At 45.1% G+C, this 113,399-nt stretch overlaps 1 protein-coding gene across 1 annotated transcript; it reads left to right on the top strand.

The window, feature by feature from the left end:
* The first annotated feature begins 34,777 nt into the window (after positions 1–34,777).
* LOC134431408 (transitional endoplasmic reticulum ATPase-like) lies at positions 34,778–82,193 on the top strand. The gene is made up of 17 exons (XM_063179425.1): positions 34,778–34,923; positions 39,335–39,446; positions 41,406–41,578; positions 44,456–44,598; positions 46,133–46,263; positions 47,956–48,087; positions 48,529–48,631; positions 52,016–52,149; positions 52,416–52,551; positions 53,539–53,651; positions 54,209–54,373; positions 54,484–54,606; positions 67,464–67,676; positions 77,796–78,104; positions 79,717–79,872; positions 80,216–80,370; positions 81,750–82,193. Exons 1-17 carry the CDS (start codon positions 34,907–34,909, stop codon positions 81,853–81,855), a joined length of 2,421 nt encoding a protein of 806 aa, XP_063035495.1. The 5' UTR covers positions 34,778–34,906; the 3' UTR covers positions 81,856–82,193.
* The last annotated feature ends 31,206 nt before the right edge of the window (positions 82,194–113,399 follow it).

The raw sequence follows: 113,399 nt of genomic DNA, 5'->3' as shown, positions 1-113,399 counted from the left end.
CTCATGCAGAGAGAGCACTCCCTGGTGGAGTCAGGGCTCTGCTACGAGTTCGCAGTATGGTATTGAAATACGTACTGAAGAACTGAGAGAAAAACGTCGGGGGGAGGGGGCGCTAGGGCTCCTTGTCCACAGGGTCATCTCAATCTCATCTCATCTCATCTGTCACGGCCTGGGGATCCTGGCTTGCTGATTGGGAGGTGTCTCGGAAGAAGCTGGCAGCTGAAATCGGGCAGCAGTCGGTGGGCACCAGGCCCTGGATTCTGGCAGTAGACGGCACGGGTTCTCCCCCTCAGCCGGGGGTTGCCTGGCTAACAGTAAAGAATGCAACGACCTTAAAAATACATCATCTGTATCAAAATAATAAACGAGAGAACACTATAGAGCCATATCCAAATTACGTGAGAGTATTCCCTTCCTTATTAATGCATATACAAAAAAAATCCATAGCAATACCCACTTGGCTAGCAAGATTTGGGTCTTTAAACTTTGCAGTTCTTCAAGGGCCTGCCAAAGGTAAGCATCAAAGGTAACTGCTATGCACTTAAAATTCTGTGCAGATCCACACTGACAGAGGTACATGGTGACCATGAACTCAGAACCAGAAGGACAGGAATTGTGACCCTCTTGTCTGAACTCCATGAATGGAAGAAGTGGAAAAAAGGGGGCAAAAACCAACATCAGCAGCAAAGAAGCCAGACCCTAAAGGAAGATTCATATTAATTACATGTAAAAGTATTAAAATAGAAAACTTGATAGAGATTTAAATGTATACTTTCGCATAATGCCATGCTTTTGTACCCTCACTCCTCAGTTAATGCAGCAGGTGCTACAAAGCAGGGGGAGGCTGGCAAAGGCAGCCATGCCCCGCTCACCTGCCGAGGCCTGCCTACAATTTTGCCAGGATTGGCCCCTTCACGAACAAAAGCTTTGGGCAAGGTCTGTAACTGAGCAACGTGCCGAGCAATTCCCTGACACAATGGTTCTGTTCTTTACTGTTAGCCAGGCAACCCCCGGCTGAGGGGGAGAACCCATGCCGTCTACTGCCAGAATCCAGGGCCTGGTGCCCACCGACTGCTGCCCGATTTCAGCTGCCAGCTTCTTCCGAGACACCTCCCAATCAGCAAGCCAGGATCCCCAGGCTTGTTGTGAAAAACACATTCACACTCCTGTGAAAATTTAAAAAGTTTAATAAAGGACAATAGGAGAAAAGGATCATAGAGCAAAGGTTATTACAGCCAGGTGTATCTTGGCACTTAGCCAAGACCACACTTACATCTAGGGATACCCCTTAAATACCTTTTCCATTACATCAGCCTGTTGCATATTCATAGATCCTTATGCATATCTCTAAACTAGTTTACATTTTCCAGGAACTATTTTACACGGCCCCTCCTTGGGTCTGTCTTTTTAGATCATGCGTGTTTCTTGGCTATGGTTTTGTCTCCTCTTTATCACTTCCAGTTTGAGCCTTGGTCCACACTGCCTTCAAACGGTGAGTGCTGATTGTCGCAGACATTTTTCCACAGAAATCCTTTCTTTCAGATTTCTGTGTCTTCTGGAAGGCAGAGGCCTCAGAAGGGAAGGTAAACAATTGTTATCAGCTGCTGTGGAATGCAATAGGATTCACCTTGATTGGCTCATTTTCTATGTTTATAATTGAGGGCCAATCACCAGTGCAGGCTGGGGGACTGAGTCCCTGGACACAACTTTGTTATGGATTCTTTCTATCTATTCTTAGCTTAGCCTAGCTGCTCTGCAAACCTCTCTCTATATTCTATTAGTATAGTCATAATGTATTATATATAATATCTTAATAAATCAAGCCTTCTGATCAAGATACAAGATTCACCGTCTCTCTATCACCAGCTGCGACCCACTCAGGTGCGGTAATAGCTGATAGCTGGCATATCTGTAGCAGGTGTCCTCATCCTGTGTTCATTGGATTTTATTCCATCATAGCAGGCATTTTTACACAAGCATAGCTATTTCACTACTATGTCTAAACTTAATTAACAACAGAAATAAAAACGATATCTTTATAACAAAGTTACTTTAACATCACACATATAAAATCCATTTTAATATTTGTGAAAAGCCTATATTCTATGTTGGGACCCTGGATGCTGAGAATTTTCAACTTTCTGTGCTTAAAGGCACAGACCCACAAGAGTGCACTGCATTTGACCTGAGGCTGTGGAGAAGACTTCCAAAATTGATTGATTGCACTGGGATTACGGGTGTGTAGTTGGTTACAAGTGTGTAATATCACAGGGTGGAAAACTTAAAGTTTGGGATTTTAGAATATAGAAATAAATGTGAAGAAAAATGGAGGTTTTAAGGTGGAGGCAGGTTGTTCTTCTTTACCTTCTTCCTTCTTCATGGGTTTGGGTGATGTTTTTTAATTGGACAGAGAAATCTGCATTGCAGGCTTAGAGGGATCAGTTATTGGGTTAAAAGGGAAAATAATCTAGATGTCATTTCTTATTTGGATAGTTTAGTCTTAAAAGACCTTGTAACACGAGATAGCCATTTTGTTCCTTGCTAATGAAAGGCTGCAGAACTCATGGTTGTGAGACTGCTTCACTGATAAGAAATAATAAACACCTGAGTCCGAACATGAACTACTGTCTCAAGTGCCTTCAATCCAGTCCAGAGAAACCCATAACTGGTGCCTCCGTGTAAAAGTGGCAGCTCAGTAAGAAGAAACTGTGCCAGGAACCCTTGATGAAAACCAGGACACAGGAAAATTTCTCTGCAGATGAACATCTTGGTGTTTGGACATTCGGAAAACCCGGTGGAAGGAGCCAATTCCCGTAACATTCAGGTCGCGGAACAGACCAGGCCCATGAACAGCAGACCCATTAGGGTCCAGTAAGCTGTCAAGGAGTCAGGATGGGGAGTAACCCCTCACAAACTGAATCGGATGTCCTAAATAATCTAGAAATATTGATGAAATAGCATCTCATTCGAGTCTCAAGACAGGAACCGGAACTTTTGTCATCCTGGGTGAGGGAGGTGTGCCCAAATTTCTTTTAATGTCTTATTTGACCCAAATCTGTGGGAAGATGTAAATACTAAGCTTTACCACGTGGCTATGCATAAAGGCAAAAATGCTGCGAGACTGCTTTTTGTTGGTAGAGTTGTGCATGAAGTTTTACATGCGGCAAAATGTAAGAAACCCTTTGCAGAGGCTGCTTTGCAAACATCTCTGTGGCTGCAGGGCGTTTCCTCGCAGGCTGGAAACCAGGGACCTGCGGCCCCCACAGGAGGAAAGACTGTCCCCCCCCCCTTTTCCCCCTGAATTACAAGAGGGAGGTCTTATCCCTATAAATGCTGTATTGGAGTCATCCCCTGGTCCGGGAGAGGTGCGCAGTGGGGGTGATGCAGCCCAGGCAAAGTCCGAAAGGGAACCAGGGGGATTTCCCAAGATGAAACTGTTGGTGGGGGAGGTGGACGAAGCAGACATGGCATTTTTTGAATTCTTTACATCTACGCGTATCTCGGAGATAGAAGCGGGAGGGGCTCGGGAAGCCATCGCTTTCCCCACCCCTCTCGACACCTTGGGGGCAGCTCCAAACGGCTGAGCCAGCCTCCGGAGCTGGGGTGGCAACCCCCCTGTTACCTGATGGTCCACCCATAGCTCCTGCCCGCGTCCAAGCGCCAAAACCGACGTCAGAAGGGTCTCTCCAGCCCCCTCGGTCAGCAGGGGCGGCCCCGCACCCAGTAGACGTCTGATTTGTCCCACCCCCTCCCGCCTTCGAGCCCCAGGCTACGGCACAAAGGGCGGAACCCAGATCGAGTGGGTTGGACGTCATTCCACGGCCTGGAGCAGCCTCTCCCCTCCAGCCCGCGCAGCCAAAAGCGGTGGGAGGGGTAGCCTGAAGTGATACGTGGAATAAATAGACTCCACAACCAGAGATAGTTATGAAGTGGGTATGTATGTCAGCGCCCGGCGCAAGCGAGATAGCTCTCATGAAAACTTGTGCCCCGAGCCTCAGCCTGACCCACATGTTTATTCACAAAGGTGTTCCATATGCAATACATTGCACAACTTTCCATGCATATTCAAGCCCTGGCCCTGCCTGTCCTCGCCTCGCATGGTAATTAGATCCACGCCCTTCTGGGCATGCGTTGTTTGCTGTGGTGGTCGCACGGGGGTCTCTCGGTAGTCTCTGAGGCTGAAGACTGTGGTCTTCATCACGACAACTTTTGAACTTTCCTCCTTTGCGCGTGCATTTTTGGTCCCTTGGTGCTTATCTGAGTACGTCTGTCGGCCTTGATCAGCTTGGAGACGGAGGAATCCCTTTATCTGGGTTCTTTGCATCCCTTGGTCTCCTCTAGTATTGTTCTTTATGCAAGAAGCTTCCGAAATTTGCGTTTTCCTATGCCCTTTGTACCATGGCAGAGGTTTCTTAAGTAAAAAGGTTAAATTTCAACACATAGTTCTACAGGCTAAATTTTAAATGCCTAATTCATATTACTAACTCAAGTGAACTCCAAAAATCTCTATTTTAGCTCCCCCTGATCCCGCTCCAGCAGCGTCAGCAGAGCCTGAGAGGTCGCTAACCATAGCTCCCCCAGGGGACGGGGACATTTTAAACCTGCGGAAGCGCTCCCCACAGACAGGGGACTCCCTGACTTACTGGGGACCAGCCCGAGAGCGAGTGGATCGCTCCCCCGTGCACAACAGTTTAAAACCCTGAAATGCTCACAAGATACGCAATCTGCGCAGCCAGGAACTGCACAGACAGATCAGGCTACGCAAAATGCGCAGCCACCGCGAACAGCGAAAAATAAGGAATTAGCGCAGCCCGGTGCAGGTAGGATAGCGTCCAGCGGGGTGGCCCCAGCAGCTCCGTGGCAATTTTTAAATGTAACAAGCACGGCTTTGCCTTCAGCAAGTTCGCAGAGCCTGATGGGGACAAGCTGGGGGCAAACAGAGGTTGCGGGAGAACAGGAACCACTTGGAACAAGCGAACGGGAAGACAGTTCGTATTCCAGACCGAGGGTTACAAACAGACCCAGAAATCACAATCGGTGGTTCACTAATGCCCATCGCCGCGGCGGGGATTCTTCCTTCCCTGCCTGCTTTCTTTCAAATGCCAACAGACCGCACGACAATAGACGCGGTCTTCCCGGGTCCTTGTGTTAAAAATAGGTTAGAAACAGTTGTAAAATAGTTGATCGTTAAGCATGTACTGTTAGTTTGGTTGTTATATTGTAAAAGGGATTAAAAGGGTTGTGAAAAATCCATATTTTATGATTGGCTTTTCGCAAATATTAAAATTAATATTATATGTGTTATGTTAGAAAGTTATGCTGTATTAATTTTCTTAAGAAGTGTGTAAATTTTGCTGTAGGTTATAACATAATGTAAAATAGAAACTATGCTATGTCAGATACTTGTTTTTAAAGAGAGGACTCGCAGCAAGATAGCAGCCACAGGACACCGAAATCTTTCAGAGAAAAAGAATTTATTGCTCTCCTATCAGAAGAAACTAACTTCTTCCTGCCTTGCTCAGCCCTGAAGACACCATTAGGATTAGGAGGAAGAAGTTGGCACTGACCAGACAGAATCCTGTGTTTGAATAGAATTTATGCATCTTGTATGAGGTGTATGAATATGCAACAGGTTATTGTTTTTAAGGGTTAATCCTCTGTTAGCGGGTGTCCTTTTTCGGGCTTATTTTTCCCAGAAAGAGGTAGCCGGACTGTTCGTAAGTCTTTGTTTCTATTGTCTCATATTGTCCTAATCACAATTGTTCAAATTTGTATTACTCTAATTATATTACTATTTTTATAACCATTTCATTACTATTAAACTTTTAAAATTTTAAAAACAAGCGATTGACGTTTTTCACAAGGTAGTTGTAAGAAATACGGTACTCAACGTACCATAATACACCTAAGTAAAGTGCACCACTCCCCAAGCGAAACGAGCCAGCCTGGACAGAACTGTAATGGGCCAATCAAGTGCCTTAAACCGTCATGCAAATGAAGGATCCAAAAAGGAACCAATCCAGAGGGACAAAAACCAGGATAAAAAGGGGCTTCTGACCCACTGAAGGTGTGCTGCTCCATCTGGGACATCAGGGACATCCCTACATCGTTGCTCGGCCCTCAGGCCCCCATGCTTTAGGACTTTCTTTTTCTTATAAAAAATGCTGAATTCACTTTAGTACCAAGAGCCTGATCTCATTTTTAACAGCTTGGGGGCTTCGCTGGGATATGACCTCACCCACCTGAAGGACAGGATGCCCACCTATCTCCTCCACGGAGGGACCTTGCCTAGGTATCCAGGGGGAGAGGCCTGAGGCACGCATGAGGCACAGTGGAGCTGGTAAGTATCACCCATCCACAGGCAGGGGACCGGGGTGGGGGTGTGTGTGTGTGTGTGTGTGTTTGAGACTGGTATAAATTATCAAATTGGTAGCCAAATTTATAAAGAATTTAACAAAGATTTATTAGATCAATAACAAAAAAAATAGAATTTTGAAAAACCACCACAGCCAAGACAGCGTCAGCCCCGGGTGCGGGCGCTGGGTGGACCAAGGTTCGACTGACAAAGTGACAGCGTCTCCCCAAGAGGTTCACCCCGAGTGTTTCGAGCAGCTCGCTTATATACAGTTTATTCTGCCTGAGGCAGGGATAACCGAATGTTTCTTTGTCTCTCTTTACATGTAGAACTGCATCTATACATGTGCAGGATCAGACAAAGGTAAGTCCAAGGGTCCAGACAAAATGTCTCAGTATCTAGGCAGAGTCTGTATTCACATGTAGTAGCCAGTTCCTGAGCAGGGCAGATGAAATCATTTCAGGTGCAGGTCTTGTGAGTAGCTGAGACATTCCATTAATCATGGTCCAGGCTGGTTTAGATGCTATCTGCCCAGGTGCAGATGCCAGGTAAGTCATCGGTTTAGATGCTATCTGCCCAGGTGCAGATGCCAGGTAAGTCATCGATGATGGCCAGACACGAGGTCCCATTCATACGTTAACAGACCTGATATTAACGCTGTCCAGGAACTAGTTGAATAAAAATAAGACTATGCTCCCAGCCAGAGTGGTCAAAGACATAACTTTGGACTTTTACAATATTTTATACATATATAGCATGAATTATCTCTACCATATACTACAAGACGGAGCCAGAATCCCAAGCGGCACGGAGCCCCGGAGTGTGGACCTCTTATACCAAGGTTTCAGATCTCCTCGAGGAGACCATCTGGGAACGGAGGGAAGCGAAAAACAGAAGATTAAATGACTCCCCCCCAATCCTCCTTTTTCTGGCATCCAGGGGCAGGCCCCGTTAAAGCCTGACAAGCCACTGTCCCTCTTAGGATGTAGAGGGCCTTGGTGAGAGAGAGTGAGTCACATGCAAACAAGCCATTCTCCAGGCGGGTGGGGGCTGTGGCATAAAGGTGTGAGTGATCTGCAAGATCAGCCTCTTTAGTGAACTGACACCAGAGGCGATCAGTTTGTCCTTCCCGGAGACTCAGCAATACTGAAGCCCAGAGGCTGACCCCAGGCGAGGAGGGCTGCAGTATCATAGGACTTTTTAGCAGCATGGCTGAGAGGAGTAGTTGTGTGGCACATTCTTCAGGGTACGAAGGTGGGAAGTCCAGCCTGGGCAAGGTGCGGACGTCCGAACTCCTGACTCCAAAACTATCTCTAGGGAAGAGGGATAGCCAAGCCTTGGGGGAGGTGGAAGGAGTCAGGGTGGGGCCCTACACGAACCAATGATTCTCTGACAACAGGGATCTGCTTCGTGTGAGCCTTAGAGGTTTGCTAATATTTCCTTCCCCTGTTCAATAAAAGGAAAAGGGAAACTCCAGAGTGCTGAACCTAGGTCAGTGGGGAAACTTAGTGTGTCAGTACAGACGGTTCTGAGGTGTCAGAAAAAAGTACCTGATGTGGTCTGAGAAGGCAAAGCACCAAGAACCAGAGAAGTATGAATGAACAGGTCTGATGTGTGAATGGACATGTAATTGAATGTGAGATAGAGTGTCTCTCCTGCAGTGTGTGTGTGAGTGAAAAAGAGTAAGTACTCCTTAGATAAGGAGCCAGATAAGAGTGCCCAGGGGCACCCAAGTCAATTGCTACAAGGAGACCTTTCAGCATAAACAGAAAGAGATTGGAAAGAGATTCTCTCCTAAGTAAAACAAGAGTAAAACAGAACTTTTAAAGGACCAGTAACAGTAAGTAGTTTTATTTACCAGTCCGAAAGCTTATAGTAACTAAAAATCACTATGGGTCAGACCCCCAGTACACGGGGAGGGCGATCAAAGAGAAAAAATAAGAAGATTCCTCCTGGAAGCCCCCTAGGTGATTTACTGGATGACTGGAATAAGTGGGAAACAACTAGAAAGTTAGATCAAGTAAGGATGGTTTATTATTGTGTGAAACATTGGCCAAAGAGGAAATTACAGCAAAAATCCTTAAGGTGGCCTGTGACAGTGGTCACAAGGGTTTTCAGGGTGAAAAGATAAGCGAGAATGTTGACCTCATGTTCAGAAGGCTTGATTTATTATTTTATGATATATATTACATTATAACTATACTAAAAGAAATAGAAGGAAAAGTTCTCTGAAGGCTAGCTAAGCTAAGAATAGAAAAGAATGAATAACAAAGGTCTGTGTCTCAGCAGAGAGCGAGACCCAGCTCTGCCGTGAGAGGTCAGTAAATCCAAACATCCACAGGAGACCAATCACGGATCCACCTGTTGCATTCCACAGCAGCAGATAACCATTGTTTACACTTAGTTGCTGAAATTTCTCAGCTTCAGCAGGAAAAATCCTAATGAAAGGATTTTAATGAAAAGATGTCTGTGACAGTGGCCCTGGTATAGAAGTCTGTTGCCTTCTGGTGCAAGGCAAGGCGACCTGGTTCTGAGGATCAGCACGGCGACCCAAAACTCCCCAGGGTCGTTCGGGCCAATGAAACACGCGGACACCAATGTGGTGGACGGTCAAAGGCGTTTATTACTTCTTCTCGTGGGGTTTTATAGTCTAAGGGGTTCTCTACGTCAAAAGGGGGTCTGTCCTTATTATCTATGGTTAGTAAGGAATGGAAAATTACTGGGTAAGGAATGGAAAGTTACTAGCACTACTGTTAGTGGGGCCACACTCCTAGGGTAATCTCTTATCTTAGGGGAACAGGGGGTCCTGCCTTTCCGTGACATCGCGTAATCTTCCGGAGCGCCTGTCCCTACCTACCACAGAAGTCGAGATATGTGGTTATGTAATTTATTATATCAGCAAGTATGTAACCAAGAAAACCCTAATTCAGAAGAAGTAGAGTATGTTACTTGCTGGGTGAAATTCTTAAAAGGAGATTCTAAGGTATACAAACTGAAAAAGGATAAAGAGCAGAAATCAGAGGAAAAAGATTAAGAAAACGAAGGAGTTATTCAAAAAAGGTGGGATCCCTTGGACTATGCAACCCCACCAGTTCTCCCTCCTATCAAGCTACCCTCCACTTAACTCCCAGCCTCCTGCTTCTCAAAACTTATCTTTATCCCCTCCAGTGATCCCTGCCTCTCCTCTATCTCTCCAGGGAATCTCCATGTAATTTTTACCTCCTCCAACAACCCCACTCCCCCATATATATCCACCCCTTGATGCTTTTTCCCTGCTGCTTTGTACCCCCACTAACTTGCAGCTTGCTTCACCTGTAAGTCAGAATACAACATATTTCCCCGAGAAAAAAAACCCTGGATATATCCTCCAACCTAACAACTGAACCCTCCCAAAGTGATAACAAAGAATAAGTGAGCCAGTTGAGTAACCATTCAGATGCTGGCAATTACTGTAATACCAGATCAAAAAGTAGTGTAAGGGCAGAGGTAAATCATGACAGGCTGTATCCCCTGAGGGAAGCACCATTAAGTAGGGGGGTGTGAGAGTCTGTCCAAATTTTCCCTCATCTGCCTCATGATCGATCATCCTTGGGAGACCACTGAAGAGAAGACCCCCCTACCCCCCCCCCGTCTAGAATATCTGTCTCTGAAGGAGAAAAGTCACATGCCAAGGGCCCTGAGACCTGAAAGCTAAGTGTTAAGCTATTGTTTTCACTGTATGCTAAGAAGGGGGCACCGTGCCCCGTTTGCAACAATAGCAGCTTTGGAAGCTTTCCCACCTCTCAGCCTGGCTGGACTTCTCCTGAGTTTCAGGTGGTCTCCCACAGAAGATCCTCATCTGTTTTACAACCACCGTGACAGACAGACTGAGATGTAAGAAGCCTCACCATTGAGGACTGAGACATGAAAAGGCCCCTCTGCTCCTTCCAAGGACTGGGACTGACACCCCCAGCCCAGGGGAGGTGTGTGGGGGAGGCAAGCTGACCAAAGCGAGATGTTTGCTTGCAGGTTGTGACCACTGGACCGAGAACACAATGGCTGTCATTTACTGCTGAGAACATAGACTACCTGTTACATCTGTTCCCTATTGTATCTGTTTCCCCCCCCTCACAATTTTCAATAATAAAAACCTCTGAGTTAGCTAGAGCCTTTGAGATCTCCCCAGCGTAGCAGGTGGACCCTCAACTGGACTGGACTAAAGGACTTCGTCTCTGCGTTGGTAGCTATATCCCCTCTCCCTCTCTCTCTCTCTTTTCTCTCTCTTTCTCTATCTTTTTCTCTCCCTTAATCCCTCTATCGCATTTTTGCTGTAGTTATTTCAATAAAACTGCATTTGTTTAAATTATCACTGCAAACCCCCTTGTACCATGTTGTTTTTTGCACTCTGAGATCATTCCTATGAACCATCAGGTCATCTGTTCACTAGGACAGACCCTGACGGGGTAGGAAGATTAATTCCAGCCCAAAGATATAAACACCTATTGGTCATAGTTGGCCATCTAATCCACTGGGTTGAAGCCTTCCCCATGAGAAGGGAGACAGCCCAAACTGTGACAAAAGTTCTCTTGGAAGAAATTATTCCAAAATACAAGCTGGTAAATACTATTGATTCGGACTGTGGCCCCCACTTTACATCCAGTGTTCTGCAACAAATCACCAGGGCCTTGGGAATAAAGTGGGAGTTACACACCCCTTGGCACCCTCAGAGTTCTGGGAGAGTCGAGAGGGTGAATCAAACATTAAAGAATATCTGAACAAAATTGGTCTTAGAAACCCAATGGAATTGGGTCAAATGTTTACCACTAGTCCTATTACGAATAAGAACCATACCCAGAACAGATCTAGGGGGTCTTGCCTTATGAAATGGTTGCTTGGGCTGCCTTTCTTGCTTACCCCGTACAAAGTTAGGGAACATCTAGAGGGGGGGACGACAATGCAAAAATATATAGAAACAGTAACAACAACCATAGAAGAACTAAGGAACAGGGGCTACCTTCCCCAAACTTCCCCGCTGGACTGTAAAATACATTGTATTAACCTGGGAGACTGGATATTGATTAAATCATGGAAAAACCCTCCACTAACTGCTCGCTTTGAAGGCCCCTTCCAGGTGCTGCTTACGACAAACACCACAGTAAGAACAAAGGAGCAGGTGTGTAATGCAGCCTCCTGCTGGGTTCAGGTTTGTCCCCAAGCAGGCTGCACGGGTCCGGATAGCTCAGTCCTCTACGGGACAGACTGCTGGAATAGCCAAGCAGTTCTTGGCCGCTGGCAACCTTAGCAAGCTTAAGTGATATCAGCTCTTTAGTGATTATCAGCTCATTGTGATTTCAGCTCTTAGCTTGCTAGGTGCCGCAGGCAGGCAGACACAAGGTGAGAGAGGAGAAAGCTGTTTAAAGTTCCACAGCGATGTCTTTATTGGGTCGTCTGAGAAGGGTTCCAGTGACAGCTCTTCTATCCGAAATAGGCTAAAAGAGCCCATTATATAGGATACAGAGGGACCAGAAATTGTCCAATAGCAAGGGTTAAAGGAAAGTTACCTATAGGCTTACAGAGAGATAAGCAGGGGTCCAAAGGCAGAAGAGGGGCTTCTAGCTTATTCACCATGATTTGGCATTTCCTATACATAGGCTTCTGCTCGCCATGGGGCCCTTGCAGGCCCTGTGCCTGCTACAGGGGTGAACTCATGCAAGTCGAGTGAAGGGTCCAGTACAACCCCCAGCTGAGACAAGCGAATGGACTATAGCCAACAGAGACGATAAAGACTTGAAATTGGTCCTGAGGAAGACACCGAAAGAAGCGCAACCCTGAACACAACCCCACACGGGAAAAATCTACATTGCTATCTGTATATCCTTAAAGTTTGTTAATGTTTGTTATAGTTATAGTATAAGTTTTGTTTAGCTAAGAATTTGCAGTCAAAATAATATCTCAGCTTCTGTTCCATAGAGCACTCTCCATGCAACCCTAATTGGGAGCAAATTGAGGGAAGGGAGTCGGGGCGATAAGGGTCATGGCAGAATGTCTGCAGAAGAAGGGGAAACCAGAGGTGGGAGGCAAGACTGGATCAGGAACTACCTCCGGGAAATACTCTCTGGGCACCGAGAAAACCCCTGTGGAGTGAGAGGTGAGGAGGCCAGCCCATACCAGACTCCCACTGGCAGCAATGCTACTGATAGTGGGGCCCTTGGAAAATGTTAAAATAGACTCTGAAATGTTAGGCTTTGTGTTGCACCTGCGTAAGCAGTATGATAAATTATGTAATTGCTAGATGTGATGACTGTTTAGTAATTAAATATAATTATTGTATAATAAAAAGAATCATGAGAAACTATGTTGGAAATTTAAGAGGGTTATGCTTGGCTGAAGTCTATGTATACAATAGAACAATATAAGTTTAATAATTAAAATGAAAGTTATATAACGATAGAATATAAAAACATGTTCATCTCAAATGTATAGTCAGAATCAGATTTGGGTTGAAATACCCCAATTCCCAGAGCTCTAAATAAAAGCACTGACATAATCATTTTCATGATTATGTGTTTCTGAACGCTAACACTACTACTCATCGACTTTGGTGGAAGTGGAGGAAACACTTGTGAGAAGTTTTACTAGCCCTTGTATAGAGGAGATACAGCAAGTGTATTAATCAGAGTACACACAAACATGAATCCCAAATGTATCGATCACTCCCAGTTAACAACCTGTAAAGAGGATAAAATATATTGGCCGGCTAAAAATATTGCAGACCCAAGCCAGAGGATGTCAGGAGAGTGCCCTATGAAAGAAAGATGGGTATGTTTTGAACAAGAGTGTGAAACCAACTTAGAGGATACATTCAAAGAGAAAGAAGTGCAATTGAAAAGACAAAGGGATAGAGAGGGACAAATATATGGTAAGAATCTTTTTATTGTTATGGTGGAAACAATTACAAAAGAATTTCATCTGATTGTTGGGTGTGCAGGGGGACACACTTAAGTGAAATTAGGCCATGGGATGGTATCAGTTTAAGTCCCCTAGACATTTTTAAATGGATTACATCAAGAAAAAACATAGTAGTACCCAAAAGAAGGGAAAGAGAGTGGAAGCTTAAATCAACAATAACAGGGGAAGAGTGTCTATCAAGAAAAAGGAAAATGTATACTATTGAAGTAAGAGAAACTCCATGTAAAAGATATCTGGCAGCAAATGACACACACCAGGTGGATCCCAAAAACTCCCCATTAATATTGGTCAATAGAAACAACTGAAATAGATGTGTATACAGTGAAAAAGAAAAAATGCTTGAATGCTTAGGAGATTATAATAACCCATTCTGGGCCATAGAAACCCTATCCAAATTCTGGAAACATATAACAAATCAAGATTCTAATTTCTGGGATGCACCTAAAAATTTATTTTGGATCTGTGGTAACACGGCATATGTGAAATTACTGAGAGGGTGGAGCAGGAGTTGCACAATTGGAGCAATAAAATAATTCTTTTTCTTACTGCCTAAGAATGCGAAATCAAACCTGGGAGTCCCAGTATATGATGATCTGTCCAGAAAAAAAAGGAGTTTATTTGGTGGAACCCAAAATTGGAACAATGAAATTTGGACCCCAGAAAGGATTATTGATACTTATGGGCCGGCTACCTGGGCTCAAGATGGATCCTGGGGGCACAGAACCCCAGTGTATATGCTCAATCAAATCATCCATTTACAAGCAATACTTGAAATAATGTCCAAACAACTCTGACCACTCTTAAACCAGCAGCAACAACAAACACGATCAGTAATTTACCAGATTTGATTGGCAGTGGACTATCTCCTCGCAAGGGAAGGAGGGATCAGTGGGAAATTTAATACTTCAGAATGCTGCCTAGAGATCGATGACCATAGTCATGCAATTACAAACATTACTCTAAATATTAGAAAACTAACCCATGTTGGAACACAAAAATGGACCCCCTTGTTTGGAGAATCTGATTGGTGGGACAACTTGTTCACCTGTTCACCTGGAACAGTAAATGGTGGGAGAAATTGGTCTTCTTTGTGGTGTGTGCACTAGCAAGTGTACTATTTCTACCATGTGCAATTCCATGTCTAGTCCGGATAGTAACCAGCATTGTCCAAAGCAGCATCATGCTGCAAGGTAATGTAGAAGGGAAAAATGGCGAAAAGGTAATGTTAATAAAAGAACAGAATAATCAGAATGCCAGAGATATGCTTGAACAGTGCGAGAAACTGAGAAAAGTAGAAGTTGAATTTTAAAAGGTTGATGCAGACTGGAAGCCTGATCAAATACTTAGAGGGGGGAATTGTTAAAAATAGGTTAGAAACTGTTGTAAAATAGTTGATAATTGTAAAGCATGTACTGTTAGTTTGGTTGTTATATCGTAAAAAGATTACAAGGGTATTTATTAGAAATATGGTACTCAAAGTACCATAACACACCTAAGTAAATTGCACCACCCCCCAAGCAAAACAAGCCAGCCTGGACAGAACTGTAATCGGCCAATCAAGCGCCTTAAACCTTAATGCAAATGAAGGATCCAAAAAGAAACCAATCCAAAAGGACAAAAAAACAGGATAAAAAGGGGCTTCTGACCCACTAAAGGTCTGCAGCTCCATCGGAGACATCGCTACATCGCTGCTGAAAAGAAGACCCAGCTCTGGCGCTGCAGCATCCTCGATGGGAACGCTCCTGCTCAGCCCGTGGGCCCCCATGCTTTAGGCCTTTCTTTTTCTTACAATAAATGCTGAAATCACTTTAGTACCAGGAGCCTGCTCTCTTTTTAACACTTGGATGCCCTCAGGCATCTCGGCAGCACCGATGGCCTCTCCCTTCGCACAGTCTGTTACATACCATGGTGTGGTCCGGCAGAAATTCCTCACAGACCTTTTCTTTCAGCTCAGATATTGTGTGCAGGATCTGTCCCTTTCAACAATGGCATCGTCCTCTACCCATCTTCCATACACTAAAATGGTGGCGCCTTGCACACGTCTTTTGTACGGAAAAATGGCGGCATTCTTGGCGCTTCCGTGAACAATGCCTATGTATTTCTGCCGACGCCATTTTGCGACCAACAAGATGGTCAACTTGCTGCAGCGCCACCCCTGGCCACTTCCTATATTGCACCCTCCAATTCTAATAAATGCAACAACAAATGCAACCACCAATTCCTCATACAGAAGGAAAAGGAATTATATCAGCCTCGAAGCCTGAAGGAGGAGCATCTTTTCAGGACTCAAACCCACAAAATACAAACAGAGTCTCCTTTCCTCATATTCCAGAAGCCATCTCAAATAATAACACAAAAGATTTTTCAAGAGACACACCCAATTCTACTGATTGGGCAGATACTGAAAAGCATTAAAAGAAGATTTCAACATGGCATCAACACGATTAATGACTGTGTCAAGGAAATATGGCAGGCAAAATGCAAATCCCAAGTGGATCAGCAGCACACAGGTAAAGTCCCCAGAAGGGAATTTGAATCTCTGCTTCTGTGGCCAAAGAAAACCTACCCAGCTCTTACAGAAAAAGATCTATTTGAACCCTGTTTATGGACAGATGCTAGCATGACATTATATGATTGCGTCACCTTGCAGGACCCAAATGCAGGGGCGCTATTGTCTGCTTGTAGAGATCTCTACAAAGCAACATACGATGTGAAATACCTAGAATCTGCTGCACACCCTGAATCTGGTGAACACCCACCCTTACAGACCCCCTCAAGCAACTGAGGGCTTTTCCCCATGGGCAGAAGGGCAGGAGCCCACTGCCCCCCCCACCCGGATCCCCAGAAACCTCCCCTGAATCTCGTGCCCCCCTGTACGCCCGCCCGCCCCCACCTCCCCCCAAGTCCCGGAGGAAGCCACTCCCTTTTAGGAGCAAGGGAATTTTCCCGGGGAGGAGAGGGAGGCGGAGGGGGAGGAGGACAAATGGGAGACTGCGGCTCAAGCAGACCCTGAGTGGGAACCGGTGGTGATGTTGTGAAAAACGCCAATCATTTGTTTTTAAAATTTTTAAAAGTTTAATAGTAATAAAATTGTTAAAAAGAATAGTAACACAATTAGAGTAAGAACAATTTGGACAAATTTAATTAGGACAATATGAGACAATAATAGCAAAGAGTTACGGACGTCCGGGTACCTCTCTCTGGGCATCACGAGCCCAAAAAAGTACCCCTGCTAACAAAGGAGTAACCCTTAGGAACAATAGCCCGTTGCATATTCATACACTTCATACATGATGCATAAATTCCATTCAAACACAGGGTTTTGTCTGGTTATTGTCAACTTCTTCCTTCTAATCCTAACAGCACCTTCAAGGCGGGAAGAAGTTAGTTCCTTCTTATAAGAAGGCAATAAATTCTTTTCCCTGAAAGATTTAGGTGTCCTGTGGCTGCTATCTGGTGCGAGTGCCTCATTCCTTTCTTTAAAAAAACCCCAGTAACATCGTTCTTATTTTAACAATTTTTATAACCTAAAACTATATTTAACAGAGAACTTGAGAGAATTAATACAGCATTTCTTTCTAACACAACACATATAACAATAATTTTAATATTTGCGAAAAGCCAATCATATAATACATGCATTTTTCACAATCCCCACTCTTATTCTTTGTAAATCATTTGGCTTGAGCAATATTTCTTATCTATTTGCATCTTCTGGACTATGCTGGCAAAATAAAACAGGGGATCATGCAAAGAAGAAATATATAAACAGTTGTAACACATAAAATGAAATATCTTAATTTCTTCTAATACATTACCCCACCAGCAAGGTTTTAACATTGTTTTCTAATTTTTGGACTGGTACCTGGGTTATTATATGCATATATATATATATATATATATATTTCTTCTTTGATTTCTTTTGCTTTTTTTTTTTTAGAATGACTTTTCTGTGGTGATCAATTTTCAACAATCTGATATATTGAACTTTCCACAAACACCTCCTTCTTTGGCCAATAAATAGTCTAAAGCCAGCCTATTTGGATACCCTACAGTTTTTGTTTGGCTTAGCTGACTTGATATTAACTCTAATGCCTGGGCAGCCTTATTTGCTATCATTTCTATAACTGCTTGGAGTCTTGTAATATGACTCAACAGAAAATTTGGAGTCAATACAGAGTTAGATTGCTGTGCTGGTTTTACCTTTTAGTTTATTATTTGTTTTTTTTACCAAATCTTGAACCATATCTTCAAGATTAAATTTAAAACAAATCCATCTCTCTCCTTTTGGACATTCAATTCCAAATCTATTACCACTTTTTCCTAAGTTTCTTGTAATCCAATAATTTTACTCTGTTTTGCCTACAGGTTCTTAATTTGGATGGGTTATAACAGTAGCTGTTGACATGGGTGTGTGTAATAAAAGAGGAACTTTGGTTTCTTTCTATGTGATGCTTTCTGTAGCATTTGTGACATGATCTTGCTGGTATCCCGAAAGGGAAAAGACAACAAATGAGTGCCAGGAGCAGGAATAACAGAGGTCCAGTATGGCTTATACTCCCACCTCCCATGCTTGTGAGGTTGCAACCCACAGCAGGTGTATTTGATCTTCTTGGTGGCAAATATAGAGGCCAATCTGGTCTTGCCCTCTATTTCCTTGTCACTTTCTCTTAACTAATTTCCAGGCAAATTGTTTCTGACACCCTTTAACTGTGGTCTCTTACCATTCTTCAGGTATCTCTCATTTAACAGGCACTAATAATTCCTATCCACAAAACAAAGTTATTACTTTAACACTTTTTGCAATAAGAGCATCAATTTTGTGAATCACAATACTAATTACTCTCACAATTTAAGCATTTACTTATAACCCAGCTAGCATGTCCAGTATTGGAATTTATCAAATGAAGTTTACTAATGGAAATGGTAATTCCCCTTCTCCCCTGTAAAATTCTCAGGCTAAGGTCAGAATACAAAAAAAAACAGTCCTGATCCTCTGATCTGAAGTATTCCTCCCGCAAGGAGATGTTTTATTCAGGCAGTGCTTGAAACCAGGGATATAAGCGTTATCTTATTTCTTAATTCAGTGTTATTCTTTATGCATTTCTTGGATCATTTGGGTTTTCCCAAACTATTACCACTCAGTCCCCATTGGAAAGTCAGTTCAGTATCACCCAGTTTAAATGTGATAGTCCATTTTCCAGGTTTCTTCACAAGTCCTTTGATTCTGCTGGCATGAATTCACCCTTTTTCCATGATTCTGATTGTTGCTTCAGTAGTACCTGGAAAGGACTTCTTAATAGCATAGTAATAAAAGAAAGATAACACTGCATTAACTTTTACTATTCGCTTTTCTTCTAAACTTTCTGGGTTTAGCTATAAGCTTTCTCCACAGCAGCTTCTTCTTCTATCCAGCTGTGCTAATAGCTGCAGAGGAAAATTCTTCTTTCTGTGAGTTACAGTTAGCTAAATAAGAAAAGCCAGACCAATTTTAACACGAGATGTATCACTTCTATTGCTTTTTACTTTTTCAGCAGCATTTAATTGTTTTAGCTTTACAAACCTGTTCTTCAGGAAAAAAACCTTCTTTTTAACAGCAAACAAAACACACAAAAGAAAAAAAACCAAAAAACTTCTTACTTAAGAAAAACAAACCACTTTGTGAGGTTTGGAGAGTCAGCAATCTCTGCTTTGATTTTATCTTTTAGTGCTAGCCCCCTCCCCCTCTTTTCACAGCTTTGCTGTCAACCGTTCTTCGCCCTACCCCCGGTGCTGCCACTTCGCTGCAGGGCCAGAGCAGGGGAGAACAGCCACGGGCATGGGGACCCTGGGGGCCTGCCCTGGATCTCTTTTGCCCCCTCTCTCTCTTCTCTCTCTTTCCTTCTCTCTCTCGGCCCACTTACCGGGCCGACGCTGCCATCCTGGACTCGGGACCCCGACAGTCTGGGAGCCACCCCGGCAGTTCCTCCACGGAGCCAGCCTGCTCCTGCCCGGCAAAACTGTGTCATCTGCTCCCAGCACCGCCGCGGGTCACCTCCATGGATCGGTCCCTGCCGCAGCCTCCGAGACCCCGCCGCTCGTAGGGAGCGGTCAGACACCTCTCAACCTTGTCAACCTCAAACTTGGCGTCCCCAGGTGCTCCTCACATTCTTTTTCTTTCTCTAGGCAACTTATCCTCTTTTCTCTTCAAGGAGGGCCCGTTCTGCTAAACCCTTTCTGGACCTCAGTTCGGCATTGAATAACCTCCTAACAACCATGTGTTAAGACACTTCCCTGCCTTTCATGCAAAACACCTGCATTCACACTTTGCTCTCTTCTAGCACCAAGATGTCATCACTCCACATTCCAACATCTCAGAGTTTCTTAACTTCCTCCCTACTTCAACTTCTCTCTTTCTTTTCTTGTTACTTTTTTTTTTTTCTCTGATTCAACACACTTCAGACGGTATGAGGTGAACCTAACTAATTTACTTCTAAAAGTAAGCTTACAACTTTCTTTTACTAGGATTGCAGTAGCTGTTATAACTTAAATACATACTGGCTAGCTGTGGCTTATTGGGTCTAACATCTTTGATATATAAGCTACTAGATATTTTTTACTCTTCCTCATTCCTGAATTAAAATTTTATGAGCTACTCCATTTTCTGTATTTATGTATAAATGATAAAGGATTTTTCAAAAAAGGGTAAGCTTAAAGCTGTTACTTAGGCTAGTTTGAACCTAATTCTTTTTTAATTTAACAATATCTTCCTTGGTCTGTTTTATATAATCTCCTTCTGTCAATTCTCTTCCTACACAAATTTTGCTACATGTGTGTACCCCTCAATCTATAATTTCAATAATTTAGGTAATTTTCCGATCTCCCTCTTTGAAGAGGGAGGGAGAAGGAATAAAATTCTTACAATTTTCTCATGGTTGGGTTTCTAGCTACTTTTATTTATTAAGTGTCTAAGATATTTTACCACTGGGTAGTTGTGGAAGGGGCTAGCAGCGGGCCTGTTAGCTAAAGGAGCGAGAAGTAAGAAGAAGAAGAAGCTGATAAGGAGCTTTCTCCAAGGCCGTAACCAAGGAGATCGAGAGAAGGAAGATAAGAACATTCTTCAGCTGGATGAAGCATTTTTAGAAAGTTAGGTGGAGTCAGAGTAACTTTTCACCAATGGCATGGTATTGAATTATTGTGGCCAATAGCTAAGGTAGAGGAAGGGTAAACAACTGGAAAGTGTATAAAAGATCAGCCATTTTCATTAATAAACTGTTGCCAAGTGTTACTAACTGAGACTGCTTGTGGTCTCTGCTTTGTGTCGTGACCGCCTCGACTGCGACAGGTAGTGAGTCTGAGTTCTTTTATTAAGCTCTCTTAAATCTTGTACTAGTCTATAACTCTCATCAGACTTTACTGGGGGAATAGGGGTATTATGAGGAGACATACAAGGTTCTAATGCCCCATCCTTTATTAGTCCTTCTGTTACTGGTTTCAAACCTTCTCATCTTTCTAAAGATACAGGATACTGACGTACACGTATGGGACAATCTTCTCTCTCAATTGTAACCCTTATGGGGTTGATATTTAATCCTCCCCTATTTCTTTCTCCAGGCCAAACTTCTTTGTTGGTTTTTTTTTTTCTTCATCCTCTTGGCCCAATTTTAAAACTCTAGCTGTCATTTTCCCATTTTCTAATATAACTCCTATTTTAATTGCACTTGTAAGACTCTTCCCAATAAATTGCTACCTGCCCCTGGGACCAATAACACATCTCCCATCTAAATTTTAGTTTCTTCCCTCAATTACCACATCTTTAATGACCAGAAATGTAAAACTTTCTCTTTTTGCCCCTGTTACTTTCACTATATGTTTGCTCACACTATAACCTTTTGGAAGATTTAACAGGCAGGTTCTCTCTGCCCCTGTGTCTATTACAAATTCCAATTCTTCTCCTTGGGGACTCACTTTTAAAGTTATCACAGGCTCCAGATGGTATTTGTCCCCCCCAAAAAAATTAGAGCCTATGACCTCCCTATTCCTCCTATGCGCCCATCTCTTTAAAGATTTTCAGATCTTCCGCTTACTTAGGACCATTTTCCTATTTCTCTTAAGCTTGGTTATCTATTTACTTGGAGTTTCTTCTTTCCCTTCTAAAAGCTGTCCCTCAAAAACCTTTCATTTTTGCATTTTGCCTTTGATATGCTGTCTCATTTATTCCCTTGGTTACGTAATTACGATAATTCTTCATGTGTCTACTCCCCTCATTATTTTGACCCCACTCAGGAGGTACAGTTGGCATTTTGTCTTCTCTGGGAGTCCCCACGGATTATCTTTTCCCTAAGCTTTTATTTCAGTTGCTCTGATTAATTGCCTTTCTTCCTGAGAAAAAGATTATTTTCATTACAGACCGCATCTCTTCTCAAGTATACATGTTTGGACCTAAAAATTGGTCTAATTGTTCAGCTATGCCTATGGAATCCTCCAAATATCCCTTTTATTTATTTCTTAAAATTTCAGAGCTCAGACGAAGTCAAAGGAGTATTTACAAACCCCGGTCCACTCCCTCCTATGGGAACCTCTCTTAATGGAAATAGACCAATCCCTTTATCCCATTCTTTTTGGATTTTTATCTTCTATAGCCTTTCTCCCGTATTTTTAGGAATAATCAGGAGAGGGCTTTCTTTTAACTGAACTTTTAGTGTTTCGATAAAGTGCTTCCTTTAGAGAGAGTTTCCCAGAATAGCCGGAGCTGTGGTTACCAAGGGAACGGGGCTCGGGGCAGGACGGGGGGACTCGGCATAGTGCCGAGTCTCGGTCCTCCAAAGGCGGGGTTTGCAGCCGGGATCGCCCGAGGGGCTGTTCCGGTGCAGACCGAGCTGGAGCGTGGATCGCCCCCACACAGCTCACGGTGGCTGACCCGGCAGAGACAAAGCAGGCGACTGACCCCGGCTGCCCTGACTCTGGTCGGCTACCGCCGCTGCAGCCGGGGATGGGACAAACAGGACCCCCCCTTCCGTGCGGTCAGCGCGGTAACCACGGTCCACACGGCAGGACAGACCCCCAGCCCCCCGGCGCGGCCAGCGTAGCGGCCGTGGGCCAGGCGGCCGGGACTGAGGCAGACGGAATGTGCCGGAGCCGGCACAGGGGCTGGGGGGGTGGGGTGGTGCAGCTGCGAACGAGTGGGGAAACAAACGAGAATGGACGAGGTAATAATTTCTTCCCAGCCTTATACTTTTGTAGAGAGTCCCCATAAAATCTATGTATTGGATAAGTGGGTCCTAGCTATTCTAAAGGAGCCACAGCTGCGAACTCCTTAGTTGGGCAGCAGCTGTGGCTCGTAAAGATAACTGGGATAAAAGGGGTGGGTCGAGAGGCCTGGAGGAGCCCCTGTGAAACCACGAGCAACTGCACAGCAGAGAAGAGCTACATGGTAGAAAACCAGCTAGAAGGTATGGACTTTAAGAATATAATAACAACAGTATGGGACTCTAGAAGCATGAAATACAATAAGATAGCAACGTACTTTCACTGTTTTTCCTTTATTGCCTTTCAAAAAGGTTATTTTCTTACAACCTCCCCCCCTCCCCAACATGTGGTATACTCTTTTTCTTCTGGATTAAACAGTTTTTACGAATACATCCAGAGCTTAACAAGTCTAAACTTCTGCTTGGATACTTTGAAATGGTTGACGAGCTAACTCAAGACCTTCTCATGTTGTTTTCCTCGTCACCCTTTTATTTATCTTTTGGCAAATTATACATCTTTCAGTTACTTGTTTTTCTACTCCAAAAATCCTAATGCATCCATAGTTATGTAAAACAATGATCACACAAAGCCTGAGTATCTCACTGGGCTTTTTGATACATGTCCTCTGCTATTCCCTAGTAAGTATTTTATTATCTAATTGTCTTCCATCAAGATGTTTCTATTTCCCCCGATTTATCTTGTTTGCTACCTATCTTGTTTTAATTCCTCTTTTTTTGCTTCCCTAAATTTTGGAATTTCCAATTTTTCCTCATTTGGCGTTAATATTAACTCTTTCAGCTCCATTTTTTGCTGCATCTTTAGCTTCCTTATCTGCCAAATTATTTCCCCTTATTTCTGGGCTCTTTACCTTTTGGTATCCCTTAATATGTACTATAGCTATCTCTCTTAGGTAATTTTAATGCCTCTAAAACCTCGAAAATAAGTTTTTCATGTACTAATCCTTTTCCTCTTGAATTAAGTAATCTCCCCTTTTAAATTTTTCTTAAGGTATGTGCTACTCTAAAGGCATACCTTGAATCAATATATAACTCCTTTCTTTTGTGCTAAATATTCTAATGCTCTTTTTAAACTATGTAATTCACAAGTTAGTATGTTTTTTTCTCATCAACTTCTTCATATCCTGTATTTTGCAAGGAGTTGTATTTCTGTTTGTCAACATAACTCCCAAAGGGCTATTTTGGGGGTATTTCTGTTGGTAATTTTTCCTGCTTTTATTTCTTGTATCTACCTTACTGAATTTCTGTCTCATTTTTCAATATTTATCTATTTGTCCTCTGCTTTTGTTTTCACTTTTTGCTAACAACTTAAATACCACTTTTCTTTCAACTACTTACACCCAAAAAACCCCTTTTTCTCACGCTGCTTTTCAATACAATCCACCTCCCTCCAAGGAGATATGGTAAGGCTTAAAATGCACAATCCACATTACCTATACTTTCATTCGTCTACATTCACTCACTTTTATTCCTCATTTTCTTTCACCCATTCCTTCACACCCTCAAGACACAAAGTTGATCCTTATTGCTAGAAAATCACAGGCCCCTGTGGCCCCCCTCACCTTGGGGTTGACCTCCAGGTCTCAGTGTCACCAGGCCCCCTAGAAGGGCCCTGACTCTGGTTGCCTCTTATGCCCGCTCGCCTGTGAGGCTGTCTGCGTGTCTTTTACACTCTTCAGCTACGGCCCCCTCACATGCCCGGGGAGCACTAGCTTGGTTTGCAGGTTACTCACTCCTCTTTGGCCCAAAAGTCCCCACCTACCTGGGAACTACAGCCTGTGGTGCAGGTCACTCCTCTTTCCACTGCCTCCCCCTTCCCACCTGCTCGGGAAGTTGAGGCTGACTTTGTGTGTGTCTCACTCTCATACACTACAAAACAACAATAAGGTACCTTTTACTTTCACATCACCTATTACAAGTTTAGGTGTTACTGGCCAGTCCCGGTGCTATTGGATATCCCTACATCCAGCTGTGTTATCCAACCCCAGATGCTCTTGGGCATTTTTCTGTCCCTTAAGCCAGCGGTGTGGTACAACTACAGATGCTCTTGGGCACTTAATTTTTTTTTGGCTGTGTTGTCCAACCCCGGATGATCTTGGGTATATCCTCACTCCGGCAGAATTCTGCTCAACCCTGCTATTGGAATGTAAATCCCTCAACCCAGCAGGTTTTTAGGGGCCCCTCCTGTCCCATTCCCTAGTGGATTGGGCTAAGAAACATTGCTCCCTACCTCTGAGGGGTCCAACCCCTCCCTGAGACCCAGTCCCAGTTACCCCGGGGTATTCTTTCACTCCTCTAATCACTTGCTTCGTCTCTTTACTGGCCGCTTTCTTCGCGGAAAGTTGGAAATGCAGCATGGGAGATTCCAGCACTCACTTGGCAGGTCTGGGACAACCAGCCCGCCTCTCATTCACACACATTCATCTCCCCCCACTGCCCTCCGAGAAGTACTTACCAATCCCTTTTCCTTCCCGGGTTCTTTGTGCGCACTACTAGTCTTAGGGGGCCAATTACCACGGTTGTAGGGAGCCTTTTTCCCTTCTCTTTGTTTTATTGTCTCCTTTTGTCCACCGTAACCTGCGTCTGTCGGTCACCCCAGGGGAAACAGAGCGAGGCTGCCAAATAGGGCAGGGCGCGCCTTCCCCACTCTGACTCTCCTAAAGCACCGGCAGCAAGGTGTTAGCCATCCTCTGCTACCATAATTGTGGAAAACGCCAATCACTTGTTTTTAAATTTTTAAAAGTTTAATAGTAATAACATGGTTATAAAAACAGTAATACCATTAGAGTAATAATAATTTGGACAATTTGATTTAGGACAATATGAGACAATAGAAACAAAGAGTTACAGACAGTCCAGGTACCTTTTTTCTGGGCAGCACAAGTCCGAAAAAGGACACCCGTTAACAAGGGATTAACCCTTAAGAACATAAGCCTGTTGCATATTCATACACCTCATACATGATGCATAAATTCCATTCAAATACAGGATTCTGTCTGGTCAGTGTTGAAATAAACCGGGCAGGAGAGTTTTTCTCCTTTTAATGTCTTTATTAAAAGTGATCAGCTCAGGATTCGGCAGCTCAGATGGGTCTGCAGCTTCCCGTCCTTTCTCCCAAGGCAAGGAGGAGGAGGATATGCGCAGCTTTGTCCACTAGGGGCAGAACTGGGGGGGGGTCTGGTCCTCGTGGGAGCCTTCAGGGCGTGGTAACCCCTTCCGATGCTTAATTGGTCCCAGTCTCGCCCCCTCCGAGACCCGGTCCGGAGGCTCTCGAACACAGGGTGAGGAACAATGAAGGTTTTCAGCGTCTCTGCAGGCCCAGCACTCCGCTCCTCACGTCCAGGCATCACTCCAATCTCTCAACTCTTAGTTGGCTCGTTGTTTTTGGGGTTTTCTCAGTACGTTTGGAGCAGTAGTCCCCCACAGCATGCTGGTCCTTGGAGTTATTTTGCATATCCCTCCCTTCTCCTCACTGTTCGGGAGGTACCCCACCCTTCACTGTCTCAGAGAAGGGCCATTAACTCGCCCCAGCTAGGGCTTTTACTGATACAAAAACAACTATTAACGACAACGACCCGTAATTACCATAACACAAGCAGCACCCCAGCAGCAGCAGGGGTAACCTTTTTCTCACAAAAAAATAGCACAATTTTTGTTCATAACAAGTGTCAACTTCCTCTCCATCCTAACAGCGCTTTCGAGGTGGGAGGAAGTTCGTTTCTTCTGATAAGAGGGCAATAAATTCTTTTTCTCTGAAAGATTTAGGTGTCCTGTGGCTGCTATCTCACTGCGAATCCTTTCTTTAAAAAAAGTATCTTATGTAGCATAGTCTATATTTTAACATGTTATAATCTAAAACTATATTTAACACACTACTTAAGAAAATTAATACAGCATAACTTTCTAACATAACACATATAATATTCATTTTAATATTTGCAAAAAGCAATCATAAAATACACTTTTTTCACAGAAATCATTCTTCTTCCGGGATACTTGATAGAGAGGGTTGACAATCAGGCTGTAATTTGGAATGTGCATTCTCTACAATCCCAAAACACCTAAAAAAAGCTTCTGTTTCTTTCTTGTTAGTTGGTGGAAACATTGCTGTTGTCTTGTTAATAATGTCCATTGGGATCTGACAACATCCAACTTGCCATTTTATTCCTAAAAGCTGGATCTCCTGGGCAGGTCCCTTTATCTTACATTGTTTTATGGCTAAATCAGCTTTCAGAATTATTTGAAGTATTTTCTTCTTTCTCAAAAACTTCTGTTGTGTTTCCCCACTGTATACTTTAAGACAATTATACAGGGCAGAGTCCACAATGAGTTACTGCCCCTTAGTTTTAACCACTCCCCTTTCACGAATAAGAAGAGATGAATGTGAAGAGATATAAGTGAAAAAATAACAGTTTACTAAAAGAAAAAATAGAAACAACCAAGAAAACAGCAATAGATACAAAAGTGCTGAGTCCTGCCTGTTATAGATGGATAATGAGATGACTGGCTCTCCCAATTAAGGGATGAATAGTGTGAATATTAAGAGAAGCTTTATTGATGTATAGTTATGTTATTCTAGTTTAGATGTCCTCTGTTCTCCCCATAGTTTCCGCCCCCCCCCCCCGCCCCCCTCCGTATTGTTGCCATCAGACAGCCTGGGTTGTCTAGGACAGGTAGAAAGAAGGCGTGCACATGTGCCCCTTTACATGGGGCAGCTGGGAATGGAAAAGCTGTTTGCTGGGGGGGTGCAGCATGACAACACCTGACCCTCCAATCAAGTTGCAAGAAAGCAGTCTCCACCAACAAACGGCAAAGAATAATTGACTGACAGATTCTGGGAGGGGCCAGGGTTGACTGATGTAACCCCCCTCAGGAGTATAAAAGACTAAACATCCATCTTGAAGATGAGCCAGCCATGTGGTAGGTAGCCACGAGGGCAGGTTTCAGGTCTGCTTTTCCTTATTTTGTAATTTTGCTGTATTTTTGTTAAGGTTTAATAAACCTTTAGCATTTTTAAAGTGAACAGTCTTTTCTCACATGCCTCTCCCCGGAACAAAGAAAACAATATGGCGGAGAAGTCCCTTTCTCCAGACCACGTGACTGAATGAAAGAACAAAGGAAAAACAACACAGAAACTGAGCCTCCGCGATTCCAGAACTCCCTCCTTCCCCAAAGAACAACCTGCGAGGGACAGAGACAAAGCCAAAACCCGGAAGAATCATTTTTCAAAAAAAAAAGAGTCACTGCTGCCGAGCTGCCTGCTCCATGCCTTACGACAGGGGCAGCGATCCGGTTGGCAGTTGGGGGTTGCGAAATACCATTTCCCGAGGCTGTGAAGGTCCCGTCGGCAGTAACAGCTATGGGCTTGTGGTGAGAAAGTCCGAAGAAGTGTCTCTGGCAGCTTTGGGCAAGCTTTGCCCCCCCCCTTCCTTGCCAAACGGCAGGCAGCTGGAACTTTCGTGGAGAGCGGGTCTGACCCCTCCTCTGCAAAAGAGCAGGCAGCCACAGCGAAGTTGTCGCTGTTATAGATACATATTATAATATTGGCTACATATTATAATATTGGCTTTTCGCAAATATTAAAATGGATTCTGTACGTGCAGTGTTAAAATAACTGTTATAAAGATATAGGGTTTTTTTCCTGTTGTTGATTAAACTTAGTGAAATAGGTGCTATAACTATGCTTGTGTTAAAATGCCTGCTTGCATGGGATAACATCCAGTGAACATAGGATGAGGACACCTGCTACAGATATGCTAACTATCATCATTCGCCATCTGAAGACAATGTGGGCCGGGGCCAAAACTGAAGATGATGATAAAAAAGGAGTAAAACCACAACCGAGGAATACGCATGCTCTAAAAAGGCGGATCCAAGGAGGAGGTATGCTAAACAATTCTTGGAATATGTAAACTAGTTTGGGGAAAAAGTTTACTATGCATACGGGTCTATGAATATGCAACAGGCTGATGTAAAGGAAAAGGTATTTAAGAGGTATCTCCGAAAATAATAGGGTGGTCTTGGCTGAATGCCAAGATGCACCTGGCCGTAATAACATGTGCTCTATGGTCCTTGTCTCATATTGTCCTTTATTAAACTTTTTAAATTTTCACAGGAGAGTGAACGTGTTTTTCTCATCGCGAAATACACTTCAAAGTAGATTCGGATTGCCAAATGAGGTTTCCTGGGTTGTGACTGGGAGACATGCCCGAGACAACCCCCTCGGGAGCCTAGAAAGAACAATAGAGAGCCCTCTGTATGTCTGTTGCCTGTTTTAAAGGGACCCTGCACCTGCACCCCCACTACCCTCCCTCCCTCTTCTGTGAACTTCGGTAAAGCACAGAAGTTTTGCTTCCCGAGTGTGGGTCTTAAAGGCAGTAAACGAATTTGGGTGGGTTGACTTAGAGAAGATATGGAATATATGATTTTGGGTCACCTTTCATGTTAAACTCTTATCTCTGTGACACCCACACAATGATATTATCAATGTATTGCAGGTGTTCTAGAGCTTCACCCTGTTCCAGTACAGTCTGGATCAGCCCACGGCAGATAGTAAGGCTGTGTTTCCACCGCTGGGGTAGTCGATTCAAGGTGTACTGGACATCCCTTAAAGACCTGAACCATATGCAGCAACATGCTGGCTCCTAGCAAAAAGACCAGATTAGTTTCAAAGGTTTTCAAAATCTTCAAAGTTCTCAAATGTTACTGTAATCAGCCTGGAGGAGAAGGAAGGAAAGAAAAGAAGGAGGGAAGAAAGATGTAGGAAGGTGTCTCCCCCATATGTTGTTCTTTTGAGGAAAAAAGGCTGAAGTTGTGATTATTAATCGTTCCCTATAGGTGCTTCCCAAAGTACAGAGGTGCCTGCAATACTGAATAAATACACCAGATTGGTGTCCTGACCAGTGACGTTGTCCTATCACAAACCAATACTAAACAGTACCCCACAATGATAGTCTTAGCCCAGGCCCCAAGGACAATAAACATTACATCAGGGAACATGTGCTGCAAGTAAGGTATTATTGGTATTACAGAACAAAACCCCGAGACAAAATGCAAAAACTGAGAGCGAATAAATCCACATTGTAACCTGCAACTATTAAACCGATACAATGAACGTTTATAACAATCTTGTTTTAACATGCTTCGGTCAGATCTGTTGTTATCTCAACCCTTCAAGCTCCACACTGGGCACCAAAAAGGACTGTCGTGGTTTAAGCCCAACTAGCAACTAAGCACCACACAGCTGCTTGATCATTCTCCCCCACCTCCTCCCCACCCTGGCAGAAGGGGGAGGAGAACTAAAAGTAAAACTTGTAGGCTGAGATAAGAACAGTTTAATAATTGAAACAGAATACAATATTATAATCAAAAATTATTTTTAAAAGAGAGATAAAACCCAGGAAAAACAAGTGATGCACAGTACAGTTGCTCACCACTTGCTGACTGATGCCAAAAGCTGTCCCCAAAACACGATTGGCCTCCCTTCTTAGTACCTCTCCCAGTATATATATTTTTTTATATTTCTACGGTGTGGAATATCCCTTTGGTCAGTTCAGGTCAGCTCTCCTGGCTGCGCTCCCTCACAACTTCTTGTGCAGCTCCTCACTGGCAGAGCATGAGACACTGAAAAGCCCTTGTCTCAGGGTAAGCATTGCTCGGCAACAACCAAAACCATCTGTGTGTTATCAGCGTTATTCTCATATTGAATCCAAAACACAGCACTGTACCAGCTACTGAGAAGAAAATGAACTCTTATCCCAGACAAAACCAGGTCACCTGTGTTTCAAACTGTGGACAGTTTAGCTCATCAATTGCTAGCCTGCACCCACAGCTCCAGTGTGTATGAAGAGCTTACCCACGTCTGCTCTGAGAAACCATGGGCTGTAGCTTTGCAGGACTCCCCAGGGCACAAAAGGGCTAGCAGCAAGCCAAAGCCCCGTTCTGTGATGCCAAATGGGAGGGCAGAACCTGGGGGCGGGGTAAACTTCTTAATGCTTCGATACTCCCTTTCTTTCAGGCATTTCCCTTAGTATGTGGTTTTGTGTCTGTGTGAGTTGACACAGGCAGGCAGCCAGAGTAACCACAAAAACATGGCTGAAATGCAAAGAGTAAATTTATCTCATTACCTTGCTATCCAGAGGATCCCGAAGCAACACCTGGGTGGAGACACTCAAGCAGGAACACAGCACCTTCAGGCTCAGTCCATGCTAGTAGGCATGCTGTTTGCACCCATTTATCAAGGGCCCGCACACGCGTATTTTACCACCATGCTGTGACTTCTGTGCTTTTTTATGATCTCTGAGCTTTGATCTTCTTTCTCCCAAAACAGGGAGCTCAAGCATGTCCGTGAGAGGGCCTCCAAGTCTCTTCAAAGACCTACGTTATCTCTACACAGAGATTCTACTTCTCATAGCAGACAGAGGATAAACAGCAGTAGGCATAATACGTGGAGTTTCCCACACTGTTGTTCTCCAGGCCTTGGCATTCCCAGCTACAAGGTCCCTTGAGCAAATCTACCATCCTCCTCACCATTCTTCTACTTTTAAACCTTTCCTCCCAACAGTATCTGAAGCAGACAGCCTTTCTGTGAAAAATACGTATTTTATGATTGGCTTTTTGCAAATATTAAAATGAATATTATATGTGTTATGTTAGAAAGTTATGCTGTATTAATTTTCTTAAGTAGTGTTAAATATAGTTTTAGATTATAACATGTTAAAATAGAAACTATGCTATGTGAGATACTTTTTTTAAAGAAAGGATTTGCAGCGAGATAGCAGCCACAGGACACCTAAATCTTTCAGAGAAAAAGATTTTATTGCTCTCTTATCAGAAGAAACTAACTTCTTCCCACCTCGCTCAGCCCTGAAGATGCCGTTAGGATTAAGAGAAAGAAGCTGACACTGACCAGACAGAATCCTTTGTGCGAATGGGAGTTATGCATCATGTATGAGGTATATAATTATGCAACAGGCTGCTGGTTTTAAGGGTTAATCCTCTGTTAACAGATGTCCTTTTTCAGGCTTATTTTTCCCAGAAAAAGGTACCTGAACTGTCTGTAACTCTCTGTTTTTATTGTCTCATGTTGTCCTAATCCAAATTGTCCAAATTTTATTACTCTAATTATATTGCTATTTTTATAATAATTTTATTACTATTAAACTTGTAACATTTTAAAAATAAGTGATTGGCATTTTTCACACTTTCCACACAGTGAGTCTCTTGCCAGAAGCATACAGGTTTACTTTGGGACTACAAGACAGGACCCTTTGAACTAACCCAGTCAGTCTCCCCATCCCCAGCTGCTGAAGTCTCCCTGCACCAGGTTGGCATGAGGCCTTTAATGCCTCTAAGACTCAGAATTACTGTTGGATAAAGCTGGATTCCCAAAGGAGTGAAACAGACTAGATCTCCTTTTCTAATAGAGCTGAGGCTTTTTTTTAAGTCTTACTGTGTCCTTTTTCCAGAGTGAACATTTGCAGTCATGGCCTCGATGCTGCCTAGAGCTGCTGTGAGCCTGTGGGTTATACCCTGGGTTTGTGGGAGATCAAGGGCAGAGATGTCCTCATTCCTTTGAAATGGGCATGGATTGTGCTCCTGTATACAGTGGGACCAGCTCTGTGCTCCCAGCTCCAGGGAGCTGGTGTCAGAGCCAGACCATCTCATAATGCAAAGGGTTTGTCAAATCATCTGTCCTACCTGTACTTTGTATACTGGTGCTTTACTCGATCACTGTAGTTTGGAGCCCAGAGAAGTGGTTTTGCCTGAAGTACGCAGCTCTAGGTCTGACTTCAATCACCTTGCACTAGCCAGGGAAGGTGGCAGTGTTGAGACCTGCGCCTGTGTGTCCCCTCTATCCCCGGTGGGAGGGGTCTGTCCTAACCACACTGCATGGCTCTGGGCTCCTTTGTGTGACAGTGAGCAAGGGTGAAGGGGCACCTGCTCCCACCTGGCATTTGGTCCAGCTAATTTTGTATGAGGAAGGTCCCACAACCACATTAGCCAAGCTTTTGGCAAGCCTTCTCTCCCAGAAGAGGGAAGAAATAGTTTGGAACTGCAAGGCAAAGGGTGAATTGAGGGAGAGGAAACAGGACATGACAAAGAAGTGTGAGGTAGGAGCTGCTGTGGCCTCTTCTGAATGCTGAAGGGGCCCTAAGAGGACTTTGCCCTGCAATTCCTTCAGAAAACGTAACTAGGACAGTGAGGAATTAACATAGAGGAGATTGAAAACCCAGATGCTGGGGGAAAACGCTGTCCTGGTTCTGGCCAGAACAGGGTTCACTTTTTTGCAGTAGTTGGGAGGGAGGTTATTCTATACCACCTCACATCATTGCCGGGGGCGGGGGAAAGGGAATCTTGCTTCCAAGGAGAAGGGATTCCTCTGGGCTGAGAAAACATGGCAGACTAGTCTGGCATTTGTTTATTGTTGGGGGCTTTCCATGTAAAGTAGTTTTTTTTCTTATACCTTTTGTCACAGACATCTTTTGTGAAAAATCCTTTCTTTAGGATTTTTCCCTCTTCTGGGAAGCTGAGGCCCCAGAAAGAGAATGTAAACAATGGTTATCTGCTGCTGTGGAATGCAACAGGTGCACCTGTGATTGGCCCATGTTCCATGTTTACAATTAAGGGCCAATCAAAGACAAGCTCTCTCTGGGACAGAATCAGGGAGAGCTCCTTTGTTGATTCATTCCTTTTCTATTCTTAGCATAGCAGCTTCTGAACTTTTCTCTCTATTCCTTTTAGTATAGTTTTAATGTAACAACCTTTTGTTATTAATATTGTTGCTGCTACTGTTCAGTTTTCTGATTTCATTGCTGTTTCCAGTAAATTGTTCTTATCTCAACCCATGATCTTCACCTTCTGTGCCTCAAAGTCTCAACTCAATCCCAACGACTCAGACCCAGTGGGAAGCAGAAGAGGGAGGGAGAGAGAACAGCCTGTGGTTTGGGAGAGTCTAGGTGGGGGCACCAAATTGGGGAGTACCATTCCTAAACCACGACAAACACCTTGCTGGGAGAGGTTTAATTCAGCAGAGAGACTCCTCTGGGCTGGAAGAGCCCCACGGCTGCTCTTCTTCAGTCCCACCTTACTGCTTGGGCTTTAAAAAAAGGAGGGCAGAAGAGAGGAGGCAGGGATTAAGTATTAGTCGGCTCTTTGGAAGAGACCACCAGATAATTAAATTATTCATAAGCATCTAAGAGAAAACAAGGCAGTGCCTGCCAGCACTGGATGCTTGAGAACAAGCATCGTACATGTCTAATTCCTCCTGATATGAGCAGGGCTGGGGCTGTAGATGCAATGCCACTTGGCTGTAGCAATGTTTCTAGTCCAAAGGAAATGCCACCCTGGTGAGGATGTGAGTGCCCAAACAGACCTAGAAGTGGTTGTGGAGGGGTGGCTGGTGATGGAAGAGCTGTGGGATGGCTGTTTCAGGTGGTTCAAGGGGAACTAGAGCTTCAAACCCCTGGTCGAACAGGGTCTGTGCTGGGACAAGCGGCTAGGAACGAGTTCTGCAGTGGGGCCTGGTGGGGCAGTCCGGTCCTGCCTAAAAAAATCAATCAGGGAAAAAAAACCTGCCGAAAAAAAAAAGAGGAAAGGAGTCCTACAGGTACCTTTGGGTGGAGAGGAAGGGCTGGGTCCCTACACACACCTTTTCACTCGGGGGAAAATCAAGCCTCTGGGACATGTTCCCCGCAAAGCTTCGCCGTGGCCGCAAAGAAATCACCTTCTATGGGTCCAAACCTGCCTCACTACCCGAACCTAGGCCCGCGGTCCAGTCAGGGGAGCCCGGGCACGCAAAGGGCACTCGAGCACTCTCCTCTCGCCCCTCCTGCTTGGCTGCAATCCTTCCCACACGTTTCCCTTTCCTCGGGTGCTTAGCCAATCGCTAGGCCAGGGTAGCTCGGATGGCTGTCGTAGTGGGACTTTGCGCCTGGATTTTCGCGTTGGTGGATTTTTGCCATTGGCTGCTCGACCCGTATTGCCCTATAGAACAGCCACAGCAAGGAAGGCGCTGCAATTGATTGACGGGTGTTGCTATTGGCTCGTTATGATTGGGAGAGAATAGGAGCGGGGCGGAAGAGGGAAGAATGCGCGGTTTTTTTTCCTCGTTTCCTCGCTTCCACCTTTCCGATTGGCTGAGATGGTAGCCGGACGGAATTTCCGATTGGTCAGCGCACGCTGTTGTTAGGCGGGTGAGGCAGCGCGAGGCGGGGTTTCCTCTTCCGATGAGTCGGTTCTGAGGTTCGCTCAACGCGAAGCGTCCTGTCGTACCATCGCTTCTACGAGTCTGCCCAAGACCTGTCACCCGTCTTGAGGAGCTGTTGCCGGCCGCCTCACCTCTTTTCCTCTCAGCGCCATGGCCTCAGGATCCGAGTAAGTGTGGGCCGTCCGCCGGCAGGCCGCGGCCTAGGCCCGGCTGCGGTGGCGCTGGGCCCGGCTCGGCCTAGCTCTCCTTACTTCGCCTTCGTGCAGCACTACCCAGGCTGGGCCTGACGGCGAGCCCAATCCTCCTCCCGATCTTGCTGTGTCATTCAGGTTCTGAGGAAGTGGGGGTGGGGCCGGGAGGGGGATGGGCTGCTGTTCGTGTTTGCCCAGCAAGGAGCTTGTCTGCAGCGGGGCCCTGGGTACCGCCACCCCTCGCCTGCCGAGCCTCCTTGGGAAGTGTTGAGTAATGAGGGGCGAGGCCTGGCTGGGGCCGTCTCGCCTGGGCTAGGCCTCATCCAGGGAAGGCTTTGTTTTCCAGAGCCCGGAGCTTTGGGGTGAGCGGCTGGCCGGGACATGAGGGGGAAGAGGCGTGTCCTGGTCTCCTCCCCGCAGGTCCACAGCGGCCCTCGGATCAGGGCTGGAAGAGACTTGGCATTGGAAGAGGAAGATTTGTTGTACCGGACTAGACCCTGTGGCAGCTGAAGCAATCAGCTATATTTTTGTCTCCAGTATCTTGCCTCACTGTCTTCAGTTCCAGGCTGAGGGTCATATTTTGTGCTCCTCAAAAGTCAGTTGAGTAATACTGGCTTCTCTGCGCCCAGCCCATGTGTGCAAGTCACTTCACAGTCCCTTGAGAGGAGTAAAAATAAAACCTAAAGCTAATTTCCAAATCCAAGATTACTTCAAGTGACTTCTTGGCTTCACCAGAGGCTCTTTCAGTCCCTTTAGTGTCTGTGGTTTATCTTCTCCTTTTCTTTTGCAACTTCTGCAATTTAGACCCACTTGTCAGTTCCAGCAGGGTGTGCCAAGAATTTAAGGTGTGTGGTAGAGCTTGTGATGGAAGTGATGGTCTCAGAGGTGTATTTTGAATCTGAGATGAGCAGTGTTATTAAAAAGAAATGTATGTTTTTGCAAAGTTGTTCTCAACACATAGGAATCAAAAAAAGTTCCCGTACAACTGGGAAAAAGTTACTTCTTAGTTACAATTTTTGGGTCAATGCTGTTGGCAGCCATCTTGTCTAATTGAGCTTTAGCACAGAGTATAGCATTGCAAGACCTAATAGAGTGTTTCTGAAAAAATTCTTGGATTTGTGTGTGTACCTGTCTGAAACAGTATCTGAGAATTTAGTATCTTGAGCATGGGTATGAACTCGCTGCTTGATTGTCATGTGGTGCTCCAGTAAAGCGGCTGCAATCATCAGATATTCCACTCATTTACTTCAAGGGATTTTTTCTAAATACTTACCCAAAGAAAGTAGTTCAGACTGTAATTAGGATGTTCAGGGTGGTAAAAAAACACTGACAGATTTTATCTAGGAAGTGAGTTCATGAGGGTATTGATAAAAAGGTACACCAGCATACAGGAGGCATGACTGTTTTCACTTTTGTTACTAAAGCTGGAATAATTTTGAGTTGGTGATGTTTCATTGTATATTTAACATAGACATGCAGGAACAAGTTAGTTCCCTACTTTATGTGGAGCTCTGAAGGTTGGTAGTTGTTTTCAGAAGATTCAGTAATTACCTTCTGTTCTCACTCTTCATACTGTCTACCACAATGCATAGCCTCTGGGCATTATCACATGCTGAACAAGGAAAGCTCTGACACAGAAAAATGATGAAGTGATGTAATTATAGAATCACAGAATGGTTTGGGTGGAAGGAACCTTAACAATCATGTAGTTCCAACCCCTCTGCCATGGGCAGGGACACCTTTTGCTAGACCAGGTTGCTCAATGCCCCATCAAGCCGGATCTTGAACACTTCCAGGGTCGAAGGCTGGAACTAGATGATCTTTGAGATCCCTTCTAACAAAAACATTCTATGATTTTATGAACCCACAGGAGAGATGCAGTGATAGCAAATGGTGATAATAATATTCTAAATTGCTATTAGAAGATGGGTAATGCTTGTCTGTCAAAGTCCTTACTCTTGTCTGTAAGAGAAATAACATCACTTTCTGGTGTAGCTGTCATAATTTCTTAACACCTTTTTTTCTTTGTCAGCAGAACTGTTAGGTCAGATAACTAAAGCTGACCCCATGCATTGATACTTGCACGCTGTATTTCTTGGAGAGCTTTTCAATTGCTTTAAGTGCAGCAATGTACTGACAACACTGATCCAGTTTTGCTTCTTACTTAGGAAACTGCAGATTCAGTTCTTCAGTACTGAAACTTTTTTCTCACACTCAGCAGAACTAAGTGGACATCTTGCTGTGCTCTTCAGCACTGCTATGTGTTCAAAAGTATCTGAACTTTTCTTCCAGATATATATATAATACAACTTTTGATTTATTGGAAGTTTTGGTCCAAAAGCTTCCACTTGCTGCCCAGTTCTTCTTCCATTTATTTTTATCTTGTATTCCAGACCATTTTTTAGGCTGCACAGCAATTTCTGCATCCTGAGGGGCAGCTGCTCAGTTTCAGTGATGATTTATGTAGCCAAAGTCTGGCATTGGTTTCTTATCAAAAGGCCTTTAGATCCACATTTCATGTGCAGAAGGATATGATTTGCATTTACACTTTGAATAGGCTAAATTGTTTTTTTGCTGTCCCTTAGCTTAAGTTTTAAAATATACATGCTAAATTAATTCCCAGTGTCCAGGAATGCTGAGGCAAGGTCCTTACAAGTAGGTGATTGTTTTTATACACTGTTTTAACCACAAGATCCTGTTTAATCTGATGATATATTGGTTTCTTGTTGCACTCTCAGTTTTCCTGGAAATCCCAGACCTTTTAGGACTTTACCCGGACCATGTTTTAGGTTTAAGAGGGAATGAATTCATGAGCTCCTCCCTGGAGGTATCCAATAGCCTTTCTTGTGTCTTCTTTGGGTTTAGAAAATGAATCTGTAGCATCTCACATAGTCATTGAAAGGGATGGATGTTGATTTCTCACCTCTTGCATTCTTTAATGAAGAGAGGGAAAAGGTGGCTTTTAAAAATGCAGTGAACATGCCAAGTGATGCACTGCTGATACAGTCTGTGTTTATGCTGTGTAGCTGCTTGCTCTGCCACTTCCACTCCAGGTTTGATTTCTTCTGGTTATTTTGTGCCCAAAACAGCAAAATGCAGCCAAAGTGTACATCCAGCACCATTGTCCGCAAAGCTTCCTACCCTTTCCTGGTGCTTGCTGTTTGCTTAGGACAAAGGAACAAAGGAAGACTTTTTTTTTTTTTTTTTTTTTTTTTTTCTTTTGTGAGAATCAAACCAAACTGTGCTAAGTTTCTGTTTTGACCTTAGTCACTGGCACATCTGGACTGCTTTGAGAGAGTAGTCAGATGCCCACCAAGGCAAGTTACAGTAATCTGCTGCTATTGTGGCTGGCTAATATACAACTTCTAAGAGTTCCTTAGGAATCAGTTGGTTCAAGTTCATATTTATTTTGTAAAATGAACTATTTGCTATATTAGATTTTGAAGTAAATACATTATTCTGCCTTTCTTCCATTTCCTTGTTGTTTGGTGTGCTCAATTTTGTCAAGGCAAATGAATTATGTCACATATCTTACGGTGTAGTAGGCTAGAGCTGCAGTGAGTCCTGTGATGGTATTATGAAAAGGTGCTTATATCTTCAAAAAAAAAGTAAACCCCATTTTTCATGAGCACTTGAATATTTCTACTGGCTTGCTAGGTTTAGCTAATAGGCTTTGACAGCCTAAACTCTTACAACTCTTCCTGACAGGAGAGCTACAGCATTGTCCTTTAATTCCCCTATTTATCTGGGATTTGACACTAAAGAGACTTGAACTTTTGTTTCTGTGGCAGCAGTTATATGTGATTTCAGATGAGTCTGACTAATTCTTTTAGGCAAAGCATCTTAGAGTCAGCAGCATCTCACTAACCACTTCTTTTTATAGATAGCTTCATAGCTTGTATCCATTTCAGTAGTAAACTGACTGATGCCAGACCCCCTTCCTAAACCCAGATTAGCTCCTCTTCCAGGTACCTCCCCCCAGTTTATATACTGGGCAGACATTCTGTAGCGTGGAATATCCCTTTGGCCAGTTCAGATCAACTGTCCCAGCTATGTTCCCTCCTGGTTTCTTTTGTGCAGCTCCTCACTGGCAGAGCATGAGACACTGAAAAGCCCTTGTCTCAGGGTAAGCACTGCTCAGCAACAACCAAAACCATCAGTGTGTTATCAGTATTATTCTCATACTGCATCCAAAACACAGCACTGTACCAGCTACTGAGAAGAAAATTAATTCTTATCTCAGACAAAACCAGGACACTTGCAAACAAGTATAGTTTCTAAAAGACAAGACAACAAAGAAACCTGTAGAAAATGGAGAACAAAACAGGTGCGTGTGAAAGGGGGAGCAAAATCACTTGGACTCTTTAACTTCTGTTTTCTCTCCCAGCTCTAAAGGCGATGACTTATCAACTGCTATTCTGAAGCAGAAGAACAGGCCTAATCGGTTAATTGTTGACGAAGCCATCAATGAAGACAACAGTGTTGTGTCACTTTCCCAGGTGTGTCACCTATAAAAACAAAGCATTTACTCTGACAATTTGCAAGCTGTTGTTGTCTTTTAACTTGAAATCTAATTTTGCAACATGAATCTAAGTATTTGTGTCAGAAGCTGCAGCAGTTACAAGTGAGGGAGGTGGGTTAAATAAATAATCATATATAATAATTATTAATAAATGAGAACATATATTCTGATTCTAACTTTTAGGATTCACTTGAGCTCATGCCCTTAGTCTGGCTTTAGGATTGGATCTTGACTAGTGTAGTGAAAACTCCTGTCTTTGTAGGTCTAGTATATTGCTTCTAAGATGTAATCCTTTGAAGTCAACCAACTCTCCTTCAAATGCTTGAATTCATAGAATCATTAAGGTTGGAAAAGACCTCCAAGATCACTGAGTCCAACCTTTGATGAAATACCACCATGTCAACCAAACCATAGCACTAAGTGCCATGTCCAGTTGTTTCTTAAACACTTCCAGGGGTGGTGACTCCATCACTTCCCTGAGCAGTCTGTTCCAATGCTTAACAACCCTTTCTGTGAAAAAATTCTTCCTGATGTCCAACCTGAACCTCCCCTGGTGCAGCTTGAGGCCATTTCCTCTTACCCTGTCATTGGTTGCCTGGGAGAAAAGGCCAACTCCCACCTGGCTACAACCTCCTTTCAGGGAGTTGTAGAGAGTGATAAGGTCTCCCCTGAGCCTCCTTTTCTCCACGCTAAACAACCCCAGCACCCTCAGCCACTCCTCATATCACTGACTCTCTAGACCTTTCACCAGCCTTGTTGCCCTTGTCTGGACATGCTCCAGCATCTCAACGTCCTTCTTGTGAGGGGCCCAAAACTGGACACAGTACTAGGTGTGGCCTCACCAGTGCCAAGTACAGGGGGACAGTCACTTCCCTCACCCTGCTGGCCACACTATTTCTGATACAAGCCAGGATGCCATTGGCCTTCTTGGCCACCTGGGCACACGCTGGCTTGTGTTCAGCTGCTATCAACTAGTGCCCCCAGGTCCTTTTCCACTGGTCCACTTTCCAGCCACTCTTCTCCAAGCCTGTAGCACTGCATGGGGTTGTTGTGACCCAAGTGCAGGACCTGGCACTTGGCCTTGTTGAACCTCATACCATTGCCTTAGCCCATCAATCCAGCCTGTCCAGATCCCTCTGTAGAGCTTTCCTACCCTCCAGCAGATACACACTCCCACCCAAGTTAATGTCATCTGAGAACTTACTGAGGGTGCAGTTGATCTCCCCATCCAGATTATCAATAAAGATATTAAACGGGACTGGGCCCGACACTGATCCCTGAGGGACACCACTGGTGACTGGCCACGAACTGGATGCAGCACCATTCACCACCATGCTCTGGGCCATACCATCCAGCCTCTTCTTAACCCGGCAGAGTGCACTTGTCCAAGCTGTGGACTGCAGCATTCTGCAGGAGAATGCCATGGGAGACAGTGTTAAAGGCTTTACTGAAGTCTAGGTATATAACATCCACAGCCCTTCCCTCATCCACTAGGCAGGTCACCTGGTCAGAAAAGGAGCTCAGGTTGGTCAGGCAGGACCTGCCCCTCCTAAACCCATGCTGGCTGGGCCTGATCCCCTGGTTGTCCTGTGTCTGCTGTGTGATTGCACTCAAGATGATCTGTTCCATAATCTTGCTGGGCACTGAGGTCAGGCTGACAGGCCTGTAGTTCCCCAGATCCTCCTTCCAACCCTTCTGGCAGATGGGTATCCCATTGGCCAACCTCCAGTCCTTTGGGACCTCCCCTGTTAACCAGGACTGCTGATAAATGAATGTGAGTAGCTTGTTAAGCTCTTCCACCAACTCCATCAGTACTTACAGGTGAATCTCATCTGGCTCCATAGACGGGTGACGGTGTAAGTGGCTCAGCAGGTTACTAACTGCTTCCTTCAATTGTTTTGTCAAAAGTTTGTTCTAATGATGTTATTGGTTACAGGCAAAAATGGATGAACTGCAGCTGTTTAGAGGAGACACTGTCCTGCTAAAAGGAAAGAAGAGGAGAGAAGCAGTCTGCATTGTTCTGTCAGATGATACCTGCTCAGATGAGAAGATTCGCATGAATAGGGTTGTTCGAAACAACTTGAGAGTGCGCCTGGGTGACGTCATCAGGTGAGGACTAGTTTGTTAACTGTTGTGTATCTCTGGGTTGCCGAAATAATTTGTGCCCTGGCTTTGAATTGTTTTGGTCCATAGCAGAGACAGGGTCCTGCAGGAAGTATTCTTGCATCTTCTGGAGGAGGTCACAGAAATGTTTTCAAGTGTGTCTTACATCAAGGATCTCAATTTACTTTTGCATGTCTTTCTGGCTGTATGCATATTCAGATTAATACTAAGATTCTTGAAGACTCTTCGGGACCTTCACAAGCCCTGGTCCTATCATTAAGTAGTTGAATTACCCCACAGTTGTCATAGTATTCTTCCCAAATTTACATTGTCAAATTAATTCACAAGTTTTTTCCATCTAAATTTTTTAGGTTCGCAAGATAACTGAAAGGTAGTAAGCAACATTGTAATTGATCTTATAGTATGGCTAGCTCAAGCACTGAGCTGCCCTATAACAAACAGAAGTTAAAACTCGAAGTAGTCAAATATCAATATTAAAAATCTCTGAAGGTTGTTTATATACCAATTTTTGTTATAAAATAGTTTTAAAATTAGGAATGCTGAAAGTGTTGCAAGAATTTTGTACAATGCTTGCAGAAGGTAGTGGGAAAGCATTGAAGGATACATTTTGACTTACAGGAGGCAGGTTCCATTCTGTGATGGGAGTGGAAAGAAAAAATATGTCAGCATTTCTTAAACATAAAAATGCTAATTTGCAGGTTTAGATATGTGAGAGCAGACAGTTATTTCTCCTGAGTATTCTTGTAATCTGGAATATTGTGCATGTTCTGGGAAAATTGGAACCTAATTTCTGACACTAGACTTCCTGGGGTGATATCTGAAATAATCCTTAAATAAAAACGTGTTTCATATGAACTGTAGAGGAGAGGGACAAGTCTGTTTCACCCATCTCTCTGCCATTAGAAAATGCAAGTTTTAAACATGACTGTAGTTGGAACAGTGTTTTGAGCTAGTCTGTGGATTTAAAATAAAGGTGAATCCTTACTTTATATGAGGTTACTGTTGGAGTCATTTCTAGTGTGACAGTTCAGGCAGTGCTGTCCCCTTCTCTGCTTGGACTCTCTGTAACAGTTCTCAGCCTTTCAGGTGTGTTACTGATTGTCTTGGCTTCATTGCAAGCGTCAGAGAATTTTCACACCTCTTGCACTCAAAGTTTTTCTTGCTGATCTTGAAGTACTTATTGTGTTAATTTCTTTGGCTTGGTTTCTGCCAAAATCCAGATTCATGCACCAATCACTTCCTGCTTGTAGTCTGTCAGCTGTTTTCCTTCTGTGGGTCAGTCTGTCTTTTCATTTACTCTTCTACTATATCCTCACTGTAAAGCATGTAGTTACAGAATCTCCTAATAGTCTCTAACAAACTAGCATATGAAACTTGCGCGCTCAGCTGCAGTTGCCCGTAGGCTTTTTTTAGCTGGCAAAGCCAGTTTGAGTATTCTGCCTCTGACGCAGCTTGATGCTCTGATGTATTGCTACAGTAGGCTGTTGGCCTATGTCGTAAAATAATAGCTGAAATTTTATTTAAAAGGGGGGAAGGGGCCTTCAGACTTTAACCTAAATATTAATTTCCACAAAAAGGGATTGACAGACGCCTAGCTATCCCTGGTTGGTACTGAGAACCTTTGTTCAGAATCAGGTTTATCAGCAACAGGAGCTCTATTCTAAGTTATGAGGAAGAGAGGAAGGAACAAAGATTTCCTCTCAATTCCCTTTCCCTTACAGCTAGTTCAGCAGTAGCTCATGGAATCACAGAATGGTTTGGGTTGGAAGGGACCTCAAAGATCATCTAGTTCCAACCCTCCTGCCATGGGTGGGGACACCTTCCACTAGAACAGGCTGCTCAGAGCCCTGTCCAGTCTGGCCTTGAACACTTCCGGGGATGGGGCATCCACAACTTCTCTGGGCAACCTGTGCCAGGGCTTCACCACCTTCACAGTAAAGAATTTCTTCCTATTATACAATGTAAATCATCTCTCTCTCAGTTTGAAGACATTCTTCTTTGTCCTGTCACTGCATGCCTTTGTGAAAAGTCCCTCCAGCCTTCCTTGTAGGTTCCCTTCAGGTACCGGAAGGTGCTATAAGGTCTTGCTGGAACCTTCTCTTCTCCAGGCTGAACAGCCCCAACTTTCTCAGCCTCTCTTCATAGGAGAGGGGCTCCAGCCCTCTTATCATCTTTGTGGCCTCCTCTGGGCTTGCTCCAACTGGTCCATGACCTCCTTATGTTGGGGGGGGCCAGAGCTGGACACCATATTCCAGGTGGGGTCTCACAAGCGCAGAGAGGGAGAATCCCCTCCCTTGCCCTGCTGACCACGCTGCTTTAGATGCAGTCCAGGACACAGTTGGTTTCTGGGATGCAAGTGCACATAACCAAGTCATATCAAGCTTCTTGTCCACCAACACCCCTAAGTCCTTCTCAGCAGGACTGCTCTCAATCCATTCTCCACCGAGCCTGTACTTGTGCTTGGGATTGCCCTGACCCAGGTGCAGGAGCATGTGTTGAAACAAAAGTTAGCTCATGACTCTTACAGGTCTTGAGGCTGCATTAGTAACTTGTGAATGTATCTTGGGCACAGCAAAGGGGAGCCTCAGAACAGCGGGGGAGGGGGGAGATAGTACTAAACCCTTCAGCAGTTTTGGATAGGGCTGAGAGGAGTGAAGGAAAGCATGTGTTGAAAAGACTAGCTCTTTGATGGGCATGATTTTTGCCTTGTCAGCATTCTTATGCACGTGGGAAGTCTCCATAGGGCTTTGGAGGGTCCTTTCTGGCATTTATACTGGCCTGAGAAGGGACATCACTGCCTTTCTCAAACTTGGGTTTAAGTCCAGCATGATAGTGGTTAACTGAAGTTTTCTTCTGTTGCAGCATCCAGCCTTGCCCAGATGTGAAATATGGCAAACGTATCCATGTGTTACCAATTGATGACACAGTAGAAGGGATCACAGGGAATCTGTTTGAGGTCTATCTCAAGCCATATTTCCTGGAAGCTTACAGACCCATCAGGAAAGGTAATAGCACCTGTTATTGAAGTCCTGATGGCAGTGAATGTGAGCTAGTCCTGATACCAAATAAAAAGAATTTCTGGAAGCTTGCACAAATCTCCATGGAGCATTAGACTAATGACTGTAGAGTAAGATTTTGTTGTTGTGGATTTAATTTTTTCCTAAACTTCAGAGGAAAGAGTGTTATCTGTTGCTGGCTGGTAGAACAGCTTGATAGTTCTCTGTCATGGTTTAATCCCAGCCAGCAACTAAGTACCATGCAGCTCAGCTGCTTGCTCACACCTCCTCCCTCCTTCTCAGTGGGGAGGAGGATTGGAAAAAAAGTAAAACTCATGGATTGAGATAAGAACAATTTAATAATATTAATTATAATAATACTAATAATAATTGAAGAGAGAGAGGGAGGGAGGAATAAAACCCAAGAGATACAAGTGAAGCAAAATACAGTTGCTCACCACCCACTGGCTGATGCCCAGCCCATCCTCGAGCCACAATATGTGGCTTCTGGGCAATTACCCCCAGTTAACATACTGAGCCTGACATTCTATGGTGTGGAATATCCCTTTGGCCAGTTCAGATCAACTGTCCCAGCTGTGCTTCCTCCTGGTTTCTTTTGTGCAGCTCCTCGCTGGCAGAGCATGAGACACTGAAAAGCCCTTGTCTCAGGGTAAGCACTGCTCAGCAACAACCAAAACCATCAGTGTGTTATCAGCATTATTCTCATACTGAATCCAAAACACAGCACTATACCAGCTACTCAGAAGAAAATGAACTCTTATTCCAGATGACACCAAGACATTCTCCTGTGGTTTTTTGCTACGTGGGATGGAAGGACATCAAAAAAGGCTTAGGTCAAAGTCAGTTTAATGAGATTTTTCTCCTGAGTTGCTACCACTTGATGGGATTTGGGAGTTGCTCACATATTAATCAATGGGTTAGATATACTAGCTGGCACCCTGACTAAATGCACTTTTTCCAAAGTAATTTAATTAATAACTGGGAAAGTGCATAAAAAGCAAATATATGTTTAGAGTTGTGCTAGTAGCACTTCTGCTGGAACAAATAGGTCCTAATACAATATATACACAAGTTGAATTTATCCAGCTCCTGTAGTCCAGTTTACCTAGGATTCATAGTGCAATATCATGTATTATTCTTTTTTTTTTTTTTTTGGAGTCAACCAATCTAGTTATAATAACTTCAAAATTAATTTAGATTAAATAAAGGCTTTTTGCCATTTTTAGAAATGTTAAATTGAAACTGGATGGAAAAGAATTGTGATACCTTGCCTTTGTGTTTTGTATTTAGGCAGAATATTATTTTTCTATTGTTTGCTGGTTTTGTTTGCTGTTTGTTTTTGATGAAATTTGATGGTGCTTGAGTGGTCACAGTCCATGCAGCTCTTGAATTTAAAATGCAGAGTAGTGTTAAAAATGCCAGCAGTGTATACCTGTGTAGCTCACTTCATTGTCCTCTGGGGCTGCTGGTAGTACAAGGGTTGACATTTTGCAGCAGGCTACTGAAATGTGGGGTTTTATAGGTGACATCTTCTTGGTGCGTGGAGGGATGCGTGCAGTGGAGTTCAAAGTGGTGGAGACAGATCCAAGCCCATACTGCATAGTGGCTCCGGACACAGTGATCCATTGTGAGGGAGAGCCCATCAAAAGAGAGGTGAGCAGAATCCTGCTGTGCAGTTCTACTGAATCCCCTCTGTCTGAAATCTGTTTTAGTGACACTCCTTAAGAGCAGCAGTGTTTGCAGTTCCTGTTTTGGCATTTTGTGTATTTAATGTAATGATTAAAACCTCTGGTTTCAGGAGATGAGCTGCTGCTGAAGATAGAGAAATGTGCTTCCAGTATCCTTCTTCATATGCTGAGATAGCACCAGTGCATGGGTTTGCTGACGAGATGCCATACTTTGGCAGCAGCTCTTTTGCATCTGCTTCTATATATCTCATGCTGGACTTAGATTCATCTTTTAATTCTAAAGTTCCCTTGATACCTAGCAGGGAGGGCTTACAATGTTGCTGAATTTCATGCCATGTGAAAAGAAAGCAATTGGTACTTTTTTAGTGAGAAATTTGAAGTGTAAATTATGGATTTTTTTTTTCTTTTTTCCTCCCAGTCCCTTAAGATTTCTAGCCTTGAGTGTCCCTAGCTTGAGGCAGCCTGAGTGGATTGTGTGTCAGGTCTTGGCCACCTTACTGTTACAGAGTAGGAAATCTCAGAAATGGGCTAAGGTGACTGTATGCTTCATAAAGTAAGTGCCTTTTTACTGCCTGCAGATCAGGGTGAGTCTTAGCTTGTAGTTAGCTCTACCTTTTCAAAAAAATTCACCTCTGTTTGACACTTGTGAGGCCATGTCTGGGCACTAGATGAGTCCAGTTTGGGTTCTTCAGGATACAACAGAGATAGGAGCAAGTTCAGCCAAGGCCACCAAAATTGATGAAGGAGCTGGAGGTCAGAATGAATGAGGAACAGCTGAGAGTGGGTTGATGCAGCACGAAGAAGGGAAGGCAAAGATTCAGGGTTACTGGCAACTGCCTGATAGGAAGGTGTGGATAATCAGGCTCTCCCAAGAACTGCACCCAGGGACAGGACTAGAAGCAATAACACGAGCCGGATCAAGGAAAATTCCCAATGGAAAAAGGTTTCTCCAAACCCTGAAAGAAGCCCTGGAGAGGGCAGGAACCTCCAGACCTGGAGACCTTCAGCTCTTGGTAGGGCTAGACCCTGAGCAACCTGATTGAAGTATAGCAGTTCCATTTTGTGGGACTTGGACTGAGCCCCTCTGAGATTCCTGGCTGTGTTGTTTTATTTTAGCATGGCCTAATGTTACAGATAACTAAGGCCAGTAGAAATTTGGACAGCCAAATGAATGAATCCTGTAGAGCTATACTGAAAGAGTTGGTTACAGGTGGTCTTATTTGCACATCTGGATTGTAACATTTTCTGTTAATTTGAGTCAATCCCAAGAGAAAACACTATGTTGGAGAATTGAATGGTAGCTAGGTTATGTCAGGTAGTTAGAAATACCACTTAGAGTTTAAAGAATATTTTATGCTGAGCTTCATTCTTATCATCTTTGCTAGCCAAATCAGAGGGTCACACAACTTGTTTTGCACTAGTCTGTAGGGGCAGAGGCTGTCATTCAAGAGGGTAGGCTTTAGTGAGGAATTTCCCTCTGCATGTCTGGGAAGAGAGAGCTAAGAAACAGTTGTAGAAGATACCAGAAAGACTTGAAAATGAGAATCTCAAGACATCAAAGAAATGGCAATGAGCAAAAACCTGGGTTCTGTAGACTAGGATGGATTGTTGAGCTACTGTTTTAACTCAGATGTTTAATGTATTTCCTCCTGGGTAGGATGAAGAGGAGTCACTGAATGAAGTGGGCTATGATGACATTGGTGGCTGCCGGAAGCAGCTGGCTCAAATCAAAGAAATGGTGGAACTTCCCCTCCGACACCCTGCTCTCTTCAAGGCCATAGGGGTGAAGGTATGTCCCCATGTGCACCAGGTAGATGAGTGGGCTTGCCCTTGAGGATGACTTGATATCAGAGGTTCATGACGTATTGGGAGGGGAATAAGTAATTTGGGTTTGTTTTTTTTTTTGGGGGGGTTGGTTTGCTTATGCTTGGGGCTTTTTTAAATGCTGGTGTTAGGAAAGTATCTCCTTACATGTTTTGGACACAGATTAAAGTACTGACAACTTGCAAAGCAGAGGGGTGCTTTGAATCAGAGCTGCCAGTTACTGGCAAGGTTTTTGTTGTGTGTTGTGTGAAGTAGTAAGGGTGTTGATAGCAATGTTGACATGGCAGCTGTTGCATAAGATTGCATCACAATTTCAGACTGGCTTTATCAAATGCTTACAGATTTGCTGTGAATCTACTTAGGCATTCAGATACTCACCACCGAAATCCCTTGCCTTTGTCCTCAGCCTCCACGTGGGATCCTGCTGTATGGTCCTCCTGGCACTGGTAAAACACTGATTGCCCGAGCGGTGGCCAATGAAACAGGGGCTTTCTTCTTCCTGATCAATGGTAAGTTTTGTGGCTGCTTTGGCCCCAGGTCTGCTGTGTGCTCACTCGTCCATCTTATGGTAAGGAATGGTGTCAATAGGGCTTGTAGAGCCACGCTGTCTCCCTGACATCCTTTCTTATCTCTTTGAAGTGTGCATCTGGGGACACTTGTGAGGCCATTTGTGTTATCTGCAGTGGCACTTCCCTTAAGCTTGATTGTTTTGTAGCTGGCTCATTGGAAAGACAGCTTTGTAATACAGGGACCTGGAGTCTGTCTGGCTTAGTGTTCACATATGTTGTTGAGGGCAGAGCTGAGAGTGGTGAGATTATTCTATGAATATCGGTGCAGGACACTTGTTTCTATTGCTGCCAGCATGTTCCATTCAGAAAAGAAGCTGATCTGCAGTGGATTTGTTTTTCCCCTCAAATAAAGCACAAGACCTGTTCCGTTTCATATAATATTAATTGTGAGGAACTATCCTGAAAGCTATGAGTACCTTGGGACTTAGCTACAAGTGACAGAACTTCCTATTGATCATTCTTCATCTGTAGCAGATGAGGTGGATACTGGTTTATGTCCTGTAAAGATCAGACTGTGACTTTTCCTCAGTGCTTTTCTGTGCCATTTTACATTCAGTGTTGGAATAACTGAACATTTGTACTTAAAGATTGATGCTTTTCTTCTCTGATTTCAGTCACTTAGACCCATGAAGGTGAAAGCAAAGAAGTATATAGCACAGTATAGCAGTGAGCAGTAGTAGGGAAGTGACTTGCTTTATATCTCAAGATATCAGATATAAACGGACTGGTTTTAGCCATATGTTGTCTTTGTCATATACTTTCTAAGTATGTGGAAGGTGTTACTGCATGCTAATTGAAATAAACAGGGCCAGGAGACTTCTTCTCCTTTTTAATGCCTTTATTAAAAGTGATCAGCTCAGGATTGGGCGGCTCGACGGGTCTGCAGCGTCCGTCGTCTCTCCCAAGGCGACTCAGAGGAGGAGGATATGCACAGCTCTGTCCACCAGGGGCAGAGCTGGGGATCAGATCCTCTTGGGAGCCTTTAGGGCCTGCTGATCCCTGCCAGATGGTACCTTGGTCCGGGTCTTGCTCCCTCCCAGACCTGGCCCGGGGGATCTTGAGGACAGGGTGAGGAACGATGAAGGTTTCCCGCATCTCTGCAGGCCCAGCGCTCTGCTCCTCACATCCAGTCATCACTCCAGTCTCTCAACTCTTATTTGGCTCGTTGTTTTTGGGGTCTTCTCAGTACAGTGGGGGACCATGCTGCATTGGTCTTGGAGTCACTTTGCATAACCCCCCCCACCTTCTCAGGTGTCTTCACTATGAGAAAGGTACAACTTAGCCTCGGGCAAGGCTCTGCTGATACAAAAGGAGTGATTAGCCTCAACGACCCGTGATTACAATAACAAAACACACAGAACTTGGGCAGGGCCAGTGATCTGGCTGCCTTTTTGAAACTTTTTCTCATAAAAAAAATATTAACCGAATTTTTGTTCATAACACTAATGATCCGGACATTTTAGACACTTGTATTTCTGTTGCATAATACAAATAACACTGTCAGAGTTAGTGATGCATTCTCTGTCTGCTAGTCCCAAGCATGGAGCTGCAATGTTGTAGATGAAGTTGGTATGAATTGGTGAGTTACCTGTTGTCTTGGTTTGGAAAGACAGATGTCTGCTAAGGAAGGCAGGAGCCTCCCCTGAAATGGAAAATGTAAACCTCCCCCCCTCCGAATTGCTATAAATTTTAAATTAAGGGGCTCTCAGGCAAAAAATTTGGGAGCAGGAAATAACAGTTCTTTACTAGGGAAGAAAATTTTTAAAAGATAAAATAAGCAATGCAGTAAACCAAAACAATGCTGATAGAGTCAGAACACAACCTGACTCCCTGTTGATCAGGGTGCTGGTAGCAGTCCAATTGGAAATGTGGCTGTAGTCCTCCTGGAGTGTCAGGTGTGGTTCTGTTGGAGCAGGGATCCTGAAGAAGGGTGCAGTCTTCCTCTGAAGATCTAGTGGAAGAGGCAGCTGTTTCTCTGGGAAATCCAGTGGAGAAAACAGTGCTGCTGTTCCAGAATCTCAAGATTATATCTGGGTAGCAATGCTTGGCTCTCCCCTCTGGGTGGAGCATCTCACAATGGGATGTTATAGTTCTTATCAGTCATGCAGTGGCATTCAATAGCCTGTTATCAGCAGATTTCTCCCGCAGGGAGGAGTGGTTGTGAAAGAGATAAGAAAAAGTGCCCACTTAACAGAAGACAACTGATGTACAGATGGCAAATAGAATACAATTTGCTTGACAATCCATGACGCCTGTAATTAGTACTGCTTGTAACAGTGTCTCTGCAGCTGGCCTGCTTCAGTCAGCTGGCAGCCTTGCACTTCCAAGGGTCAGGTTTCTTTTTCTTGGATCCTATAGAAGCATACTTTTTCTTCATTACCACTCCCTTCAGCATGATGGAGAATCTGTAAAAACAGAATAAATCTGTGACCCTGCACTAGTGTTCAGCAACTGTAGGCGATCTCAGAGGAATGCTGCCCTTCCTTCTGGGATTAATGTGGTTACACATTTTTATTATTTATTCTTTGAGAGGAGATGGGATTTGGGGTGTTGTTTTTTTTTTGGTGGTGGCTTGTTGCTGTTGGTTGGTTAGTTGGTGTGTGAATCAATACAGTCAGGCAGCCAGGGCAACCATAAACCCATGGCTAAAACATAGAGTAAATTTATTTCCATTACCTAAATAACGGAAGGAATCCCTGAAGCAATACCTGCACAGGGGCACACAAGCAGAGATATGGGCACTGTTAGTTCATGCCAGAGGATTACTGACTACTGTTCACACAGGCTTATCAAGGGTTATTTTCAGCTGCAAGGTCATTTGAGCACTCACCAGTGTTTTGCTTTTTAACTCATTCCTCCCAACAGTTGGGTTTTTTTGATCTCATTTATAAAATCTTATAGAGGTAAATGCATACCTGTGTAATGCATGCTATAGACAGCTTTGGCATCTTACAGCTTTTTCTTTCCCTACCCTGATAACTTGTCACCAAATAATTTGATTGCTTCCATTGTGAGCATTAACTGTGTGGTGGCACATTTCAGAAAAGATCACCAAGTGTGAAATAGGGTAAGGGAAGAGGCAGCTATTGGTAGCTCATTGGCTAGTGTTACATTCTGTTAAACTGAAAACACTGAAATGATGATAGTAAGTAATTCTGCATGCTGGTCTTGCCTTTTCAGATGTAAATGTAATGAACTTGGTTGATAGTATTTGCTTTGGCTTGAAATATAGATACATGTGAACCTTGTACTAAAAAAAATTCAGCTGCATGTTTTTGGGGCTAGCTGCCTCTCTTCTGGGTGCCAGAGTTTCTATTTTTTTAGGTCCTGAGATCATGAGCAAGCTGGCTGGTGAGTCTGAGAGCAACCTGAGGAAAGCCTTTGAAGAAGCAGAGAAGAATGCTCCTGCCATCATCTTCATTGATGAACTGGATGCCATTGCTCCTAAAAGAGAGAAGGTAAAGAAAGCATTTAGAATGTAAAGGAGTGCATCCTTTTTGGTAGCAGCTGGCGTGAGTCTCTGCATTTGACTATAGGGTAAAGCAGTATTTCACTTAATGCTTGAAAGCAGTTGGATGTCAGATTTTGGATATCAGAAGAATCTGATGTAGTTCACGACGTTTCTTAACAGCTCATGTCTGTTGTATCTGTCTGCTTTGGTGCAGTACTAGCTCCTGTGTGCTGTGTTTTAGAGCTTTTGGTCTAGATATTACTTTCTCCACAGACACACGGAGAGGTGGAACGTCGCATTGTGTCTCAGCTGCTGACTCTTATGGATGGACTGAAACAGAGAGCACATGTGATCGTTATGGCAGCCACCAACAGACCTAACAGCATTGACCCAGCTCTCAGGCGATTTGGTAACCATAATTGCCATCTCTTTTTTTGTGTATCAGATACTTTGTTATGGACTGTGCTTCAGGGGCCTTGGAAAGACTGAGTAGAAATGAATATTAAACATCTTATGTGTTACATAAGCTTCTTTCCAGCTACTTGTTTGGAAATAATTTCTAGATTTCAGCTTTTGGTCTAATCTTTTGTGCTTTATTAGTTTAGAACTTGTAGAAATAATAAAATACTTAGAAGGTAGCACATTTTTTCACTGCATCAGTTAGTTCAGACTATTTCAGGACTAAATGCTTAAGGGGTTGTTCATGCCTCAGGTTGCAGGAGGCTCTGATTTGTCCCATTTATCTTTTATTGATGAAAAGTTTGGTAGTTTCTGAGATTCAGGTTTTCAAAACTTTTCAGTGTAAATGAACGTCTGTTGTATGACCAGTTGGTAAAATAAAATTTGCAGGAAAAATGGCCTCTTAAATGTCTAGTGAGGCATTTGAATGCACACCTATAGCTTGAAGAAAATGATAGATGTACATGCCCTAGGTAATATTACAGTAATACATGAGTATCCTGCTTCCCCAGATATTGGAGCAGTTCATGGTTTTCACCACTTGGATGCTGCTGTGAAAGTTCTGAAAAATTTAATCTCTCAGTATTTGTGGACACAAAGGTAGAAATAAATAAAAATGTCCCATGGCGTGTTGGTTAGGATAGCATATTTTCCTATAAATTAGGATTGGAAAAAAACAGAAATCCTCTGTATTGATATAATCCTGAACTCTACTTAATGCAGTAGTCTCACTTTCCCTAAATTGCTATAAACCTTTCTGCCTTCTCTGATCTGACTCTGCTACTGTGCTGATTGATGCTGCAGGGAAACCCAAAGCTCTAGCATTTTCTGAAATTTTTTGTGGCTTGTCATCAAGTTCCTATGTCAAAGGAAGATATCAACTATAGCTCCCTTAGTTTGCAGAATCAGCAACTCAACGTGTGCTTGTACTCCCCAGGTCGTTTTGACAGAGAGGTAGATATTGGTATCCCAGATGCCACTGGGCGCTTGGAGATTCTGCAGATTCACACAAAAAATATGAAACTGGCTGATGATGTGGATCTGGAACAGGTGAGTAGCATGCTATTACAAAAGCTTGCCTCTGCTCATTTAGGACAGTGTGAAACCGAGCAAATGTGTGATCTCTGAGCTTCCTCCTAACTAGATTACCAGTGACCAAAAATCCTCACTTGCTAGTTAAGAATGCTGTGGCTAAGTGAAATGAATGTGTACCAGTCCAGTCTGGAAGTGCCTTGCCACTGTCCTGTGTTTGTTTGCTGTGGCATTCTCTTTAAAAATGAAGCAAGTCTGAAACAGCACTCACAGAGCTGGCTGAACATTGTAGTAATACTATATGGATTTAATCTCTGTCCTGAATGAAGAACTGCAGTCTTCAGGGTTATCTTTCTGCACACTATCTATTCCAGTACAACTTTTTTCTCAGGTAAGAGGTGGAACAGCAGTGTTGCTGCTAAATGTGATAGCACTTATCTTGAATTTGCAGCAAAGCACTAATGTTTCTGTCCTTCAGAGTTTTGTTGCACCTCTGAATGAGGGACCAGAGCATGCATTGCCCTTGCAGAGTGCTTGCTTGTGTTTCTGAGTCATAGTTAATGCTCTGCTTTCAGGTGGCAAACGAGACCCATGGCCATGTTGGCGCTGACTTGGCTGCTCTTTGCTCAGAAGCCGCTCTTCAGGCTATCAGAAAGAAGATGGATCTCATAGACCTAGAAGATGAAACCATTGATGCTGAAGTGATGAACTCACTGGCTGTGACCATGGATGACTTCAGGGTAATGGAGGAGTACCCTTCTTTCTTTTGTGTGCAATGTCTAATTGCTTATCTGAAGCAAGTGAACATAAAATATTAGAATTGACATAATGCTTTTTCTTCTAACAACAGTGGGCTCTGAGCCAGAGCAACCCTTCTGCTCTTAGGGAGACAGTGGTGGAGGTGCCACAAGTTACCTGGGAAGATATTGGGGGTTTAGAAGATGTAAAGAGAGAACTCCAGGAACTTGTACAGGTAAGGTTTCCAACAGATTTTTTCCTAGTCAGCTTGAAAAATAATGATTGCCATGGTTTAGGAAGGGTATTCCCCAATTTAGTGTTCCCATTGAAACACTCCAAACCACATGCTGCTCACTCACTCCCCCCTCCCCTGTGGCAGGATGGAGAGGAGAATTGGAGGCCGAAAAGGTAAAGATCATGGGTTGAGATAAGAACAATTTACTGTAAACAGCAATGAGATAAGAAAATGAACAGTATTAATAACAGTGTACAGGACAGGTGAATGATTCACGTGTGAGTACTCACCATAGGGAACATGACATTATCCCCAACTGCTTGTTTCATGCTATCTGACCGAAAGGGACCCCCTCCCTCTGCCCCCCGCATGACGTGAGGTGGTACCCTGTCCTGGCCAGAACCAGGACAGTAATAAAATTCTGAACCTCTGCACATTCCTGTTTGGGCTGTGACCAGGGTAAATGCAAAGTTTATATGGTATTTTCATGTAATGGACTGAAAATATCATGCTGTTCCATCTTAGTGAACCTGGGGAGAGGGAGGTGCTGGGAAGCAGCATCAGGCTTTCCTGAGCGGAGTATACGGGGACATCTTGGGTAGGTGTTGTGCTACATGCAGGAACAGCAGCAGTTCTGCTTCTCTTAAGTGGAGACTAGCAATAGCACTGCTGCCAAGAATCCTGTTATGTGATGGCTTTAATATGCTAGAAAGTAGATGAAGATTCTCATGCAGAGAGCCTATGAAGTTTGACTTTGCAGCAGTGTTAGCATAGAGGTGAGAAGTAATTGAAGCCTTCTATGAAAGGAGAAGCTGGAACAAAGTCATGAATGGTCTGTGGAATTGGGGTGGTTTGGGTTTGATACATCCCTGCTTTCAGTTGCACTGTAGAAACAGCCTGTCTGTGAATAAAAGAATCTACTTTTCAATCTAACTTCTGTCATTAAAATCATCACCTATCTCTGATCATGTTGGAAGGATAAATGCTCACATCAGACATCTTGACTGTCTTTGGAGGGCAGAGAAAATAGGTTAGATAATGAGCTAGCTGTTCTCATTTGCTTTTGCAGGGGCAGACTGAAGTTGGGGTTAAATGTGCTGGGAAACTACCTGAACTGGCACTTAGTTCATAAGCTTTACAATTTAGTTGTGATGCTTTTTAAACCAGTGCCCATTTAAAAACACCAGTGGCATTGAGCAGGCAGACTCTTGTGTTTAACCCACCAGAAATCGAAATTATTTGGGTTGGAAAGGACCTCAAAGATCATTCCAAACCCCCCAGCCATGGTGTAGTTGGTTGACCCTGGCTGAATGCCAGGCACCCGCCAAAGCTGCTCTCTCACTCCTCTCTGCAGCCAGCCAGAGGAAAGAAAATTTAACAAAGGGTTCATGAGTTGAGACAAGGACTGGGAGAGATCACTCATCAAATACCATAGTGGGCAAAATAGGCTCTAATTAGAGTATGAATTTAATTTATTGCTAAAAAAATCAGAGCAGGACAATGAGAAGTAAAATGAACCCTTAAAAAAACACCTTCCCCCCACCCCTCCCTCCTTTCCAGCTCTACCTCCTACCCCAGCAGTGCAAGGAGACAGGGAATGGGGATTTTGGTCAGTCCATTACCCATGGTTTCTTCCATTGTTTACGGAGAGGAGTCGTTCCCTTGCTGCACTGTGGGGTCCCTCGCCATGGGAGACAGTTTATTACCGCACCTGAGTGGGCGCGGCTGGTGATAGAGAGACGGTGAATCTTGTTTCTTGATCAGAAGGCATATTTATTAAGATATGATATATAATACATTATGACTATACTAAATAGAATATAGAGAGAGGTTTGCAGAGCTGCTAGCTAAGCTAAGAATAGAAAGAAAAGAATCCATAACAAAGTTGTGTCCAGGGACTCAGTCCCCTAGCTTGCACTGGTAATTGGCCCTTAATTATAAACATAGAAAATGAGCCAATCAAGGTGAATCCTATTGCATTCCACAGCAGCTGATAACAATTGTTTACCTTCCCCTCTGAGGCCTCTGCCTTCCAGAAGACGCAGAAATCTGAAAGAAAGGATTTCTGTGGAAAAATGTCTGCGACAACAGTTTTCCATGGACTTGTCCAACATGAGTCCATCTCACGAGCAACAGCTAAATGTGAACTGCTGTAATGTGAGTCCAGCCCATGGGCAACAGTCCTCAAACTGCTACAGCTTGAATCACTCTTACATGGGGTGCAGTCATCCAAGGACAGGCTGCTCCAGCAAGGGCTCCTCTCTCCATGGGCCTCCCATTGGGTCACAGCCTCCTCTTAGGCATCCACCTTCTCTGGCATGGGTGTCCTCCACAGACTGCAGGTGGATCTCTGCATCCCCATTGATCTCCATGTGTCAGGATCCGTCCTAGTGAACAGATACCCTGATGGTTCGTAGGAATGATCTCAGAGTGCAAAAACCAACATGGTACAAGGGGGTTTGCAGTGATAATCAAAACAAATGCAGTTTTATTGAAATAACCACAGCAAAAATGCGATAGAGGGATTAAGGGAGAGAAAACAGATAAAGAGAGAGAGGGAGGGAGAGGGGATATAGCTACCAACGCAGAGACGGAGTCCTTTGGTCCGGTCCAGTCCAGTCGAGGATCCGCCTGTTGCGCTGGGGAGATCTCAAAGGCTCTAGCTAACTCAGAGGTTTTTATTACTGAAAATTGTGAGGGGGGGGAAACAGATACAATAGGGAACAGATGTAACAGGTAGTCTATGTTCTCAACAGTAAGCGAGAGCCATTGTTTTCTTGGTTCAGTGGTCACAATCTGCAGGCAAACATCTCGCTTTGGTCAGCTTGCCTCTCCCCACACACCTCCCCCGGGCTGGAGGTTTCAGTCCCAGTCCTTGGAAGGAGCAGAGGGGCCTTTTAGGAGTTTCATGTCTCAGTCCTTGGTGGAGAAGCTTCTCACATCTCAGTCTGTCTGTCACGGTGGTTGTAAAACAGGTGAGGGTCTTCGGTGGGAGACCACCCGAAATTCAGGAGAAGTCCAGCCAGGCCAAGAGATGGGACAGCTTCAAAGCTGCTATTGTTGCAAACGAGGCACGGTGCCCTCTTCTTAGCATACAGCAAATACACTTGTGAAAACAATAGCTCAACACTGAGCTTTCAGGTCTCAGGGCCCTTGGCATGTGACTTTTCTCCTTCAGAGCCAGATATTTTAGACGGGGGGGGTCTTCTCTTCAGTGGTCTCCCAAGGATGATCGTGAGGCAGATGAGGGAAAATTTGGACAGACTCTCACACCATGGGCTGCAGGGGGACAGCTGCTTCGCCATAGTCTTACCCACAGGATGCAGGGGAATCTCAGCTCTGGTGCCTGGAGCACTTCCTCCCCCTCCTTCTCCACTGACCTTGATGTCTCCATAGTTTTTCTTCTCACATATTCTCACCCCACTCTGGCTGCAATTACATCTGCGCAATAACTTTTCTTCTTAAATATGTTATCACGGAGGCATTACCACCATTTCTAATTGGGCCAGCCTTGACCAGCAGCACATCCATCTTTGGAGCTGCCAGGGATTGGTTCTGCCAGACATGGGGGAAGCTTTTAGCAGCTTTTCACAGAAGCCACCCCTGTAGCCCCCCCCCGCTACCAAAACCAGGCCATGCAAACTGAATACACATGGACAGGGACCCCTTCCACTACACCAGGTTGTTCAGAGCCCCATCCAGCCTGTCCTTGGATACTTCCAGGAATGGAACATCCACAACTTCTCTGGGCAACCTATGCCAGTGCCTCACCACCCTCACAGTAAAGAATTTTTTCCCAATATCCAATCTAAATCTACCCTCCTTCGGTTTGAAGCCATTCCCTCTTGTCTTATCACTACATGTACTTGTGAAATGTCCCGCTCTGGCTTTCTTGTAGGCATCCTTTAGGTACAGGAAGGCTGCTCTAAGATCTCCCCAGAGCCTTTTCCAGGCTGAACAGCCCTTGCTCTCTCAGTCTATCTTCATAGGAGAGGTGCTCCAGCCCTCTGATCAGCTCTCTGCTGTGTTTGCATCAACAGGTCTACATCCTTATTTTGAGGGCCCTAGAACTGGATGTAGTACTCCAGGTGGGGTCTCAGAAGAGCAGAGCAGGGGGGCAGAGTCACAGAACGGTTGAGGTTGGAAGAGACTGCAGTGGATCATCTGGTCCAATCCCCTTGCTCAAGCAGGGTTATTCCAGAGCACATGGCACAGAATTGCATCCAGACAGTTCTTGAATACCTCCACTGAGGGATACTCCACAACCTCTCTGGGCAATCTGTTCCAGTGCTCAGTCACCCGCACAGTAAAGAAGTTCTTCCTCATGTTCAGGTGGAATTTCCTGTGCATCAGTTTCTGCCTGTTGGTTCTCATCCTATTGCTTGGCACCACCAAGAAGAGCCTGGTCCATCCTCTTGATGATACTCTCTTCAGATACAGATACACATTGATGAGGTCCCCCCTCAGTTCTCTTCTTAAGGCTGAACAGGCCCAGCTCCTTCAGCCTTCTCTGATAAAAGAGATGTTCCAGTCCCTTAATCATCTTTGTCACCCTCCACTGGACCCACGTCAGGAGCTCCATGTATCTCTTGTACTGAGGAGCCCAGGATGGGACTCAGCACTCCAGATGCTGTCTCACCAGGGCTGAGTAGATGGGCAGGACCACCTCCCTTGACCTGCTGGCAATGCTCTTCTTAACGCACCCCAGGATCCCATTTGCCTTCTTGGCCACAAGGGCATTGCTGGCTCACGGACAGCTTGTTGTCCACTAGGACCTCCAGGTCCTTCTCTGCAGAGCTGCTTTTCAGCAGGCCACCCCCAGCCTATACCGGTGCCTGAGGTTATTCTTCCCCAGGCACAGGCCCCTGCATTTGCCTTGGTGAACTTCAGACAGTACTTCTCTGCCCATCTCTCCAACCTGTCGAGGTCCTTCTGAATGCCTGCACAGCACTCTGGGGTATTGGCCACTCCTCCCAGCTTTGTGTTGTCAGCAAACTTGCTAAGGAGGGATCTACCGCTTCATCCAAGTTATTGGTGAACAAGTTAAACAATACTGGGCCCAGTATTGAACCTTAGGGGATATCACTAGTGACAGGCCTCCAACTAGACCCTGTGCCACTGATTACAACTGTCTGGGATCTGCCATTCAGCCAGTTCTCAATGCACCTCTGTCCACTCATCCAGTCCACACTTCCTGAGTTTGCCTATGAGGATGTTGTGAGAGGCAGTTCTGAAAGCCTTGCTGAAGTCAAGGTAGACAATATCCACTGCTCTCCCCTCATCCATCCATGTAGTTATTTCATCGTAGAAGGCAATCAGGTTGGTCAAGCATGATTTCCTTTTAGTGAATCCATGCTGACTACTCCTGATCAACTTCTTGTCATCCATGTGGATAGAGATGGCCTCCAGAATGAGGAACTCCATTACCTTTCCAGGGATTGAGGTGAGGCTGACTGGCTGGTAGCTCCCTGGGTCCTCTTGATTGCCCTTTGTGAAGACTGGGGTGACATTTGCTTTCTTCCAGTCCTCAGGCACCTTTCCTGATTGCCGCAACTTTTCAAAGCTGATTGTGAGCAGCCTTGCTCTGGTGTCCATCAGCTCTCTCAGCACTCGTGGATGCATCCCATCAGGGCCCATGGACTAGTGAATATCAAGTTTGTTTAGGTGTTCTCTGACCCAACTCTCCTTGACCAAAGGAAGGTCTTCCTTCCAACATTCCTTTACCCTGGTCTCCTGGGTCCGAGATCCCTGAGGGCTGGTCTTGTCAGTGAAGACTGATGCAAAGAAGACATTCAGTAGCCTTGCCTTCTCTGCATTCTCTGTCACCAGGGTCCCCTCTTCATTTACTAATGGTCTCACATTATCCTTAGTTTTCCTTTTGTTACTGATGTATTGGAAGAAGCCCTTCTTGTTGTCCTTGACATCCTTGGCCAGATTTAATTCCAGATGGGCCTTGGCCTTTCTTGTCTCATTTCCACTTACTCTGACAACCTCTTTATATTCAGTCCAAGTGGCCTGACCCTGCTTCCATCTCCTGTGTTTCCTGCTTTTGCTTGGGTCCCCTTTGCCTGATTTCTTGCTCATTGGGATGTACCATTCTTGAGCCAGGAGGATATCAACCAAGTCTTTTGGACTCCTCTTCCCTGTAGGACTTATTCCCATGGGATTCTTCCAAGAAGATCCCTGAAGAGGCTAAAGTTAGCGCTCCTGGAGTCCATGGTTACAATCTTACTTGCTGCCCTGCTTCTTCCTCACATGATACTGAACTTGTCAATCTCATGGTCACTACAGCCAAGGCTGCCCCCAACCTTTACATCTCCAAAATGGCCTTCCCTGTTTATTAGTATGAGGTCAAGCAGAACATAATTCTGTTACCAAAAATATGGTAAAATAAAAATCTCCTTAACACCAATGTAGCATTAAGAAGCAGGCATTCTTTATTTGGCCGGATGCATGAGGGGATAGCTCCTCCTAAAGTTGAGCACAGTGAGTACAGGAAAGTTTCTGTTTATATACTGTATTTTACATACATATTCATTGATTGTCCCAGAATAAACATACATATGATAATAATTTTCCAGAAATCATTAACACATTTTCCCTCCCCTTTACACATGTGTTCTTTTGTCCTGGGGGTCTCTGGTGGTCTCTAGTGATTGAGGGACCCCAATGTAATACCTGACCTGGTCAAGTTGGCAGGGCACTGGGACCGGTGAACTTCCAATTCTCCTTCTTACACAATGGGCATTGTGCAGTTCTGTAGGCCAGTGGGTTTTGAAGAACAAGCATTGTCTTAGCTCACCAGGTGTAGACAATTTTTCATCTGGTAACATTCCCCCCTTTGAGGCTTGTGAAGCTTGTCTTTTTAAGCCTTCATAAGCTTCACTTTGATTTTTAATAACATTTTAATAACATTGTATAAGTTCCTTGCATTGCATTAGCAATAATGTTTTTTATGCAACCTAAAGCAAACATTGTAATCACAATTATTACTATGATCACAATTATGCTTTGCAAAAATGAGGCCAACCAACCACTCAGAGAAAATGCAAGTCCTTTAAATATTTTATTTAACCAGTTACTTTCTAATTTTGTCCCTAATTTTACCCTCTCTATCTGATAATCCAATTTAGCAGTCACATTCAGAATGTGCACACAACAAATACTGTTGTTTAAATTCAAGTATCCACATACTCCATGTAGTAGCAATAGATCTAAAGGCAATCTGTTTTGTAAGGTCATTTTAGTTGTGCCTTGCAATTGGTCATTTATTTCAGCAAACCCCAATTGAGTTGTATTTGCTAAAGCTTCCATTTGTAGAGTCAAATTGTGTATAGCTAGTCTGTTCCTAAAGGTAAATATTTGAGGAGTAAAGATGGATTTTTATATCCATCCCACTATAGTTTTCGTATCCTTCTCACATGTGTTCCCAGATTTTTGTCAAATTGCTGACTAAAGTTCCCCATGGAACTGGATTTTCTGCAGAGGTTGGTATTGGTAAACAAGCTGTTATAGAAGTTACATTCTGTAATCTGACTTAAGGACCATATTCCCCTTCCAAGAATTTAAGGTCATAGTTTCTATTATTATAAATATGCAATTATTTATCATCTTCATCTAGGTCCAATAAATAGCATCCCCCTAGAAAATCACATTCTATACCTAAAACTATAGGATTTAGATGAAAAATCTCCAAGGTGTTAGTCAGTCTTGTTTCTGCTGTGTTTAATGTGTGGTTGCTGGTTTTACCCACATGTGATGAAGTCAGGGTTTGATTCCTTTTACCTTGAGTGCAGTGTAGGTTACCAGGAGGACTTGATATGGTCCCTTCCACTTCTCCTGGATTGGTCCAAAATTCAAGGTTCTGATGCACACTGTATCTCCCGGTCAGAAAGGATGTACAGGCAAGTCTAGCCCCAATGATCTGTTGACAGTGTTGTACCTTTTAAGACTTAAAAGAGTTAGTTCCAGTGCTATTAAATATTAATTTCAGCAAATCTTTTGAGACTTCCCTTGCCTTGTTGGTACAACATGGGAAAGCTTCTGGCCATCCAGAAGAAGTATCTACCAATACCAAAATGTACCAGTTCCCATTCTGCCTGGGCAGTTCTTCAAAATCAATTTCCCACTTATCACCTAGTGAATTCCCCTGTTTTACTATCCCAACAGTGGCCTTTTTCCTTTCTTGGGATTATTTTGCAAAATAAATCACACATTTTTCAACAACTAATCTATTATTTTCTGTCATCTTTGTGCTAACTATGTTCCTTGATAAACTAGTCACCATATTTTCTATTTCCTAATGTGTTTCCTGATGTTTTAGTTCTGTTATCTTATACATTAATTGTGGAGGTACAATTACCTGCCCACATGAGGTTACCAATCACCTGCTGGGATTTCCCATAGCTTCTAATGATGGGGCTAACTGCCTGTCCTGGTTGCTATAATTTTGTTTTGTTCCCAGACATTCAACTTTTTGGTAGGTATTAGTGCAAGGATACCTTTTTCAGCAACCTCTTTAGTTGTTTTGTCAGCTAATTGATTCCCTGTATTAACTGGGGAGTCTCCAAACTGATGGGCTTTATAAGGGCATCATGGCCACTTCTTCTGAGTTTTACACACTCTGTAGTAGTTTACTAATTTCTTCTTTGTACTTAATAGGAGACTTCTGTGCCGATAACAATCCCCTTTCCTTCCATTTTGTTTCATGGATGTGTATTATTCCAAAAACATATTTTTAATCAGTCCATCTGTTTACTCTTTCAGTGATTTCTAGCACTCATTGTAAAGTCATTACTTATGCTTTTTGTGCTGATGTGTTAAAAGGTAAAGCCTGGCTTCTATTGTCTGAGTTGAGGTTCCCACTGCATATCCAGCTGCCCATTTTCTGTTTCATACCATGCTGCTCCCACTGGTGTATAGGTGCAGTTCCTGGTCCTGGATGGGATTGCTCTTGAGATCCGGTCTGCCAGAACACACTTGTCTAACCAGGCAGTCATGGTACAAAGGTCTCTGGGCTTCTTCTGAAGCCTGAAGAAACATGGCTGAGTTCAAAGCAGTGGTTACTTTAAGCAGCTCAACATTATCCTGCTGGTGATGTCCTGTCTTCCTTTTTGTTCCAATTGTTTGGACGGGCTGCTTCCATGACCCCAAATGCTGCACCAGTCCCCCTAGTGCCAGGTGCATCTTTTCATGCCCAAATAACTCAAATGGTTTGGTTCAAATGTGAGAGTCACAGTGCAGGCATTGTCATTAAGGTTCTTTTAGGGCTTCAAAGACCCTCTGACTCTCAGGAGTCCATACCAGGTATTTTCCGGTGGAGGATCATACAAGGGTTTTGCCAGTACTCCATAACTGTCAATCTATAACTGACACCATCTGGCCATACCTAAGTAGGCTTGTAGTCCTTTGCTCTGGCATCTGACAAACAGCTTCTTTTCAGCTGCTTCCCAAGCTTTTTTTTCCCTGCAAGATCTCAAAACTAAGATATATTACTGCTTTGCTTGAAGCCTTTACCCAGCTCCTTGGCTTAGAGGGCACTAAACCTGTTTGTTAATAGCGAGTCTTCAGGAGGAAAAAGAGAATTCTTCCTTGTACAGAGTGGTTAGTTTCCAGCATTCTTTTGACTTTGAATTTCTTGAGACATGGTACAGAGCCTGCGTGCATCTCTAATGTAGAGGGGGGCTGAAACTCCTGAGTCTGTAGGGTCTCTGAGAATATCCTATCACTTTCTCATCTTCATGAACGCTTTGCAGTCTGCTTGCTTCCTCACATAACTCCTTGACCTGGTGACATAGCTCCCTGACAGGGACACACCTTCTGCAGAGGAGATGACTCAGCCCCAGCTTCCCAGATAGGCATCAGGCACTCCTTACAACCAGAGGCCTGCAGAGCTACATGTACTGTCAGGTCTGTCACTGGTGCAGCAACTCCAACAGCCACTGGGGAACAAGCTCTACAGTGTCATCACCATAACGTTGGGAGCTCACACTAGTAAGACTGGGAAAGAAAGGGCTTCCCTTGCCCCTTGGCATTAACTGGTGCTCCTATTTCCTGCTCTCTGGTACTGCTACTATGTTGGCCCTCTTATTGAGAGGAGCCCTTCCTTGTCAACTGCAGTGCAAACTGCTGCACCCCACCCTGGCTGACATGCCATGTCCTGTTTGCTATGCTTCTGGTCTCTCGTGCTCCCTGAAGGCTCCTGCACCTGAGCTGTTCACCTCTGTGAGTGACAGACTGAGCTTAAATCAGCTGCTGTCACTCCTGGCCCGGCCCGTGCTGAGTCAGCTGCTGTTGTTCAAGCTCCACATGTGTCTTGACGGTCTCCTGGTGTTACCCTGCCTTTAGAAACTCACTGATTGCTGCAATCTCCTGCTCTGCTGCAGGATGTGCCTGCACAAGAGCTGTTTGCTCCCTCAACCTGCTAGCCATGCTTTGATGCAGCCCAGGACACAGTTGGTTTCTGGGCTGCGAATGCAGATTGCTGGTTCATGTTGAACTTCCCATCAATCACCACCCCCAAGTCCTTCTCAACAGGGCTGCTCCCAATGCATTCTCTTCCCCGCCTGTACTTGTGTTTGGGATTGCCCTGACCAGATGCAGGACCTTGTGCTGCCGTTGAGTTAGGAACATCAAGGAAAAGACAACACAGACACCAATGCTTCTTAGAAGGCTTGAAGCAAGGTTTATTAGAAACTGCACATATTTATAGACAGGATAGTTCACCCAGAACCTGATTGGTCCTTAAACAACACCCTTCACACCATTGGTTAATTAGGAACAACACGTTATTTTATCTTACCATAAGCATCATGTACAAACATTCCACATGTTCACAAACACCAGGTGGAGAGATTAAGATAAGAATTGTTTTAATTTTTTCTCTGAGCTTTCTTGCAACTTCCCCAGGATGATGCGTGGGAAAGTTATCTGTTTCTCTCTCTGACTAAACTGTCAGCATCCACAGCCTGGCACTTGGCCTTGTTGAACTTCATGGGGTTTGCACAGACCCACCTCTCAAGCCTGTCCAGGTCCCTCTGCATGCCATTCCTTCCCTCCAGTGTGTTGACTGCACCACACAGCTCGGGGTCATTGGCAAACTTGCTGAGGATGCACTCAATCCCACTGTCCATGTCACTGACACAGATGGTAAATAGTGCTAGTCCCAACACTGACCCCCGAGGACACCACTTTTCACTGGTCTTCACTTGGACATCAAGCTGTTGACTGCAACTCTTTGAGTGTGACCATCCAGCCAATTCCTTATCCCCTGAGTGGTCCACCCATCTGTCATGGTTTTGCCCTGGCACAGAGCCAGTGCCCCCATGAGAATACCCTCTCCCTGGTGTCTGCTGTGAGATGTGACCAGGAATGAGCAAAGCAGGCTCCAGCTTAGAAATAAAGAAAACGTTATTAACTAAACTACAAGCAAAGAAGAAAAAAACTATAAGGGAAAAGAAAAAAAAAAATTGAAAACCTTACAAAAGCACCTTCCTCCTTCCCCCCACCATAATTTCCCAATGCCATACATTCCCCCAAATCACCAACTCTCAGTCCAGGACCACCCTTTAGAATACTCAATCTTCAGTTCATGAAGAGGAGTCCTTCTTGCACCATAGGCTTCCCCTGGAAACACGCTGAAGCCTCGTGTGCTTCCATGTTACTCAGCACCGCCCGGAAAATCCTTTTGCCATCGTGACATCTTCCCTTCCATGCCCAGTGCTCTCACCACTGTGCATGGACCAGAGCTGCTTTTAGGGTTGTCTTTTAAGGATGCCTTGTCTCACTCCAAAAAAAGGCACAGTCTCTCCTTCGGGACATCTGTCCCCCCCATTTTTTCACCCCCTGGGGCCGAGGGGTACCCACACTGAACCCTCCTGGTTCTGAGGCACTGCCTTCCCCTAAATGCAGTCTCTGTGTCACAGGAATAAAACTGGTTCAGTCTATGGCCACACAAGAAAAGTCCAGCCAAAAGGCCACTCCGTCATCTCTCCCCCCACTCAGCCAGTCTTCTCCACTTCCCTCGGGCCTAGTCCTTGTTATCTCATCTCTTATCTCTCTTATTCAGCACCAGGAGGATCAGCCTTTCGCAAGGTCTCAATCATGTAAGAAAAGGGTTAAAAATTTCAGTCTCTGCCTGTCCCAGAGCTCCTGCACTTCCACGCTGCCCTGCCGGGCACCTTCTCCCCCCTTCTCCTCCTGGGCTGGCTGCTATCACATTCCGTCGCCGGCTGTCCCTCTCTCTCTCCTAGGGGGGGGGGGGGGGAAGGTTGGCTGCACGATGTCTATTGGTGCTCTTCCACCCTTCCATCCTCAAGGGCCTCCTCACCCCCCCATCTCTGTCCAGCCCCAGGCCTACCACATGGCTGCCCCTCCCCCACCCAGCAGCAGCAGCTGGACGGGGGAGGGAGATCCGACCTCTTTCCCTCAAAGTCCCAAGAGAAACTCCCAGGGACAAAGCTCTGCTTTTAACCCCTGTGTGTTCTCAGAGGTGTGTCCAAACCCCACTGGCCACATCAGGTGCCAATATCAAAATCTGAGCACCCATTGGTTTGACCACAGCATCCCAGAATTCCCACTTCTTCCTGGTCAAACCAGCACACCATCAAATCCCAATCTTTCTAGTTAAGAGCCCACGATGTCATGTGGGATTCTGCCAAATGCTTTGCACAAGTCATCTCAGGTAGTGCTTCTGGTAGGAGCAGAAACAAAACTGGTCTAGTGGAAAGTGTCCCTGCGCGTGGAGTAGAGGATTTTTGAAGGTCCCTTCCAACCCAAACAATTATGTGATTCTAAGATATAGTCCTGTTCTAGCTTATATTGCTAGGTTTTAATTTGTTTGTTTGGTTCTCTTTCAGTATCCTGTGGAACACCCAGACAAATTCCTCAAATTTGGCATGACCCCATCTAAAGGGGTTCTGTTCTATGGGCCACCTGGTTGTGGTAAGACACTCCTGGCCAAAGCCATTGCTAATGAATGCCAGGCAAACTTCATTTCCATCAAGGGGCCAGAATTGCTCACTATGTGGTTTGGTGAGTCTGAAGCCAACGTGCGTGAGATCTTTGACAAAGTAAGTATTTCTTCTACTTCTTGTGCTATGTTTGTGCTGAGGTACTCCCAAACCCTCTACTGCACCCATCTTACTGGCCTGGTTTTGTTTTCCCTGCTTGCACTGAGAGCAGAGGCTGCTTTTCTGATGTTAGGGTATTGTCTTGGTTTGAAAGACAAGTGTTTGCTAAGGAAGACAAGAGCCTCTCTTGGAATGGAAAATGCAAATTCCTTTCTTCCAAATTATTATAATTTTGAAATTAAGGGTCTCTCAGGCAAAGATATGAGAATAGGAGTAACAGTTCTTTACTAGTATGTATAAATTAAAAAAACCCTACAACTTAATAGGAGAATTAAAATAAATGCAGTAGTACAAAAAACACTGTCAGTGTCAGAATACAACCTAACACCTTGTTGGTCAGGGTGTTGGTAGAAGTCTGATTAAGTGGTGGCTGCAGTACTCCTGGAGTGACAGATGTGGTTCTGTTGAAGCAGTGATCCTGTAGAAGGGTGTAGTTTTCCTCTGAAGGTCCAGTGGTGTTGTAGAAGGGTCTGGTCTTCTGGGAATCTAGTTGAAAAAGGCTGACTGTGGTGTTCAAAATCTCAGATTATATCCAGCTATGAATGCTTGGCTCCTCCCCTTGGGTGGAGCATCTCACAATGGGATGGTGTAATTTTTTCAGTCATGCTGTGAGACTCAATGGCTCATTAACAGAAGATATCCCCCTGGAGGGAGGATGGGTTGTGGAAGAGATAAAGAACACTGCCCTACCTGGTTCTAACAGATGGTAATAGAATACATACTTTTGGTTACACCTTGCATTGCAATTCAAGACAGGTATTTATTCTCTTTTGCAATATAGCTATTTAGATGGTTTTCTCCTACTGGAATTTGTATCTGTTGGTACAGGATTATAAATGCCCCAATGTCTTAGCAGTGAGGTTAGCATTAGGATGGCATAGATATTCACTGCATCCCTGAAAACTTATTTGAACACCTCATTAGCCATCACCTTCCACAGTTTTTTAAAGGATGTTATGGGTTCTTCTTTTTCTACAATTGGACTAAATGATCATTGTAGGCCACTTCAAACTGAAATTCTCTTCTCTTCTCTTCTCTTCTCTTCTCTTCTCTTCTCTTCTCTTCTCTTCTCTTCTCTTCTCTTCTCTTCTCTTCTCTTCTCTTCTCTTCTCTTCTCTTCTCATATATATATGGCTTGCAAAGGAGCCCACTTCCACTGCCCAGTTTCCCTGTAGATGGTGTGACCTCCTGTCCCAGGAGGTTATCTGCATGGATTATCTTGGGAATCCTCATTCCTGTGGTCAGGGAAGGTGCTGAAAGAGCAAAGTTGGTAAGAGAGTGAGACAGAAAAATTTAGGTTGAGAGGGAACCTCAGAGGCTATCTGGTTCAGCTGTTTGTCCAGAGCAGGGAGGTAGCTTGGAAATTCAATCAGATTGCTCAGGACTGTCTTGGTTTGAAAGACAGGTGTCCGCCAAGGAAGGTGGGAACCTCCTCTGGGATGGAAAATACGTCCCCCTTCCCTCCAAATTACTATAACTTTGAAATTAAGGGGCTCTCAGGCAAAGATATGGGGAAAAGAATAACAGTTCTTTACTAATATGTATGTGTATAATAAGGCAAATAAACAAAACCAGAAAACCCAGTAACAGCCTTCTGTCGGCTGTCAAGCACTTTCCCCTTTGGTGTAGTTACAGTTACGGCCGGCAGGGGCACTGTTGACTCCTGGCTGGGCAGGGCAGGTGCAATAATTCACTCGCGGCTGCAGGAGGCACTGTGGCATGAGCTCAGCTGTCTCTCACGTGGGTAATGGCGGGCACAGCCGGCAGAAGAGATGGAAAAGGGGCTTCCTTTACAAACTCACACGAGGGCAGTCAGTCCCGGTGCCCCTCCGGATAGCAAAATGAGCTATAGAAGGAACCTCACAAGCAGCAAGCTGGAATGGCAGGGACAAGCAAACCCGGGGTAGCAAAGAGAATGTAACAGAAACTCCAGAGCTGTAGCAGGAGCCGCGGGGTGTCCTGGTAGGCACAGTGCTGGGTTGCAGTGTAGCGAAAACCCCAGAGCAGTGGCAGAAAAATGGTGGGGCTGGGCAGCAGTAGCTGGGCTTCCAAACACTGCCAGGAGAGGCTCCCTTGGAGGGGGAGGGGCTCGGGGTCCTGGGTTTTCCCCTGAGGCACCTGAGTAGATGGTGAGGGTTCTTTCCAGAGAGATAGGGTGTTAATAAGGTCTCAGTGCGACAGCCACTCCTACAAGCAAAAGCCTCACTTGCGGTAGGAGAGAACAGTAACGGGCTGGACTCTGTAGAGGCATCAACTGTCCCCTCTGATCCCAAGCACAAGAGAGAGGGAGAGGAGTTGAGCCCAGCCCCTCACCCCCAGGCCAAAATATCGAAGTATCTCTGCCCTTCCCAAGAGAAAACCCCTCAGGTAAGAGAGTAACCAGCTGCACCCTTCCCTCTCCTCCTCCTCCCAGCCACATCTTTTGTCTCTCAAGTATTGGTGGTTATTGTCTCTTAGCAACAAATGGGACAAAATTCCATGAGAGAAAGGAAAAAAAAAAAACAAAAACCAAGCAACCTAACCACCAAGGGCCCTGTGTTATGAACATGTGCTAAGGATGGAGAATCCCTGACCTCTCCTGGCCCTGTGCTAGTGTTTGAGCTCTCACATTGTGAAGATTTCCCCCCCCTTATTTCTAACTAGCATTTTCTTTGCAGCCATTTGTGTCTCTGGTCTTTTATCCTTTTGCTGTGCGTGAGAAACAAGGCTCACTCTTAAAAATTTTTTAAAGTTTAATAAGGGATAAAAGGGACAATATCCCGTGCTGGGGTGCTTGGCAAACTGCCAAAAGCACACCGTTAGCTCAAAAAAATTTTCTTATATACTTTTTCATTACGTTGGTTAAATGAATATTCATGAGGATTATACATATTCAAACATTCCTCTGAGTTCTTTTACATGTTCCTAGAATTCTTTAGCTTTATTCGACACTGACCCGTTGTGCAATAGTGTAGTTTTGATTTTTGGGAGTTGTGTATGTCATTTCCTCACAACGTGTATGCCATTTCCTCATAACATCAAACGGGGGATTATTGATAGCCCCAGGGTCAGTTGCAGAAGTCCTTTTCACATCCTTTCTTTCAAAGGTATTTGTGTGGTTCCTTCAATGTTATCTAATCATACAGACAGTTGTAGCTATTTCCACAAAGTTATCTAGGTTATTCTCACTATTGTCAGTCAGTTAAAAATAAAAGCATCGTGGAAGTTAACATTCCATAGTCTCTATTTTAATATTTTGCGAAAGCCTAAACTACAATATATATTTATCACACTAATACATAGATAAGGTACGCATGGCCAGGGAAATGGCCACAAAAGCTGACAAATTTTATCAAAAACAGGTAAAAAGTGATTACAAACTGTACTACATCAAAATCGTCATTAATAATAATTTGCAAAAGCTAATACATACTAGCGAAAGCAAGCAAATAGATAGTTATTTATAACACTGTGCATTTTGAAGGAGGATATAGCTCCCTTTTCCCTATAACTCTACATATTAGGTAGCTGAAGACAGATTGGATTTCCCCCTTCCATTTGATATTTCTTACCTATTGATACTCAAGTGCCTAAATGTCTCGGTTTGAGACAAGTTTAGGAGAAAATGTCCTGAAAGGAACGTCTTGTCTGAAGAAGGCAGGTTTTGGCACTCCCTCCCTGTAGTGGGTTGACCACTGGCCAAATGCCATTGCATTCACAAATATTGTCTATTCATCTTCCTCTGCTATAATTGGAGAGCAGAGGAGGGGGAAAAAAACCAGTTACACTAAAGCTCATGGGGCTGAGATAAGGATTAGGAGAAAATGCTTTAGGGGCAAAATAGGCTCAAAATTTTAAAGGGTATAAAGAAAACTATTAACAGAACTAAAAGAAGAATGATAAGAACTAAATAAACCTTTAGAACACTTTTCTTCCCCCAGCCCCTCTTTCCTTCTCACTAGCAACATAAAGAGATATAACCTGTGATTATCAGTCAGTTTACCACTTCTAAAAAAGAATCTCTTTTCAGTTCATTTAAGGATAGAAGTCTCTTCTGCCAAGCCACAATAAACAGTTTCCTTGTGGTTTTAAGTTCACAGTTAAACAGTCTGCTCGTTAAAAACTTGTTTGCTTTATGAAAGTCCCTCCCACTGACTTACAGTTTTTCCCACAACTGCTCTCAAGGGCCATTTTAGCTACTGGGGTATAATTTTAAGGATGAGCTGTTCTATTACAGAAGCAAAAGTTCTCTTCTGTCTCTGGAAGTAAAAATTCTGTTATTCTATTTCTGAAAGCAAAGGTTCTCTTCATCTATCTCTGAAAGCAAAGATTCTCTCTTTTCAAGTCAGATCACAGCTTCTTTCAACATCTATATTTTCTAGTTCTCTTCTGAGCTGCAGATGAATGCTGCATCCCCCCCACGTGCTTTATGAATTACAGGGAAATAGTCTGGTGTATTATGTTCTCACCTTGGCTTGCAAAAGGTTTTCAGCTCCAAAACCGGAGCATCTCCTCTCCTTCTTTTTTCTGGGCTTCGGCCCCTCCTTCTTCACTGAACGTGGTGTCGCCCTGTTGTTTTGTTCACGTGCCTTCACCTTTCCTTTTCTCTGACTCGGGAGAAGATTGGTGTCTGTAGGTTTTATCTAAAGTGGAATTTTACAGCACGGAAAGGGTTAATCTCATCCAGGCCCTGCATCTGGGAATTGCATGTTCTGCCTCTTGCTGCTGGTCATCTGATCTTCCCCGACGCTGGACAAGCAGCGCCGGCCGGCCTCCGTTTTCTGTTCTTTTGTCTGCAGTGCGGCAGATCAGAAGCAGACAGGCATGCAGTCTCTCACTGGCTGGGCTAGGATGGCGGTGGCCGCTCTGGCCGCATGGCTGTTTTCTGGCCCCCACTGCTCTCAGTTCCAACCATGAGGCCACTTCCTGCGCAGACTGCAGAGCTGCTCACTGGTCTCAGCCACACGATGCCCCGTTGCGCCATGACAGCCCCCAGCAGGACGGCTTGGCAGCTTGTAGCTGAATTGGGCCCGGCCGGGCCCAGAGCCCAGCAGAGCCGGCCTGGCCTGATGACTCTGGGCGGAGCTCAGCAGCAGCAGGATTTCAGCAGCCGCGCTGTGGCCCGGCCTAGCCTGGCCTTCCCCTCCTCCCGCCCGGCAGCCGGGCCATGCGGGCTCGGCCTGGCCTTACCGGGAAGGGTAGAGGGGGAGGGCCTCCACTCTTTTGAAGAAAGCAGGAAATGAGAGAACTTTTCACGGTTTCTCCTTGCTTAAATATGGTATTCATAGAGGTGGTTCTAGCTTCTCTAATTGGCTAATTGGTGTATCAGTTATCAAAGCCAACTAGAGTTTGGTTTTGCTAGGCACGGAGGAAGCTGTAATGTTCTTTACAGAGAGAATTACTTCTGTACCTGATGGGTTTTTTCCCTTAACTAAAACCAAGCTATTTCAAACCACAACACTCTCCCACCACTGATATGAAAGGAATTTCTTGGAGGAAAGTGAAAAAAATGTAATGCAGGCACAGGGAAAAAACAAATAATGTTAGATATTAAAACCTTCTCGCTGCGGAAAAAGCTGGTGGATTCAGAGTTTTTTCTGTAGGTGTGGCGTGGCTCCTCCCAAGGTCCAGAGCCGGAATGCAGCATCCTGGGGCCTCCCCACTGGCACCCGGCAATGGTCTGTTCTTGGACCAGAGCAAAGCTGAACAGTTCCAGAATGTTATAGATGAGTAATGTAATGGTTGGCTCTCACAACTAAGAGATAGATATTATGTGTATTTTAAGATGTATAGTGATGTTATTGTAATATGTCCTGCCATAGTCCTCTTTCCTCTCCCTCTTGTAATAGCCTTAGTAGTAAAGGCATTTGGAGAGGGCCGGCTTATTACTAGAAGGTGCGGCATAACAACACCTGACCTCCAATTAAGGCAAAACTTTGGGAGGGGCTAAGGGTATAAAAGGCAGAGCATCCATTTTGTAGACTAATATGTGGCTGCTAGTCACGAAGACTCTCAGCGCTGCAATTTTTCCTTATTCAGTCCTTTGTTGTATTTTTTTGTTAAGGTTTAATAAACCTTTTAAAATTTTAAAAGTGAGGGTCATTTCTCACAAATGATCGCCTAGATCGTCCGAGAGACCCTTTAGTTAGACTGATTAAGATAAGACTGAGAACAAGTTGGGAGTCCCCAAAGAGAGAAGGAGGAAATACAGAGATGTCAACAGGTATACCCCCCCAATAACCCACTGAGAAGAAAACAAACCTGGTAGATGTGAAAAACGCCATTCACTTGTGCTAAAATTTTAGAAGTTTAATAGTAATGAAAACAGTAATGAAAATAGTAATAAAAATTAGGACAATAAGAAACAATAAAAAGCAAAGAATTATGGACGTCCAGATGCCTGGCACTTTGCCACACAGCACACCCTGCTAACAAAGGATTACCCCTTAAAAGCAATAACCTATTGCATATTCATGTATCTCATACATTATTCAAACATTCCTTTCACACTGGGGTGTTTCTGCTTAATTTTAGCTTTCCCCCTTCATCTTGTAAATCAATCTTCTTGCTTCCTCGAAGTCTGAACTTTCCCGATAAGGAGGCAATAATTCTTCTCTTGGGATCTTGTTGTCTTGTTGCTGTTATCTCTGTCCAGATAGGATAATGCGAAGAATTTCTTGAATATCTTTTCCATTCCTTGAGCTAGTTACAAAAAGTATCTTGCATCACATAGTTTCTACTTTAATATTATCTTATAGCCTAAAAACTATATTTACCACACTACTTAAAATATATTAATACAGCATAACTTTCCAACATAACACATATAGTATTCATTTTAATATTTGCAAAAAGCCAATATTATAATATATATCTATAACAGTAGAGATGTGACCCCAACACCAAAAGTATGCAATATTATGTAATAAAATACAATAAGAAGGAGATTGAATATATGTACTAGCCATGGTGTGAGTCAAAAGAAAAGCAGATGTATGGTTTTAACTACTCTACACCCTACTCCATCCAAAGAAAATCCTAGACTTCAGAAAAAAAACCACTAGCTTAGAGTGTACTTTGTTTTCCTCCTCCCTTTTACCACCTCCTGCCTTCTTGTCTCTTTCTCTGTGAATACTATTTTTCGATCTGCTCTTGTAGCAGTGTTGAGTAGTACTGGTAGGTCATTACTGCAGTCACTTTTATTTTAAACCTTACTTAGCTTCTCTGTGAGAGGAAAGAAAGTTGGCAAAGCTTTGCTAAGCTTCTGCTCTTCCCTCGTCGCCCTGAAAAAGCTGAGTCTTACAGTGCACTCTAATGCTCTGTTTCTCTCAGGCAGTTTAGTTTGTGTACATCATCTTAAAAATGTGCCTGAGAAAATCCCTGAAATACAGTGTTAATTTTTTAACATTTTCCCTGAAATTGTTGTTTTCCAGTTGATTTTGATGTTGAAACCGTTTATTGTAGCTGTTCTCCATACAAAGAAACCTTTAGACAGGTTTACTCTTTCAGTAATTTCTGCAGTTTGTGGTGGTGGTCTTGATATTTGTGTGCTTCAGTAGTGTTCATCTGGCCACACTTCATTTGGAAATGGAATTCCCAAAAGATGAATGTTTCAGGTTTGAACCCAAAGTGTATCTATATTTTATGTTCTTTTGTGTGTCAGAGCTCATGTGCTTTGTTACACTGCAAGGATGCAGATTCTCATGGAATCTCTGGCACTGCTGTAGAAAACTAAATATATACCTCGTAAAAGTGTACCTTGAGTCAGCACTGACAGCTCTATATCCGGAAGTGATTTTCTGTCAGACTGAACCAAACTTCTTTAGAAAACAGGAGACCTTACATTGATGAGAAGTATCTTTTAGAAATTACAGTTGTTTTCCACTCAAATTTCCATGCATAACATAGATACCTTTCCCTCTTTCAGTCCCAGATTAAATCTTGATAAAAAACTTTGTTTCAAAGTCACTGTCACCACTGCAGAGAGGCCTGAAGCTTTCCTTACTGTATCTCCAGAGGACTGTGAGCTACCCTCCACAGTAATAAAGGCCACAAATACCCCTCCTCAGTTAAGAAATAAAAGGTGCCCCTTGACAAAACACAAGCTTCCAAGGCAGTGGAGTAAGGCTGTTGTTAGTTCCTACCCCAACATCCCATGATAATGTAAGGGATGAGAAACACCACGTGTACTATGCACTAGCAGTGATCTTTGATAAATCCTTCTAATCCTCTCCTTTGTGCTAGTCAAGCTCCTAGAGAAAACAAGACAGCAAAAAGTGCTCAGTTTTGCCCTTGTAGAGTGAGAGGCAAAAAGCAAGAATCCAACAGTCTCTTTTTGACCTTTCCTTTAAGACAGGCCTGTCTGTTCCCACCCCAAAGGCACAGAGGGTATTCTTTAAACGGTGCCAAAATGTCCCACTCATACTTCCCTCTCCAGTCCCCATCCCCACCGTGACATGATCCCACGAGGAGAGACCCACGAGGGCATCTGGGGCAGGAGAGGTTGGAGAGAGTGCTGTACACGTGTGTGCTGGTGTGTACGGCTCTGTGTACACGTGTTTTCTAGTGTGCCCAGATGTGGGTGTACACGTCCTGCTTTGCATAATGTATGTGTGTTAGTGTGCACAGCACTATTCACATAGATTTGCTGACATGTATACGTGATGTGTGCACTGCTGTTTGCATGTGTGTTAAATTACACACTCTCAGGTGTGAGTAGGTCTATGCACAGCTCCATGCTTGTGAGTGTGCACAAGTTCTGCAATGTGAGCATGGCTCAGAGTGAGACATGCGTATATTAATGTGTATGACACTGCACATATTGGTGTACTCAAGCTCTATGTGGAAGCAGGTCTTGTGCCTGTAGACACATGTGCATTAGTAGATACTGTACATAGGTGTCTGTGTAGCACGTGTGCTGGTGTGGCAGGTTAGGTGTACACAAGTGTGTGCTGCTAGCAAGTACTGTAGTGCACAAGAGCTCTTGTGCACGTGAGCAGGTACCTGTGTGTATGTGCACTAGCTCTGCATATGTTCCTGTGTGCACACACAGGCTGGGCACACCCAGGGACATAGCTCCAGATCCACAGCTGTGTGCATCCGGCTGCTGTCCCACCTGGAAAAACAGACGTGTGTATATATGTATTTGTGTGTGTGTGTCACTACCTAGCTCTGCTGGCTCGAGTGGCTCCTGGCTGTCTGTGTAAACTCTGTTCTTGTAAGGAGAAAAAATTTTCCTCTACATATAAGTTTGCCAAAAAGTTTATGTAAAGTTGTGTATAGTGATTTCCATCAAATTTAATAGTGTTTGTTTCCATTAAATCCCTATAAACAGGGGTATCTACAATCGCTGTGATCCACTGCTGTTCTAACCCACGTTCCCTAAAAACTGCTGCCATCAAAATGGGATGCTAGGCCAAGTACTAAACATCTCTGTGATTGTAATGTTTCCTAGGCCATAGTTCCCTTATGTCAACAATAGTAACTACTTTAAGAGTAGTTGAGGCAGTGCTATGTGCATTGTCTTCAGTTTAACCCCTCAGTGGGGGGAGGTCCCTGTCAGGTACTACTAACAACTGAATCGGCTGTGTGAACCGCTGAACAAGAGTGGACTCATGTCAACAGAATTAAAGGCCCAGTAAAAGAACCCAAAGAATAGACTATAACACCCAGACTGGGTGAGAGATAACCAAAGAAGCTCGAAGGCATCCAAAAAGTAGAGTCGAGCTTCCACCAGCCAGCTTGAAGATTGTTTTAACTAACACTTTGGGCAGGGAGTTTGAACTGTATAGTTTATGTAATTGTCCTGTTTTAATAGATGGGAATTACAAGCATCTGTTGAGGGGAAGTACACAGGGGAACCGTAAGAGGTATTGGGGCAGTTTCCTTAAGGACCAACAAGTAAAATAAAACAAGAAATAGAGGGCAAGATCGGGTTGGCCCCTCTGTTCGCCACCAAGAAGATTATAGCCCTGCTGCAGGCAGCAATCCCATAGGCATGGTAAGGTAGGGGCAAGAAAGCCATACCAGACTGCCTAGTGGTATTAACATGGAGTAATTGTTCCCATTTGCTTCTTGCAGGCTCGCCAAGCAGCCCCATGTGTGCTCTTCTTTGATGAGCTGGACTCCATCGCCAAGGCCCGAGGTGGGAATATCGGTGATGGTGGTGGTGCTGCAGATCGTGTCATCAACCAGATTCTGACCGAGATGGATGGCATGTCCACCAAGAAAAACGTCTTCATCATTGGTGCCACCAACAGGCCAGACATCATTGACCCAGCCATCCTGCGCCCCGGCCGCCTGGATCAGCTCATCTACATCCCCCTGCCTGATGAGAAGTCCCGGGTTGCAATTCTTAAAGCAAATCTGAGGAAATCACCAGTTGCCAAGGTAGGATCTGTGCTTTGACTGTGTCTGGCTTTGGTTTGCTGTAAGCTGTACCTGCTCCTCACAAGCTGGGGGTAGAGCAGAGGGCTGGTGACTGCTCCTTACAATCCAGAGCTGGGAAATCTTCAGTCCCTGAAGAATGGAAGTGAAGAAGTAGGGGGAGGCTTGAGCTCTGAGAGTAGGTATTAATAAAGGTAGGTGTTGGTATGTAAGCACAGCAGGTCTTTGTCACATGGTGGAGTTCTGCCCACAGTGTGGGAACAGAAAAGCCTGTTATGGCAAGATGGAAAAGATTCTTGTACTCAGAAAGAAAAGTAAATGTAGAAAACAGGTGGGAAATGGAAACTGAAGAGGAACTAGTGAAGTTAATTGTTGCTGAACTGAATTGTTGCAAGAGCTATGTTCCTTGCATTGGGGGCAGGCAATAATGAAACTGATAGTTAATCAGAAAAAAACAGATGTCAAGTGAGAGCTCAAGCTATTTTATGCCAAATTTACCTTTTTAGGTGCTGTTGGGAAGGAAAGCTTCAAAGGAGGTTGCAGTACTACTCCCTCAGTTGAAGGGAAGGAGCAGAAGATTGGTTGTCTTGGTCTGCCTGTGTATCATTCCTATTTCTAGTCTGACAGTGTTTCATTTGACTCCTTATGCTGAGACCAAAGTAAATAATATCCTAAATCCACAAGACAAGCTGCCTCTTCTTGAGGGTAACCAATGCAGAGGCATTTTTCCCCTTTACTCCACTCTTGTGATACCCCACCTGGAGTACTGTGTCCAGCTCTGGGCCCCCCAGCATAGGAAGGACATGGAACTGTTGGAGCAGGTCCAGAGGAGGCCACAAAAATACTCAGGGGGCTGAAGGTCCTCTGCTATGAAAACAGACTGAGAGACTTAAGGCGGTTCAGCCTGGAGAAGAGAAGGATCTGGGGAGACTTCATAGCAGCCTTACAATACCTACAGGAGGCTTACAGGAAAGATGGGGAGGGATTCTTTGTCAGGGTGTGTAGTGATGGGACAAGGGTGAATGGCTTCAAACTGAAGGGAGGGCAGGGTTAGATGGGATACTGGGAAGAAATTTTTTACTGTGAGGGTGGTAAGGCCCTGGCGCAGGTTGCCCAGAGAAGTTGTGGATGCCTCATCCCTGAAGTGTTCAAGGTCAGACTGGATAGGGCTCTAAGCAGCCTGGTCTAGTGGAAGGTGTCCCCACCCATGGCAGGAGGGTTGGTACTTGATGATCTTTGAGGTCTCTTCCAACCCAGACCATTCTGTGATTTACAGCTGCTTCCCAGGATCTTACTGGGTGTGTGGGGAGTATGGCCTGCCTTTATATGTGGTTAACTTTTCCCAAAACCAAGAACCTTAACAGCTCATCTTTTCAAAATTGACCAAAGTGGAGGCAGCACCTTTATACCATGAGATCTGATGACATTTTGTCACCTGAGGATGTAAGGTATAAAGGACAGGCTTCTCTTGGGGGTTGTTCTTTTGTTAGGTTTTTTTTGTTTTGTTTTGGTTTTTTGTTTGTTTGTTTGTTTTTTTGTTTTTTGTTTTTTTTTTTGTTTTGTTTTTGTTTTTTTTCTATTGTTGGTTTTGTTTGTTTGGGTTTTTTTCCACTAGGACGTTGACCTGGATTTCTTAGCTAAGATGACCAATGGCTTTTCGGGGGCTGACCTGACAGAAATTTGCCAGCGTGCCTGCAAACTGGCCATCCGCGAATCCATCGAGAGTGAGATCAGGCGAGAGCGTGAGAGGCAGACCAACCCTTCTGCCATGGTGAGTGGTACACTGAGCTTTCCCCACTTATGACACAGGCAGCCCACCTTGGCCTGTGCGTGAGGCAGAATGCATTCCTCTTCATAATCCTCAGTTGGGGATGAGTGGGGTCTCAGCAGAGAGCATGGAATGGGAGCATGAGGCCCTCCTGGGGTACCTCACTGTCAGCATTGCTCAGAAAGCCAGCCCCTGATGCAGCCCTGACTTAGTCTGTCACAGTGTCTCTCTCCAGTTCCAGCTTTGGTGGGTGTTGGAGCCTCCTGATCTAGTGGGAGGCTGTGTGTGGCTGTTGGACTACAGAGCTTGGGCATGCAGCTCACCTGGTTCCTCTGTCCTGCTGCAGGAGGTGGAGGAGGACGACCCAGTCCCTGAGATACGCAGGGATCACTTTGAGGAAGCCATGCGCTTTGCTCGCCGCTCTGTCAGTGACAATGACATCAGGAAATATGAGATGTTTGCACAGACCCTGCAGCAGAGCCGTGGCTTTGGCAGCTTCAGGTAAACATGAGAAGGGCAGTGTGGCTCAGTTAGCCCCAGAACAGAGCATTGAGGCAGCTTTCTGCTGGATTCTGGGTAAAAAATTCCCTCTTACACTGCATTTTCCCTAGCATGTACAGCAGAAAGCTGAGTGTGTGGCAGATGTAGGCTGTGCTGCTGGTTGGTTTTAGCTGCTCTCAGTACTCCTGAAGTCCAACAACCCTTTTTCCTTTAACACAAGTGTCTTGGTTAAGGCAATTTAAGGGGAACACTCTAAAATGAGTTACCTCCCCTTATAGCTTTAAATAATCCCTTTCTACCAATAAGGAGAGACAAACATGAGTAGATATAAGTGAAAAAATAAAAGTTTACTAAAAAAACAAAACAAAAAAATAACAGTGATAATTACTAGTTACAAAGTTGCTAAATCTCACAGAGTCCCCAGGAAGAGAAACTCAAAATGGCAGAGTAAACCCTCTGAAGATGGTGCCCTCTACAGACGACTATGTGTGGGGAAACAAAGGGAAAACAGTTTAATCTCCACCCATAAATGCAAAGGAGATCCCCCTAATTGTCCTGTGGAACAATGACAAAATGGCAGAGAGTCCTCTTTCTGGGCTATGCATTTGAGAGAGAGAACAAAGGAATCAATGTGACAAACATGCATCTACAGTTCCAAAGCTCCCCCCCCCCCAAAACGAACAACCGGAGCAGGGGCAAACAAAAAGTAAAACCTGGGAAAACTACTTCTGTCCAAAAAGAGTCAATGCTGCCAGGGAGCTGACATAGGCTCTCATGGTGGCTCAGCAAGTTTCCTCTCTCTCTCTCTCTCTCTCTCTGCCTCTTCCTTGGCCAGCTGGATCCAGGCAGTGTCAGCACTGCAGCCTCCAAGCCACTGGTGTTGGTGCTGCTGTCTCAGGTCCCTGTTCTGATTGATGGGGGAGAAAAAAAACGGACGTCTGAGCACCTAAGAATGGTAGCCCAACCTCACCTGGCAAAATTTGCTCTGTAGCAGTTTTTGATTGCAAAATGCAGCTTCTTGTGTTGCTACTGTTGCTAGTAGAGGCAAGAGAGAGCTCTGCCTTCATGCCCCAACCTCAAAAAGCCCAAGAATCTCCCAGCCCCACAGTTTCATTTCTGGCCACAGGGTCTTAAGGAGACAGTAACAATCTTTGGGCACAGATGGATATGGACTACAATAACATTTTGGGTTACCCAGGACAAGTGATACCTAGAAGTCATATAAGCCTTTTGCATGATCTGCTGTAAGATTTCATCCCATTCCTCCTGCCTGTCCTACTTGTCACTGGGGTTTGGCACAGAGGGAGGGTATGGCACTGTGCTGCAAGGAGGCTTTTTAACAGCATCTCTTCTTTCCTGTCCTGCACTGCTGCATGCAGGTTCCCATCAGGCAACCAGGGCAGTACTGGTCCGAGCCAAGGTACAGGAGGTGGCAGCGGGGGCAACGTGTACAGCGAAGACAATGACGACGATCTCTATGGTTAACGCTCAGCTTGGTGGACCAGCTCCATATCAGGCCACATTGTACAGCAAAAAAAATCCAGTGTTCAGTGGACTCTTAGCTTCTTCATTCTTCAGTCAGAACAGTGTAGCTGCACGCCACTTTGTGCAGGGAATATTTTCTGCAAACACAAATCCAGAGTGGTGTTCAGTTGAGAGGCAGACAGTGAATTAACAAGGAGGGGAACTGACATAATTTCTGAGAAATTTCTGTGCTAGTTTATGTGGCAGAATCAGCAGCTTTAGTAAAGAATACAATGCTAGCCTGTATTAAAAAAAATCCCACAAAAATGATAAAAAATAATAAAAGTCCCACAACACTCCTTTGTGTGTGCCTGGTACTGTGTAGTTTGTGTTGTCCCTGTAAACTCCAGGTCTCGTGCTATCTGAACACTCCTCAGTCTGGTGGAGTCTATCTGTATGCATGCTTCCCTGGTGTGTTCGTGGTTGTTTTTCATTATGTCTCTTAGCCCAAGTTAACAGAAGAAATTGGTTTGGCAGTCTGTCTCTTCCCTGCTTCAATTTGGCAGGAAGCACCAACTAAGAGAGCCTGGTAGCAGGTATCTCTTGCTTCTCTGATGCTGGCCCTGAGCTGTTGGGTCTCCTGCTGTTTTGGCTCCTCTGCAGCAAAGGATTTCAGTAATCCTGGTTCTATCTGCCCTGCCTGAAGGTTGGTACAAGGGGGCTCTTGGGCTGTCTCTGAAGTTTGTGGTGCAGCATGATCCTATTATTAAAAAAGGGGATGCTGCAGCACTGTTCATCAGGCTTTGTCGAGAGATTTTTTCCCTTCCCCAGCAGTACTTTTGGAGTTCTGATGACAGGCATGTCTCTCTGCTGCCAGCTTGCCCCTTTTTTTGCCTCATACTCTGTAGTTGGGTTTTGATCATAATTCTTATGCTTCCTTTCTGGTTACAGGTTGCTGCCTTGCTCCTTGGTTTATTTTCCCTTCTCTGAACTGTACTGCTGTACTTCAGTGTTTTATATGAGAGAAGCCCTGAGTCTGGTCTCATCATGCACATAGGAGCAGTGTGGCATGCTGGATATGACCCAGCTGTGAACTGAAGGGGATAGCCTGTGTGAGACAATGGCCATAACACTTGCAGAGTGGTCATGTGCTATTGACTTGGAGAGAGTGCAGGAACTGAGGATTTCTGCAAAGTTTAAATGTTGATTGTGTGGCAGAAGGGTGCCGTAGGCTTTTGGGGCTGAGCCACACTGAAGAGGGCAACCTCCCCTGTGGCAGGAGTTATGTGGGGCCTGAGCAATGGGAGTTTCAGCCCAAGAGCTTGGCAGACCTAGAACTTCAGCAACCTGGCTAGATTTAAGGGGAGAGGGGAGACATGCAAGAGTCTTGTCTCAAAATGGTAGAAGGATGGGACTATCCGTGAGAGGGGGACTAGTGCATAGCAATGGGGAAAAAGAACACCTGCTGTGGTAGAACCTGTAAACCCCTGGGAAGTGGGGGTAGCCCCTTCTCAGGTCCTCTGTCCTGTTTAAGAGCTGTCTCCCTGCCAGCACCACTCTTGCCCTGTCCTTATGCCACCTCTGTTCTGCTTTGCAGAGAAAATGTTGGCCATTGTCTATGGCAGCAGGGTTAAGGATGGCCTGTCCCTCTCAGGCTGGCACTTCCCTTTCTGGGGATAACTGGCACCTGAAAACCTTTACTCCAGGGCTGCTTCCCTGCCTGTACTTTTCTCTGCTGCTCTGTGCTCCTCCAAGCAGGGTGGATGCAGGTACTGGCTTTGCTTTCATTGTGTCCTACCTGTTCATCAGTGCAAGCCCAAGAGAGGCAGCTCCAGCTAGGGAAGGAACCAGCCACCTGGGAAGGTTCTCCACCCCTGTTGGGAGCTCTCTAGGACTCTTCCAAAAACCTTCCTCAGCTCTAGTATTGGGTGAATTTCTTCCTGCCAGTTTGGGGATGTGACCATTCAGCAAGCCCCCAGCAGATCTACCCTGGCATCTCTGCTGTGGAGGCTGGGACAAGCAGTGTATAGAACAGTAGGATGTATGTGTCCCAGCTCCCCAAAGCCTTTCCTGCTACCTCTCATAATTGCAAATGCTAATTAAATCCATCACAAGGGCTTGAAATCCTCATATTTTTTCCCTGCCACCTCTGGGACGTGCTTCCATGGTTCCTCATGGGGACAGCACCCACAGTGGCACTGAGAGCATCTGCCCTGCACTGGAGCTCTGTAAAACTGCTGGGGGGGCTGAAGGTGTTCCCCAAATCAACACTTGCATCTATCAGGGAGCTTGGCTAGGGTCTCCCTCACCCCCATGCATCTCCACCACCAGCAGCTCCAGTCTGTGCTCTTTTCCGGGGGCCACCCCTGCAGCAGAGACCGCTGGAAGCTGCATGGGCAAGAGCCTTTCCACAGCATACACCTCCCCTGCCCAGGATCTTGCTGGGGAGACTGGGCAGCCCCAAAGGTGCTGACAGGAGGAAGGTTCTGTCAGCTGGAGCTTGTCCTGAATGGAGCAAGATTAGTGAGGTGAGCAGCTGAGGGAGGGCCTTTCTTCACTGCAGTGGTCGACATCTTCTTGTGCCCCCTGGGGTTCCCCATGTGGCCCCACAGCTACATCCCCATGTCCTTGTGTGTCCCGTGTCCATCCCCTGTCCCCAGCCTTACAGCCAGGCTCCACAAAGGGCCATGTGTTGTGGATGCTGACAGTCTGGTCAGAAAGTCAGATAAACTTTCCCAGGCATTACTCTGGGGGAGCTTGAGAAGGCTTCCCCAGAGTAATGCCTGGGAAAGTTTATCTGACTTTGTCTCTGACCAGACTGTCATCATCCACAATGTGTAGCCCAGCCATGGTGTATACAGAATGAAGCATTGCATCCCCTTGCCCCAGCCAAGACATTGGCATTAGAGGTTGGTCCCTGACCCAAGAGATTGGGGTTCTGCAGCACCCCAAGTCTCTGGGCTTAGCAGGGCGCTCCTGCCAGCAGAGGGCAGTGAGCCATGTCCCCCATTTGGGGTTTGGCAGCCTCTGCCCAGGCCCCTCCCAAGTGCAATGCCCATGGGATTTTGTTCAAACCATCTGCCTTTATGGCTGCTCTTGCTTGGTGCCTTATGAGCAAGCATTTTTCCTGATTTCAGTGGGAAATGTCCCTGGGTACATGTGCTGCTGCCTCTTACCCAGCCCCAGGGCCACCTTTTCTTTTTCAAGAGCTGAGCACCAGCATCTCTCCAGCCCCCTCAGGCACTCTGCCAGCAAAGAGCCCTCTTCACTGTCCCAGATCCATCACTCCACCATTCATAGATTCTCCTCAGCTGGTCCCCACTCCTGCCTTTGACAGCCACATGCTGGAAGCCCCAAGGGGATGCAGGACCCCCATGGGGTTGCCCTGGTACCAGTGAGAGACAAGCCCCTTCCCTAGCCCTGCTGTCTGTACCCAGGCTAGGACAAACACAGCCCCAGCATCTCCCATCACAACTCACCCCAAGGAGGTATATTTTTTACTTTATTTTTTCTCTCAATACTGACCTTTAAAATGTTTTAAAAAACCTTACTATAAAACATTCGTGTCTCATTAAAACTGAGAAAAACAAAGCAGCTTGTATCTGTGCACTGACTTGTCTTCTCCCTCTAGGTTTCTCTGTGTCAAACTCCACCAGGACCAGTGGAGTGAACCAGTAGCATACCCTTGCCTTTTAAACCAGATGATAAATTAAACAGTGCCTAATGAAGCCTCCTCACCCTGTGCCAGAGCTGTGGCAGCATCCAGCCTCCCTGCCCTGTACAATGCAATGTACAACTGTACACCTAGCCCCTGATGGACACCTGATGCTTGCCCTTCCTCCCCTGTCCAAAAGGACCCCCTGTTTCAAGTCAGTGATTCCTCCTTAAAAAAAAGGATTCCTGGCAGATTATTCCAGAGGTTTTCTCTGTGGTACTGTAGTGGAAGAATACAAAGGTCAGTCAAATGTGCCTCCCACTTTGTAGGAGCCTTCCCAGGAAAAAGGCACAAGGCAGAGTGGGCCAAGAAAGGTAAGAACTATAAAAGTTCTCCCAATGCAAATACAAGGGTTAAAAAAAAATACTGCATTTAAAAACAAAGCCGGATTGCCTCATGTGCCTCCCAGTTCCATCTTAACACCCAGAAATGCCTCCTGAATTAATTGTTCCTGTAGAAAAATATATACATGCATTTATCTTCCTAGTAAAATCCTGAAGGTTGAATACAAACACTTGAAAGACCACAGCTCTGCTCACGTTTGGCTCTACTTTTACACCCATGCTTGTGGTATGTATGTACGTACACACGCACATGTGCACACACAGTGCACCACTCCAGGAACCACAAAACAGGCAGGGAAAAACCTTATGGAGTTTATCCAATGAGCTCTCTATATATGTGTATAATTTCAAAAATCCCAAAACACAGCAATGCAAACTCAACACATCTGAACAAGAAAGCTCCACCCTGGGCTTTACATCTTCCTTCTGCTGGCTGGGGCTCTGTAGGCAACAAGTGCAGGCAGATGCTGCCCAGCTGCCCTCAGACACTGGGAACAGCCCCAGCCCTGTGTAGAGGCAGGAGGCTGGCCAGGGCCATCCCCAAGTCCTTTGCACTCCATTGTTTGGCACAGCTGAGGCTCAGCTGTGGACTTTGCACAGGAGAATGGACCATGGTTGGACATGGTACAGTGATCTCAGGTTAGAAACAGTCCAGCTCCAGGGTGGGACCACTGGGCAGGAATGATCAATTTGTCCTAAGTGCATGGGACAGTCTCCTCAGCACCACAGTACAGCTGGTACCCCAAACAGCAGCAAGCATCAGAGAGGAAGATAAAACTTACAGTGGATATGTGGGATCCTGTGGAATCCTATTTACACTGCACTGAACCCCAAGTCCAGGCACTGAAGCTGGGATTCCTCTGCAGCCTATGGTGAAGACCATGGTGAAGCAAGCTGTCTCCCTGCAGCCCATGAAAATCAATGGCGATGCAGAGATCCACTTGCGGCCTGTGGAAAAGACCCACACCAGAGCAGGTGGATGTCTGAGAGGAAGCTGTGACCCTGTGAGAGACCTGTGGAGAGAGGGGCCCCTGCTGGAGCAGCCTGTCCTTGAAGGACTGCACCCAGTGGAAGAGTGACCCATTGTAGTGGGTTGACCTTGGCTGGGTGCCAGGTGCCTACTAAGCCACTCTATCACTCCCTTTCCCAATAGAACAGGGGAGAGAATAATAAGATGGAGAACAACCAGTGGGTGAGATAAGGCAGTTTTATTACAGTGAGAGGAAGTAAATAAGCAAGAGTCTGCACTCACATAAGCTAAGGGGAAAAAAAAGTAAATCTCTACTTCCCATCAGCAGTGATGTTTGAACACTTCCCAGAAAGCAGGGCTTCAGCATGCCTAATGGTTCCTCCAGAAGGCAAACATTGAAGAATCACAAATGCCCTCCCTTCCTCCTCTCTCCCTTAGCTTTATATATCTGAGCTAACGTCATATGGTATGGAATATCCCTTTGGCTAATTTGGGTCAGCTGGCCTGGTTGTGTCCCCTCACAGGATCTTGCCCAATCCCATCCCCTTTGATGGGGGAAGAAATGTCAGAGGGACAGCGCTGCTTGGCAGTAGCCAAAACACTGGTCTGTTATCAACCTGTCCAGCTACTAATGCAAAGCACAGCACTGTGAGGGCTGTGAACTTCACCTCAGTCAGACCCAATTCAATCTCCACCCCTTTTTCCATACCATTTGCATCATACTCAGATCCCATATAATCTATATATCTTCCAACTTTTCCATTATATGTATTTCTCATTACTGGACTCCTTTCTTACCCACACATACAGGTTAAACTACATCTTAAACCATCTCTATACCAAACATACTTTTTTTCATTAACTACTATAGCCAGTCCTTTCACATCCCTCCAGGTCTCCATTACAGCAGGATGAGGAGTCAGGACAGGAGAAGTAGTACACTTGATGTTTGGCTACCGACACTGTCCCAGCTCATCATCGCATTCTCCTTGTCCGCAAAATTCCTTCTTCGTCAGTTCCTGACACTCCTGCTACTTTACCTCCTGCAACATACAACTTACACCATAGATTATTCTTACTCCAAGGTTAAATCTCCTTCAGACACATACCAGGTCTCCCACTGGATCACAGTCTCCTCCAGGCATCTAGCGACTCCAGCGTGGGGACCTCCCCCAGGGGCTGTGGGTGGATCTCTGCATCCCCCGTGGACCCATGGACTGCAGGGGGATAGCCTGCTTAACCATGGTCATCACCATGGCCTGCAGAGGAATCTTGGCTCCAGGGCCTGGAGCACCTCCTCCCCCTCCTTCTCCACTGACCTTGGTGTCACCATGTTGTTTTCCTTCACATGTTTTCACCTTCTCCTGTTCTCTGGCTGGAAAAAAACTGTGCCCCACTTTGTTTTGATTTTCTTCTGAAATATGTTATCACAGAGGTGTTACCAACATCTCTAATTGGCCCAAGCTTGGCCAGCAGCATGTCCATCATCAGAGAAATCAGGGATTGGCTCTGCTGGACATGGTGGAAGCTTCAAGCAGCTTCTCACAGAAGCCACCTCTGGGGCCTACCCACTACCAAAAATCAGGCCATGCAAAACCAAGACACACATGTTGCACCAGTTTGAAGAAGACTTGTTGCCTGTGAGATGGACTCACATTGGAGAAGTTCCCAGAGAACTGTCTCCCATGGGAGGGACCCCATGGGAGAACAACTCCTCTCCCTGAGCAGGGGAAGAAATCATGGGTGATACACTGACCATAAACCCCATTCCCTGTCTCCCTGCACAGTTGGTGGGAGGAGGTAGAGCTGGAAGGAGGGAGGGGTGGGGGGAAGGTATTTTTAAGGGTTTCGTTTACTTCTCATTATCCTGCACTGATTTTGTTAGCAATAAACTTAATTCATATCTCTAAGTTGAGCCTGTTTTGCCCATGACAGTGAAAGGAATGAGGGACTTGTCTTTACAAACAAACCGTGGGTCTGCTGGTAAATAAAGCTAGATACTGAGAGATAAAAGAAACAATGGGAAGGATTCCACTGATTGATAAATGGAATGAGAGATTTGTCTTTACAAACTGTAGGTCTGCTGATAAATAAAATTGAATACTGAGAGATGAAAGAAACAATGGGAAGAACCATAAGTTCCATAAGGAATTTTTCATGGGTTGGTGTTGGCACAGTGCCAGTGCACCCATGAAAAAATATTTTTCTCAAATGGCTGCTGAGAGATGTGATCAGAAACAGAGCAGAGCAGGCTCAAGCTTAGAAATAAAAACTTTATTAACCTACACTAGAATAAAAGGAACACACAAAATTCAGAATTAAAACCTTCCAAAACATTTCTCCTCCCCCCACCCAATTTCCACCAAAACACAGTGAGACAAAACCTTGGATTCTCAGTCAAGTTACCACCTCTCAGATAATCAATTCTCAGTTCATCAAGGGAGAGAGGAGTCTCTCTTGTGCCATAGTCTTCCACAGGAAACATAGTTGAAACCTCTTATGTTTCCATGTCACATATGGCACTGCCCGGAGAAAATCTGCCATCGTGACATCTTCCTTCCTTCCATGTACAGTGCTCTCACCACTGTTCTTGGACCAAAACTGCTTATAGGGTTTAATTTTAAGGATGCTTTGCCAAGTACCAAAAAACAACAATTTCTCATTTTGGGACAACAGTCCCCAGCCATTTTCACCTCCCCTGGGGCCGAGGGTCTTGAGAACAGAGATCTTCTTCCCTGAAGACAGAGGGCATCAGCATACCCCCCTCATCTTTCTCTGTTCTCTCCACTCCTGCACATGGCGTCTGTTGTATTTACATTGCTGTACAATTATATTTTTTGAGTTTCGTACTTTCTCTCGATGGTTTTTTCATGGCAGATTTTCTTAGCAGTGGTGTTGCTGCTTCTCGGTCAGGGCTCTTCTCTCAGGCTCTCTCTGACTACCCTGCCCCCTTTTATCTTAGTTACTTGCATGGGCTACAGTTGCTGCTCAATCAAGGACATCACAGTTGCAGCCCATTTACAATAACTAGAACTAGGGCGGGGTCACTAATACAATAGAGAAATCTTCAACTGCTATGCATACAATATATAAATTAACTCAAGCCCCCAGATACACATTTACTCAGCTCCCTACATTTCTCCCTTTACTTTTACTTACTTTACAATTACAATATGTATATTTGTTTCAGCTCTTAGGCTGCTACAGCTCGCAGCTGTCTTTTTTTTTGTCTCAGCTCTCAGCTGTCTTTTCTTCTGGAGTCTCAGCTCTCTGCTGTCTTATTTTCTGTCTCAGCTCTCTAGCTGCCACAGCTCGCAGCTGTCTTATCTTCTGTCCCAGCTCTCTGGCTGCTACAGTTTGCAGCTGTCTGGGGGATTCTATACTTTCTTTCCTTGGCTGCATGTTTGAATCACGTCGGGGTCACTAGATGTTGCACTTATGTTGTTGTCTAATTATATTTCTTGAGTCTCATACTTTCTCTCGATGGTTTTCTCATGGCAGATCTTCTCAGCAGTGGTGTTGCTGTTTCTCGGTCAGGGCTCCTCTCCCCAGGCTCTCTCTGACTACTCCGCCCCCTTTTATCTCAGCTACATGGGCTACAGCTGCTGCTTAATCAAGGACATCACAGCTGCAGCTTATTTACAATGACTAGAACTAGGGCGGGGTCACTAATACAATAAAGAGATCTTCAACTGCTATGCATACAATATATAAGTTAACTCAAACCCCCAGATACACATTTACTCAGCTCCCTACAGGCGTCACTGCATCAGGTCACTCTCCTGCACTGGCAATCAGTCAGGTCACTCTTGGCTCAAACCACTGCATCCCCCCAAATGCAGTCTCTGTGTTACAGGGAAATTGGTTCAGTCTATGGCTATACAAGAAAAAGTCCAGCCAAAGGCCACTCCATCATCTCTTCCCACCTAGGATTCTTTCTGTGAAAAATGCATGTATTTTATGATTGGCTTTTCACAAATATTAAAATGAATATTATATGTGTTGTGTTAGAAAATAATGCTGTATTAATTTTCTTAAGTACTGTGTTAAATATAGTTTTAGGTTATAACAAAATGTTAAAATAGAAACTATGCTATGTAAGATGCTTTGTTTAACAGAAAGGGCTTGCAGCAAGACAGCAGCCACAGGATATTACAGTGACCTGAGGAGGTCGCTTGGGGGTGAGAGAAGGACGAGAATCTTGTTTCTTGATCAGAAAGCTGGATTTATTGATATATGATATATAATACATTATAACTATACTAAATAGAATAAAGAGAGAAGTTGCAGAGGCTTGCTAAGCTAAGCTAAGAATAGAATCTAAAAACAAGAGAATTCTCTGTCCCTGTGTTCCAGAGAGCTTGCCCTGTGATTGGCCCTTAACGGTACACATGGAACATGGACCAATCACAGGTGCATGCTATTGCATTCCACAGCAGCTGATAATCATTGTTTACATTCTCTTTCTGGGGCCTTAGCTTCCCAGAAGATGAACAAATCTGAAAGAAAGGATTTCTATGAAAAAATGTCTGTGACAACAGGACACCTAAATCTTTCAGAGAAAGGGAATTTATTGCCTTCTTATCAGAAGAGACGAACTTCTTCCTGCCTTGGTGGCGCTGTTAGGATTAGAAGGAAGAAGTTGACACTGACCAGACAGAATCCTGTGTTTGAATGGAATTTATGCATCATGTATGAAGTGTATGAATATGCAACAGGCTATTGTTCTTAAGGGTTAATCCTTTGTTAACGGGTGTCCTTTTTCGGGCTCATGATGCCCAGAAAAAGTACCCGGACGTCCATAACTATTTGTTTTTATTGTCTCATATTGTCTTAATTCAGTTTGTCCAAATTGTTATCACTCTAATTGTGTTACTATTTTTATAACCATTTTATTACTATTAAACTTTAAAAATTTTAAAAACAAGTGATTGGCATTTTTCACACTTTCCCATCTTCTTCTGACATCTCAGGTCCCAGGCTCTCTTCTCTTTCAGATCAAGGAGGATTAGTGTTTCGCAAAGATTTCTTTGTCTAAGAAATGGTTAAAGTCTCGGGCTCTGCTGCCCTCAGTGTTATAGTTTGTGGTGGGGAATCAATCACCGACTAGTGAGTCCAAATGAAATGTAATTTATTAATTGATAGAGCAAGTGATAATAGGCAAATTCAGCGCTGGGTGAAGCCAACAAAAGGCTTGCACCCACCCGGGAGCGCTGGGTGTAGCCGGGGAGTCACCGCTCCACCAACGGCCCACCCCCTTCTGGTATTTCGTGGGGTTTATATACAGTCCTGCTTCTGGTTGACGTGTCTCTCAGGGTAGTAGTCTGCGCATGCTCCTCTTGTTGTTAGGTGGTCGTAGTCTGCCTCCTGGGGGTCCGAGGACGACGGTCGGCAGTCTTCCTCTCCCCATTCGGGATGGTTGGTCTGGTTCCTAGAACTCCAAGCTCACGGAGCAGATAAGCAAACGTCCTGCTATCAATCATAGCAGGCCCACTACCTGTGTCAACGCCCTCGCCCCTTACTCCTCGGCAAACAATAAGCACATAGCTACATATAGTTACACATTGCTTATTTAGCCTTTCAACATATTAGCTTCTAACATTTTTCTTTGCGGTTTTTCTATTATTGGCTTTTCCCCTTTTTATAGTCTTTAGCAACTTGATGAACAAACTAAGACATTAACTCATTACACTCAGGACATCTGAAATCTCACAGCCTGCACAGAACTCCCATGGCTAGGCATCTTCCCCCCCCCCCCCCCCCCCTCTCTTTCTGCTCTTTCTCCTCTGCCTTCGTGCTGCCAGCACATGATATCAAATTTCAACGTGGCACAGGCTCCCTCTCTCTGGGGTAGCTGCCCGGGACCTCTTAGTGTTTCTCCACCCCTCCGTCCTGCAGAGGCTGGCCCAGTTCCATTCCCTTCACCCCCGTTCTCTGTCCAGGGCTCCTGGCCTACCTCAGCCTAGGCCACATGGCTTCCCCTCCTCCACCCAGCCTGTGGCTGGGCAGGGGAGGTCTGAACTCTTTACTGACCAGAACAAAAAAGAGAGCGTTCCTCTGGGAGTTCTCTGCTTTTAACCCTCTGTGTTCTCAGAGGCGTGTCCATGTCTTCAGTGGTTACACCAGGTGCCAATATTCAAATCTGAGCACTGATTGGTTTGTCTATAACTTCCCGAGAAAACTCACTTCCTTGTCAACCTATGACAGAATTCCACTAATTACCACAAGGAAAATTGTGAAAAACGCCAATCACTTGTTTTTAAAATTTTTAACAGTTTAATAGTAATAAAATAGTTATAAAAATAGTAACACAATTAGAGTAATAACAATTTGGACAAATTGAATTAAGACAATATGACACAATAAAAACAAAGAGTTACGGACGTCCAGGTACCTTTTTCTGGGCATCATGAGCCCGAAAAAGGACACTCGTTAACAAAGGATTAACCCTTAAGAACAATAGCCCGTTGCATATTCATACACTTCATACATTATGTATAAATTCCATTCAAATACAGGATTCTGTCTGGTCAGTGTCAATTTCTTCCTTCTAATCCTAACAGTGCCTCCAAGGCGGGAAGAAGTTAGTTTCTTCTGATAAGAAGGCAATAAATTCCCTTTCTCTGAAAGATTTAGGTGTCCTGTGGCTGCTGTCTTGCTGCAAGCCCTTTCTGTTAAACAAAGCATCTTACATAGCATAGTTTCTATTTTAACATTTTGTTATAACCTAAAACTATATTTAACACAGTACTTAAGAAAATTAATACAGCATCATTTTCTAACACAACACATATAATATTCATTTTAATATTTGCAAAAAGCCAATCATAAAATACATGCATTTTTCACAGAAAAGACAAAGGGGGGGAAAGTATACATTGGAAGGGGGTCTTAGGTATTAGGCAATTTGGGAAGTCTGTACCTCTCAAGTACCTCAGGCAATGGGGAAAGAGAGAGGGACATGCGGCTAGGAAATTAGGATAAAAAGGCGGCTGCTTCCTCCAAAAATTTGAGAGATCCCAGGGGAAATGCCCCATGGCCTCTGCCTTTATACTAATAAAGTGACTCTGTCTCCTTTTTGGACACAAACCTCTGGTGTTTGTGGATTAATTTTCCTGACAACAGTATTTGATGAGTGATCTCTCCAGGTCCTTAACTCATGAACCCTTACTTATATATTCTCTCCCTGTTCAGTTTGTCGAGGGGAGTGAGAGAGTGGCTTTAGTGGATGCCTGGCATCCAGCCAGCATCAACCCATGACAGCACAACCCACATCCCATCCCCTGCCACCAACAGCCCCCACAAGGCTACACTGGCATGGCACAAGGTTGCCACTGCAGCACAGCACCCAGCTTTCTTGGAAGCTGAGGTCTCAGGGGCTGGTCCCCATCTCCCGTCCCCGATACAAAGCGAAGAGCAAGTGTCAGTGGTGCCACTCTGCTGTACCCCAGCCTCTGGCAGCAGCTGGGGGGGTGGATGCCATGGCAAGCCATGTGCAGCAAGAAAATCCTTGTGCCTTTAAATAACTCAGCTTTAGGGTACATGTGGCTGCGATCATCTTCAGGCTTTCGGCAAGGGAAAAATACTGAGGAAGAGAAGTTAAGAGCAATGTTTGGGGGAGGCACGAGGTGGCAGGGGTATAGCCTCGAGCTTCCCAAGTAGTGGGGTGGCACAGGTTCATCCCTGCTCAGCAAATTAAACACTCACCCCTGTGATCCAAGTCTGGGGGAGGCCCAGCCCTCCCCTGCTTGCCCTCACCAAACACTCTGCAAAAGAAAAGGAGGAGGATCGAACTTGCTGTTTCTGAGGTATATGGTAATATATTCTGCATTCCCTGTTCTATTGCACTAAATAGTTTATTTGGATGTTGTTTTGCACTTGGTGTTGTGAAATTTGCACTGAGTATATTATGTCACATAGATTGTTGTTTCCCTTCTCCCATCTCATGGTCTCTCCCTCATCCACCCTTCTGCTATATCCCCTGGTGGTCTGGCCCCTGGTTACCCCTCCCCTCGCTCCTCCGCAATGGTATTGCATTGGCCGCGGTCCTCTTCCTCCACCTCCATTCCCTCGGGTATAAAGGTCCCCTGCAGAAAGGGAACTCCAGAGGTGTCCCTTCCCAAGCCAATAAACAGGACACTCGTTCCCGCATGAAGAAGAGCGTTTCTCGTCTTTTGCTTTCGTCCATGTAAGACCGTTTGGGCCAGGGTCCATAGCTAGCCAGAGTGGACTCAAACAACAGCCCAAGATAGATGGATTCTTACAGGTGGCGCCTCACGTGGTCGTCTCCCACGATGGTCACGAAGAAGCTGGTAATTCACATGAGTGTATTACATTAGCTTTTGGGACTTTCACCTTCCTCTGACTTCTTCATCGCGTTTTTGTTGGCAAGAACGCTAGAGGGTGGAATTGGGACCCCGCCATGCCCCCCGGCAGACCAATTTTGGACGAGGACTTCTTTACAGCTGTCCCAGCCAACTAAAGTACCCAAGAGGCGTGAATATTCCCCGCGAGTGGTAGTGGGACCCCTGGGGGACCCCAGAGGGTGGGAGTGAGGTCCCAGTGCAGGGAAAGGTCTGGTCCTGAGAGTGAGGGGTTGTGTGTCCCGCGGGTCTCTTTTGCGGGTCCACGCAGTCGAATGCGGGCAGAGCGGCTCCGGCACTGCGGCAGCTCCTGTGCGCAGTTACAGAGGCTGCGTGGGTCCGTTGGTCGGGTTCCCACGGCGCGCAGCTCCGAGAAAGAGCGGCACCATCCTGCGCGGCGTGAGTCAGCGGTGCGGGCAGGTTTCAGCACAGCGGAAGCACGGGCAGTGACAGAGTGGCTGCGGCTCGTGTTTTTTGCCGTGAGCGGTCACACCCCGACAGCGGCGGACCCCAGCAAGCAGCGGCGGACCGGCCCAGGCGGCTTCGAGCATCCGCGTGGCGGCCACGTGGGGCGGGGGAGCCAGCAACTGCCGCTCACCATTTTAAAAGCTGCACAGTTTGCACGCAAGCGGTTTTGTCTCTCTCCCGGAGAGGAGGTGGAGAGAGGCTGCCCAGATTGTTTCTCGTATTGGCTGTGGACTCAGTGCTTTCATTTTTTGTTTGTGTTGGCTGCAAGGAAGGTAGATTGAGTGCTGCAGAGAGCAAATAACATCAGAATGGGTGCAAAGTTTTCTGCAACACAGAGAAACATTTATACCCTAGTTTTAGATACCCTAAGTAGTGGAAACGTTACGGTTTCCAAAGCAGTTTTGAAACGGTTTGTTTGCTGAATATCTTTTCATTTCCCTCAGTTGACCCAGCAGAATGTTAATTCTGTCTCTGCCTGGGACAAAATTGGAGCCTTGTTAACAGCGAAAGCGGAACAGGGAGATGGGACAGTGTCTCAATTCTTTCCTGTATTCCTTGTGATTTGGAAAGAACTGCTAAAGAGGGATTTGAAAGGACATCTGGAGCAAATCTCCCCTCCTGTGGCTTCTCCTACCCCTCCTCTCAAACCCTCTGCCCCTGAACTGAGAGACGAGCGAGGCTCCCCAGCAATCACAGGGTACCTGGCACTGCCACTGTTTCCCTGGCCTCCCACCTCCCTCTCAGTACCCTGGCTCTGGCAGTTGTGCGCAGACTGACAGAGCACCTTCCCTGCACCGCTCTAACCTAGTTCCTGTTACCCCGATTTCGCGTTCTGACCTCCCCTATCCCAAAAATGGCTATGACCACATGGTTGGCATTCAAGATACTGCTGACCGCATGGTCGGAGCCCAAAATGGCGGCATCCACGTGTTTGAGCCCTCAAATTACTTCTCTTCTCCCCACAATCCCTTTCGCCCCCCTGTGTCCTCCCCCAGCCCCTTCCAGTCTCACAACCCCTTCCTTCCCTTGGACCCTCCTCCCCTGTGGAGAGTTTTGTCAAAGAGTGGCTTGAGGAGAGAGGACACAGACGAATTAATTTGGTAAAGATGTCCTAACTAGGGCAGAGGCCTTTTTGCAGGCAGGGTGTCTGTTGAGAAAGTAGCAGACTAAAGAATGGAAAAGTACAAGACCGTGGTTAATTCCAAATCTTGCACCTGCAAAGATAACGTGTCCTTGGGCCTAGCAGAGTATGATAAAGAAATACACAGCGAGACGTGAGAAGTAGAGAATGTAGGCCCAAAGGAATGAGGATGAGTTAATGGTATAGTTTAACCAATAGATCGCTTGGCTTACAGAATATTCATAAGCTTATTATTTGCTGTATAAGTGTTTGATGCTTTCTTCAATAAACTGGATCTGTGATGAACCATCTGGTGTCCTGGTCTCCTTCCTACGACACTCCCCCTCCGTCCATGTCCCCGCCCTCCATGACATCATCCTGCAACCCAGTCCCTGCTTCCCACTGCTTCCCCGCCCCCCTGCCTGTTCCTGTTTCCCACGCCCCCCTGCCCGGGTCCCAAGAGGGTGGAGCCAAGGCCTGGGGGAGTGAGCCCCTGCCTGATTCCACCGAGGGTGGGACAGGGGGAGAGGATGTCCCCCCTCCCAGATACCAAGGCGTCGGGGTGGGGCGGTCAGAGGCAGGGGGTGTGCCCCCTCCAAGTCCTCAAGTGGGTGCGGTGAGCGGTGTTTCTCCGCCTGCTTCCCAAGGGAGTGGGGCTGGGGTGGGGGTTATTCTCTTGTCTAGTTCATATGAGGGTGGGACTGGGGGAGGGGGTGGTCCCCCTGCCGGGTCCCACGGGGGTGGGGCTGAAAGGGAAAACCCTGGGGTTCAAAACTGGGAGGAAGAAGTAATTCCCTTGGTAGCCCCTGCTCAATACACAGGTGGTAGAAGCGGCCCTAGAACCTACCAGCCCTTCTCCTGTCAGACAAAGCGCGAGTTATGTAAAAGTCAGAATTTGTGAGAAAGCAAACTTTTTAGAAGCATGATGAGAGCTACGTTAACATCCCTTGAATTGGTTCCTACTGATCTCCTAGATCTTTTCTGGTGCCTGCTTACCCAGTCAGAGTTTGATCTATGGGAAAGCTCCTGGAAGAGATCTCTCAGGGATCTCTTGGAGGAACTTAAGCAAATCCCTCAGGGTGCCAAAGATTTAGAAAATAATAACATTACTTAAGAACATCTGTGCGGCAAGGGGGAGTGAGCTAAGCCTGAGGACCAAGCTCGGGTGTTATCAAAATACATTCTAGATAAGATTTCAAAGGCTGCAGATAAGGCTTTAAACCAGCTACCATCTGTGGAACCTAGTGGTAGTTTCCTTGACATTAATCAGTCTCCTTCAGAAAGTTTCTTGCGCTTTGTTAACCGGCTCCATGCACAGAATGAGAGACAAGTATGAGACTGCAAGACACAAGTGGAGATAGTGAAAGAGATGGCACAGAGGAATGCCAATGAAGTCTGCAGCAGGGTGCTCCTGGGACTGCCTCTCAACCCCTCACCTACACTGGCAGAGATGATCGAAGCGTGTGCTAGGAAGGCGGAACTGTTTGCTGCATGGGAGGCGTGGTAAAGGCCAACAAACCCAGAGACTGTGGCAGCTGTATCTCCAGGAGCGAGGAGGCAACAGATGTAATCAGAGCACCTTCAACATGTCATTTGCTTCAGATGCAAAAAACCAGGACACTTTGCCCATGACTGCCCCCAAAGCCAGCAACAAAAGATACCCTTCACACCAAAAAACTAGAACACGAGCACACGCCCACCCCACGCCATGACATAAATGCAGCGGGCTTCCCTCAGGGGAAAACCTCCCTCAAAACAGAAAAGGGGGAAGAAGGGAAGTGGGATGCGGGAAAGCAAAATAACTGTATACAGGATAAAATCTGGCGGCCTCACAAACGCTTCAAGCTTGTGACCACCAAAGCTTTTGTGTTCAGGTCTACCCGGTGGACAGTCATTGGAGTGGACCTACCAGAGGACTCGCAGAACTTGACAAAAGGTCGCACAAGATTGGACAGTGAGTACTTTGTTATTGGGGACACTGCACACACCCCCATTGAGATTGAGGTGGCTCCCATGACCATCAAAGGGGACATACCTAACCTCATTCTCCTGGCGCGCTGTCCACAGCCACCCTTCTATTTGGCCAAGAGGCAAATCATCCCCCAGGCCATCCCCGTTCCTGCAGAAATTTCAGTAGATGACAAGGCACCAGGTGCATACTGGGCAGAAGTGGTTGGCAAGGACAAACCCATTATGGGATGCAACCTAATGCATGGAGCAGAACATCTTCACGTGGAAGGGTTGCTTGACACAGGGGCAGATGTGACAATCATACCTGAAAGGTTGTGGCCGTCACATTGGGATTTGCAGCCTGTGGCTGGTAAAATCCAAGGTGTAGGAGGAGTCACATTGGCAAAGATATCAAAAAGCATGGTGCAAATTGAGGGACCAAACGGAAAATTGGCCAGTGTTCGCCCATTTGTCACTGATTACAAAGCTCCCTTGTGGGGTGGAGACACCATGTCGCAGTGGGGGGTCAAATTGTTCATCCCTAAGACACCCCAGGATTTTAGAAGTGTCTACTGTGGACTGCCCTGCCCACAAGGTAACATGGCTAGATAATGATCCAGTCTGGGTACAACAGTGGCCACTCAGTAAGGAAAAGATAGAGGCACTTGAGGAGCTTGTGGAAGAACAATTGGCTAAAGGACACATTGAAGAGACAACTAGCTGCTGGAATTCCCTGGTTTTCATAATAAAAAAAGCCAGGGAAGGATAAGTGGCAGCTCCTCCGTGATTTAAGAGAAATTAACAAGATAATTGTGGACATGGGGTCTCTCCAACCAGGGATGCCCTTCCCAACGATGCTCCCCCAAAATTGGCAATTGGCTGTCCTAGACATCAAGGACTGTTTCTTCCATATTCCCCTACACCCGGAAGATGCACCTTGGTTTGCGTTCTCAGTTCCAACCACCAATCGAAAAGCCCCAATGAAGCCCTACCACTGGAAAGTTTTGCCTCAAGGGATGAAATGCAGTCCATCCATCTGCCAGTGGTATGTGGCTTCATTGCTGTCCCCAGTGCACGCCCAGAAAAAACAGGCAATCATCCTGCACTACATGGATGATGTGCTTGTGTGTGTCCCCGATGACATAATACTCCAAGACACACTTGACCTAGTGGTTAAAGTTTTAACCTCTGCTGGATTCCAACTGCAGGAAGACAAGGTTCAGAGGATGCCACCTTGGAAGTACCTGGGCTTGGAAATCACTGTGTTGACCATTGTTCTGCAGAAATTGGAAATTAAGAGTGATACCAAAACCCTAGCAGATCTCCATTCCTTGTGTGGGTCTTTGAACTGGGTCAGGCCTTGGCTGGGCCTCACCAACGAGGACCTAGCTCCCCTTCTCAATTTACTGAAAGGAGAGAGAGAGCTAGCCTCTCCCAGTGAACTGACCCCAGAGGCAAAAAGTGCAGAAGGCTTTGGCCGAGAGGCAGGCTCTTCGTTATAAGCCCGAGCTGCCTTTCAAATTCATTGTTTTGTAGAAGTTAGCACACATATAAGGGGCTGATATTCCAGTGGTTTAAAGGGCAGAAGGATTCACTTCTAGTCATAGAGTGGGTTTTCCTCTCCCATCAGCGATCCAAAACCATCACACAGCCACTGGAACTGATAGCTCAGCTGATCTTGAAGGCCAGGTTAAGATTGCTTGAGCTGGCCGGTTGTGACTTTCAGTGTATTCACCTTCCAGTCCACCTTTCTAAGGAGGGAAAGAACTCTCCTGAGAGGTTGACCAAAAAAGGGTTTGAGGACCTGCTCCAGAGCAATGCCAGTCTCCAGCTATCCCTGGACAGCTACAGTGGACAGATATGAGTCCAGACCCCGTCACACAAGCTGTTCAACGAGGAATTCTGTTGCAGAATGAGCCGTTTGTCGGGGATGAGCCGTTTGTTGGGTGCAGGGAAAACTCGGGGCTCAATTTGAGCCATCAGCAAGTTCCGTTTATTGAAGAGAGCATCAGACACTTATACAGCAAGTAATAAGCTCATGAATATTCTGTAATTTACACCGTCTATTGGCCACACCACAACATCAGCTCTTCCCCGTTCCTTAGGGGTTACATCCCTCTTTTCTCATGTCTCTTTCACTATTTGGTATCATACTACAGCTGGGCCCACAGACACGCTATCTTGCAGGTGCAAGACTTGGAATTAGCCACGGCCTTGTACTTTTCCAATCTCTAGTCAGCTAAAATCCCAACAGAATTCCACCTCATTGCTCCTGAAAAAAGGAATTGTAGGCCACTCAAGGCACTTACAGTGTTCACTGATGCGTCTGGGGCATCCCACAAGTTGGTGATGACTTGGAGAAATCCCCAGACCCAGCATTGGGAAGCTGATGTTGAGTTTGTGGAGGGGTCGCCCCAGATCGCTGAACTGGCCGCAGTGGTGAGAGCCTTTGGGAAGTTCTCAGAGCAAATTGGTTACCAATTCAGCCTACATGGCAGGAGCAGTGTCCAGGGCGGAGCATGCAGTCCTCAAAGACATCGAGGATGAGCATCTCTTCAGGTTGCTCTCAAAACTAATTTATTTAGTTTTTCAGCGGGAGCACCCTTTCTATGCGATGCTCGTGAGGTCACACACCGATTTGCCTGGCGAGATCACAGAAGGTAATCGCAAAGCAGATTCCCTTGCCGCTCCAGCAGAAATGGCATGCCTTCCAGACATCTTTCAACAGGCAAAGCTGAGTCACCAGCAATACTATCAAAATGTTCCAGGTCTAATCTGTCGGTTCCAGATAACATGAAGTCAGGCTCGAGCCATTGTGGCCACCTGTCCCAATTGCCAGCTTCACGCAGTGCCATCCCTGGGTGTTGGGGTTAACCCCCGAGGCCTTGGGAGCTGTGAAGTGTGGCATACAGACATCACACACATTCCCAGTTTTGGCCGCATGAAATATGTGCATGTCAGCATAGACACATACTCAGGTGCAGTTTATGCCTCTGCCCACGCAGGGGAAAGGGCTGTGCATGCCAAACAACACCTGGTGCAAGCCTTTTCAGTATTGGGGATCCCTAGGGAGATTAAGACTGACAGTGGCCCAGTGTATGCCTCCAAGGAGTTCCTAGAGTTTGTCCAGCATTGGGGAGTGGAGCATAAGGCAGGCATTCCCCACTCCCCCACAGGTCAAGCTGTGATTGAGCGTGTCCACCATATTCTCAAAGAAGTCCTGGCTAGGCAGGGCAATTCTGCAGCATGGATGACACCACAACAAAAGCTCTTCAAAGCCCTGTTTACCACCAGCTTTTTGAATTGTTCATTTGAAAACGTGAATCCTCCAGTAATATGTCATTTCAATAATAACAACCGGTTTAAGTTGTCACAGCATCTACCAGTTCTCATTAAGGATCCAGAAACTTGGGAAACCAAGGGTCCTTGTGAGCTCGTCACCTAGGGGCGTGGTTACGCCTGTGTATCCACTCCCTCAGGCCCTCGATGGATACCCCAAAAGTGGGTAAAATCTTTCGTCCCCAAAAATCCAGCTCCAGCAGACGGGGATGAGAAGCAAGTTACTGTCGCCTCAAAGAGAAGACGCCGCCGGAAAAAGGAGGAAGAATCTTCCTAAAAGTTATCTGCATCCCGGCAGACCCATGAACTTGAATGTGTTTATTTTTTTTTTTTTTAACAGAAAAAGGGGTGGTGTTGTATTGCACTAAATAGTTTATTTAGTTGTTTTGCACTGGGTGATTTGAAATTTGCACTGAGTATATTATGTCACGTAGATTGTTGTTTCCCTTCTCCCATCACATGGTCTCTCCCTCATCCACCCCTCTGCTATACCCCTGGTGGTCTGGCCCCTGGTTACTCCTCTCCTCGCCCCTCCTCCATGGTATCCCATTGGCTACGGTCCTCTTCCCCCGCCCTCATTCCCTCGGGTATAAAAGTCCCCTGCAAAAAGGGAACGCCCTCTTTTCTACCTGGGAGGTCTCCAGAGTCTGAGGTGTCCCTTCCCAAGCCAATAAACAGGACACTCGTTCCCACGCGAAGAAGAGCGTTTCTCATCTTTTGCTTTTGTCCATGTAAGACCGTGTGTGCCAGGGTCCATAGCTAGCCATAGTGGACTCAAACAACAGCCCGAGAGACATGGATCTTAGAATTCCCCTCCCCAGAAACAGCCTCTGGTGTTACAGCAGCAACAAGCACCAGGAGAAACATCACTTCTCATGCTGTCCACTGGATCAGGACTCATGGCTGCAGCTTTTACAGCTGAACCAGGGCTTTACACCAGAGCAATCGCAGAGCACCTGTGTGTTGGAGACTGAATGTTCTAATTTATGGCTTAACTATCTTCATGAAGGACCTTTGCCTATTATGGCAAAACTGTATTAAAAAGCTGCAGACAAGACCACCACACCCTGAATAGGCCTTCTGTCTGAGGCCCTACACTACTTGATGATGGAGATAAATTCAGGACTGGAGATGAATCGTTAAAATTGAAAATCACGGACAAAGACTCTCTAACTAGTCAAAGTTAGAAAGTGGTGTATTTATGATGCCGGCAGGCAGCACTGTGGGGATCGTTCCCTGTTGCATGGCTTTGGATGGGTTCCTCAGGGTGAGAGAGATAGATGAGAATCTTGGTCTCATGATCAGAAGGCTGGATTTATTATTTTATGATATATTTTACATTATTACTATACTAATAGGAATAGAGAGAAAAGTTCAGAAGCTGCTATGCTAAGAATAGAATAGGAATCTAATAAACAAGACAGCTCTCTGTGAATCTGTCCCAGAGAACTTGGTCCCTGATTGGCCCTTAATTGTAAACATGGAACATGGGCCAATCCCAGTTGCACCTGTTACATTCCACAGCAGCAGATAACAATTGCTTACATTCTTCTTCTGGGGCCTCAGCTTCCCAGAAGAGGAAAAATCCTTAAAAAAGGATTTTTATGAAAAAATGTCAGTGACAGTTCCCGAAATGTGTAACCGCACTGCACAAGGATTTTTGCCTTCTATTTATTTCCTAAAATAATACATATGTGCAACCCCAGCAACTCCCATCCCCGCTTTGTGTTAAAATGAGGTTCTTAGTCCTTCACGCGTGTTCAGTTCTTCTCTTGAATTGGGTCGATGGTCTCAAACTGGGTCAGTGGTCCCAGGGATGAAGTCAGGACGGTCTTCGTCAGGTCTCTGTGACCCTCTGGCACGATCCAAGGCCCCCTGCTTCATGATAATTTCACATAGACTCCAGGTGCTGGCATTGTTTAACTGGTTTCAATATGTTCTTATACAGGTTCACTTGCTCCACTTCCTTCTACAAATGAGCTCATAATATAACAATTAGCTTTAGCTAAAGCATCTAATAATAATTACCTATCATTGGTGTATCTAACTTCAGTATGAATTGGTTCTAACCCTCAGCTAAAATCTTGAACCTTTAAAATCATGATTCAGGGAAAGAAGATATATATTCACAGAGGGATCAAGCTTAGCAGCCTTGGGGTGGAGAGCACAGCCCCAGGTCTATCAGCTGCCAGGCTCGAACAGACCCTCACACCAAAGAGTGGGGGGAGGATGAGAGTTTTTGGGTGTGTGGTGAAAAAGACTCTAGTCAGAGGCAATTAACACACATCCTGCATCCTCCGCTGTGCAGAGGAGCCCAGCTGTGGGCCCCTTCATCCTGGGAAAAGTTGCATACATGAGAAGGACAGCAGAGTCATGGCCCATCAAAGGTCCCCCCAAAGGGGTCCCCAGACCTTGCACCAGAGCACTGCAACATGATGCAACAAATCCAGTGTTGCAAGGGACAGTGTCAAGCCTAGCCCCCTCAGGATGGCCATTCAGATGGGCATTCTCATCTGGCCCAAATGTATATTAATCCATTGGATTCTATACTTTTCAGCATGGCGGCAGCAGCGGGGGACCCTCACCACTGAGAAGACCAGATGGAGGGGAGCAACAAGACATTGTTGGGACACCCGGAAGTGTAATATGTTTCGACCCTAACCCCTGTCATTCTCTCCCTGACCCCCAACCCCCCCCCCCCCCCCCCACTTCTTTTTCTATTTCTTTGCTTTCTCTTTGCCTCCTTTACTATTAAATAAAATATATAAATTTTTTGGCACCAACATCTAATCTAGTTTGGTTTTAATCACATTTTTTGGGTATATTTGTCTTAGGTTGGAAATGGGTGTGTGTATTCTATTCCTATCTGTGGGGCAGTTATCTTTTGTTAATTGGGCAGTTTTCTTTATTTCTTCCACAAACAATCCTCCCTCCAGGGAGATATCTTCTGTTAATGGGCTATTGAGTCCCATAAAATTACATCATCCCATTGTGAGATGCTCTGCCCAGGGGGAGGAGCCAAGCATTCCTGCCTGGATATAATTGGAGATTTGGAACACCAAAAGCAAAAAATCTATTGCAGCTCTATTCTGCAGTGTAGCATGTCTCACACTATCAACATCTGTTAATAAGCCTGTTAAAGCAGAGCTAGTAGCAGTAGTTTGTTTTGCCAGGCAGCAGCCAAGGTTATTTGAAGTTTTTAATGCATGTGCCGTGCCTATAGATGGAATAATTGAGGCAAATACTTGGGCTCCAGCGTTCCAGGATTCGACGTTATCATCGCAATCTGGGCTGTATGTGTGTGTGCTACACTTTGCTCGCACCAGTCTGTGCAGAGATGGTAAGTTTTCCCAGAAGGAGTGAAATATGGTTAGTTGCCCAAAAGTGCAAGGGCCTCCCACAGCCCTTCCTGGTATTCCTTTTCAGGCTCTGTTCCCACATATCAAGAATATATTGTCTCTTAATCCAATAGAAACCATCCCAGGTAAAATTGGCTGAGGCAGGGTATGATTACACCAGGCAGAAGCATTGGCATAAATTCCCATGCCTGAAACATCAAGGCCGAATCCTTTGTCAGCAAAGGGTCCACTGGCATAATGTAGAAAGAAACACAAAAGCCTGCGTGGATCTAAAGAATGTCCAATCCTTGAGGTGGTAGGGAAATAGTAAAAAAGTCAGAAACTTTATTTACTCCTAGCCCTCTATCATTAGCAAAATACCATCCAGCTGGCCTATTATTGGTTTTGAGATACTTGTCATTGCACCACCACACTGGCTCAATTCGACCTGGGGTGGTACAATCCCTCTGCATTGTCTTGTTGTTGCGGCATAATCCGCAGCATATGTCACAGTTGAGACAGCCATGAAACGCTGAGTATCATTATACAATTTCAGAAAGCTTCAATCCATACAGAGTAACACCACACCACATCAGAAGGCTTCAGGTGTCTGCTCATACAGAGTAACATCATATCACTTCAGAAGGCTGCAAGCATCTGCCCTTCTTGTTCTTTAGCCCAACCTTTTATACCCCTCGTTGTTCATGCATTGCACCTGTGTGCCTTCTGTTCCCTTTTGTGATTGGTCAGTACACCTCGGCACTCCATGTCTCATTGCTTTCAATACTGTTCACCTGCTTTTCAGAGTTGTAGCCCATTACGGATGAGGCTTGGCCGCAGCCCCATTCCCAATTACCACAAACTGTGTACCTACATCTTGTTGTATAAAACATCCCATTCTCATTTTTCTAAAGGCATGGCTACTAGGCAAGTCTGGAAAGGATTACTGGGGGAGGTCATAGATAGGCACAACATAGATTCATTTGAAGCCTGAGCTAGCGTAAGCCACATATTACCTTCTGGAAGGAATGGCATTGCGACCACTTCTCCTTAGTCAAGAAGGAGACCTACCAGAAGAACCAGTGTGAGAAGGCAGATCCGGCTTCCAAAAATACTGACATGGAAGCCAGCCATGCTCCTTCCCACAAACCAATTTTAAAATTACACAATCACCAATAGCGCAAAGGATCACACTGTGGGCAATGCCGACACTGGTATTCTGATTTGCACTACCACTTCTTCTGGCACTTATGGCACAAACACAAAGTCCACACTTGGTGGAAATAGTCTCTGCAAATAAAACAAGGAATAGGGTTATTTTCCCATGTAAGTTCAAGCCTCCTTTCACTCCATCTCTGCCATTTTTCTTCTACTGTCTCTGGAACGAGTCAACCATGCAGCTCGTGAAGTGGTGAGAGGTCGATGAGTCCCCTCAGGTCAGGTAGAAGCTGGTTCAGGTGGTTGCAGTCTCTCAGTGGATCCAGACTCAGTGGTCTAAGAGGGTGTCTTGGTTTAGGGCAATTTTTGGAGAAAAAACTCTAAAGGGGTTTCCTCTAGAAAAACAAATTCAAGTGGCCCCTCCCCCAACTGGTTCGGGAAAAAGAGTTCCTTGGAGAAAAGTGGAAAAAAATAGTTTATTTAACAGGCAAAGCATTCACCAGCACAAAATATAAACAATATTAAACAATAAAACCCATTGCCGCTCCAAAGGAGATGACAAACTCAGAAAAATCCCCTTTGTGGGGTGTAGCTTGGCTCAGTCAGTCTCTTATCAGTCCCTTCAACACTGGAAATGATGTGGCCCAGTCCCAGCCCCAGCCCGGTGGGCCACAGGTGCGAGCTGCCGGTGGTCTTCTGGGTATTCAGTCCAGAACAGGTTTAAACATGTCCAAAGAAAAAGAAAAAAACACAGTCCAGGGACCTTCTCTGCCTCAGCTAGCTAAACCTAACTCAAAGTAAAGAAGAGCTCTGTTCTGCTGTCTGTCCACAGACAACACTGTCCAGGAGCAGGATGCGGGGGAGTAAGTGCAGTTTCTGATAAACTCCGTGCTTCTTGTCTTCCTCCTTTGCTCTGGGAACAAGTCTTAAAGGTGCAAAACTTATTATCTAGCATAAGCAGAACAGATGACTGGTGATATAAGTATCATATAGCTAACCTAGGACAGAGGCCAAAACTGAGGGTGGAGCAGGCAAAACCAGGGAGGAAGTTCCAGGATGATCAGGATTCTCAGGAGAGGTATGCAAGGATTCTCTGAAAGGTCTCACATTCTTGGCCGGGATCCACCTCAGGCCATTTTCTGTAGACACACAAGCAAAACCTCTTCTCCATGTGACAAGGGGTTAAGGTCCCATAATTTTACCTGTTTCTGGGTCCTTAATAAGGACTGGGGCTTTCTGTTTAACTTCTGAGAGTTATTGCCAAAATGTCTTATGAATAGAGTGTTAGGATCCATGAGGGAACAATTCAAAAAGTAAAAAACATACATCTTCTGTGATCACTCTGCCGGGGTAGCATTCCCCATTCCCTCTTTCTGTTTTAACAAAAGATGCTTCAGTGATGCATGGGGCCTTTCGATTATGCCTTGTCCCTTGATGAATGAGGAATCCCCATTTTTTGTGTTACCCCCCAGAGGGAAAGGAAATTTGCAACCCTCTGGGAAATTACGCTGGGCCATTATCAGTTTTGATTTGTGAGGGGATTCCCAGGACTGCAAAGGCACTTGTAAAGTGATGGCAATTTTGCTGATTCTCCTATATGACAGGATGCAAACAAAGCACGTGAAAAGGTGTCAATAGAGGAAATAATGTACTTAAGTCTGCCAAACTCGGGAAAATGAGTAACATCTGTTTGCCAAATTTGAAGGCTTTCGAGTCCTCTAGGGTTAACACCTCCTGCAATGGTGGGGAAGGAGTGTATTTGCCAGTCTGGGCACACAGTCACAATACTAGCAGTTTGGCGTGTGGTCAAGTCAAAGGCATGGGCAGCATTCTGATGGAAAAATGAGTGACTGAGTTTTGCCTGGGAAAAGCAGTCCAGAAGTTGAACAGGCAAGGCAAGTAAATCTGCTTGCCAGTTCCCCTCTGCAATAAAACTGGGTAAAGTTGTATGAGACCTGACATGCATAACAAAGTAGGGATGCTGTCAAGTATCTAAAAAGAAAACAAGTTGTTGTAACCACTAAAACAATTCCTTGTTGGGCATATCCTTTAGTACAGCAGCTTCAGCTCTCTCCACTAGCCCTGCAACATAAGCAGAATCTGTCATTAAGTTAAAAGGTATAACAAATTGATGAGAGGCCTGGACAAGAGCTGCCAATTCAGAAATCTGGGAGGGAACCTGAAACAGTAGTTACATCTGACTCCCCTTGATTGAGCTCTGTGTTCCACCAAAGCAGTACCGACTTGTGGGTGCAGCCAGATCATTCTGTAAAAACAGTTAAAGCTTGTAATGGGACCTTGCTTCTCTTGGGTTGCATTAGGAGATTAAAGCTGGTTGCCTCAAGCTTGTGCTTCGGGGGATGTGTAGAAAGCTGTCCAGAGAAGTCAGTGAGGGCCATTTGAAAAACTTCAGATTGCTGCGACAGCCACTATAAATAAACAGTAGTAATAGGCAAGCAGATCAAACAAAAATCCACACCTGCAAGTGTGGTAAGTCTTTGTCTAGCCTTTACAATGAGCAAAGGAAGCATCTTATGTTATGTGCTTACAGTTTTAGACATCTGGTTTGGCAAAAAATCCACTCAATGATCAGCAAGGGGTCAGGCGCTTTAGGATCCCACTGAAAAATCAAAGCATGGGGTTGCCTAGCCAAATTCAGAATTATTAAGGAAAAGGGCAACTCAGGGGCCCGTTGGGCCGATTGGTGATTTGAAATATCATCAGTTACCAGTTGCAGTGCCTGGCAGGCTTCTAGTCTGAGCTGCCAAGGAGACAGGAGATCTGGTTCCCCTTTTAGCAGATCAAACAAAGGGCTCAGGTCAGCATTTGAAATTCCTAACAAAGAAGGAATCCAATTGATTGAACTCAAAATTTTTTGAGCATCGTGCAAAGTACGAATGTTTGCTTGAATCTGTAAAGGCTGAGGAGAAATACTCTGGCTCCTAATGCACCAGCTGAGATATTTTAGTTTTCCAGGGTAATTTCAGGGTGTCATGCACCACAATGGCCCCTATTAAAAATCAAACTGAATTTTGAGACCCCATTGAGAAAGTACATCTCGTCTGTGACCATGGTCACAAGGGTTTGCAGGTGAAGAGAGAGACGAGAATGTTGACTCCATGATCAGAAGGCTTGATTTATTATTTTATGATATATATATTACATTATAACTATACTAAAAAGAAAAGGAAGGAAAAATTCTCAGAAGGCTGGCTAAGAATAGACTAGAAAGAATGATAACAAAACAGCTCTCCTGGACTCTGTCCGAGATAGCTCCGTCCTTGATTGGCCATTAATTATAAACATCCAAGATGGGCCAATCACAGGTCCACCTGTTGCATTCCACAGCAGCAGATAACCATTGTTTACATTTTGTTTCTGAGGCCTCTTAGCTTCTCAGAAGGAAAAATCCTAAAGAAAGGATTTTTCACAAAAGATGTCTGCGACACTCGTTCCCATAATACCATGGGCATGGGCAGAACAAATGGCTTTACAGAGGCTATGTGACCTTCAGGTCCTGTCACCTGAATTAGATGGCAACTTTGGTAACTGTGACTGCTCCTCCCAATCCCAGTGAGAGCTTGGGGTACCTCTGTGAGTGGCCAAGTGGGGGGCCACTTGGTTTGAAAGATAAGTCACATCAGCTCTGGTATCTAAAATATCAGTGAGTGTTATCTGTTCCCCCTGTAATGACAGGGTACATTTGCAAGAGGGATGTTCATCAGAAATTGTCTGCACCCATAATATTTGTGGGGTTCCTGAACAACCAAATCCTCTCACCCTTGTATTACATTCTGTTATAGGGGATGACAAATTCTGTGAAAAAGGAATCAATTGTGTGACACGTGTACTTTGAGGGAGAGTACAGGGTGGAAAGGGAGTCCAAGCCATGATTTTAATTTCCCCAACAGAGTCTGAGTCTATAACTCCCAGGAGGACAAAAAGACCTAAAAGGGTAGTTGAAGACCTCCCCACCAGCAAAGCACTTTTCTGGGGTCCTGGTGGGTCAAAAATTCCTGTAGGGAGTAAATGAACATAAGAGTTGAGCAATGTTACTGTGACTGAGGTTGCCAGGTCCAGTCCGGTGCTGCCTGCAGTTGCTGGGTGAAGACTTGAGGCAATCCTTTGCTGAGTATTCTTGGTGGCTGCGCTTAGGCAGTTTGCATCTGCGGTGGCAGCATCTGCGGTGGCGGCTGGGATATTTGCGTCAGCTGGGGTACTTGTGTTGGAGCGTGGTGCAGGCCTGCACTGCAGTTCCAGTTTCCCTGGATTGGGTGACCTTCAGAATCATACTTAGAGAGACACTGGTTAGCAAAATGACGACCCTTATGACACTGTGGACATACATCAGGGGTTCTTGGCTTGGCCCCTTTCTGAGCAAAGCAGTCTTTTTTAAGCTGGCCATGTTTGCCACAGCTGAAACAACCTGCTGGAGTTCCAAAGGAACCTTTGATGGCTGCAAAAGCTGTGGCCATGGATTCATATTGATGTTCTATTGTCCCAATATGGTTTCATGCTTCAACCATTTCAATAAGAGTTGGTTCTTGGTTAGGCAGGGACTTAGGGAGTTTTCTACAGTCTGTGTTTGCATTTTCAACAGCAAGTTTTAAAAGCAAAATTTCACGGGCATCTACATTATTGACCACCTTAAGCAAGCACTTGAATGTCAGATTGATAAACTGCATGTAGGGCTACTGAGGCCCCTGGACAATGGTTGTGTGTGATGGTGTTCACAGGGGTCTTAGGTTGAGGGAAGAGACGAGGATCTGACTCCATGTTTCAGAAGGCTTGATTTATTATGTTATGATATATATTACATTAAAAATATACTAAAAGAATAGAAGAAAGGATTTCATCAGAAGGCTAGCTAAGAATAGAATAGGAAAGAATGATAACAAAGGCAGCTGTCTTGGACTCTGTCCGAGCCAGCTGGGCTGTGATTGGCCATTAACCAGCAACATCCAACATGGGCCAATCACAGATCTACCTGTTACATTCCACAGCAGCAGATAATCAATGTTTACATTTTGTTCCTGAGGCCTCTCAGCTTCTCAGGAGGAAAAATCCTAAGGAAAGGATTTTTCATAAAAGATGTCTGCGACAGTTGTGAACACTTTCTGAGGAGTTTTTGCATCAGAGACCTTAAAAAAGGCTTGGTGAGCTGCATTCCGGACTCCATCAAGGGCTTCCCTTGGGCAGTCTCATGCCAGGGTATTACAGCGCCCTGAAGCAGGTCTCCATGGTGAGAGATGGATGAGAATCTTGTTTGTTGATCAGAAGGCTGGATTTATTGATATATGATATATAATACATTATAACTATACTAAATAGAATAAAGAGAGAAGTTGCAGAGGCTTGCTAAGCTAAGCTAAGAATAGAATCTAAAAACAAGAGAATTCTCTGTCCCTGTGTTCCAGAGAGCTTGCCCTGTGATTGGCCCTTAACGGTGAAGCCCCAAAACAGATAGCCTTCAAGAAATAATGAGTTAAAACATAGAATGTGAGGCATTTGAAGAAAGCATAGCATTAGGAAACACATAAAGCAATAAATCAGCTAAAGTATGAAACACAATGACAGGAAAGAGAGATAGGTATAGGAGAACTGATGGGCTAGGCATGTTCAGAGCCAGCAATGTCAAACTGACCCTAAGAGATTTGCCAAGCCATAGGGACCGAGCCAAGTACACCGGGAATTGACCAAATTAGGAAAGGAGTTCAAAAGTTTAAGGAGGAAGACTCATCAGGAGACCCCAGCCCATGATGAAGGCAACCGGAACGACCACCAAGATGATCCTCAAAAGAGGTGTCCCCGCCCACGCTCCGCCTATACCACGCCCCATATGAATATTCATGCAAAGATATGATTATGTATATGATCTGATGCAATCTTATATCCAAAACTGTATAAAAGCTTGCTTTTGTTACGGGAAACTCAGAAATCCATTTTGTGATTTCTCCGACGCGTCGCAATAAAATACCTCCTGCTTATCTGACTTAAGGTGAGTCTCTTAAGCAGTTATTCTCGCCTTTTGGGGCAAAATTCGGCATCAACGGTACACATGGAACATGGACCAATCACAGGTGCACGCTATTGCATTCCACAGCAGCTGATAATCATTGTTTACATTCTCTTTCTGGGGCCCCAGCTTCCCAGAAGATGAACAAATCTGAAAGAAAGGATTTCTATGAAAAAATGTCTGCGACACCAGGGTGGCAGGATCTGTGTACGGTCCTGTGTTGGTTTGAAATGGGAGGAAATTCAGGGAAGTGATGCAACGGTCTTTGTGCAACTGACAGTCTATTGAACCACTGAAAAGCTGGACACGCCTCTGTGAAACACACATGTTAGAAACAAAAAGCCCAGGAACTCTCCTTTCTGGTAAGTAAGGAGGTGGCAGGCCCTTGCCCCCCTGTCTTGGCCAGGCAGGGCCAGGCAGTCTTGCTACAGGCTGGACCCCATTCTCCCTCCCCGGGCCGCCCACCGCCCCCCCCCCTTCCCCATTGGCTCTGGTCTATCCTGACCGGGTTCCAGCAGCTGACGGGCAGGAAGGCATGGGAGGCTGCAGAACCCTGGCCAGAGCAGGTCTGGCTGCGACTATGAAGATCTTATCATCAAATCCCCTTCCCTAGCGTGGCTGAGACCAGAGACCCCTGCAGCCTGTGCAGAAAATCAAAGACCAACCATGAGGCCAATCCTGACACAGCCCAGCTACAGCTCCCCACCAAAAGTTACCTGCAGATCAGGTAGGCCCTTGGTGGGATGTTAACCCTTTCAGTGCTTCAATCCTCCCTCAAGTGAGA

Source organism: Melospiza melodia, chromosome W (assembly GCF_035770615.1).
Source record: "Melospiza melodia melodia isolate bMelMel2 chromosome W, bMelMel2.pri, whole genome shotgun sequence".
NCBI classification, from domain to species: domain Eukaryota; kingdom Metazoa; phylum Chordata; class Aves; order Passeriformes; family Passerellidae; genus Melospiza; species Melospiza melodia.
This window is presented reverse-complemented; position numbering and strand designations above follow the sequence as displayed.

Excerpts from the sequence above, each read along its gene's own strand:
- LOC134431408 (XM_063179425.1), top strand. Across the intron at positions 46,264-47,955 it reads GAGAGCCCATCAAAAGAGAG|GATGAAGAGGAGTCACTGAA; the intron begins GTGAGCAGAATC and ends CCTCCTGGGTAG. Across the intron at positions 52,150-52,415 it reads TTGCTCCTAAAAGAGAGAAG|ACACACGGAGAGGTGGAACG; the intron begins GTAAAGAAAGCA and ends CTTTCTCCACAG.